This window comes from Sarcophilus harrisii, chromosome 4 (assembly GCF_902635505.1).
Source record: "Sarcophilus harrisii chromosome 4, mSarHar1.11, whole genome shotgun sequence".
In the NCBI taxonomy this organism is placed as follows: domain Eukaryota; kingdom Metazoa; phylum Chordata; class Mammalia; order Dasyuromorphia; family Dasyuridae; genus Sarcophilus; species Sarcophilus harrisii.
Genome location: NC_045429.1, coordinates 320,446,262 through 320,590,440, shown reverse-complemented (window position 1 = coordinate 320,590,440; position 144,179 = coordinate 320,446,262). Strand labels below are relative to the sequence as shown.

The 144,179-nt window shown below is 37.5% G+C and overlaps 4 protein-coding genes across 7 annotated transcripts; 2 read left to right on the top strand and 2 right to left on the bottom strand.

Moving 5' to 3' along the window:
• Window positions 1-43,000: 43,000 nt before the first annotated feature.
• On the top strand, window positions 43,001-61,131 carry JPT1 (Jupiter microtubule associated homolog 1). Of its 2 annotated transcripts, none has more exons than XM_003768476.3 (5): window positions 43,001-43,231; window positions 50,033-50,175; window positions 50,438-50,529; window positions 51,991-52,009; window positions 60,118-61,131. In XM_003768476.3, the coding sequence occupies exons 1-5, from the start codon at window positions 43,176-43,178 to the stop codon at window positions 60,264-60,266; spliced, it is 459 nt and encodes a 152-aa protein (XP_003768524.1). In that variant the 5' UTR covers window positions 43,001-43,175; the 3' UTR covers window positions 60,267-61,131. The 2 variants fall into 2 exon arrangements, with proteins under 2 accessions (XP_003768524.1, XP_031821634.1); XM_031965774.1 differs by lacking the exon at window positions 43,001-43,231 and adding an exon at window positions 43,439-43,927.
• A 2,402-nt stretch (window positions 61,132-63,533) lies between these two features.
• NT5C (5', 3'-nucleotidase, cytosolic) lies at window positions 63,534-65,357 on the top strand. Its single transcript, XM_023502518.2, has 5 exons — window positions 63,534-63,833; window positions 64,139-64,239; window positions 64,339-64,399; window positions 64,729-64,843; window positions 64,958-65,357. Exons 1-5 carry the CDS (start codon window positions 63,648-63,650, stop codon window positions 65,113-65,115), a joined length of 621 nt encoding a protein of 206 aa, XP_023358286.1. The 5' UTR covers window positions 63,534-63,647; the 3' UTR covers window positions 65,116-65,357.
• Window positions 65,358-66,012: 655 nt separating this feature from the next.
• ARMC7 (armadillo repeat containing 7) lies at window positions 66,013-96,658 on the bottom strand. The gene is made up of 3 exons (XM_031965773.1): window positions 96,524-96,658; window positions 87,643-87,786; window positions 66,013-67,421 (listed from the first exon to the last, which is right to left on the bottom strand). Exons 1-3 carry the CDS (start codon window positions 96,612-96,614, stop codon window positions 67,084-67,086), a joined length of 573 nt encoding a protein of 190 aa, XP_031821633.1. The 5' UTR covers window positions 96,615-96,658; the 3' UTR covers window positions 66,013-67,083.
• On the bottom strand, window positions 96,604-130,111 carry SLC16A5 (solute carrier family 16 member 5). 3 transcript variants are annotated; one of them, XM_031965772.1, is made up of 6 exons: window positions 129,817-130,111; window positions 116,378-116,602; window positions 107,963-108,106; window positions 106,746-107,543; window positions 105,437-106,119; window positions 96,604-96,661 (listed from the first exon to the last, which is right to left on the bottom strand). In XM_031965772.1, exons 2-5 carry the CDS (start codon window positions 116,574-116,576, stop codon window positions 105,869-105,871), a joined length of 1,392 nt encoding a protein of 463 aa, XP_031821632.1. In that variant the 5' UTR covers window positions 116,577-116,602; window positions 129,817-130,111; the 3' UTR covers window positions 96,604-96,661; window positions 105,437-105,868. The 3 variants fall into 3 exon arrangements, with proteins under 3 accessions (XP_031821632.1, XP_031821630.1, XP_031821631.1); XM_031965770.1 differs by lacking the exon at window positions 129,817-130,111 and adding an exon at window positions 127,852-127,992; XM_031965771.1 differs by lacking the exons at window positions 96,604-96,661; window positions 129,817-130,111 and adding exons at window positions 101,004-104,785; window positions 127,852-127,992.
• Between the last annotated feature and the right edge of the window lie 14,068 nt (window positions 130,112-144,179).

The window sequence follows — 144,179 nt, the reverse complement described above, 5'->3', positions numbered from 1 at the left end:
CCTGGATATGTAAGCATATAAAATAGGTATACAAATCAAACATTTACTGATAAAGTCGTAATTTCATATTCCCCCCATTTTCAGTTTTGAGGCTTTGATTTAGAGAATTTAGTAACAGTGGGAACTCTTTCATATATAAATTGGAGTTCTTAACTCTGAAGTGGGCTGTTCAGACTTTGGCTATGGAGCCTAATGGATGGATAGCAATATTGACTTACTGGAAAAACGCTATCTGCCAGGGAACACAGGGAAATTAGTCAAGAAACAAGTATAGTTGAGAGATTTTTTATCATACCTCTAGTGCCTGTAAACTTTGTTTTATTGAACCAATCCTATTGCTCAGAACAGATGACTGATGGGGACCGTATGTAAGCAGTAATACAAACCAAGAAATAAGGAGGTGAAACTAAAGGACTCAGTATCATACTCTAGGAAGTCACCTACTATTGAGACAATGGCAAAAGTTGAAGCTGTGCAATGTAATGCTGTACTAGACTAATGGATCCCTTACATGGTATCAGAAAGCAAAATTAATGTTGCTTGCTCTAGTTCAGTCTGTGTGGATAAAAGTATACTATATGGTGATTTGGGGCATTGGGTCAAGAGAACACTCAAACAGTAAAAAAACAAGATTTGAATGGGCTAAGATAATCAGATGCCATTTGAAAAATGGGGATTGTCCCACATTTGTTTAAAGAAAAGTTACCAGTGCAACTATTGCATATTTAGAAATTGTAAATTCTAGCAAGCCTTTGGAATTTGTTTGCATTTTTAGAAGTTTTTTTAAGAAGTTCAGGCAGATTATTTCATCAAAATGTCTTCCTGTTGTACCTAGAACTAGAAAGTTTGCATGGTTATTCAGATGTTGCAGAAGCATTTTTCAGTGTATCCATTTTTAAAAAGGCTGAAAAGGTCAATTAAAAACATACTTTGGCAAGTATTAAGAAATCAAGAACTTTAGCTTAGTGTCCCCAAGGAGAGCCCCTCATGTGTATTTCAGTTGCACAGTAATAAATGCAATAGGAAAACAGACGCAAACAAACGTTTCAGTGCAGCCAATGTAACTTTTTTTTTTTTAAGTGTATGAGTACGATAACTCTACCAGAAATGATATGATACAAACATGTTTTGGCAAGAGGCTACATTTACCTACTGACTTTTTTGGAGTTGCAGAGGTTAAAAAAATACAGATAAAACTAGTAAGTACATATTGTGGTTGAGAAAGATGAAGAAAACTTAGCTAGCTATGATTTTGGTTTTAAAGGAGCTCTCAGAAATAAATTGAGCTATGGTCTGAATTTCTTATCAAGAATTAATACAAGGTGAAAGGTTTTTGAGAGGTTTTATGACTCAAGGAATGTGCAGGTTAAAAGACAATACTATTTCATTTCTTGCCACTTTACAGAATGGGGGAGAGATTCTGTAAAAATTTATATAACTTTTGTTTATAGTTGGGCTTATAAACAGGAGGAACGTAATAGTGGGTAATTAATCAAACTATCTCCAAAGATGGCAGATTATTCTGTAATTGGTTTTTTGTTTGTTTTTTTTCTAAATTGGCAAGCATTTATTTTTTCCTTCCCCCAATTAGTAGGAAAAATTCAGAAAATAAGCAGTCAAGCAAAACAAAACAAAATTTTGAATTGATTATGTTCAAAAAATGTATCTCACATTCTGCATCTTCTTTTTATCACATCACATATTTTATTACATATAGGTAGCATGATATATCATCAGTCCTTTGCAATGATAGTTAATCAGAATTCTTACATCTATCACATTTGTTTGTCCTTACAGTGTTATTGTATAGTCTGAGCCAGTAAATAGAGTAGATGTTGACTTCAAATAAAAAAGATAAAACAGATTTTTTCTTAGATTGTTTGCCAGTTAATTTGGTCTTAACCTTGTTAAATTTTGTTTTGTATAAAGTTTTAAATAGTTATTTTGTATGTTTATTTAGTGATTTTATTTTTGTTGGTAATTTTAAAAAAATTTTATAGGTAGGAAATCATTTTTATTTAACATTACTGGAAATTCTAAAAATATTAATGAAATAGGTAGAACAAAGGAATTAACATATTAAACAACATGGTTAAATATGAGTATTATTGGATTACATAAAAACATAAATAGGAAATCTAGCCATCTTAACCAGGAACTTTGTGTAGACAATTAAATTAATCAGAGTTCCTCAGGATACAGAGTTAACCTATAAAAAAAAATCTGCATTGTTTTCTGGTATTAAAAGTCTTAAAATGAAAGGAACATACCATTTAAAATACTGATCATCTGTTGTTTGGATAATAACTTATCTCGAAATGCACAAGATTTGGATCAGAGTAAGTATAAAATTACAAAAATAAGACCTAAATAATAGGGTCATTTGATGTTTGTGTATATATATGGTTTAGGTTAACAAAGTGAAAAAACAAACTATATATCCCAATAGTACCCAAGCAAATCTATTTATTGAATATAATACAATTCAAAATAAAGCAGAGAAACACTGAAGGGTAAAATCAATTAAAAGCAAGTTTGGCAAGAGATCCTTAGTAATCCAGATTATTATTTTTTCAATAATATTTTATTTTTCCAAATACATCTAAAGATAGTTTTCTTTTATAAAACTTTATGTTCTAAATTTTTCTTCCTTCCCTCTCCCTAAGACAGCAAGCAATTTCATGTTAAATATGTACAGCCCTTTTAAACATATTTACATATTTATCATGGTGTATGAGAAAAATCAGATCAAAAAGGGAAGGGAGAGGGAAACCATGAGAAAGGAAGGAAAAAAAAAGTTGAAAATACTGTTCCTCAATGCACATTTAATTGCTATAGTTCTTTCTCTGAATGTAATTGGCATTTCCATCCCAAGTCCATTAGGATTCCCTTGAATCACCATATTGAGAAAAACCAAGTTCAGGTTATTATTTAAGTATGAAAATGTGTAACATCTCTTTTTCTCCCCATCTTTCCAAAATGTGTGTTTAAGCTTTTCTTTCACCATCAGAGACAATAAAACTATCACATTTGGACAGTTACCATCCCAATCCCAATTTACAGGTGAGGGAGAAAATAGAACTAAAGAACAAAAATTGGGAAGGGGAAGAAGCCGTAGGAATTGCATCAGTGTTAGATATTCATGAAAGAGGAAACCCAGTTATAAGGGATCTAAAAGAAGAGAAAATGCCAAAAACTCGTTAAAAAAATCAATGAGAACATAATATTAGGAAGTACCAAACTCCTGGCCTAACCTCTCATCTATATAAAATCTTTCTGAAACATAAACATGAATTAAGGCTATACAGACATAAAGATTAAAAAAAAAAAATACCATTCATCTTCAAGGAGTTGTATTTACTTGGTATTAGGCACTATGCCTATAACCCAATACAGGATTATACAGAACACAGAGCATGAATAAATGTATAGAAGAGATCAAATTAGTATACAAGAGAATCAAAGGGAATTGTCACTTCTGGGTAGTATAGTAAGGGAATGTGTCGTGGTAGCATTTAAGTTGTAATCCAGCCAAAATATGAGGAGAATCAATTTTATTTATTTTTTTTTTACTTTTTTTTTTGGCAGAGGCAATTGGAATTAAGTGACTTGCCAGGGTCACACAACTAGGAAGTATTTGAACTCGGGGTCCTCCTGACTTCAGGATTGGTACTCTATCCACTGCGCCACCTAGCTGCCCGAATTCATTTTAGACATGGGAATCAGCAAATGTAAATAAGAGGTAGGAGCCAAAGATTGGACAAGAGGCTATAATCCAATTTAACTGGAGTATAGAATGGTGCAAAATAATGCTGAAAAAGTAGAGTGAAGCCAAATCGTGTAGCATGATCTTAAATATCATGTGTTTAGGAACTGTTTTTCATGAGTCTTTTCTCTAAAAGGACAATGAAACTCTCCTTGTCTTAATTGGTTTATGGAATCTTTGTGGCTACACAAGTCAAAAACCCTTTTCTGTCTAGATGTGACTCTCATGGTCTATAGCCACCTGAACCAATGATACATACATACATGATATGTACAGATAGCTTGCTAAATATTTCTTTGCTATTATTAGGCAGACTTAATCCGTTAAATGTTATGCTGTATATGAATGTCTCACTTTGTTCCTTTCCCATTCCTAAAACAACCAGAGAAGCTAGAATTGGGTCTGATGGTAAAGTAGTAGATCAGTGAGGAGAAAAGAGCACTTGTTATCAGATGCCTCACTTTGGGAACTTCGTACTTGTGACCATTATGCTTCTGAGCAAGGACCTCAAGTTCTATCAATGGCTCAAAGATGGAAGCCTCCTCTAATCCAGTGGAATTATAAAATAAACTATATATCCAGCAACTATAAAGTTGTCAATGGGCCTGAGTTTCTAAGAATCATGTACTGAAAATGTAAAATGTGCATTGAATTTACAGAATTTTGTACGGGGGATAATTGGGTTCTCCAGGCCCACCTGCTGAATGGTATGACACTAAGTTCTCCTTAAACAATAATTTTGGGTCTTTCAAGACTTGCAGTGAATATACTGCTCAGAGCTCTTTATATAGCATGTAGGAGGCTATTTAAGAACTATGACACATTGACTTGGTTAAGACTCTTCAGTTCAAAGTATGGGAGGGAGTGTACTGAAAAAGATAATTCCCCTCAGTTCCCCAGAAAACTTTGCAGGATTGGGGATGTGTACAAATGAGTTAAATTAACTCCAGTTGTTTTTCTGAGGTCAGCAAATTTTTAAGGAGAAAGTGAAGACTAATAGATTACAATATATTGACAACAAAGATCATTTATTAAATGCCTATTAATTGCCAGACACTGGAAATACAAAGGCCCAAAATAAATAGCTCTTGATCTCAAGGAACTTGCATCTTATTGGTGTGATATACAAAGTTAGAGCCCAAGAGGATCAGAAAAACTAATAAGTGGGTATTTCTTTGTTAAAATCAAAATCTGTATCATTTGGAGTGGTTTAGTGATCTATGAAAAATATAAGGGACGTAATTTACAATTTCATGTTTTGTTGCTATAGCTTGTATGGACGATTTCTTCTGTTCATGTTTCATATATATGAATATCACTATTAAGTGGATGTAAAAATAAAATGTATACTTAAAAAAATAAAAATAATTGTCATTGCAAAATATTTTCTTGAGCCTCATAACCCTTTGAGATTAAGTAATAGTTGCTCCCATAAAATAAATATGTACAATGGTACTCTCTGCACATTATTTTCATCCTTGAGATCCCCACATTGAGTTAGGCCTTGTGAGTTAGAGGCTATTATCCCCATTTTACAGATGAAGAAACAAACTTCAACCTGTTAAGTGACACACAGAAGGTCATAGCTATCATGTCTATGATGGGATTTGAAGCTACCAAGTCCTGTACCATCTACTGTATAAATAAGATATCCATTTTACAAATAAGGAGACAGTCACAGAAAGGCTAAATGACTTACTCCTGGTTATATAAGCTAATAAGTATCAATGGGAGGTAGAATTTGTCCCCAGGTCTTCTGCATCCACGTTTATTAAAGGTTTAGAACACATTGATTTTATTTTTACTAAGTAGAAATGAGCTTTGTTTTTGTAATGTTGAAAAAATATTGGTTCATGTGCAATTATTATGGTTCCAGTGGAGCTCATTGTCATTTCACTGTGTCCCATTCTTCATTTCCCCAAGTAGGTGTTCCTGGCAAAGATAGGAGTTGTTTGCCATTTCCTTTTCCAGCTCACTTTTACAGTTGAACAAACCAAGGCAAACAGAGTTAAGTAACTTGTCCAGTGTCTGAGGTCTCATTTGAATTGGGTCTTCCTAATTCTAGGCCTAATACTGTATCCATGGTGTCACCTAGCTGCCCACTCATCATCAATAATCAAGTTACTAAATGAATTCTTCAGACATGGCAATCCATTAAATAAAAATACAAAATGACTCCTTAGAACCTTTGCTTCTGTGATCATAGAAAAAAGGTGTTAAGAATCATATGGTTTTGGCCATCTTATAGATTAATTTAAATCTATTTTAATCCCCTAATGTGAGATCTTTTTCAAACAAATATACTTTAAACTGCTGGAGGAACTCCATTATATCTTTACATTCTCAAAATGTAAATTAAACCAAAAGACAAAAGTGGCAAGCTGGCTAAGGTTTTACTTAGAGTTAAAAAGTGACAGATTTAATTTCATTTTGCATATTAAAGCCAAAAAGAAACATTTGGTAGGATATTTGGTCATAAAATGTTACAATGTTCCAGATGAGTATTTGCAAATTTTCATTTATTAATTTGAATTTCTTCTCTGAATTTGAAAATTTGTTTTGAAAATTTTCTAAGTTCACATCTTTTATCTTTTGAGAAATGGTTCTCTTACAGCTATCTGACCTCAATCAAGTAAACTAGTTGGTCCCTAAGAGGAAATGAAACTCCAGTTGTGTAAGAGAAGCAAAATTCAAACCATTAGTGTAGCTTGCATAAATAAACCCAATATACAAATTGGATATTTGTGCTTGAAGACCCTCAGCCTCTCAGGGCCAGCAACCATGTTATATGTAGAGATGAGACCTCATGCTGTGTAATTTATGCTCTATTTTTTTTTTTTTTAAGTAATAACATTTTATTTTCAAAACATATGCAAAAGTTTTCAGCATTCACCCTTGCAATAACTTTGTATTCCAAATTTTTTCTCCCTCTATTTTCCCCATTCCTTCCCTTAGATAGCAAGTATTATTTTAATACTTAAAAATACTTTAAAAAATAATACTCAATATAGGTTAAACAAGTGCAATTCTTCTGTACATATTTCCACAATTATACTGCACAAGAAAAATCAGATCAAAAATAAAAAATGAAAAAAGTCTTGATTAGCATTTTCTCACTGCTATCATTGGCCAAACATTTTTGTTAAAACTTACATGGTCTATATGTCTCATTGTGTTCTAATCCTGAGTCAGACCTGGCCCAGAACATTTGGCATAACTAAAGAACAGACTTGAATGACCTTAAAGTGAGGGGAAAGGGCAGCTAGATGGTACAATGGATAAAGCACTGGCCCTGGAGTCAGGAGGACCTGATTTCAAATCCAGCCCTCAGACTCTTAACACTATCTGTGTGACCCTGGCAAATCATTTAACCCTAAAAAATAAAATGAGGGAAGAGCAATATGGAGGTAGGTGGGAGCTTTTAGCTAAGACAATACCTTTATATGTGACCCTAGCACCCTATAGTTTCTGTCCTCATAAATCTTAATAGGACAGGAAAGGACCACCTGTTGACCTCTTAGGAAGTAAACAGTCTACATATTTAGCAGCTAGAGACATGTCATGCTTCAAACCTTTAAGAATCAAACTCCAAATCTAATAGACATTGTAAAATAATGAAGATATGTAAGTTTATTTTGGACAATCATTGTAACCTCCAGGTTTTCTAGCTCTAGTAGGCCAGTGTTCTCCCAGACTTAGAGCCTCTCAAGAACTCTGGATAATTTTCCAAAATTGGGTATACAGACAAATGTACAAATGCAATTTAGCTTATTTCCTGGAGAGCCGGTGTATCATCAATTTAACAGGAGGATCTATTTCCACTTTTACTCTGAAATATGTGGCATGCAATTTGCTGTGACTTCTAGTGCAGCCCCTAGGTTCTTCTACCCTCAGAAAAGGAACCCCTCACACATGATACCCAGAATCTATGACCCTGCCTAGACAAATATGAGACTAAACTAATGCCTTTTCTTCGTGTTTTCCCCCCCTGAATACCTCAACTATGTGAGATATTTAGGGATATGATCCCTAAATGACTGCTCCTACCTTTGAGGGCAGCCTCATAAATTCAAGTGATTGGTAGAAATTCCTAGATTCTTCAATTGTATCTGATGCATAAAATGGAAGACTTCATTGGAGAGGATGACCACTAATAAATAGAAAGAGCCCAAGCTTTTATCTGACTGGCCAAAACCCCAAGCCATTGTATATAGTTGTTCCTGACTTTGGCAACTGTTTATATCAGTTGTTTGTTTTTGGTCTGTTGGTCTTTATTTTAAAATTTTATTTATTAGTTTTTAATATTTACTTTTATAATATTTTGATTTACATTTTTTTCTCTCTCCTTCCTCCAATTGCTGACCTAATTGATTTGATGGGACCAACTAGATCTAGTGATGCCTTCACTTTTTGATACTGGAAGTATGCAGTACAGTAAACTCTGGGAGAATGGAAGAAATTTTTTGATCATGATTAAAGGGCAGTGTCAACATTGGGAGCCTGGCAAGAGGGCTCAACACAAATCCCCAATGGAGGGTATACAAATTCAAGAACCATCACAGGCAATAGTACAGACATGCCCATAGTCTTTCCTTTTTATATTCTATTTGATAAGACCTCCCCACATTTCTACCAGTACAGTTGTTGTTTTGATGTTATTTTGTTTTCTTTTTTTTAGTGTTTTTTTCTTATTCTTTTTAAAATTTATTTTAAATTTAATTTTTAAATTATTTTTTATTTTTTTAATTTTTATTTTATTTACAAAACATATGCATGGATATATATTTTTTTTATTTAATAGCCTTTTATTTACAGGTTATATGTATGGGTAACTTTACAGCATTAACGATTGCCAAACCTCTTACCCCCCCATCCCCTCCCCCAGATGGCAGGATGACCAGTAGATGTTAAATATATTAAAATATAAATTAGATACACAATAAGTATACATGACCAAACCGTTATTTTGCTGTACAAAAAGAATCAGCCTCTGAAATATTGTACAATTAGCTTGTGAAGGAAATAAAAAATGCAGGTGGGCATAAATATAGGGATTGGGAATTCAATGTAATGGTTTTTAGTCATCTCCCAGAGTTCTTTCTCTGGGCATAGCTGGTTCAGTTCATTACTGCTCCATTGGAAATGATTTGGTTGATCTCCTTGCTGAGGATGGCCAGATCCATCAGAACTGGTCATCATAGTACTGTTGTTGAAGTATATAATGATCTCCTGGTCCTGCTCATTTCACTCAGCATCAGTTCATGTAAGTCTCTCTAGGCCTTTCTGAAATCATCCTGTTGGTCATTTCTTACAGAACAATAATATTCCATAATATTCATATACCACATTTTATTCAGCTATTCTCCAACTGATGGGCTCAGTTTCCAGTTTCTAGCCACTACAAAGAGGGCTGCCACAAACATTTTGGCACATACAGGTCCCTTTCCCTTCTTTATGATCTCTTTGGGGTATAAGCCCAGTAGTAACACTGCTGGATCAAAGGGTATGCACAGTTTGATAACTTTTTGAGCATAGTTCCAAACTACTCTCCAGAATGGTTGGATTCGTTCACAACTCCACCAACAATGCATCAACGTCCCAGTTTTCCCGCATCCCCTGCATGGATAATTTTTCAACACTGATCCTTGCAAAACCTTCTATTTTAAAATTTCCTCTCCTTTCCCCTTCCCCCTCCCCTAGATGGCAGGTAATGAAGTACATGTTAAATATGTTAAAATAAATTTTAATTTCAATATATGTACACATATTTATACAATTATCTTGCTGCACAAGAAAAATAGGATCAAGAAGGGAAAAAAACTGAGAAAGAAAACAAAATGCAAGCAAATAACAGAAAGAGTAAAAATGCTATGTTGTGGTCTACACTCAGTTTCCACAGTCCTCTCTCTGGGTGTTGATGGCTCTCTTCATCACAAGATTATTGTTGTCCTTTGTGTTTGAAGAGGACCATGACATTTGGGAGGTGATACCATGACAAGCAAGTGAATTGGATTTAGGTGAGGGAGGACTGGGCAAGGTCACCTGCCTCACTTTCCCTCCCAGAGCCATTTGAATCCAGTGGCCAGCCAAATATATAAATCATGTTGACTGGAGATAGCTCTGAATGTAGTGGGAGAAATTGGCTTTTTTAGGCTAAGGTCTTCAAGAGCCCTCAGTTTGACTGAGGCTATACCTACAGTACTCAATGTTCAAAGAACAGTTTTTTTTTCCCAGGGAGGGATAGAAAGAACAAGAGATTGGCTTATTGGGTAGTGCTGAAAGGACTTCTGCATATGAACTCAGATCCTATGGAAGCTGAGACTGTTGTACCACAGTTCCCTTTTATTGTCCTGCCTCAGTTTCTTTTATTGTTCTGCTTAAATCTCCCTGGTTGCAACACCTCTCTCTCCTGCTCATAAGGACTGAGATAATTAGGGCTGTGGCCACTCTGGCATTCCAAAAGATAAAACTCCAGATGTCCCACCTCAGATACCTCATTGGCATTGTCTACCTCTATCTCCAGACTTCCTGGCTCTAGTTTGACTATCTCCTTTACTCCCAATTTGTAAGAATTTATGGTCCTACCCCCCATCCTGTCAGAACCAGACTGATGCTTCTTGGAGATTCCCGATCACCAGAGTTTGGACTCTACCCCCCTGCCTTGGACTCTACCCTGATATTTTAAGAGTCATGTGTATATATATTTCATAGGAAACTCACATTCACTACTGGATGCTTTGAGACATCAGCCCTGGGGGCAACATGCCCCCAGCACAATCTCTCCCTCTCAAATAAAAATATTAAAAACTCTCTAATCTCTATCTTGCCTCAGTTTCTCTGGCATTGCAAGACAGTCCTTAACAGAGTTGTCTTAATATTTGGGGAATATTTCATATCCTTTCTCCCCACTCTCAACCACCAAGAAGGGGAAAGTTTTTGATGTACTGGGGAAACACTGGGTTGGGTGGCAATCCAGATTGAGACTCAGGATCAATTCTGACGTTAGGATGATCCTGCATGCAAGTAGGATAACAATCTCCTAACTAACTATGTGATTGATGTGAAATGAAAATTAGTAGTTGTGCTGTAAGTGTTCTCTAAGCTCTGACTTTGATATCACTAGTATTGCTTCTGTTCATTGTGACCCTTTTGAATATTCAGTAAAGATACAAGCCTGCTTTTATCTAGATTTGGATATCCAGATTTGAAATTTATTTGGCATCAGAAAGTACATATGATTGAGATCCAAGACTTGGTCTTTCTGCAGGGATGAGGTAAAGCTTGAGATTTCTGGGTTTTGTTCTCTGGGCCCCTTGATATTCTTTCAAAAGTTTCTCTATATTACTTGCTATTATTTCTTTTCTTTTTAAAAAATAGTTTATTCAAAATTAATGCAAACAAGATTAGAAGGGAAGCAATAAACTGGGAAAACATTTTTATATCCAAAGGTTCTGATAAAGACCTCATTTCCAAAATATATGAGAATTGACTCTATAAGAAATCAAGCCATTCTCTAATTGATAAGTGGTCAAAGGATATGAACAGATAATTTTCAGATGATGAAATTGAAACTATTTCTAATCATATGAAAGGGTGTTCCAAATCACTATTTGTTGGAATCCTTACAAAGTGATGTCATTAGAATTGATAAAGACAATAACTATCTAATTTAGCAGGGTTCAGTATGATTGATCTGATCCTACAAGGAGATGTCATGGACCATTACACATTAGAGCTCACACATTGGAGTTCACAAGTACAGGAGATTCACAAAGTTAACTTTGTAACTCTTTGAATTCACACCTCCCATAATCCCACTCTCAGAGGAGTCAACCTTTGAGAGAGCATAAAAACAACTGAGCTCAGTCAGCAGAGTTCAGTTGAAAAGATTCAGAGTGGAGGAGAGTCAGTTCAGAAGAAGCCATGAATCGGAGTTGAGCTAGAGCCAGATGTCACTTTGGAAGATTGACAGAGTGAGAGTTCAGTTCGGGAGCTTGAGAAGCTAATCTGCATTTGGGCAGAACCAAGATTCAAAGAGAGGCTGAAGCTAGCAACAAGAGCTCTCAGAACCAAAGAAAGCTAACGGCTACTTTGGAAGAAACAATAAAGAACTACTTTAATACCTGGCTGCATTTGAAGTGATTATTACTCTGAACTGAAACTAAGGCTGCCTCCAGAAACCTCCCCAAGAAATCTGCTCCCACAGAGAATCATTATATTTTAAAGAAGAGAACACCACAACTAATGATCAGAGAAATGCAAATTAAGACAACTCTGAGATACCACTACACACCTGTCAGATTGGCTAAGATGACAGGAAAAAATAATGACAAATATTGGAGGGGATGCAGGAAAACTGAGACACTGATGCATTGTTAGTGAAGTTGTGAATGGATCCAACCTTCTGGCAAGAAATCTAGGACTATGCTCAAGAAGTTATCAAACTGTGCATACCTTTTGATCCAGCAGTGCTACTACAGGGCTTATACCCCAAAGAGATACTAAAGAAGGGAAAGGGACCTGTATGTGCCAAAATGTTTGTGGCAGTCCTGTTTGTAGTGACTAGAAACTGGAAAATGAATGGATGCCCATCAATTGGAGAATGGTTGGGTAAATTGTGGTATATGAATGTTATGGAATATTATTGTTCTGTAAGAAACGACCAGCAGAATGAATACAGAGAGACTAGGAGAGATTTACATTAACTAATGTTAAGTGAAATGAGCAGAACCAGAAGATCATTATTTACTTCAACAACGATACCGTATGAGGATGTATTCTGATGGAAGTGGATTTCTTCGACAAAGAGAAGATCTAACTCAGTTTCAATTGATCAATGATGGACAGAAGCAGCTACACCCAAAGAAAGAACACTGGGAAATGAATGTAAATTGCTCTCATTTTTATTTTTCTTCCCAAGTTATTTTTACCTTCTAAATCTGATTTTTCTTGTACAACAAGAGAACTGTACGGATCTGTACACATATATTGAATTTAAGATATACTTTAACATGTTTAACATATATGGGATTGCCTGCCATCTAGGGGACAGGGTGGAGGGAGGGAAGGGAAAAGTTGGAACAGAAGTGAGTGCAAGGGACAATGTTGAAAAATTACCCATGCATATGTTCTGTCAATAAAAAGCTATAATTAAAAGAAAAAGAAAAAAATTATTTTATTTCTGTTATTTTTAAATTAACAATTAAAAAATTAATCCCAAATCCCCCTGCCACTTCCTTTCCTACTACTCCCACTATTGTTCAATTTTTTAAATCCCTACATACAAAGCTACACAGTCTAGTAAAAACAAACTCATTCCCACATTGCTTGCTATCATTTAGAGATGTTTTTGTTTTTAGTTTCCTTTGAGTTGCACTTAGCTTCTTCAGGGCTTCTTATGCTAGGTTTCAAGAATCCCTAAGGTCAAAGTTATGTAATGGCCCTAAATTCATTTAAATGGGGGATGGTCCTAAAGCCATTTAAATGTAGGATCCCCTGCTACCTTGCTATCAAGGGGTGGCATGAAGTAGGTAGAACAGTTACCCTACATTTTTTCCTAAAAGAAAAGGGAATTATCCTTAATATGTAGTTGATCCTTGGAACTAGGACTTGAATTCATAAAAAGAATTTTTTTACTTTAATATATTTTTTCCAATTACATATAAAAATAAATTTTCAGCATTTATTAAAAAATTTTTTTTGACTTATAAATTTTCTTCCTCCCTCCCTCCCCCTCTCCCTGAGGCAGCAAGCAATTAGATGTGGCTTAGTATATATGTGATGATGAAAAGAATATTTCTATATTAGTCATGTTGTGAAAGAAAACATAGAAAAAATCCATTAAAATGAAGAAAATGAAAAACAGTATGCTTTGATCTGCATTCAGACTTTATCAGTTCTTTCTCTGAAAGTGGATAACATTTTTTATCATGAGTCCAGGAATTGTCCTGGATCATTGTATTGTTGAGAATAGCCACATCATTCATAGTTGCTCTTTGTACAATATTGCTGTTAATGTGTGTAGTCTTCTGGTTCTGCTCACTCAGCTTTGCATCAATTCTTTCCAAGTTTTTCTGAAATCACTCTGCTCATGATTTCTTATACCACAATAATATATTCCATTACAATCATATACATAATGTGTTCAGCTATATCCCAATTGGTAGACATTTCCTCAATTTCTAATTCTTAACCACCACAAAAATTGCTGCTAAAAATAGTTTTGTATTGTGCCACAGTTCTCTTTAATTGTCCTGACTCATTTTCCCTAATTGGTTCTGCCTCAATCCCCTTAGTGGCAACCCCCTCTCCCCCCGGTTCATGAAGACTGATAAAACTCAGGGCTATTTGCTCTAAGGTTATAAATTGTCAATGTGTAAACTCAGAAAGGGGGACTCCAGACTTTGTGTCTGTAGTCAGACACTTTCTTAACTCTTGTTAAAATTTGTGGTCCTACCCCTCAACTTGTCAGAGCCGAGTTGATGGTTCTTGCTGGAGATTCCCACTCACCAGAGTTTGGATTCCATCCCCTGGCCTTTGTTTAGCTACTGTGTATAAATATATCATTGAGAACTTGCATTGGCTGCTCGATGCTGGCTGGATGCTGGATTCTTGGAGGCGATAGTCTCATTCAGCCCTGGGTCCAAACCATGGTTCCATTTGGTCCCGGTAAATCTCTCCCTATAATAATAATATTTAAATTATTAAAATACTCTCTAATCTCTATCCTACCTCAATTTCTCTGGCATTACAGTACAAATAGATCCTTTTTCATTTTAAAAAAATCTTTTTTGGATACAGCCCTAGTAGTGATATTACTGTATCAAAGGGTAGGAACAGTTTTATAGCCCCTTGGGCAGAGTTTCAAATTGTCCTCCAGAATGGTTGGATCAGTTTACAACTCCACTAAGTGCACTAAGTATTCTAATTTTCCCACATCCCCGCCATCTTTTATCATTTTTCTTTTCTATCATGCTGACCAATCTGATAGGGGTGAGGTAGTACCTCAGAGTTTGTTTTAATTTGCATTTCATTAATAGTGATTTAGAAGATTTTTTCATATGACTATAGATGGTTTTGATTTCATCTGAAAACTGTTCACATTTTTGGACCATTTGTCAATATAAAACTTGTATTCTTATAAATTTGCCTCAGTTCTCTATATATTTGAAATTGAGGCCTTTATCAGAGAAACTTTTGAGGGACTGAAAAGGGAAAGATGTGGATGGATTCTGCATATGTAATCCCCTGTAAGAGGGATTTTTTACATTGAATAGATCATAGGTGCATTAATAATCAAGCATCAATATGATATCCTAGATATCAAAGATTAACATCTTTGGTTTAGTGGACATATCCCAACAAATATTAAAATAGACTTCCACTATCACTACAAATTATTTTAGTTATTATGTATATTGTTCTTTTGGCTATGATTTCCTTTTTACCTTAGTAATGTAATAATTGGAGTGTTTTTGTTTTCCCTTTAGGAAGTTATTTTCTTTTAAAATGAAACAAATATTTAGTTATTTTTTTCTCAGTTGCATGTAAACAAAAAATTTTTAAACATTTTTAATAAAGATTTTGAGTTCCAATATGGCAGAAACTAGGCATTGATCCACACTTAACACCGTACACCAAGATAAGGTCAAAATGGGTTCATGACCTAGGCATAAAGAATGAAATTATTAATAAATTAGAGGAACACAGGATAGTTTACCTCTCAGACCTGTGGAAGGGGAAGGACTTTATGACCACAGAAGAACTAGATATCATTACTGATCACAAAATAGAAAATTTCGATTATACCAAACTGAAAAGTTTTTGTACAAACAAAACTAATGCAGACAAGATTAGAAGGGAAGCAATAAACTGGGAAAATATTTTTACAGTCAAAGGTTCTGATAAAGGCCTCATTTCCAAAATATATAGAGAATTAACTCTAATTTATAAAAAATCAAGCCATTCTCCAATTGAAAAATGGTCAAAGGATATGAACAGACAATTCTCAGATGAAGAAATTGAAACTATTTCTAGTCATATGAAAAGGCTCCAAGTCATTATTAATCAGAGAAATGCAAATTAAGACAACTCTAAGATACCACTACACACCTGTCAGATTGGCTAAGATGACAGGAAAAAATAATGATGATTGTTGGAGAGGATGTGGGAAACTGGGACATTGATGCATTGTTGGTGGATTTGTGAATGAATCCAACCATTCTGGAGAGTAGTTTGGAACTATGCTCAAAAAGTTATCAAACTGTGCATACCCTTTGATCCAGCAGTGTTACTACTGGGATTATATCCCAAAGAGATTATAAAGAAGGGAAAGGGACCTGTATGTGCACGAATGTTTGTGGCAGCCCTTTTTGTAGTGGCTAGAAACTGGAAACTGAATGGATGCCCATCAGTTGGAGAATGGCTGAATAAATTGTGGTATATGAATATTATGGAATATTATTGTTCTGTAAGAAATGACCAACAGGATGATTTCAGAAAGGCCTGTAGAGACTTACATGAACTGATGCTGAGTGAAATGAGCAGGACCAGGAGATCATTATATACTATACTATATACAATACTATATGATGACCAGTTCTGATGGATCTGGCCATCCTCAGCAATGAGATGAACCAAATCATTTCCAATGGAGCAGTAATGAACTGAACCAGCTACGCCCAGAGAAAGAACTCTGGGTATTGACTAAAAACCATTACATTGAATTCCCAATCCCTATATTTATGCCCACCTGCATTTTTTATTTCCTTCACAAGCTAATTTTACAATATTTCAGAGTCTGATTCTTTTTGTACAGCAAAATAATGGTTTGGTCATGTATACTTATTGTGTATCTAATTTATATTTTAATATATTTAAGATCTACTGGTCATCCTGCCATCTGGGGGAGGGGGTGGAGGGTAAGAGGTGAAAAATGGAACAAGAGGTTTGGCAATTGTTAATGCTGTAAAGTTACCCATACATATAATCTGTAAATAAAAGGCTATTAAATAAAATAAATAAATAAAGTTAATAGTGCATAGTGCTGGCTCATGTTGATATCATTCCCCAAAGATGTGCATCTCAAAGGAATGCTGTACAACATCCAGCTTATATTCTGGGACTCTCAGATCCTCATGGCATATACTGCTGGGCCTAATGGGAGGCTCCTCTCCCTGAATATAAAATGGAAAAACCTAGACTCAAAAGTCAAATCCCTGGGCCTCTTTTTTGTGACTATATGACTAAAATTGTGTGTATATGTGTGGGGGTAGGTTGAGAAAGGAGGTAGCCCTTAGGACCTGCCCTTACCATCTGTATGAATCTTCACCTTCAGATAGATTAGGAAGTTAGGAAAAATCTCTGACTATACTCAGGCCGTTTTAAGAGAAAGATACAGTTTTAACTGCATAACCAATAGAAAAAGGCTCCTCCTAATCATGGTAAGCAAACATAGACTGTCCATGCATCTATCAGTTCTCTTGTCTCCCAGAAGCAAGTCTCTCAGCATGTTCCATATGCTGTTAACACCTTCTTAGATTAGATCCATGTGTGCATTTCCCATGATCCAAAGTAAACACCATGAAGGCAAGAACTTTCAGTTTCATTTTTGTATTCCCAACACTTAGCACAACCCCTGTTACATATCCAATAAATTCTGATTCATTGATATACCACTATTTGCTTAACCATCCCTCAGTGATCATAAAACCTGGTGGGACCACTCAGGAAGTATTCTAAATTCCCAGATCCAGATGAGAATTTAAACATTTCTGATGTACTGACAGTAGAATATAGTACATGAAAATTAATCTGCAGATCATCCTCTGAGGAGAGGCAGTAACTTCAGAGAGGAGATAGAGGAAAAGAGACGTATTGTAAATATTTTCAGATTTTTTAAAATGTAAAATCTTTTTTTTTTTTTTTTGCTGATTATTTTCTCTATATTTTCTTTATATCCTCAATTATATTGGATGCTATCAGGAAAAGGAAAATGGCAGTGACAGTGGGAAAAATTTTGGTGACGTAAAAACTGGCGATATCAATACAATTTATCTTTAAAATGAAAAAATAAAATTGAAAAAAGAACATTCCAGGAAAAATTTTAATGCAAATCAGAAAGTGTAAAAAGAATGCATCTCTTGTCTGTGTTGAAAAGAAAGTGGAAAATGTATTCAAGAGGAGCTAGAATAATGGCCAGTTCAAAGTAGAGAAAAAAAAAGTTCAGTGTGGGAGAATATTAGAAATAAGAGCAAAACTAGAAACAAGAACAAAAAAAATTTAAACAACTTTTAAAATATAAATGTAAAAATGTAAATAAGCATTAAGGTTATTCAAAGTTGATTCTCTGACACACAAAAATGAAAAAAATTTCTTTTAGCCAGCTGGAAAATCAACTCAAAACTCAAACCTATCACTGAAAACCTCAGGAATAAGAGCAGATTAAAATTACCTTAAAAAACCCTAATAAAATGTGATAAAGCAACAGGAGAAAATAATCTCAAAGTTAATTCCTATCTACATAGCACCTTGCACATAAGTAGACCTGCCTGTAAATAAGATTTGTTTTATTGAGGTTTCTGAGAGACATTCCTGTCATGAGTTCCCATGTATGTAGAAGCCTCAAGAGTCCCCAAAATCATTCCAGATAAAATTAACTTTCTGGTATCCGTGTCCTCTTCTAGGACTTATCTGTATTAGGTCTGGGGAAACACAACTGTGATTCTCTCTATTGCTTATGAGAAAATACAAATGGCATGTTTTCCTATTCTAGCTATACCTCATTTCATAATGAAAAAGAGACACTATCTCCTGCTCTTCAGAGTCAAAAATTTCTTTCCAAATCTCTGTCATTTCTGGCATTAATCACACAAAAGAAGCTACAAGATTTTGCATTTATCAGTCACATGGATCTACAGAATGCAAATTAATATAGTTAGGAAGTAAACAAAGCAAGCACTGGCTGTTGGGACTAGCAGCCAAGAAGGACAGACAAGAAGGCAGGTGTTGTGTGTCCTGACTCCATGTCAATAGTCTACATTTTTCTTGGCAAAGATGCTAGAGTGGTTTGCCATTTCCTTCTCCAATGAATTAAGGCAAACAGAGGTTAAGGGATTTGCCAAGAGTGCCATAGCTAACAAATAGCTGAGATTAGATTTGAACTCAGGTCTTTGAGACTCCAAGCCCAGCATGCTATACACAGAACCACCTAGCTATGGCATAACCTTTGCATACCTAATTTTAATTCCAAATAGCTTCAGACTATAAGAATGTTTTAGTAGTAATAGATACAGCTTCTTGGCTGCTTTATACATTAAGATGTATATCCTTCTGAATGTTAGAGTTATCATGGTAAGTTGAATGGTCTTCTTTCAGTTGTCTTGTAGAATTTTGCTGCTCTAAGATCAGCTGGAAATTCAGAGAGACCTTTGGTTTGTCCCACCTTTTTTTTCTCTTTATTTTTCCTTTTTATTAATTCAATATTTTTATTTTCCGCAGTTACATGTAAAAATTTTTAATATTTATTTTTAAAACTCTGAGTTTCAGATTCTCTCCCCTCCTCTCTATCCCCACTGCCACTGAGAAAGCACATGTGAAGTTATTAAAAACAACATTTTCATAGAAGTCATGTTGCAAAAGAAAATATAGATCCTCTCCCCCCAAAAAAAAATCTCAAAAAAAAAGTAAAAAAAAAATGCTTTAATCTTCATTCAGACACAATCACTTCCTTCTCTGGGTATGGATAGCATTTTTTGATATATGTTGGAATAGTCCTGAATTATTGCATTGCTGAGAATAACAAAGCCACCCACAGCTGATCATCCCACAACTTTGCTATTACTTTGTACATAGTACATTTCGCTTTGCTTAATTCATGGAGGACTTTCCAGGTTTCTCTGTGAGCATCCTATTCACCATCATTCATAGAACAAATAATATTGCATCATAATTATATATCAGAATTTACAATTGTTGGGTATCCCCTCATTTTCCAGTTTTTTTTTTCTCTGAAAAAAAAGCTACTATAAAGATATATATATATATATATATATATATATATATATATATAGTTTCTTTTCCTTTTTAAAAAAATATATTTTGGGGATTCATGCCTAATAGTGGTATTGTAAGGTCAAAGGATATATTCCATAAATACATGTTTTATACCCCTTTAGACATAGATCATATCTTTTGATATTTTATCCATAATGCTCCATATTTCTGTATGAAAAAGACTTCCACAAATTCCCTATCTTTGTCATATTTCCTCATCTTATTAGCATAGAAAAACCTAAGATGTCCGAGTCCAAATGTGTTGTTTACACTGTTCCTATTGTTCAAAATATGACTTGCAGTTGGTTGAGCAGTCTATTAAGATCGGCAGCATCTCTCTTTGATTAGATCCTGCAGATGGATGGTGAGTCGGGCCCAGAATTAAAGAGAAAGAAGAAAACAGGCTAGATTGTATCTGGGAAATATCTCAGTGATTTCAATATAAACTGTGCCCTAATATAAAAATCCTTCTTATCCAGGATATTTCTTTGATGTTTCTTAAATCATAGAATACTATAGTCTCTGAGGAATCAAAATAGTAATTTTATCAGCATGCATTCTGTAGGCTTGTCCAGGTCTTGATAAAAATGTTAAAACAGCACTGAACCAAGTATAGACCTCTTGGACACTCTCCTAATCTTCCCAGACTATTCCAGGTCTGGTTAGCAATTAGCTCAGTGCCTGGCACAGAGAAGCCTCTTACTAACTGTTTATAGACGATTGATTGGTTATTCAATTATTTCTGACTACTTAACCATACTAGTCTGGCACACAAATCTCTTTTGTCCACAATTACAGCAGGAGATATTATGTCTAGATTTTGGTAAAACATTTGGCAAATTATTATCTGCAACATTCCTTTGATCTATTATTTTAGTAACTGTAAAAAAGGAAATGGGGTTAGTCTTGCACTATCTCTCTATCTCTCTATCTACACATGTACTGGTTTGCGACAACATTCATTTCCCAATAAACCACCCTAGAGATTTTGCTAAAATAAAGCAAAAATACAATTATAAAGGTGTGAGATGATGGCAACTAGGTGACACAATGGCTAAAACACTGGAATCAGGAAGTTCTGAGTTCAAATAAAGTCTCAGATATTTCCTAGCTGTGTAACTTTGGGGAAATCACTTTAATCTTTGTCTGCCTGTTACTCTATTTATAAAATGGGGATAATAATAACATCTACCTTCCCAGGGCTGAAGTGAGGATAAAATGAAATTAAAATTTGTAGAACCTTTTGTAAAACTTTAAAATGCTATATAAATATTAGCTATTATTATGCAAAAACATCTGAATTGCGCTTAATGAAATTGTACTGACTGTGATGATAATGCTTCACTCCATGTTCATTAATAATATATTTAATAAAATATGTTAGAATTTAAGCAGCAATTAAAATTAAGCTTACTGGCCCATATTTTACAGATTTTCCCTTCTTCTATTTTTAAAACCCAAGACATTTGCCTATCTCTTGTCCTGTGCACTTTTGTTATCTTTTAAAATCCTGAATTTCATTTGTTTGGGGTTTTTTGGAGGGGAGGTAGGCAGTTGGTATTAAATGACTTACCCAAGGATCACACAGCTAGTAATTATTAAGTGTTAAATGTCAGAGGTCAGATTTGAACTCTGGTCCTCCTGACTTCAGGGCTGGTGCTCTATTCACAGTTCTGTCTAGCTACCCCCTGAATTTCATAAACACACACAAAAAAGAGCATTTCCATTTACGAGTAGAGCAGACAATTGTGGATTGAATAAGAAACTATGAATATTATATTCAGCTTGCCTTTCTTTTAAAGTAAATAATAATCTCAATGTTACCTTTACAATTGTCCTAGCTGTAGTTCCCTTTGACCTTTTTTGTTCACTTCTGCCCAATTATTTTTTAAAAATCTTTTACTTTTTTTCTCCCTGAGGCAATTGGGGTTAAGTGACTTGCCCAGGGTCACACAACCAGGACATATTAAGTGTCTAAGACCAGATTTGAACTCAGTGTCCTGACTTCAGGGCTGGTGCTCTATCCACTGCGCCATCTATAGCTGTCCCTAAAAATCTTTTAATAATTGAAGCAAATATAATTACTTGATCTTTTCCTATTAGCATGTTATAAATAGCATATACTCCCCAAAATGTGCATAACTTCTAGATATCCTTGTATATATCCTTTTACCCAGCACATGGGCTTACTTGTTCCTGCATTCAGGGAAGTACGCCTTACTCCTTACATGGTCTTCTGGGAGGTTGTGCTAAGTCTTTCTGGTAGTCAGGAAAGTGAAGGTGCCTCATCCACCTGACAGATGGTCAGGAAAAAGAGTACAAATGAATTCCCCTGTCCTTGGGCCCTCTTAGGAAACTCCCAGCTTGATCAACCCAGGAACCAGCCACCAGGACTCCACATTTTAACCTGTTATCCCTGATAAAACTTGGCTCCACCCATAATAACCCCTAATACCCCCCCATCCTCATAGTTTCCTTCCAAGCAAGAGCTCCTACCTCTGACTCCAGGTCCACATGCAGCCATTCCACTATTGGCTATGCCAAAAGAAACTCTGCTCTTTTCTGTAAGCATTACCTAGGGTTACTCCAAGCTTCTCCCCTGGGCCATAGCATTCTACCTCTTGCTATCATTTTGTTATTAGCTTCTGGGTCTTGTTCCCCTCATTACCACTTGTCAACTGTGGTAAATATCAATGAAGTGCCAATAAATCTTCCTCTAGTGACTTAGGAATTTATGCCTTCTTTTTGATGCCCTATAAATCAGATCTAGACTAATGATGGACAGTCCTTCTAATAATATATATGGAGTGTCGTCAGACCCTCAGTTTCCCCATTATCCTGATCAGCATGTCACTATGATTCAGGATACAAATGCATGGGCTGTGGATCTCCACCTTATGTCTTAGCAAAAAAAAAAAGGATTCCCACTTCTTAAGAACTGCCCTATATATGGAGGAACTGGAGACCATTTAAAATGATGATCCTCCTCCCTTCCTCTCTTCTTCCCTCCCTCTCTCCTTCCCTTCCTCCCTTCCTTCTTTTCCTTCCTGTCTTCCTTTTTGCCCTTCCTTCTTTCCTTCTTGTCTTCCTTTTTTCCTTCTTTTTTTTTCCTTTCTTCCTTCCTTCCTTCTTTCCTCTCTGCCTTTCTTCTTCATTCTCTCTCTGTTTCTGGCTCTCTCCCTCCTTCTCCTCCTCCTCCTCCTCCTAGTCCTCATCCTCCACTTCTTAACCTCTTCTCCTTCTATTTCTCTTCCTCGTCTCTCTTTTCCTTCCCCTTTTCTTCCTTCCCTTCCCTATCCTCCTTCTCCTTTTCCTTCTTCTCTATTTCTCCCCTTTGGCTATGATACCAAATTGTTTTTTTCCAAATAGCTAGGTTAGTCTAATTTTCAGATTTTTCTATTACTAAGAATTACTATTACTAAGCTTTTCATTCTCTTCCCAGTTCTTTCATCCAAAGTTCTTATTTAATTTATAATATCCTTTAAAAATCTGTTATTAAATCTCTTCAGAAATTCTAATAAACCTTATGATGAAACAATATCTTTATTTACTCATTGCTGCTATGAAATCATTTTTCCTCCACATCCTAAACATGTCTAGATCCATAGCATTTCTTTATCATTTGGGTCTTCCTGTGTTTATTCATGTTTCCAACTTTACTTCTGAATTAAGACTTTTTATCCTAAGTTAGGGATCAACTCTCCTAACACTTGCATGGGATAGGAGGCTGATGTTTTGTCCCATTATGTATGGCCTAGGGCTGGGGGTGTCAATAAACTATGGCCTGAGAACCAAATCCAACTCACTGTCTATTTTTGTACAACAAGGCATCTTGGTCTGGTCTAAAGTACTGCTCTTGGCTCTTCCTTCTGCTGATGTTCCCTGGGCACAAGGAAGGATAGGTCCCAGAACTATATCTTCTGGAAACAGTCTTTAAGGCCTTTGAGGCATCTTCCTAGATATTTTCAAAATCTTTAAGGTTCTGCCTACTTAGTCACTCTAGGATCTCTTCCTTGAAACACTCTGATTTTCTAATTTCACATTGATGCGTTCATCTGCCACCTAATAATCTTTGCAAACTTATCTTTAATTCTAATTAGTTTTTAGATTATAAGAATGGTTCAATAGCAATGGATAGCATGGCTTCTGGGCTGCTTTAAATATTAAGATGTATGTCTTTCTAATTATTCAAGAATTATCATGGCAAATTGGATGTTCTTCATATCTTTTTAAACAATGGAAATGGGATACTCTGTGCTACCCAGGTGAGGGAGAGGAGAGACAACCCTTTGCTTCATATGGGAAGGGAAATTTGGTTGAAAGAATGTGAGTGTGATACTACATACCTCAATAAAAGATCCAACTAGAGAAAGTTTGAGAGGGATAAAGCAAAGTGTCTCTAGAATCAAGTAGTTTCTTAAATAGTTATCTTTGCTAGTATTATCTTGTTTAGTATTCTCTTGGACACAAGGATTTATGTTTTCTTCCACACATTAAGTTTTGTTGTTCATTCCTTTTCAGTCATGTACAACTAACTCTTTGTGACCCATTTGGGGTTTTCTTGGCAGAGACATTGGAGTGTTTGTCATTTTCTTCTCCAACTCACTATATAGATGAGAAAACTGAGGCAAATAGGGTCAAGTAATTTGCCCAAGATCTAGCAAGTGAATGAGTCAGATTTTAACTCAGGGAAAGGAATATTCCTTTCTCCAGACCCAGAATCCTATTGCATCACCTAGCTGCCACCCACATACTGGCAGCACACAGTATAATAAAATTCTCCCCCCCACCACTTTACCTTGCTGGGAGTGGGTGTTATATTGCTCCCAGGGTCATATAAGATTCCCTAGAGTTACAGACAATGGAGGTCAAGGAACCGATTGGGCCAGTTTTCCATCTATGTCTGAAGTCTCCAGTTCAATGTGCCTTTCTTCTTCATTCTCTCTCTCTCTTTCTCTTTCTGTCTCCCTCCCCCCCCTCTCTCCATCCCTCCCTTTACATCTTTCCTGCTTCCCTCTGTTCTTCCTTCCCTCCATCCCCCCATGTCTCTCTTTCTATCTCAGCATCTGTTTCTCTCTCCCCCTTCCCTCTTTCTGTCTCTGTCTCTCTCCACCTTCCTTCCTCCTTTTCCCTCCCTCCCCACCCCCTCTCTCTCCGCTTACCTCCCTTTGTCTCTTCCTACCCCCCCTTCAGTTCCTCATTAGATGTTTCCTTCCAACCAAATGAAATAAGTCCTCTTATGCAAGTATGCAGCTCAGTATTCTCTAAGCCAATCAAGAATCACATCTCCCTCTGTATATGCAACATGCAGCATAACGGGGCTGTCCCTCCTCCATTTGGCAAATGTTGGAATGGATGCTTCACAAAGAAAAATTGCTCTGTCTTTGTTATTCTAAAATCACTGACTCAGCCAGTGGCTTTCTCACAACAAAATCTGCAGCTTCTTTTCCATTCCCCTAACCACTGGGACTCAGATGGATTTCTTCCTTTACTCTGCATCAGAGTCAATAAACATTTATTAAACATCTATTATGTGCAAGACACTGTTAAACACTGCAGATACAAAGAAAGGAATAGGTTTCATCCAATCCTCAGGGGCCTCACAACGTGATGGAAAATTACCTTCCCCTATCTCCCTCCCCCCCATATATATGCATATGCACATATACATACACATAAACATATGCAATATATATATACACATGTGTATATAAACTTTATATTTATGTATATTTATGTGTGCACACATATGTTGAAAAACAGGTGCTAGAGAGAGAAGCCTGATGGGGTAAGGGCATTATGAAGTTCTTCAGCCTGGTGAGAAATAATCTGAAGATGCAAGAGTTTCAGAGTTAATTCATTAGTTTTTGAAAATCATGAAGTCCAGGAAAGCAGATGATTGAAAAATGATGAGATAAATTCTCTGGGCTCATTCCTTAAATGGTAGAGTTTTTTATATTAAAAACACTCTTTTATCAAGTATTTAAGTATCAAAATCTTCATAAGATTCTTCATTGGGAACATGATCAAAGGGGTTATAAATTGATAACTTCCCAACAGGTTCCATTCTAACCATTTTCTCATTTAATCTTCATTTTAATCTTTTTATTATATTCATCTTTTTTTCATATTTTAACTTGCATCTTCTGCTCTTCTCTTTTGCTAACTGTCTGAATCATTGCATTTAAAAAAAAAATAGACATTCCAACAAGGTCACCAATTATTTCACCACTATTTGTCCCTGTTCTGGCTCCTTTTTCTTCCCCTTGCTCTCCCTGTTGCCCCTTCCCCTTCCTTCTATCCTCTGTTTTTTTCCCTCTTCTTTTACTTGCTCCAATTCCAGACTTTGCTAAAACATATCCATAGCTTCTCTGCCATAATGTTAGTGTGAAGAAACTGTATCTCCCGTGTTGTTCTATCAGGTTGCTAGGCAGGGAAACACAACATTGTATGTACAGCATGAGCCAAGTTGTTATAATGATGATTTTTCCTGCTTTGTGGCAATGCAAAACTGACTGTCTGCATAGCCCAGGGCACCAGAAGCTGGTTTCCTGCCAACAACTCTGTCTTCAGTTGCCATCTGTGAACCAGGCAAGCCTCCTTCCATGATTTTTCATGGATCAATAACTGTGGGGCAGGAGTAGAATGGATAGAGCACTGGCCCAAGAATCAGAAGAATCTGAGTTCAAATCCAAACTCAGACACAAGCTATGTTACCCTGGGCAAGTCATTTAACTCTGATTGCCTCACCAAAATAATAATAATAATAATAATAATAATAAAAAGATTGTGTCTCAGCACTCCTAAAGATGAATTCTTTATCCTATGATATAAGTCTTGTCTACTTGAGTTGTATGTCTGTAAACCTGTACAGTCGTTTACCAGCTTCCATTTGAATTGTCTTAGTAAGATTCGGAAGATCATCTGGCCAAACATTCCAACTCTAATGCAGAGAGCACAGCTCTGTTCAGCTGGCCACATTGAATGCAAAATATACACTTGCCAAAAAATTATTTTATGGAGAAAGTACTCACAAGGTAGTCAGAACAAGTGACACAAGGACTCTTTCAAGGTATCTCTTAACTTTAGAATCAATTGTATGACATGGGAGGCACTGGCACAGGATCGCCCAGCATGGTGTGCTTCATCAGAGAAGGTGTTGTGTCCTCTGAGCAAAGCATAATTGAATTAGCCCAAAAGAAATAAGAGATTTACAAAATTAGAGAACCTAATCCATATGTTCATATGGACTATTTGTGTCCAACCTGTAGCAGAGTACCCTGAGCCCATATTGACCTGATCAGCCACAGTTGGACACACTGTAACTCGATTTGAACATAGTAATGTCATTTTGGATCTCTTCAGGAATGAAGGTCAACAACCAACCTACTTGAATTTAGCAAGTTCAGGTCACTATTCCTGCTTGACTTCCTTTGAGGAACTAATAGGCATAAGATTGAAAACTCCTGGAAAACAAGGACTATCTTTTGCCTTTCTTAGTATGAAACCCCAGGATCTTTAGCATAATACTCTCTCCTCATTGGTGGAAGATTAAGTCTCTGTGCCTGCATTGGAGTTGGGCCAAAGCTAGAGAGAATGGAACAAAGGAGATAATCAGTCTCTTCAGAGTTCTTCTGGCCTGCAGTATTGACAAAAGTTAAAGGAAATTCCACTCTACTTTCAGGTCTATGAGGGGAGAAAGTTTCTGGGGAAAAGATTATTTGGATTATGTCTTTAATTCCAGCTGCTCCACTTGAGGCTTTAGGGAATTTCCCTAGATTCTTGGTTGAGCTGAGTTACTTCTCTTTCTATGGGAGAGCTCCTTCAATCTGTATTGTCAGATATATATATATATATATATATATATATATATATATATATATATATATTTACATATATATCTGCTTAAATAAATGGATTTATTTACTATGTGTATGTTCATTTTGTAGGACAGGCACTTGGTGGAAAAGAATTCAAATCTTGGGTATAAGTCTGAGACATTCCTTAACACATTAAGAATAGCAATTGGGAATTTAGCCTGAACCTAAAAAATGATATTCCCTGTTGTTTTGTTATTTTTTACTCACACCTAACTTTTTTTTTTTTTTTTGTGAACTTATTTGGGATTTTCTAGGTTAAGACACTGACATGATTTGACATTTCCTTCTCTGGCTCATTTTTTATAAAAAAGAAAGCTGAGGCAAATTGGGTTATAAAATTTGCCCAAGGTCACACAATTAGTAACTATCTGAGGCCAGATTTGAATTTAGGAATATGAGTCTTTCTGACTCCAAGTTCATTGCTCTAGCCACTGCATTACCTACCTGTCCTGTTTATATGTCTAGACCAAGGTTTCTCAAACTTTTCCCATTCACAATCCCTTTCTGCCTAATAGGCATATATGTATATATATATATATATATATATATATATATATATATATATATATTTAAAATAGTTGTGCAAATCAAAACATTTACTGATAATAAATCATAATTTCACAACTTCTACATCCAGTTATAAGAACCCATATGTGGGATAGTGAAATACAGTTTATTTATTTGTCCATTTATTTATTTGCTTGTTTGCTTGCTTATTTGTTTATTCATTCATTTGCTCATTTATTTATTTGTTTTATGGTGAAGTGCAGTTTAAGAAGCTAGGCCCTAGACTAAAAATATTTAACGAAGCAGATAGATATAATTCTTTTTTCTTTTTTTTTTTTTTTTTTTTTTTTTTTTTTTTTTTTTTTTTTTTTTTTGCTGAGGCGATTGGGGGTTAGTGACTTGCTCAGGATCACACAGCTAGGAAGTGTTAAGTGTCTAAGGCCAGATAGATATAAGTCTAACCCTCTGAGGGAAGCAGAGAGGCCACCTTCTGGCTCCAATCATTTTCTTTCCTTTCTGAAAAGAATTAAAATCTTCCTTGGAGAAAAGTAGGAAGATGGAATGATAAGAGATATCTACTTTGCCTACCTGAGAGGTATATACAAAACACATAAATAGAACAATCTTGTTACATTTGTATCTCTAGCCCTTAGAACAATTCCTGGTACACAGTAAAAACTTATTGTGTTTACTGATTGAAGAGAAGGTCTTTCAGGGTTTTCCTTCACTGGGCTTGGCTTCTCACTGATTTGTAAATACTGACATGGAATTCTATCACTGAACTTCTGGTAACTCCATTCTCGAACTTTTTTTTTTTAAACTCACAAGGTCACAGCATAATCTGATCCATCTCTAAGAGTAAAGAAAGAATAAACAAAAGAGAAACAGTAATAACAGCAGGGATGTATGTTTACTTTGGACAGGGTAAGGAGAGTAGACTGGTGATACTCTCTCTTCCCACTAGGAGGCTCACAGAAAATTTTCCTGGAATTGGATCTGTGGAGAAATTTTGATATGGTTTGTGTAGACTTTATGGAGAGAATCGTTGCCAATTATATTATAATACAATTATTATTATTATCATAGAAAAACAATTTTATAGACCTCATATTAACTCCTGATATAATAGAATGGTAAACCCAAGTACCATTTTTTCACTATCTACTAGCCCAGGTGTTGCTTCTATACTGAGAAGAAAGCATTTACTGAGGATAAGGTTTATGGGTTAGAATCAGGGGTCCTCAAACTAGGGCCTGTGGGCCAGATGCAGCAGCTGCGGACATTTATCCCCCTCACCCAGGGCTATGAATTTTCTTTATTTAAAGGCCCACAAAACAAAATTTTTGTTTTTACTATAGTCTGGCCCTCCAGCAGTCTGAGGGACAGTGAACTGGCCCCCTATTTAAAAAGTTTGAGGACCCCTAGATTGTACTTTTTCAGTCTATGCCACAAACTAATTAAATTGATTTTTTTTCGATGAACAAAAATCTATTTTCTCTTTCTTCTAAACAGGTTTCTCTAAAATTCTCCCCTTCATAATTTCTTACAGCCCAATAATATATTCTATTCTATTCATAAGCCATAATTTGTTTAGCCAATACTATCAAATAAGTAAAAGCTTGTTTCTGAAAAGATTAAGTTAATTTTCTTCTCAATCTGGGAAAGACTAAATGATTCTAAAAACCTAATCCTAGAAATTGCAATCCCATATGGAAAGCATTGTTTTCCTTTCTGCAGACTGAGAGAAACTATTATAAATTCCTAGTCAGAGAGGACTTCTGTTGCTTTAGTTTTTAGCTGGACTGAGATAGAGAGGAGAGCCATTTAGCCAAGATTAGAGAGGTGGGCAATAGCAGTGAACAGGAAGTGTGTCAATGGCAGTAAGTGTGACAAAAAAACTTTCCAGTAGGTCCATTGAAATGGAAATAACAACGAGGGTATTGATGTTGCTAGAGATCTCCCTGCTCACCATTTCACCTATTCAACTTACAAAGAATGTGTATAGCTAAAATGGACTAAAGCCTGGCTGTTCTCTTCCCTCTGATCAATGAGAGTATAGTAAAGATTTAATTCTCTTCCCTGGTGGTTGTTGCAGAGATACATTTTCCAAATGATTTTTTTTTAAATTTCTTTAAACTATTTCTCTTTCTTGATTTTTATCTCCTATAAACTTTGCCTGGTTTGTGATTAATGTCTATCAGTTGTGTATAAAGAGAAGTGAATAACTAGCTTGGCTAGTCACAGGAATAAACAGGTCAGAGATTTAGACATCTATTCAGAATGTTAGTGATTTATCTCCCTACCAGAGGCTGTCAAAATTTCATGGTTTTGATTGTAACCCTTGTCAATATCAGAGAGATGAATCAGGACCCTAGATTGGTAAATACGCCAAAGTAGTTTTCTGATTTTTGTACCAAAAAGTCAATTAGAAGTCTGGATAAAGGAAAAGTCAAATTTCCTGAACCAACCAGTGGTAGGAGAAAAATAGGATATGAAAAAAATCTGTCCTGTCTAAATTCTCTTTACCTTTTCATTTCTATTATTTCTCATTATTGTTAATAATCTGTCTTTCTAACATAACTTTTATTAATGAGTTAAATAAAAATAATTAAAATATTTTTAAAAATTTAAACTTTTGGAATTAAAAAAATAAACTATCTAAAAATAAATTAAAATTAATTAAGAAAGCATTTCACTGGTACTTTGATGTTAATGTTTAATTAACATTAATCTAAATTTAATGTTAAATTTATAGAATAGGATGATACAGCTATTTTTATTATATTGGCTTGAGCTAGTCATTTACAATGAGTTCTCTCTAATTATTATATTCTTCCGTTATTTCTATAAAAATTATTTTGTCATACATATCCTTTGATTTAACAATCATACTACTAGGCATGAATCTCAAAAGAGATTTTTTTTTAAAAAAGGGAAAGAACTTATATGTTTAAAATATTTATAGCAGCTCTTTTCTCAGGGCAAAGAATTGGAAATTGAGGGAATGCCCATCAACTGGGGAATGGCTGAATAAATTGTGGTGTGGGATCATGAAGAAATATTCTTGTTCTATAAGAAATAATGAGTAGGATGCTATTAAAAACCTGAAAGGTCCTCCATGAGCTCAAGCAAAGTGAAATGTACTATGTGTACAGTAATAGCAAAATTGTGGATGATCAGCTGTGAATGACTGTTATTCTCAGCAACATAATGATCTAAAACAATTCTGGAAGATTTATGATGAAAAATGCTATCCATATCCAGAGAAAGAAGTGATTGTGTCTGAATACAGATTGAAGCATACTCTTTTTTTTAAATTTGATTTTTCTTGAGGGGTTTTTTCAGGGGGGAGGGGCCAATGTTTTCTTTTGCAAGATAACTTGTATGGAAATGTTTAGTACAATTTCACATGAGCCTTCTTAATAGGAGAAGAGTATGGGGAAGAAGAGAGAAACTGAAACTCAAAATTTAAAAAACAAATGTAAGAAAAATTGATTACATGTAATTAGGGAAAATAAAAATACTTAAAAATAAAAAAATTATTTTGTAGTTATCTTTTAAATGGGTTTTCTGAAGATAAGAAAGAATACTTCATACAACTTTGTGCCAAACATATAGGGTCAGGGTCAGGATCAGACTTTTTTTATCTTGAAGAGCTTTACTGAACTGCTTTTTCCCATTCTTTTTTATTCTTTAAGGGATGATTGTTTGGGAGGGAGGGGAAAGCAGCATATATTGAAAAATGTAGATGATATAAAAACAAAGTATGTGAATAAAATATATTTTAAAGATAAATAGATCTCTGTGACTTTGTCAGTATTTGATACATTTTGCTCAAGAATCTGATACATTTTTGTCATTACTGTAAATGTTTTTCTTGCTATCTCAGTTTCCTCATTTAAATACCTCAAAGGATCCTTGAATTATTTGATCAGATATAGATGTAACAACAAAATGCCATACAAATATAAGTTGTTATTATAGTTGTTGATATTATTATCATGATCATCATCATATTGTTAACAATGTTACAAGATTAGAACACATAGTTATAGGGGTTGGTTATCCCAGAAGCTTCAGTATTTTTATTGTTCTTGTGTGAAATGTACCACCCTGGTCTGGTCTCTTTAATGTCATACTGCTTTTTCTAATTTAACTCTTCTTCATAAGTCATGTTGGAATATAGTGTTTTTCAGCAGAGGTGTTGACATAACAGAAATGGTGCTTGGTCAGTATCCAACCAGCTTAGAGTTGGAGAGGATAATCCTGGCAAATGAATGTAGTGACTTATTAAAAATCTTTCCAGTTACCAGAGCTTCAGTTTTTCTGGCATGTTCTTTGAAAAGCTAAGATCACTTCCACATCATAACAAAATGCTGTTAGAATAAAGATTTAGTGGGGCCTCCATGACAGATTCGTATTTCCATCTTCCAAAGATCAGTCTTGGTAAAATGAGAAAGGATTATTATAAGTACTACTATTAAGTGTAAATTAATAAGGCTTTTTTGTTTGTTTGTTTAATTTTCAGTAGAGACATTGCAAGATAAAATTTAAATTTATAGGATTCTGAATTCTTTTGCTAGAGAGAGTGACCATACTGACAAAATCATAGACCCTTAATATATTGAAAGATTCATCTTTCTGAGTTCAAATCTGGCCTCAGACTAGTTTGTGACTCTGGACAAGTCATTTAATCCTGTTTGCCTCAGTTTCCTCAACTGTAAAATGAGCTGGAAAAGGAAATGGCAAACAACTCCAGTATCTTTGCTAAGAAAATCCCAAACATGGTCATGAAGAGCAAGCATGACTGAAAATGACTGAATAACAACAGCAGTGCATCATAGTGTAGCATTTTTGTAAGCATGAACATAAATGTAATATCAAAATTGACAAAGGTATTAAGCTCTGCTGCTAGCCATTGCCCTTATAAATACCATAATAGTTCAATAGGATGCTGTCTTTGTGCATCTTAAAGTGTTTTGTGAGTTACTTGATTTGATAGCTAAGGCTTAAGACTTTATTTCTATGGGTTTAATAAAAATAATGACATAGCCTAAATAACCTGATTGAATAGGATGTTTCTCAGGTAGAATTGATTACTAATAATTTTATTGGAGCCATCCTAGTCAATTAACTTTTAAATAATTGCTTCTTCATTGCTCACTGTGTGCTTTGTTAAGTTGTTTTTCAGTATTATCTGATTCTTTATGATCCCATTTGGGGTTTTCTTGGCAGAGATACAGGAATTTGCCATTTCCTTCCCAAGCTCATTTTACAGATGAGGCACAGTTAGGCAAACAGGGTTAAGTATCTTGCCCAGGGTCACACAGCCAGTAAGTGTCTGAGGCTAGATTTGAACTCAAGAAGATGATTCTTCCTTACTCCAGGCCTGACACTCTATCCACTATGCCACCTAATGAAAATGGAAAAAAAAGGAAAGCTAAAAAGTTATGGCTGGGGAAACCAGGCAAAAGCACATGAAAAATTAAATAACAATACAAGAAATGTCATAAGGCATTATTATATTAGATACTATTAAGTGCTTGTTGTTTGTCTTTTATTCCTGAAAATAATTAATTATATCACAAATGTGATGTTTTGATTTGTACATGAATGGGAAAGAGCTTCACAAAACTGTCAGCCTGACTTTCTCCTTCAGAATCATCAAAGTCCATATGGCAAGACAAAGGTCAAAATGACTGGCAATGACCCCACTGAGTGCCAAATAAGTGCTTAGAGAATTAGTATAGTATAGTAAAAAAAAAAAAAAAAAAAAAAAAAAAAAAAAAAAAAAAAAAAAAAAAAAAAAAAAAAAAAAAAAAAAGATAGTCTTGGCATTCAATTCAATCCAATTCAATAAACCATTCATGTTCTCTTTTTCTGTCTTTTTAAAAAATTATATTTTATTTCATTTTTCAAGTCCAAATTATCTTCTTCTTTTTACTAATTCTCTCTTCTTCCCATTCCCACACCTTGAGAAAGCAAGAAAAAACAAAGTCTGCTACAAACAAGTATAGTCAAATTAAATGAATTCCCCCATTTGACCTGTTAAAAAAAAAAAAAAAAGACTCATTCTATCTCATTTCTACTTGGATAGCATATTTTCATTGTTGGCTCTCTGGAATTATGTTTGGTCATTGTTCTAATCAAAAAGTTCCTAAGTCTTTTAAAGTTATTTTTCTTTACAATGTTATCATTTTACAAATTGTTCTCCTGGTACTATTTCATTCTGTATCAGTCCATACATTTCTTACCACATTTCTCTGAAACTATTTCATTTCTTACAGCACAATAGTATCTTATCAAATATTAAATTCTTATTAAACACCTACTATGTTAATAACACAGTAGGATAAAAATTTTAAATGTTAAAAATCAGTAGGAGTCAATTTTTATTCCAGATTTAAACAGTAAAAGAAAAAAATAACTTTCTCACAGTAAAACAGAAAAACATGATTTTTATATAAATCTACAAGTCTCTATAATATTACATAACTATAATACACACAATTTGTTTTTTTTTTCAAGGTATACATTAAATTCTAGTTATTATTTTCAAAGCTGTCCTACTTATCTCTGTTTCCCTTTCCTGTTTTCTTTTGTGCACTTTCATTTAAATGCTTCAGTGGTTTTTAAGTTGTAGTTTGTCACTGCCTTGATCAGAGTTCTTAAATCTTTCAATTTGTTTTTTTCTTCACTGTTATTGTTGCTGTATAAATTGTTCTCCTTTTTCTCTTCACTTAATTCTGTATCAGTTTATAAATCTTACCACGTTTCTCTGAAACTATCCATTTAATCATTTCTTGGAGCACATTAGTACTCTAGGAATGTTCTATTTCATATATAGATTAAAAAAAAAAGAGGAAATGCTCATTTTTATAATGTAGTTGTTATAGCATAAATTGTTCTCACAGGTCTGTTCATGTCACTCTGCATCAGTTCTTACAAGTCTCAGGTTTCTCTGAAACTATTCCTTTCTTCATTTCTTACAGCACAATACTATTTTTATTCTATTTATATACCATAATTTGTTCATTTGATTCCCAGTTGATGGGTACCCCCAAAGTTTCCAGTTCTTTGCTACCAAAAAAAGAACTTGTTATAAATATTTTTGCTCCTATAAGATCTTTTCCTATTTATTTTATCTTATTCAAGTTATAGCCACTAATAATGGTATTAATTGAGTCAAAAATATATGCATAGTTCAATGACTGGCATAGTTTCAAATTACTTTCTAAACTAACTATACCAATGTATAGTTCCACCAACAGTACATGAATATTCCTGTTTTCCCACAGCCGCTCCTCCATTTGTCTTTTTCCTTTTTGGTGAAACTTCAGAATTGCTTTCACTGCTAATTTTGCTAAAATTGATAATCACTGGAATGATTAGAGACAATGCTTATGTACTTAGTTCGCACTTTTAGAGTTCACACCTTTAAGAGAGTTCACACTTTTAAGAGAGTTCACACATTAGAGTTCACACCTGAAGAGAGCATATATAAGGAGTACCCCACTAAAGGACAAGCCCACTAGAGACTTTGGGAGAGTCACAAGTCAGAAGCCCACAAGCCCACTCTCTGGGAGGAGGAGTTAGATTCATTCCATTTTCCACCTTTGTGCTGGCTGGAGAGATTCAGAAGAAGAGAGGCTGAAGCTGTAAGAGACAAAGGACTAGTGGCAAGAACTCTCGGAACCAAGGAGAGAGATAGGCTTCTAAGAAAACTAAGCAGGCTATTTTGGAAGAAACAATAAAGAACTGGACTTTAATCCCTGGCTGCATTTGAGGTGATTATTATATTGAACTGAAAGTAAGGCTGCCTCCAGAAGCCCTCCAAGAAACCTGCTTCATTATAATTTAGAGAAGAGAACATTACAATTTTTCTAATTAGTTGTAATCTGGAGTATTCTTTTTATGTGGTGCTTTTGATGCTTTAGTTTTCTCCCCTTGAAAACGGCCTGTCTACATCCTATTTACCATTTATTTATTGGGGAATGTTTCTTGTTTGTACATATTTGAATCATTTCCTTGTAGATATTGGATATGGGCTCTTCAGCATAAAAATCTGTTGCAAAGATTTTTCCCAAGTTAATGGTTTCTCTTCAAATATTAACTAAATTGATCTTGTTTATGCAAAAACTTTTCAATAAATTATTTATTGTTTTCTTCGGTAATCTTTATCCCTGAGCTCTTTCTGTATCAATGGCTAGAATTGGCATTTTCTTCCTTGCTCTTCTAATTTGTTTATATCTGAGTCATGTATCTTTTTGGATACATGTGAGATGTTTATCTAAACCTAATTTTTGTTGACCCATTTTCTACTTCTCCTGACAGTTTTTGTTAAATAGCAAATATTTACCAGAGTAGATTTAATATCTGACTTTATTGAACATCATGCTATTATGTTGTTTTACTTCTATATATTGTATACCTAGCTTGTTCCAGAGATTGATTTATCTGTTTTTTAAAAGCAATACTAAATGATTTTGATCATTATGACTATATTAATTGTATATGGTACCTTTAAGTAATCTATGATCCTTGAAGAGATTATGGTTTTCAGAGGAATAGACTACAAAAAATGCATCATTCACTGTAAAGTCCCCACAAAATTTTCAGATATATATCTACCATTCTATGTCTCTCTTCACTTTTGCATTCACATTTCAAAGTTTCTACTCAGCTCAGATCTTTTCAGTAGAAAGAAGAGAAGTCCTCTTAATCATTAGGGTCCTTTTTTTTTTTCTTATAGGATTTTATTCAGTTTTATTAGATAGGCTATTCTTGGTTGTAATTCTTTTGCCTTTTGGAATGTCATATTCCAAGCTCTCTTCTTCCTTAAAGTGACAGCTGCCAAATTTTATGTGATGATGACTGTGACTCCTTGGTATTTGAATTATTTATTTCTGACTCCTTGAAATTATTTTTCTTTGATGTAGAAGTTCTGGATTATTGATAGTATATTCTTAGGACTTTTCATTTTGGCTTTCCTCTCCCTTTCCTCTACCCCCTTCCACAGTCTTCAAGTGATCTAATATGTTAAACATGTGCAATTCTTCTTTACATATTTCCACAAATATCATGCTGCACAAGAAAAATCAGATCAAAAAGGGAAAAAAAAAACATGAGAAAGAAAACAAAATGCAAACAACAACAAAAAAGTGAAAATCCTATGTTGTGGTCCACATTCAGTTCCCACTATCCTCTCTCTGGGTACAGATGGCTTTCTTTATCACAAGACCATTGGAATTGGTCTGAATCATTTCATTGTTGTGGAGAACCATGTCTATCAGAACTGATCATTGTATAATCTTGCTATTGCTATGTATAATGATCTCCTGATTCTGCTCATTTCACTTAATATCAATTCATGCAAGTTTCTCCAAGCCTCTCTGAAATCATCCTGCTGATCATTTCTTATAGAACAATAATTTTCCATAATATTCATATACCATATCTTGTTCAGCCATTCTCCAATTGATGGGCATCCCCTCAATTTCGTTTTCTGCCTCTACAAAAAGGGCTGCCCCAAACATTTTTGCACAGTGGGTTTGGGATTTCTTTTAAGAGGCAAAAGGTAGATTCTATTTTCACTCTGCTTTCTAGTTCTAATAAGATTGTGAAGTTTTCTTTTATGATTTAATTCAATATAGTAGCCAGGATTAAAAAAAATTTTTTTTTAAGTTTTTAAAGTTTTCAGGTAGTGCAGTGATTCTTAAATTATCTTGACTTAGTTTCCATGTCATTTGTTTTTGATAGGAGATACCTTATGTTTTGTTCTTTTTTTTTCAGTTTCTTTATTTTGTTACATTATTTCTTGTTGTCTCATGGAGACATTGATTTCTATTTAGTATATTCTAATTCTCATAGAATCTGTCACGTGGATAAGATTTTATACCTCTTATACCAACTGTTTATTCTCCCTTCAATTCTTTCCTTTAAAATTCCCATTTCATTTCTATCATTTTAAATACCATTTTAAACTCTGGTCCATTTCTTCCAGGAATTCTAGAAAAACCTTGTCATCAAGCTATGTTTTTTTTTTTTTGAAGTTTTGCTTGTAAATGCTGAGGCATTGTTTATTTCTTCTGGATTTGTGTCTTAACTACCTCAACTATTTGTAGCATATCTTTATTATTATTAAGAGTTTGTGTGTATGTGTGTTTGTGTTTTGTTTTACTATTTTTTCTAGCCTTACACCCCAGGTTAGAATATTTTATAAGAGCAAAGCTCTATTCACTTCTGGAAGGAATGATGGGTCCCAATTTGTTCCTGTTTTGTATTATCTGGTGTCTTACCTTTGCTTCCTTCAAGTACTGAGTACTGTGTTCTTCAAGGACTTTAAAGTCAGTATAGACTAGAGGGTAGTCAATTTTCAGAGCCCTAGGGTATGATCTGATTTAAGGCATGCTTTCATCATTGCCCTCCTGGTCTGGGCTTTGCAGGTTGCAGACTTCATTTCAGGGTTAGAGTAACACAGCCTTATCCCTAGTCTACCTCTGGCCCCTGGTTCACTCCAGAATACAAACTTGTAAACTTTTGTTTCTCTCTTTTATCCCTGCTTCTTGTGTTGAGTAGATTCTTTACCCAATTCTGCCAGATCTGGCTTTTCCAACTGGATCCTTTCCCTTTTCCCGCAGGGGAGCACAAATGCACTTTCTAAAGTTCCTTGCCTCATTCCTGTTTTGCAAAATGTTTCCTTGTACTGTGTAGTCTCAGGTCAGACTTTTCTAGTTATCTTTTTCTGCAGATCCATACTGGAAAAAAACACTTACTAGCTTTTCTCCTAGGATTTGTTTTTAATGATTCAGTGTGGTACTTTTTTTCCTTTTTTTTTTTTTTTTAATCCTTGTTAAGAGAACTGTGAGAGAACTTCGTTGTTTGCTATTGTTCACTCTACTATATGGAGTCTGGTAAGCAATAGGATTTTAATAAAAATGAGTAGTGTCCTGGGCATACTGGTAAACTTAAGTTTCTTGCTCTCTAAAAGATGACGTTCTAACAGAATAATAAATAATGTAATTACTCACATTTTTGTGAGTACTGAAATCTAGTATTTAAAACTACTTCTGTGGCTCAAATGGACTCATCTAAGTTCATAAACCTTGGAATTGTGATGCAATCATTCTGGAAATATTGCAAGTAGGAAAGAGAATAGGATTAAGAGAGCCTCATCCTGAGGAGATGTGTCTACTCTACTTTTACATCTGATATTTGCTGAAGGCTCTGATATGGCAGTAAGCCATCCTCAGAAGCTCCAAATATTTTTGCATTTGTCATAGAGATCTATTTACCCCCCAACAGGTGGAATTAAGTCATGCTTAAAGGATACCAACAGCTGCAAGAGCCTGAGATGTTCAGAAGCTGTCTTAAGAATAAGTTTGAGGCCATTCCCTGTTACTGAGGCATAATTGAGGCTTGTTAGGGTCCCCAAACTAAAATAACTGCTATTTTTGTCAGCTACACATCATCTGTTACATCTAAATATTAGAGTGAAAATGTCAGATCTTTTACAAGTGCTATGAAGAATTCCCCTTCCCCACATTCTTTTAGAGGTAGAACAATTCTGGAGGATTTCCAATTTCTCTCCTACTTCTGATTTTCAGTGCCTCCAACTTTTCATTCTGCCTACCTGATCACACAGCGGGTGCTTAATAAATTATGGTTTAAGAGTAGTTGTAATAAAGTGGACTTCTTATACAAATGTGGCATTACTTAGCAGTCTACCTTCAATAAGGCATATGATCTGAATTGTTTTCTTGGTAGTAGGAATGTATTCCCTTATTGCATTTTGATATTTTAACATAGGAAGTCAAAGCTGGGAGAGATCTTAGAGATCATTTAGTCTAATTTCTTATTTTATAGAGAAGAGATGGATTAAGTTGTTAAACTAGCAGAGTAGCTAGTGGGAGAGCCAGGAACTTAAGCTAAAGTTCTCAATGACTTCTCTTTTCCATCATACCATGATGATTTGCAGTTTCATTTATTCAGTATAAACACCAAGTACTATTTTGTTATCTAGTCTCTTGTGTAACCAAGGAAATAGATTTTTGAGACAACTGATCCAAGGGAAAAGTTTGGGTATGGGATGGCAGCTGTAATGGAAAGACATTCTGAGACAGGATAGTCCTGACTCTGCCACTAATACTATGGAACTTTGGAGTCACCAATCTTGAGCTCAGTTTCTTCTCCTATAAAAAGAAGAATTTAGATTGGATAATTTCTAAGATCTCTTAAAGCTCATTCTTTGGTGGTGAAATCAAATGTATGATTTTGGCTTCATTAGCTCAGTCTTATAATGAGCAGAACTAACCAAACATACAGTCACTTTAGGCTCCCCAGAAAATTGCTATTTTGTTCAATTCTACATCTGTTATGTTTGAGTATTAGCATTCAAATAAGTCCTTGCCAAATTAGTATGCAGGATTCTTCCTTTCCAATCTTATTTATTAAGTGGGATGAATGGTAGTTGATTAAGGGTAGAGAATCCTTAGGAATGCAAAGTCATAGACAGTATAACATGGAAGTTGACTTTTTCTCCCTCTTTTGTTCCCTTTTCAAGTACTTATAAACCTTTATTATATCCACATTACTAGAAGGGCTTTGAAAGATTTAGAATGTACAAAGAAAGTATCATAGGATTCAGAATTGGAGAGGACCTTAGATCTGGTGGCTTCATAGATGAGGAAACTGGGATTTGGGAGTTGTGGTGGGGGAAGTAAAGACCAATACAACAGTAAATGGCAGAAGTGAATGGAAGGGATAATATGGTGCAATAGAATACCTAATAATCTTTCCAGACCTATTTCTTCATCCAAAAAATTAAGAAATTAGACTAAATGACCCTAAGGACACTTTTAGCTCTAAATCTATAATCCTATGAGTCGAACCAAAGCCTTATTCTAAATCTAACCCAACTATGCACTAAATATTCAAATTTCAGGAGGAAAATTTTGTTATGAAATGAATTTGCTTGACCAATTTACCCATAAGCATTTATTAAGTGCCTATTCCATTCCAAGCATTGCATTAGGTGCTGGAAATTCTTTTAGTTGAAAAGTCTGTGGTACAAGAAAGCCTGATATTTCCCAATAATATTGAAATATCCTATGTTCTTTGCTGTTGTTTAGTCACTTTCAGGACTACCTCTTTGTGATCCCATTTGTGATTTCTTTGACAGAGATATTGGAATATTTCCTTCTCTCACTCATTTTACAGATGAGGAAACTGAGGCAAGCAGGGTTAAGTGACTTGCCCAGCGTCATCCATCTAATAAGTGTCTGAGGCCACATTTGAACACAAACCCAGCACTCTACCTATTGTGGCAACTACTTACCCTCTTTCATGTTCTACCTCCACATTATTATACAACTTTTGCAGAAAATTTTTTATTTAACAGATTGTTGTTGTTGTTTAAAGGGATATATAATGAGATTATAAAGTCCAGATAGAGCCAGATTGTGAAGAGTTTTAAAAGCCTAACAGAAGAATTTATATTTTATCCTAGAAACAAATCCTAGTTTATCGAGTCACAGGACAGATATGGATATGACCTATAGATAAATCACTTTGGCAGCCTTAGAGGACAGATGGGAATGGAGAGAAACTGGAGGCAGGGAGATTGGTTAGGAGGCTATGTAAGTAGTTGAGGTGAGAAGTGAAGCCAGCCTGAATTAGGGTGACCAGGATTCAAACAGGTTTGAATGGAGAGATATCCTAGAGGTAGAAAAGGCAAGATTTGATGGAGTTGATATATGGGATGAGAGTGAGGGTGATGATGACACCGAGGTTGAGAACCTAGGTGACCGGGAGGATGGTGGGTCCTATCATAGTAAGAAGGAATTTTGGAAGAGGAATGGGTTAGAAAACAAAGATGAACTCTGTTTTTGACATAATGAGTCTGATTTGACTATATCCATTTTCCAGTGAGCAACAGTTGGTGCTGCATACTGGAGCTCAGGAGAGACTGGGGCTGGGGTACATGGACCTGGGAATCATCTCTATAGCTTATTGAATTCATAGAAGTTGATGAAATCACCCAGGGATATATGCAGAGAAAAGTCGAAATGGCATAGGATAGAGCTTAGGGGGACACCCAAAATGAATGAGAAGGGATAGAGAAAAGGCCACGGAGGAGTCTCAGGAGGGAGTGGTTAAACAGGTAGGAGCAGTACTCACAAAGGAAAGAATGTCTAGGGGAGGAAAGTGATCTACATTGTTAAATCCTCAAGAAGGATGAGAATTGAGAAGACATTTTTATTTGGCAATTATAAGATCAAGGATATTCCCCCAAGCGCCTAGCACAGTCTTTACACACAGTAGGCGCTTAATAAGTATAATGAATCCAAATAAACCTAGAGAATATAAAAAAAGATTTAAGAAAGATAAGACTGTTCAATTTTCAAACGCGAAATTGTTGAAATAAGAACGAGGTCTTTTTTTCTCTTTCTTCCTTTCTTCGCTTTCTTTTTCTTTTCTTTTCTTTCTTTCTTTTTTTTTTTTTTTAAACCCTCGCCTCTGTGAGAAAGCTAGTAGCTCTCTTTATTCTACAACCTTATAACTGACAGGGAGGTTAACTTATAGTTAGTGTGGGCCAGGGCTCTCCTTTGGCCAATCACCTCCACAGATTTCGGGGAGGGAGGCGGGCCCTGCAGCACCGCCTCTTCGCTTCGGAAGGGGGCGGGCCTCCTTGGTTTCTTGCACCGCCGCATTGAGGCTATCTGGCAGTCTATCGAACCAATGGAAACGAAACAACTGGTTTGAATGAGCCAATCCCGGATAAGGAAGAGGCGGGGTCTCGGACTCATATAAAAAGAGGGGCCGGGGAGCATTAGGGTAGAGGGTGGGTTTTTGTGTTTGCGTGTCTGTGTGACTGTGAGTGTGTCCAGTTGGACTTTGTCCGAGAGCGCCGCTGTTCTCTGTCTGTTCGCCTGTGCGTCCCCCCAGCCCGGTCCGGACCCGGCTTCGCCATGACCACCACCACCACCTTCAAGGGCGTCGACCCCAATGGTAGAAACAGCTCCCGGTAAGCGGAGGAGGAAGAGGAAGAGGAGGAGGATCCTCAGTTAGGGGGAGGGGAGGGGGCGGAGGCCCCAGGCTCGGACCCCATTCCCCAGCCCGGCCGGCTCGGGCTCTGCCGGAGGGCGTGGGTGGAGCGCTGGGATGCTTCGCGCGGCCGCCGGCTTTGGCAGTTGGTCGCGTCCCGTCTCCCGGCTTCTCTCTGGGGCCGATGGAGTAGGGCCCCCCCGGGAGAGAGAAAGAAAGGGGGAGCGAGGCGAGGCTTCTTTGTGTGAGGGGCCGAGCTAGCGCTGGTCGCCCCGCCCGGCTCGTGTACCGGGATGTGGACTCTGGGGCTCGTGATCCTCGCCCCCTGCCCGAGCCAGGGCGGGCCTGAGCGTTGTAAAAAGGGGGGGGGGGTAGCTTTCTTGGGGAAGCGGTGAGGGAGTCCTTGAGCCCTCCCCAACCCCGTACACACACACAAACGCGCACACACTCATTTCGCGGTCAAGCTCAGCCCCGATCCCAGCCTGGGTTACCTGTCGTAGTCTGCAAGAGCCCCGACTTGTGGCTCTTGCCTTGTCCCTCGCCCCCCACGCCCTAAGCCGAGCCCGTGGCTGGGGCATCCAACCCCCTCCTCCTCCCTCCCTGCGGGGAGGATGCTCTAGTGTCTGGGTGTAACCCACTGCCTCCTCGCAGGACTGGATGGGAGAGGCTCGGGAAAGTAAGTGAGCTTCCCTTTGACAAAGGAAGGCTCTCCACCCCACCCACCTCCGCCCCTGTCCAAGCGCACCTGAGAAGTGGGGGGCCCAGAGGCCCTTCCCGTGGCCCACCGTTTTAGACTTCCCCCTTTTATTCCTTCCTCTTCTGCTTTTCCCCTTTTGCATTTCTCCCGGGAGTTCTTTCTCCCGCTTCCCGGTTGCCGTAGCCTCCTGCACTTGGGTGGGGCTGGAGGCACATCTATTGTCTCTTGTGTGGCCGCTCCACCTGGGAAGGCGCTTCTCGGCAGGCTGGGAGGCAGAGTTGTCGGTTTCTCCTTAACTCGGCCTGGTGGTTTTGGGGGAAGTGGGGATTTATGGGTCCTTTCTGAAACCCTTTAGGCCCTTAACTTCCTGGAAAGATTTGTGGGATGCTGGCTTTCTTTAAGGTGTCTACATTGTTTAAGCTAATCGGACACTGTGGCTTTAAGGGTATTCCAGCCAGCCTGAAAGAAGCATGCTCCTTCCAGGTTGGAGGAGGCTTAGATTCTACTTTGTTTGAATGTGCCTCAATTCTCCCGTTGATCTCTCTATCAGTACTATCTTGACAAGTACCTGGTATTGGGGTCCTAGGGAAATGTTACATAGGGAGCCATTTTGTGGGGCAAAGGAGGCAGAGGCATGACAATATTTCATAGGGGCATTCGGAAAGGGGTTAGATAAAGTACTTGAACAAAAAACAAGCTGAGATACGGGAGTCTTTTTCAGGGAGCATCTGTAAATCACGTCGTTGATAACATTTTTGAATTCACCTGAAATAAGTGTTGTTTAACAATATAAATCAGGTATTATATTGCTAGTCTTCTTAATGGGTAGTGAAGGAGCTAGAGAAAGGGAGATAATTTGGAACTCAATATTTAAAAATGAATATTAAAAATAAATATAAAATCAGGATAGACAAGATTTTTTTTAAAAAGCAATTAATGACAGGCTATTGGGGAAAAGTGAGCAACATTTATTAGGTGAAACTTAAGAAAATGTTGCTTGCTTCTTGCCTTATCATCTTTAAACTGAAATGTAATTAAATACAAATTAACTTTTTGAAAGGGTACTTTTAGGAAGGAAACCAAGTCTTGGTTTTATATTAACTTGTTTTATTTCATCAGTTTTCTGCCCAGCTGCCTGAAATGGTTAGAATGAGATTGCAAAATTTGGAATTTTCAGGTCATCTTTTGGAATTGATGATTTGGCATACATACAAACACCAATAATACTTTTATTTTTCTTTGCAAAACATTTTAGACACTGAGTTTTATTGAAAACTTTTATTGTCTACCATTAAATTACTATGGAAATTATGATTTTCATAATTCATCTTGACCCTGTATTATTGTTACTTTCACTGTTCGTTCTATTTCCTGTGTTTCCAGAACTTCCTTTACTCATCTTTGCCAGATTTGTACAATATCAAGGGTTCTTAACCTGAGGTCTAGGAAATTTGCTTATTTAAAATAATTTTAACTATGAATTGTTTCCTTTGTAGTCTTATGTATTTTATATATTTACCTTATTCTAAGAAGAGATCCATAGCCTTTACTAGCTGCCAAAAGGGAGACAACCATGACACAAAAAAGTTAAGAACCTCTGCTCTACATAATTGGTTTTGAGGTTCTCCTCTGTCCTTGGTAAAAATAAAATTATTTTACAGAGGTAAGGTTGGAGAATCATTTTTTTTTTTTTGAAAATGTATTTTACCACAGAAAAAATGGACATGTTATTTAGTAATCATTAAATGTTTGCTACTGAATTAGTTGTAGCTTGTATTATCCAAGGAGACAATATCCTCTACATTTTAAACAGAGGCTATTTGATTTTTAAATCTCCTCAATCTGTTTAGAGATTTTCTACTTACTGCTGTAAATGTCATCCACAGCCTTACTCTGTTGTGGGAGGCCATGATGTTGGCAGTTGTAGAAAGAACACAGACCTTTAGGATGGGACAAAGCTTTTGCTTTTTTAAACTTTTTTTAAATGTTTGTTTTACAATATAAATCAGATATTATATTGCTAGTCTTCTTAATGGGTAGTGAGGGAGTTAGAGGGAGGGAAGCAATTTGGAACTCAATATTTAAAAATGAATATTAAAAAATTGTAAAATCAGGATGGACAAGATTTAAGAAACAGGAAAAATAAACTCCTCAGTGTCTCAGTTCTGAATACATTTAATAATATAAAGAGTTTACTGTGTCTATCTTCTTAGTTAAAAGAAGCTTTCCAACCCTAAAAGTGAAGGGGAAGTGGACTGAAGCTAATTGACTAGAATAATTCAAGAAATTTAGCTGATAAGATCATAGATTTAGAATTAGAAGAGATCTTAGAAGCTATTTAACCCAACCTCATTTTGCAGATGAGAAAACTAGAACTAGGGTCCTTTTATTTTAAATCTAGTGGCATAATATATGGTATAGATAATACTTTAGCATTTAGTGCTTGTATGACTTATAAAGCACTTTCCTTAATCAGACCTGATATTAGATATTATCCCCATTTTATTAATGAGGAAACTGATTTTGTTGTGACTTGTCCATAGCTCACACAGTTGAGAGTATAGTGAGTGTAAGTGCTGGGCTTGGAGTCTGCTAGAGTTAAGCTCAAATATCACAGCTGATGGTTAGCTGGAGGAATCTCTTCTCTCTTTTAATATTTAACAAACATGAGTGCATTCTATGTGTCAGGCACTGGAGTATAGAGAAAAAGGTGAAATAGTTCTGTCCTCAAAGAGCTTACACAGTGTATTGGAGGACAGATTGTGTGTGTGTGTACACACATACATAATACAAATTTATTTGTGTTATACAAATAATACAAAATAAATCAAAGTAATTTGTAGGAACAAAGATACTAGTAACTGTGATAATTGAGCTCAAGAATTCTAATAGGTAAAAGATAAGGAAATGGTGGGGAAGAGTACAAACTGTGTAAGGACTTAGAACCAGAATACAGAATGTTGTGTGTGAACAGTAAGAAGGCCAGTTGGCTAGAACGGGACCAATGTATTATGCCTAAATAAGAGGAGTTTGTATTTGACCCTAGAGGTAATAGGTAGTCATTGAATTCATTGAGCTGGAAAGTGCTTGTATTTTAGGAAAATTATTTTGATAGCTTTATGGAACATGAATTGGAAAGAGAAGAGTCCTGAGACAGGGAGACCAGTTAGGAGGTTACAACATTAGTCCAAGTAAGAGGTCATGAGTGTAAAGGCAAACAGGTTGGTAATTTTGTAATTATAACAAGGACAGTTTCTAGGTGTTGAGGCAGAATTGACAAAACTCAGCATGTAGGTATATGAGGTAAGATGTAGAATAAGGGGTCAGGGTTGTGACCCTTTGTTACTGGAAGGAGAAGGATATCCTTGATAGAAATAGAGAAGTTGCATGATGCTTGGGGGAGGAAGTGGGGGGGGGGGAGAGAGAAAGTTCTGTTTTGGACATCCTGGAAATGGGAAATGTCCACTCAGTTGTTAGTGATGAAGTAGAGTTCAGGAAGTCTCTAAATCTGAGAATTATCTGTGGAGAAAATATAATTAAACCCATGGGAGTTTAGAGTATAGAAAGGGCCCAAGATATAGAACCTTGGGGTATAATCAAATTGAAGATCATATGTGGAATATGAACCAGCAAACAAGACTAAGGAAGGGGATGATCAGGGAAATGGGAGGAGAATCTAGAAAGCAGTGCCACAAAACCCAGAAAAGAATTTCCAAGAGAAGAATATGGTTAACAATGTCAAATGTTGCAAAGAGGTCAAGAAGGATGAAGAAAAGTCCATCAAATTTCAGTTGAACTAGGAGGCAATAAATATATATTGCTTTTTCTGTGAGTTTTATTTTGAAAGAGAAGAGGGAAATAGTATCATCTAGTGAGGGCTTGGGGCAGATTAGGGTCTTTATGTAAGTTAAAAAGGACTAATAAGGAGAGATAATTAGAATTGTAGGAGGGAACTGCTGGAGAGGATGTGATTGATCAGGGATATACTTAAAGAGGTTAGTCTTGTCTCTTCAGAGTAAAAGATTGACTTGGGGATGAGATCTTGGGTTTTTGAGATAGAAAACTGGGGAAAAGAGGAGTTTATGGTGATTGTCTCCTTTTAGTAAAGTGTGGAGGAAGACCTTCCAGTGTGTAGGGAGGAGAAAAGGGGTTGTGCTGGTAGGCTTGAATAGTTATTATCCACTGGCTAGGGCAGCACTTGGAAGCTATAGAAAACCAAGTAGGGAGGAGTAAAAGATCCCCACTCTGTGGACTTAGGAAATTAGCTGAGCCTGATGAAACTGAAGAAAAAAGAGTTTTGGTATGGAAGAGTGGGACCTGGGACCCAAACAATTAAAGCTTTTCTTCCAGAAACCAAAATGGGGAACCAATGTCTCTGAACTGTAGGTTAGGCTACAGCAATGGATAAAATAAAGAGGGCAGCATCTAAACAGAATTTAGTGCTGTAAATCTAGACAGAACTGAGTAATAAGAGATCATAAATGGAATTTACCTTAACTGTGAAGTGTTTACGTCCCCAAATTTCTTAGTTCTCTTTAGAACTGTGTGATGGACAGAGTTGGTGAAAAATGAGGGGAAGATCAACTTTTTATCCATTAGTATCAATGATAATGAAGAATTAATTTAAATCTTAGCAATGGAGGGGACCGTTTTGTTTACAACTTCTTAGAATAGTGAAAATGATTTAAATTAAATTTCATATCAGTTATTTGTAGTGGTATGAGAAAGCCCACCCCACTTCCTAAAAAAGTAACATTAAAACCAAAACAATCAGCTATATTAACACATCTGACAATGTATCAACATTCTGTTCTAGTAGCTAGGTCATAACCTCTGCTAGGAGGATTGGAAGTTTTTTCCTTTGTTCCCAAGGACCTTCACTGGTTTTTAGTCATCTCTTCATTTATATTACTATAGGGAACCATATAGTTTTCTTTTTAAGTTTTCTGCTTATTTTATTGCATTATTACACTTCCCCCCCCCCCATGTTTCTCTGAATTCATTTATTATTCCTTACTGCATAATAGAATTTTATTTTACTTGTATGACATTTTTCTCTTAGCCATTCCTCAACTGATAGGCACATAGTCTCTTTCTATTTCTTTGCTACTACAAAACGTTGAGTCCAAAATTTAAGATCACATCTGGCATTTTGGTGGATTGTCCAGAAAATCCTAAATGGGGTCATGGAAGAGTTGAACTTGACTGAAACTTACAATAACAACAAAAACAAAGGAACCCAGTAAAATTCAGAAAGAATCCTGAATTTTAAGCATCTTCATGATACTTCAGAATAATTCTTAGCTTTTGAGTAAAATGTGTTGGTCTTTTTGCTTAGTTGCCAATTTTCATTAGAGATCATGGGCAACATTAATATTATGTATAAACATCTTAGATGATGCTGAGATTGAAGAGATTGCCTTATTTCCTACCATAATCTGTGCTTCAATAACTGGTAAAAATTCATTTATATCATTTCCTCATTTGGTTTCTTAGAAATTAGTTATAGATGGACCATTTTGGAGACTAAAGTCTTTATATATATATATATAATTTATTATTTTTTTTTATTTATTATAATAACTTTTTATTGACAGAATCCATGCCAGGGTAATTTTTTTTTACAACATTATCCCTTGCACTCACTTCTGTTCCAATTTTTCCCCCCTCTCCCTCCACCCCCTCCCCTAAATGGCAAGCAGTCCTATATATGTTGAATATGAGACTAAAGTCTTTTCCACTCCAAAATCCATTTTGTAAACCAAGAAACTGGTAGTACAAGCTTTTTAGTAAAAGTACTCAATTGTGCCCAGGTAGTTTTAATTTTCTATAGAAATTTGAGTGTTGGTTTACCAAGGCTTCCAACAGAGCTTTTATTTATGATAAAGTGTTATTATTCAGAGGTAAGCTTGAACTGAGAGTTCAGTTTTCCTTAGTAGTCCTGTCTGCATTTCTTCCTTGGAAAGTTTTTTTTAAACCCCTGGCTTTCTTTTCTTTTCTTTCTTTCTTTCTTTTTTTTTTTTTTTGAATAAAAATTTGTAAAACTGTTGGGCTATTGATGAAGCTTTGTTCCTTTATTTCTAGGGTGTTACGTCCTCCAGGTGGTGGATCTAATTTTACTTTGGGCTTTGATGAGCCTACAGAACAACCAGTAAGAAAGAATAAAATGGCATCTAATATTTTTGGAACACCTGAAGAAAATCAACCTTCTTGGGCCAAGTCAGCAGGTATTCCTCATTTGCATGAACTCATCTTACCTTTCAAAAGTGATATATTCCCTGCTTAAACAATCTTAACTGTGTAGTGTTCATGAGGAAAACATTAAACCCATAAATGGAAAGTTTTAATTTTTTATTAGGGAAGATATTGCCTAGAAATAGTTATTATCCTTTGGACAAATTGATAAGTTTTTCAAGACTCTTTAATAACTGTACTGTTTCCTTTTTAGTCATTACACTGTTGAATTTTAAGACTTACTCTTATTTTTAGGTGCTCAGTCGAGTAGGGATAATTCTGAACTATCTGGACTCCAAAGAAGAAACTCTTCTGAAGCAGGTTCTGGAGATTTTTTAGGTCCAAAGGTTAGTATGGCAAATTATGATGCAAAAAGAATGCTTTGAGATTAAAAAATAACAACACCACAAAAAATTAAACAATAATTAACAGCTACCTAGTGCCTTAATATTTGTGAATTGCTTTACATCTCTCACCCCCAACAAATTCACATGGCACTACTTCTATGGAAGGTATAGCCCACATAAGAAAATTAAGATCCCTTGGGCTTTTGAGGCTGAGCTCTTAACACATACTTGAATTTCTCCCTTAAACCAAGAATGCCCTCTGTTATCTAACTATAATGCTTTAAAAGCATAGACTCTGTTCTACTCAGTCACTTTAAAGATGAAGAAATTGAGGTCTAGAAAGATTATGACTTGACCCAAACCTCACAATTACACATTAATGTAACAAAACTAAAGTGAGAATCTAGGTTTCTAAGATGTTTTATTCTTCAGGTCTGCTGGTGACCACTATATATAGAATTGGGGGAAAGCTAGTTTAACTTTTTGGCAAATAATTTCTAATTGTTTGGTGAGGTTTTAATCCTTATCGAAGACACAATGTGCATATCTGCTCTTGTTAAACAGTGGTGTAAATGACAGGAAAACACCTCAAAAAACTGAATTTCTATTCTTTTACTACTTAAAAATTATGAAAAGGTCTCAGATCATTGCTGAGGAACTTGAATCTGAGGAGCTTCTTCATTGGATTAGATCAGTTAACAAACATTTATTTAGATAACCCCTAATGTCCCTTTCAGTTCTAAATCTATGCTCCTGTGAGTCTCAGGGAATTTGGAAATGATATCCTATACTCTTTTAAGAGGTTGGGATAAATGGGTTTATTTCACACTGATAAGAGTTCAAGGTTTAAAAAAAAAACAACAAACCAAAATAGACCAATCCACAACTAAATGACTGTAAGCCACAATATTAATTCACTTGATAGTAAGAACATTCATACAAAATGTTCAGTTTGGCTCTGTTGATTGGTTAAAGGTAAAAGTTATTTGTAAACCAGATGAACACAATCGTAATTTCTCTGACTGAAAAAAATGAGATTTTTTAAAAAGGTAAAAGAAGATATAGAACTCAGATCACCTCAGCTAAAGATTAGGACTGAACAATTTAAAAAAGCTTTTGATATATCTAAATTTTTCTTTATTGTGCTATGCAAATATAAATTTGTTAGAAGACATTAAAGATAGAAGTTTTAAAATAAGAATTGCCTCTTGAATTGATTTGTGGATTTCATGATTGTTTTTAACAGAAATTAAAAATACTAACATCCTTATCATTCCAGCTAGCTTTTTTATGCCAAAACTCAATTGGATATTAGGTCAAAAAGATTTTTGTAGCCATTGTCTCTCAAATAGTCTTTAAGTAAAACATAACTTATAAGCTGCTGGCTGCCGAGTTCACTTGTATCTGTATTGTCAAGTGTTGGATACAAAGTCTTATTTTTTCTTTTCTTTCTCTTTATAGGGAGAAGGTGATGTGCATGGTGAGTCCAACTAATTTATTTCTGTTCCATATATGGTTTTTTTTTTTAAACACATATAAGGGGTATTGTTTTAGACTAAGTTGTTCTGGAGAAAATGAGGTTGGTAGAATAAATATACTGGGCATGAAACTGGTTCCTGCTGTAATTCTTAATTGCCGTGAAAGTTAAATGTATAAACTATTCTACAGAGAATGGAGAAAAAAAATATTAGGGACTGACTCAATCTTATTATGGACCAGGAACTGTGCTCTATTGTGCCCAGATTTGAAAGTATTATGCTGTTATTTTTCATGCCTTAATAAGCAATGAGCAGTGGTAATTATTGGACAATTTTGGGGCATTTTTGGTTTAAAAAGGTAAAAATGGAAGCTTTCTTTAAAAAAATACAATAAGTATCTAATTATATTTTAATGTATTTAACATCTACTGGTCATCCTGCCATCTAGGGGAGGGGGTGGGGGGGTAAGAGGTGAAAATTTGGAACAAGAGGTTTGGCAATTGTTAATGCTGTAAAGTTACCCATGCATATATCCTGTAAATAAAAGGCTATTAAAAAAAAAATACAATAAAATGAGCCCCAGAAAGTCAAACAAATGAACAAAAAAACCAGTTGCCTCCCTTTCTCCCAACCAAATCCACAAGTCCTGATATTTGATTACTTTTATCTTTGTTTCATTAGCCAGGTATGCTTCTTTTCAACTTTAGTAAACAAATTTTTTAAGGCTTAATGGTATAAGACTTGTGATTTTTTTTCAGTAAGAGAATTTTATTTACTATTTCATGAATGTTGACCTTTAGAGTTGGGTGCTAAGTACATAAATTGAAACCTAATTTGACAAATATCAAACCTGTAATTTTAATGAGAGAAATAAAAATATCAATCAGTACTTTTAAAAAAAAAAAACTTTTTAATATAACTGCCATCTGTAAGAATATGGCAGTCTTAGTGTCTGATCAATCTCTTTTCTTAGTCATGAGTCACTGTTTTATATATATATATATATATTTCTTACTTTTGAGACTAAAACTTTTTGAGCACAAAATAATCACCCACAAGCACAATTTCTTTGGTAAAGAATCAAGTCAATTCTTTAAATTTGAATATGGTTCAGTTCTTTGAAACCATCTTAGAAATTAGAGTTCAGTCATTTCTGTATTGGTCTAAAGATTTACAAATGCGAGGTGAGGTGAAGAGACTGTGTTATTGCTGATTGTTCAGTGATCTTGATAAAGTAAAAATAACAGACTGCTGTTCTTATAATGTTTTTTAAGTGCCTAGTGAGTGCAGTAGGCACTTAAATGTTATTTTAAATTGGAAATAATGCTGTGAGAATTCTTTAATCCTCATTCTGGACCAATAAAATGGTATCTCTCCTTTGGCTACAAAGGACAAGTACTTTAAATAGTGTAAAATCTAGCCTTTTAAGCCTTAAACTTTGAATATAAAGAAGTGATATAAAAATATTATTATTGTTCCTTTATATCAGACTTAAGTTTCTTTTGATAGACCAGATTACCTCTCCTACATAGTTTTGTGGTAGTTTTTGTTAGAAAAATATACCAGTGTATGACATTGTTCATGTGGGCCTTTGTTATAGATGAAATTGTTATCAATGTCTTCCTGATGATTGCAGTCACTGAATTTCCTTACAAAGAATTCTAAATTGATCAATATTAACTGAAATTCCTGGTATGATAGAAGAATATTGAAGGGAAGTTCTAATGGTAATATGATTTTTTGGTATCAGTTTTAGAATTTACATATTAAAACCCATTCAAGTGATATATATCTCTTGATTTGCATATTTTGTCATAGTACTTTAAACTCTTTTTTTTTTTTTTTTTTTTCAGATTGTAAAGAATTTATTTTTTTTTTTTTTTAAATTTAATAGCCTTTAATTTACAGGATATATATACATGGGTAACTTTACAGCATTAACAATTGCCAAACCTCTTGTTCCAATTTTTCACCTCTTACCCCACCCCCCCCACCCCCTCCCCTAAATGGCAGGATGACCAGTAGATGTTAAATATATTAAAATATAACTTAGATACACAATAGTACTTTAAACTCTTAATACACTATTTTAGCTTATCTGGCATTCTCCATCATCATAATCATAGTTAACCTTTATATCATACTTGAGGTTTACCAATTATGACTAACTTGTGATCCTTAGTTACAGAGCATGGAATAATCTGTGATTTTATTTACTAAAAAGTTAGTATTTTAGTTATGAAATTTCTGTTAAATATCTTACCAATCCAATTGAATACCCCCCTCCCCCATTTGCTATTCTTATTCCCCAGCCCTTTCCTCATAGATAAATTATATGTCAAATTACACAGCATGTTTTTCTTTTTATGCTCATATGAAATGAGCCACCTAAACATTCTGAACTCCTAGCTACTTATATTTATATATTTTCCATTTACATTGAGATGTATGTTTGACTCTGCCTTGTGAAAATATCTCTTAGGCTATCTGGATGCTGGGAGTCAAATTTTAGAGGGATCTTTTCAGAAATTTAATATAAGTTACTTTAATCATTACATAGTTCCCCTTTGTATTCTCTTCCATCTTATGCCCCATTTCCCAAAAAAGAGGATCTTGAAGAGATTTTGGCTAACCAACATGAAAAAAGTGACTCGTAATATTTAAACTAGTAGTCTCTACCTGTGGTCTCTGTAAGAGAATATACATTTGTCTCTCTTGAATAAGTTAGACATTGCTTTGGACTCCAAATAGAACAGACGAATTTTTTCTAGATCTAGGATTCAGTGACCTTTATAAATCTCTTCTCAACCCTTCCTTCTCCTACTTCTTTCCTCCCCTCCCCCTGAGATCTTTATTATATACTTAGTATTAGTGTACTAGAGAAGAAAGAAAAGTAGAATTTCCAGTTGGACAAATAAACATTTAGATCTCAAGGCTTATGCCTTTGTATGTAAAGCTTATGTGGAACATTCTATCTTTATAAAGACCATGTTCTTCTTTTGATATAAAACAGGCCTAAGAGTAGGGGAAGAAATAAATGATATATTCCAAAACTGACCTAAGGAAGTGAAAGCTGCCATTGTAGAACTGTAGCTTGATTCTCTGTGCTTCGGATGTATTCATTAACTGTGCAATCCAAACAAACAATGAAGTATTGAACATGAACCAATTAATTCAGATTTTCAGAAGTTCTTTATAATGCTGAGTGGGTAGGCAGTGTCAGATCAACTTTAGCATAAGCCAGCTATCAATTCAAGATCATATCTTGAAATCATGACTCTTTAAAACATATGCTAAAAGTTCAGCATATAAATTCCAGAAGCTTTCCCATTTTACTTTCCCTCTGAACTGTCTTTTATTCTCTTCTGTTAATTTGTAAAAAAAAAAAAAAAATGTTTCCTCAGTGCTTTTATTTTTTGGCATTGTCATTACTAGACCCATCCTCAAATAAAAGAGCTGTATAATATACACACACACACACACACACACACATACATACATACACACTTTGTAACAAGATAACACAGTCATACTAAACAGATCCACATATTTGCTATGTCTAGAAATGTGTTCCTGTCTTATTCTTTATTTATTCACCTCTTTGGCCTCCTCACGTTTCTCTGAATCTTTACAATAAGACATCATCATTTTAAAAATTCTTAATTGATAGACATTCACTTAGTTTCTAGTTCTTTGCTACAAGACATTAAGCTATGAATGTCCTTTCTGTTGATCTCTTTGGGGTATAAACCTAGATATGGCATCTGTTACAAGGTCATAGGATATTATGTACACTTTAGTGATATTTTGGGGATAGTTCCAAATTGTTTTCCAGAATGCCTGAATCATGTCATAGCTTCACCAGCAGTGCACTTACTTGCATGCCTATTTTCTCTCAGCCCCTTCCACATTTGTCATGTTCCTTTTTTTGTCATCCTTGTCCATTTGATAGGGGTGAGGTGGAATCTCAGGCTTGCAGAACTCAAGTTTAAATCTCACATCTTTCAACATAGACACATAACTTAGAGATAAAAAGCTGCATCACAAATTAGAGAATGGAAGGAGATGCCCATAACAACTATAAGAATATATACAGGTTTGATTATTTGAAATTGAAAAAAGGCTTTACATAAAGAAAATGCAGAGAGAAAAGAAAGCTAACTTGGAAAAAAGAAAACTTGGTAGCAAATTTCTCTGATAAAGAACAAAAGCTATAAATAGGTGGTCAAAAGATATTAACAGACAGTTTTGAGAAGAAAAGCAAGCCATCAAAAACCATGTAAAAATGTTGTAAGTCACAAATAAGTGAAATGTAAAGGGATTGATAGGTGTATAAAAATACTCATAGTAGTTCTATTTGTTGTAGCCAAGAACTAAAAGTCAAGTTGGTAATTCCCAACCTCTTCCCTCCATCAGCTAGGAAACAGGTGTATAAATTATGATACATGAATGAAAAGACAGATTCAGGAGAACAATGTATACAATAACATTTAAAAAAAAATAATTATAACTTTTTATTGACAGAACCCATGCCAGGGTAATTTTTTACAACATTATCCCTTGTACTCACTTCTGTTGCGACTTTTCCCCTCCCTCCCTTCACCCCCTCCCCCAGATGCCAAACAGTCCTATACATGTTAAATATGTCACAGTATATCCTAGATACAATATATGTGAACCGAACAGTTCTATTGTTGCACAGGGAGAATTGGATTCAGAACGTAAAAATAACCCAGGTAGAAAAATCAAAATGCAAACAGTTTACATTCATTTCCCAGTGTTCTTTCTTTGGGTGTAGCTCCTTCTGTCCATCCTTGATCAATTGAAACTGAGTTAGATCTTCTCTTTGTCAAAGAAATCCACTCACATTCACATCAAAATACATCCTCATACAGTATCGTTGTTGAGGTATATAATGATCTCCTGGTTCTGCTCATTTCACTTAGCATCAGTTCATGTAAGTTTCTCCAAGCCTCTCTGTATTCATCCTGCTGGTCATTTCTTACAGAACAATAATATTCCATAACATTCATATACCACAATTTACCCAATCATTCTCCAATTGATGGGCATTCATTCATTTTCCAGTTTCTGGCCACTACAAACAGGGCTGCCACAATCTACAATAACATTGTGAAGGAAAACAATTTTGAGACATAATATTTCTGATCAATAAACAAACTAATCATGACCTCTAGCCACCTGATTAGTCATGTTTCCCACCTCTTGATCAAGTGATGGTAGCTTAGAGGTGCAGAGTATAGACGTATATTTTCAGACAGGGCCAAAGTTTGGAATTGTGTTTTATCACTATGTTTGTTTAGAAGGGTGATGGGCTTTTTGTGTAGGTGGGGGAGGGGAGTAGAAAATTAGTGATAGTAATACTAAAAGTATTAGTAAGTAATACTAAAATAGTATTAAGTAATACTAAAACCATTAATGAGACATTAAAAAAATACAGAAAAAGTTGGACTACTGTGTTAAATTTGAAATGGGAAAGAAAAAAAAAGCTTTTCATAGTGGTGACTATTTTCACATAGGCAGTCCCATTTTGTTTATCCATTTTGTAATTAAATGTTCATGTTTTATGTTTGTCAAGTTCATAATAAAATTAAACAAAAAATTTAAAATGGGAAAAGCTATATAACTATGTGATTTGTGCAATAACAAGGCATTGACTTACTGTTGATTGTAATAAATGAAATAATATGTATTTTTGCTGTGGGTGTAGTCCAGAGCTAAAATGTTGGAAGATAATTGTCCTCTCCTGTTAGAGCTCTGTCCAGAATTTTGAAACTCCTAAATCTTAAGTATAGTAGAAATAGTATTTTATTTTTAAAAAATATTTTTCTAGTTACTACAATTTTTGTCACGTTTTAAAAAATTTTGAGTCTCAAATTCTCTCCTTACTACTGTTCCCCACACTGAGAAGGCAACCAATATAATATAGGTTATACATGTGGGCTCATGCAAAACCTATTTCTATATTAGTTTTATTATAAAATACAGACCTCTATATCCCCTCACTCTACCCCCCCCCAAAAAAAAAAAAACTAAGAAAAACAAAGTATAAAAAAGTATACTTCCATCTGCATTTGGACTCCCATCAGTTCTTTGTTTGGAGGTGGATAATATAATTCAAGAGTCCTTTGGAATTGTTATGGATCTTTGTATTGCTAAGAATAGCTAAGTCATTTATGATTACTGTGTTGTAGTTACTGTATACAATAGTTTCCTTTTCTGTTCACTTCACTTTTGCATCAGTTTATGTAAGTTTTCCAGTTTTTTGAAGTTTTTTGAAACAATCCTGCTCTTCATTTCTTAAAGCAATACTATTTCATCACAACTTGTTCAGCCATTCCCCAATTGATGGGCACTTCATCAGTTTCCAATTCTTTAACATCTCAGAAAGTTGTTTTTGTTTACATTTTTCTAATCAATTAGTGATTTACAGCACTTTTATTTTTTAAATAAGGTTTTCTTTTAATGTTCAATGTCTTGATTGTATCTAGGATATACTAGGACATATTCAACATATATAGGACTGCTTGCCATCTAGGGGAGGGGGTGGAGGGTGGGAGGGAAAAATCGGAATAGAAGTGAGTGCAAGGGATAATATTGTAAAAAAAAATTACCCTGGCATGGATTCTGTCAATAAAAAGTTACTATAATATAAAAAAAAATGTTCAATGTCTTGAGTACAGTTTCTAGAGAAACCAATTTCCACTCATTGATTAGACTGTGCAAATTAGTTTTATTTATTTATTTTACTTAGGAACTCTATTCAAGGCAATAGTAAGTAAATATTCTTTTACCAGATAATTTAAATATAAACTTAAATATATACTTTTTACTATGAGACTACTGGCTAAAGTAAACCATTATATCTAATTATGAGTGACTTAGGTCTTTAAAAATTTTTTTAACAGACTTGATAGAGTTTCGGAAAGCTTTTCTGTAACCTATGGTGTGGGGTAGACTGCCGATTCTCCTTGAGATGACACCAAGAAACAGGGTCCCTTTGGAGAAAATACTCAGCTACCCTGATCCAGATTTATAATCTCAGTAAAATGAAGACATATGTGATGATTTCTTAAGGTCCTTAACAACTGACTAGAAAACATTCTTGTATCTACTTAATTTACCTCATTTGACTTAAGTTTTATTGGATTTTTCTGTTCATTTTTTAAGGATGTTTCTGCTAAAGCAAAGCAAAATTTACGTCGATAAGTTTGTCTCCATATTTCACACCTTGCAGTGATGTAGTACCTGTTCTTGAATTTTAGCAGGAAAATGTGCCCAAATTTTGGGGAGTGGCTTCACCCAGAAAAATATAGTGAAGCAGTTTTAGACCTATTTTATATCTTCAGGACTTGAAAAAAAATTTTTTTTTCATAGTTGTGTTGATTTGTAGACATAGCTGAATTAACTTATTTTGGCTTTACAATTTGTTTTATACAACAATGAGTTATTATAATTAATGTCTTTCAAAATCACTTAGGGTACGAAATTAAAGTATGTATGATTAAATGTCGAAATCACTCTTTGTTGGAATGAAAATTAAAAAGCATATTGTAAACTTATAATAAATTCTTTTTAAATTATTATTATAGCTTTTTATTGACAAAACATATGCATGGATAATTTTTCAACATTGACCCTTGCAAACACTTCTGTTCCAACTTTTTCCCTCCACCCCCTCCTCTAGACGGCAAGCAATCCCATACATGTTAAACATGTTAAAGTATATATGTTAAATCCAATATATGTATACATATTTATATAGTTATCTTGTTGCACAAGAAAAATTGGATTTAGAAAGAAGGTAAAAATAACCTGGGAAGAAAAACAAAATGCAAGCAAAGAACAACAGAAAGAATGCAAATGCTATTTTGTGGTCCACACTCATTTTCCAATATAATAATTTCTAACACTATTTAGGAAAACATTGATTCCAAAGGACTTACATTATGAAATAAGTGGGAGGTGGAGTTTGCACTGTTTAAAATTAATGTATCCAAAGTGATATTTCTTCAAGGGAGAAAAAAGGGAGGTCTGGAAAATAGAAAAAAAGGAAGAGTATCTAATTTGATTTTTTTTATCATGCTAGAAAATGTGGAGGCAGACTTACAAGTTGACCTGGGACAGAATGAAGAGAAATCTGTGCCTGCTGCACCTGTTCCCAGCCCAGTTGCATCAGCGCCAGCACCATCCAGAAGAAATCCACCTGGTGGCAAGTCCAGCTTAGTCCTTGGTTAAATATGACTCTTTTTTCCTCCCCTCCATGCTTGTGAACTGCACAACTTGAGCCTGACTGTACATCTCTTTAAAATTTCTTTCATTAAAAAAAGCACTTTATGTACTACTGCCTTTTTTTTTTTTTTTTTTTTAAACAAGTAATTTCCCCTTTTGTCCAGGTCTGCAGGCCATGGCATAAGTGTTCTCTGTAGTAGCTTGCTGAGGGAACACTTTATGAAGCTTAGAAATGTGTTTTCAAGAACTAAAAGCTCAGTTCTAAATGTGTTAGAGTTTTTTGTACCTAGATGGTTTTTTAAACTCCATTTTTGATCAGCTTTACTGATCAATCAAGGCTCAATAAATCCATGTAAACAGTCTGAAGGTACAGTTCTTCTCAGGCCCCGAAACTCAAAGTTGACTTCATCTCAAACTGTCTCTTTGGTTTCAATCTAATTTATCCTGTAAATATCCTTTGCTCCAAGTGTCCACACTTTACTGTGCCATATGTACCTGTAAAGAGCCCTGGGCCTCATATGCCTTGCTGACTGGAAAGCAGAGAAACTGTCTTTAGATTTTGAACATAGGAATTAAACGTGGTGTAAAACTGATGTCTGACAAGCTGAGCCTAAGACAGGGGAAGGAGAGTTGGGTGTCCAATTGAATTTAGCTGGATTTAAAAACAGTAGAGGAAGGGGAGTGAATCATACAGAAAGTGAGTATTCATCAAGGAATGTATCCTGCAGGGGTATTTTCCCTACAAAATGACTCAGTGCTGTGTGCATGATCATGCTGGTGCTTGACCATGAAGTGAAAGTCTCATCTTTAAAATGTGTTGTAATTTCATTAATCTGGGCTGTTTAAAGTAAACAACAGAGAAGTTTTGAAGCTTTGTGTCCTGTGTTTGTTTTTTTGGGGGTAGGGATAAGAAGTAGATTTTTACTCTTCTACATATTTTGGTTTTTCCCTAAACCTATGAAATTTTCATTTCTTTACTTATTTTTACAACTTACACTTGAGTTTTCCTCCTTGGCTTTAACTTTTAAAACTCAAGAAATGGTATCAAACACTAATTCCCTAAAAACATTTTTACCGGACCTGCTAGACAAACATTCTTTTGATATCAATATGTCACTGATGTCTATAGCTGAAGGCCAGAAAATAGAAAATCAAAAGATTTAGGCCATTCAAAGGGTAGATCCTTCATTAACCACTAAGTGATGGAAAATGATCAAAATTAAGGCCTAATAAAATGATGTCCACATTTAGAAACTGGCTGGTCTTAATTTGGGCCACATTAATTAAGAAAGGAAGCTTTTGAAGAAGAGGAGAGGGAAGCTATGCTTATTAGCATTAGATGGAATAGGTTTTGAAGTAGATAGTGTGCCAGACTTGGAGTCAGGAAGACCCAAGTTCAAACCCAGCATCAGAAACTTAATAGGTGTGTGACCTGGCCAAAATCATTTATTATTATTATCTCAAAAATCTGTAATATGAGCTGGAGAAAGAAATGGCAAACCACTACACTTGCCAAGAAAACTTGAAATGAGTTCAAGAAGAGTCTGACATAACTGACTAAACAAACAACTACTATTGGAAGTTTTTATGTGGCTTGGAGGTAAACCACACATTTTATTTATAATAATAGGTTTCCTCCCACCCAAATATATGCAAAAATAGTTTTCAACATTCACCCTTGCAAAACCTTGTGTTCCAAGGTTTTCTCTCTCCAGTTCCACCAGATTTTATTTTAGCACCAGAACTATCTTCAAGAGTTTCGTATTTATGTTTATTCTTGGCTCTAGGGTTCTTGCTTTGCTCTAGAATGCTTATTTGGAACAATGTCTCATCAAGTACTGACCACACTAACTCTCTTACAAACACTGCAAAACATTTTATTTATTGAACAATGTGAAACTACAATTTTCACCTTTTGTATATACCTTTAACAAAGTCAGGCTGAATCAGACTTGTTAGTTTACATTTTAAAAAACTGATGATAAGTTAATTTTTAAACATGCAAAAAATGTGACTGCCGAAAAAGGTTTTATCAAAAGTTCCCCCTCCCCATCCCGCCTTTCAAATGCTAAGAGAAGGGCTAATTTCCAAGAAGGCTTTAAATTTAAGAACATTTCTATTGTCTGGTTACCTCCCTTTGCTTTACCTTTGACTTCTGCTTCCTGCTTAGGAGCAGAGATGTAAAGCTGAAAGGGACCTCAGATGCCATCTCTAGTTCAGCCCTTTATTTAATAAAAAATTCAAATTTGTATTTAGTTAAGTCAAGAAATATTAAGTGCCCACTATGTTCCAGGAACTGCACTGAGTGCTGAGGGTACAAAAAAATGACAAGAAAGTCCCTGCCCTCAAGGAGTTATAGTCTAATGGGGAAGACAGCAAGCAAACATTAAAAAGCAAGCTATACACAGGAGGAATAGGAAATAATAGGGAATCACTAGAATTAAAAAAGGTTCCTGTAGAAGATGAGTTTTATTTGGGACTTAAAGGAAGCCAAGGAGGTCAGTAATCGGAGGACAAAGAGAATTCCAGGGATGGAAGAGAACCAGAGAAAATGCCCAGCGGTGAGAAGTCAGTTTTATTGAGCTGAAGAATTCCGAATATTCTTGCTCCCCCACTCATTGAGAAGGCAAAAAATCCATCACATATATGCATAATCACAAAACAAATTCCCACACTAAAAAAAGAAGAAAATATATTTCAGCCTGCACTGAAGTCCATTCAGTAACTATCTGGAGACTGACAGCAGCATAAGCCCTTTGGAATGGTAGCATTACAGGTGCAGCTGTGGTCAGGTCTGGGGTCCTCGCTCGCCTCCCTAGGCCCCCCCCCCACCCCCACGCCCCCACCATACCATGACATCCTTGAGGAAAGGACGAAGTTTTTAATCCTCTGCTTACAGAAAAGGAACGGTGGCTTTCCAAGGAGGGCTATACACCGTATGTACCCCCCGGCACACGCACGGATCTTGGCCCTTTTATATTCAATTATCTGACTTTAAACGACCCCCTCTGAGATTTTCTTGGCCGAGACTATTGGAACGGTCTGATATTTCCTTCTCCAGCTCATTTTACAGATGAGGACACTGAGGCAAACAGGGCGAAGTGACGGGCCCAGAGGTTTGAACTAAGGGAGAGGACTCTGCCTGGCAGGGCCTGACTTCAGGCCCGGCGCCGCATCCACCGCCCCCGCCCGCCCCCGCTGAACCTGCCCCCGGGCTTCCCAAGTTAAGAGGCGCTCTGCCTCCCGCGCTGGGAGGGACACTGAGGAGGCCCGTGCTGCTATTGGCCTCTCATCAGCCGCCCCGCGGAGACTAGTTACCTCCAAGGCCCCGCCCCGCCCCCTACCTTTGCCGCCCCTGCGGTTCCGGCTTCGCGGCACTCCCGCACCATGGAGCGGCCGAGACCCAGCCCGCTCAGGGTTCTCGTGGACATGGACGGTGTGCTGGCCGACTTCGAGGGCGGCCTCCTGCGGGGCTTTCGGCTCCGCTTCCCCCAGGAGCCCTACGTGGCCCTGGCGGAGCGGAGAGGCTTCTCGGCCCGGGAGCAGTACGGAGCGCTGCGGCCCGACCTCGCGGTAAGAGGGAGCGGGCCGGGCCGGCTCCGAGCCCGGGGAACCCCGGTGGGGCTCACCGCGCCTACCTTCCTCCCCTAGGCAGTGTGGTCCGGGCTGAGCCCCGGGAGCGCGGGCGCGACCGAGCCCTTCCGGGGCGCTGAGGAGCCGGCTCTTCCTAACTCGCACCTTGCCCTCCCCTGGCCCCCGCCTCTGCGGAACTTTCGGAAGCTGCCCCCCTGGGCGTTGCTTTGTCTGCTCGACCTCTGCTGCAGTGAGAGCCGCAGGCTGGGCGAGGAGGAGGCGAGCTGGAACGTTGTGTCTTTCAGGACAAAGTGGCAAGTGTGTATGAAGCGCCAGGGTTTTTCCTAGACCTGGAGCCCATCCCTGGAGCCTTGCAAGCCGTGCAGGAAATGAGATGCATGAAGGAGTAAGGAAATGTGGGGGGGTGGGGAGGTGGAGGGAGCGAATATCGAAACGGAATCAATTCTTGGGGCCCCCGTTTCTCAAAAGCGTGTTTATTTTGCAGTACTGAAGTCTTCATCTGCACAAGCCCACTGCAGAAGTACCGTTACTGCATTAGCGAGAAGGTTGGACTTTGTTGCATTAGTATGTTTTAGAATTTAGAGACTCCTAAACAATGGAGGGGCGAACCAAGGTTCCTAAACCCTGAACTGAAACATTTCCCACCAGGCATATCTTAGATACGGAGGAATGGGGGAGGGGAAGGGGAGAAACGGGATTATATACTCTCGGGCTATGTGCTTTTCCAGTCAGGTTACTGGTCAGTTTTCTTACAATTTTGCAAAACTACCAAGTTATCTATTCCATTTGCCTTGGCGCCCCAGCTCACTGGAAGGAAGTCAAAGCTTGAGTGTCAGAATATGGCTGACTACCCCACTCCTCTCCATTACAACAGTACCAGTGGGTGGACAAATACCTAGGCCCTGAGTTTGTGGAACGAATAATCATGACCCGGGATAAGACGGTAGTGGCCGCGGACTTGCTCATTGATGACAAGGATACTATTAAAGGTTGGGACATATTCCTTAGAATCTTTCAAGATGCAGGTTTACCTGTAAGCAGAGGAAGTTTTTTGTTGACTGTTGTTAGAAAAATACTGTGACTCCATTTTCTTTCTGCTCTAGGGCAAGAGGAAAACCCAAGCTGGGAGCATATCTTGTTTACTTGTTGCCACAACCAACACCTGAACCTATCCCCCTCCAAAAGAAGGCTTCATTCCTGGAGTGACAACTGGAGAGCCATCTTAGACAGTAAGCGGAACGCAAGACCGGAACAAGACTGAAAAGGCATCTTCAGTAGGAACAAATGGAGCTCTGTAAGTCACACCAGCCCATATAGGCAAGAGTGACTTCAAACAGGAGAGCGGATTGGAGGGGAAAGCAGCTGAAATCAGCCAGGGAACAGATTTGTAAGGGTAACCTCCCCAGCATAGATCCAACCATCGAATACCTCCAGAAATAACTGTACTGGTATCACAGTAACCACATGGGTCACACATTGTTAATAAAACATTTTGACTCTGAGGTCTGCTGTGTCTCTTTGGAGCAATGAAGGGGGTAGAATGCCTAATAGTTCTCTTCCAGTACATTAATCCATTCACGCTCTTGTTGTCTTAAGTGCTGCCTTTATTCTATGATTCTTTACCCCTTCACACACACACACATGCACACACGCACCAAATCTTGGGCTCCTGAAAGCCTTCTGCAGATGAAGGTACAGAAAGGAAACAAAGTTCTCATCCTTTGTTGCAGGGCTGGGAGAATATGGAAAGAGAATATTGTTTATAGTGTCTCAGATGAAGCTGAGCTATTGGTTGGTTTGCCTTTTTTTTTTCTTTTCTAGTTCCTTATTATAAGGAAGGGCTGAATGGCTCCCTGAGTATAGGGGAATTGGGAAGGATCATTTGGAAATGGATTCAAGGTAAAAGACCTAGATTGATTGCAGTTATGTGGCTCAGTGGATAGAGTGCTGGGCCTGAAGTCAGAAAGACTTTTTGAGTTTAAATCTGGCCTCATTTACAGTGTTATACCCTGGGCAAGTGACTTCACCCAATTTGTCTCAGTTTCCTCAGCTGTAAATGACCTGAAGGAGGAAATGGTAAACCAGTCCAGTATCTTGGCCAAGAAAACTCCAAATGGATTCACAAAGAATTAGACATGACTGAACAAGAACAACTAAGAAGCATCAATAAAAATGAATTTATTTAAAAGAGGCAGAAATATAGTCACCTATGGCCTCAACTCTCAATGAAAACTAGCCCAGGTAATGATTATGTAAACATCTAGCAATTCATTCTAGATAATGGTCTTATAAACATGTAACATGCTTAATAGCCTTCTTCCCTGTATGTCTTTGGTGCCCACATGAGTTGAGATTTATATATTCCTAAAGAGCCAGAGGTTGCATCAAATAAAGTTGATTTTACTTCAAGTTGAGGGGGCAGAGCCTAAAGAAGGTGGTTAGAGGATAAAGAATGGCTTAAATCTCTGATATGATAAGTGATCATTCCTACAGGTTCTTGGACACAATATCATTTGATCCTCACAATGTTATACCCATTTTGTAGATGAAAAAATTAAGACTCACAGATGTTAAACCTTTGTTTAATGAAGATCATGTGGCTGGTAATCAAGCACAGCTGGAATTAGAATTTAGGTCCTGGTTGGTTCCTTTTTATACATTATTACACCTATTAGAGTAACAAAACTATTTTTGATAGTCTCAGGGCTTTGTAGTTATACCTTGCAAATTATAAGGAGACATGATTCCCCAGCCCGAAAGGTATGAAACCCTTGACTGTTCTCTGTTGCCAGATAATGGCACAGACCTCAAGGTAGTCATACACTTTGTCCTGAGATTCCTCTTCCAAGACCTTTCCTTCCTACCCCTCAAGCTCTTTATGCTCACAGGCAGGGCTATGAGATCCTCGATGGACTGGGGAGTGTTCAGGTACATGAATGTTGTGACTGCTGACATCATTGTCTCCTCATTGGAACTGGACAAGCAGTTGATGATGGATTTGATGCCTCCCATCTGTAGAATATACTCTTTGTTGACTTTATGGTTTGATGGGACACTTCTGAAAAGTCTTGTGATATTTTGTCCCTCTAACTGGCTTAAACTGATCTTTTTCCCACATTGAATTTCCCTTACTGACATCATCCTTCTGACAATTCTCTCCACCAACAGTATGGGGCCTGACTGATAAGCCATGGTTTCTAAGGATGGACACTACTTCCTTAACATAGTATCAGTCTTTTGGGAGTGGGATGCCCACAGCACTGTGTGCACTGAGATTCTGGGCTTTCTCCACCTGGCTAGGGGAGCAGTAGTCTTCCAGGAAGATGGTAGCCAGATTGCTAAGTCTCTTATTTGCAGAGAGGGAGAAGCGTAGCATGCATTCTACCACAGGCAGGGCTGTGAGTTCCTCGATGGACTGGGGAGTGCTCAGATACATGAGTGTTGTGACTGCTGACATCACTGTCTCCTCATTGGGGCTGGACAAGCAGTTGATGATGGGTTTGATGCCTCCCATCTGTAGAATATACTCTTTGTTGACTTTATCCAGGCACAGGTTACAGAGGCCACCTACAGGACAAAACAAGTCAAGCATCTTGTTGATCTTTGGACCATAATCATTGTGAGCAATGTTGGGAGATGGGGAGACAAGAATGGGGAGGATGCCATATTTCTGCAGTTCTAAAACTTATTTGTAGAATCACATCACAGAATTTTAGAGCTGAAAGAAAACTCTGTGGCATTCTAGTTCAGTAGAGAGTTTCATTTCAGTCATGTCTGACTCTTCATGACCCCATTTGGGGTTTGCTTGGGAGAGATACTGGAGTGATTTGCCATTTTCTTTCTCCATCTCATTACAGATGAGAAATTGAGGCAAATGGTGAAATGACTTGCCCAGGGTCAAACAACCAGTAAGTGTGCAAGGCCAAATTTGAACTCAGGAAGACTCCCCTCCTTTAGCCGGTTCACCCACTCTGCCGCCTAACTGCCCATTCTAGACCAACCCTATCCCAAAATGAATCCCCACCACATCATACCTGTTAAGGAGTGATGAATTAATTCCTTTTTTTTTAATTATAGCTTTTTATTTACAAGATATATGCATAGGTAATTTTTCAGCATTGACAGTTGCAAATCCTTTTGTTCCAACTTTTTCCCTCCTTCCTCCCACCCTTTCCCCCAGATGGCAGGTTGACCAATACATGTTAAATATGTTAAAGTATAAGTTAAATACAATATATGTTTACATGTCCAAAAAGTTAATTTGCTGTATAAAAAGTCAGACTTTGAAATAGTGTATAATTAGCCTGTGAAGGAAATCAAAAATGTAGGCGGACAAAAATAGAGGGGTTGGGAATCTCCCAGAGTTCTTTCCCTGGGTGTAGCTGGTTCAGTTCATTACTGCTCTATTGGAACTAATTTGGTTCATCTTCATTGTTGAAGAGGCCACGTCCGTGATGAACTCATTCTAAGGACTTTGGGGATTCTATCATTTTGGATATCTCTTTTAAGAAAATTCAGTTTCTACTTGAAAAAATCCACTCAGGGTAAACTCACTACTTTCCAAACGGTCTACCCCATTTTTGAACAGATGGTCCTGGGGGGCGCCCATGGGAGAGAGGTGGAAAGATCAAACATAAAAGAAGAATCCCTTCTAATACTGAACCTCAGGATTTGAGAGGATTCTGTTAGAAGACAAGCAAGGCAGAAAGACTAACTTTCATCACTTAAGTCTTGACTTTCTCTCTCCTGGAATTTTTATTTCTGATTGCTCTGAACCTTCTTTTCCCCCAGCAAGTAGTGTGTAAATAAACCTATTTAACAAAAGCACGAGAAAAAACAATGCCTTTCAGTCCCCTTAAAAAAAAAAATTCCAAATGGAACTTTTACTAGAAATTCATAGGAAAAAAATAAGTGCAATGATGTCCGTGTTTTTTGGTTCTTGATCTTGATTAGAGTTTAAACCCAAGCATGGCTGAATCCATATCCTCCCTTCTACCTTGTCTGGTTAACTATACCCAGTCAAAAAAGCAGCTGAACATGACATCACCCTACTTTACCTACAAGCATCTACCTTGTCTCTTCCTCACCAATCCATTTTCTCTTGGAGTCCTCACTAAAGTTCCTATTTTTTGTCTCATTTGTAGAGCAGAGATGGCTCATTGGCTCTTTTCATTCCCAATATGATTATGTATGATGGAGTAATATCTGTTGGTAGTTTTTCACAACTTGGGTGAGATCTAACCTTCCTCCTTTTCTGGCACATGGATTAGCTTTCACCAAAAGGAGACAAAGCTGTCACCTTGGATCTGATTTGTCCCCACTTCTATGGTATGGCTTCTGTTTTTTGGATGGATGGCTTTTAGGGCCCACTAGCTCATGGATGGAAGTAGGGAAACCTAAGTTTCATTTAAGGACCCAAAAATGTTCCACCCCTGAGAGTTACATGTCCCAGTTCTGTTAGGCAAAGTAAATTGCCACAAACAATAGTGTGTGAGTACTTCATTTCATCCCAACATGGATCCTAAACTAAGAAGCTGTTGAACTTGAGCCACTTCCAATATCATATAACCCACCTCCTCACCCCAGCCACTCAAAACCCTCCACTGGCTTCCTTCACCAATGCCAAATGAATATGATGAAAGCTTCTGAACTCAACCGTCCAAGGCCCCTCCACTATCTCCCAGATAACCTCATCTTTATTTCTTTCCACCTATTGTAAGTTTTACAACCAAACAACACTCTTGGGTATTTTCAAACTATGCCTAAATCTGACTTTTTTTTTTTTTTTTTTTTTTTGTTAGGATCAGAATCGAAGGATTGGATTTGAAGAGAGCATTGGAAGGAAAGAACAGGATTCAGAGACCTGGATTCAAATTCTGGTTCATGTGCTAAGGAACAAGTCCATTCAGCTTTCAGAACCTTAGTTTCCTCAATCTGATTTTTAAAAAAAAATAACACCATATCCTTCTCCAAACACTTTTAAGAGAGGATAACAAGCATACAGGCAACAAAAAAGAACAAACCAACCCCCATCTTAATAACTAGCATTTATATAGGGCTTTAAGGTGTGCAAAATGTTTTGCAAACACTATTTCATCTGATCCCAGCAACAACTCTAAAAGGCAGATGCTTGTAATTATACTCTTTCTACAGAAAAGGAAATTGAGGAAAACAGAGGTTGAGAGACTTGTTCAAGATCACTTGACTAGTTTCTTGCTATTCCTCAAACAACATACTCTATCTCCTCATTCGGGGCACTTTCACTGGCTGCTACTTAAGCATGATCTCGCTCCTCATCTCTGCCTCTTGGCTTTCTTCAAATCCCACCTTCTACAGGAAACCTTTCTCAGTTTCTCTTAATTTAGTGCCTTGTCTCTGTGATTATTATTTAACTTATATATAACTTGTCTATACAGTTATTAGGCAACTAGGTGGTGCGGTGGGCAGAGCTCCAGGCCTGGAGTCAGGAAGACCTGAGTTCAAATAGAACCTCAAATACCAGCTATGTGACCTGGGATAAACTGCTTAACTCAGCTGTCTCATCTGTAAAAAATGAGCTGGGGAAGAAAATGGCAAGCCACTAAGTATCTTTGCCCAAGAAAACGCAAATGGGGTCAGGAAGAGTTAAATACAACTGATGAACAAGCCTAACTTTAATTGTCCCCCTCATTAGTTCTGTGAAGGTTGGGGCTGTCTTTTACCTCTCTTTGAATTCCTGGTTCAGAGCACAATGCCCACAATACCTGGCACATAGTAGGCATTCAGTAAATGTTTACTGCCTGACAAGTATCCAGGGCTGGATTTGAACTCAAGCCTTCCTGATTCCCAGTGTTCCAGACTTCTATCCACTTTACCACCTAGCTGCTTTGGTCTGCTTTCCTCCAAATGTTAGCCCCAAACGATCAAAATTCCCATGGTGATTGCATTCACCTCCTGCTGCCATCAAAGTTGCTTGTTTCTTCTTTCTTGAATGCCAGACACTCAGCTCTCTTATTCAACCACTTCTCCCCTCTACTGCTCCTCCCAATCTAGCACTGTTTCTTTTCCAAAAAAACTAACCTTGCTATATAACTCATAGAAGAACTCTCCCAGACATTGCCTGAGGAGGAATAATTTGCTTTGCCCTGGCCTCCAGCTGTCTTTGAGACCACATTCTACAGACTAATTGCAGTCCAAGGACAACCAATTATGCAATAATGAGGCAGCTAGATGGAGCAGTGGATAGAGCATTGGCCTTGGAGTGAGGAGGACCTGAGTTCAAATTTGCCTTCAGACATTTAACATTAGCTGTGTGACCCTGGGCAAGTCACCTAATCCAAATGTCTCTCAAAAACAAAAAATGAACTGAACGTGTACAGTATATTGATTAATAGCTGTAGTTACTAAAATAAAACCTCCCATTCTGAAATTGTGAACCTTGCTTGCCTACAGCATCATATACCTTGGAAGCATATGAAAATCATTTTTAGTTCAAATTAGAATATTAAGAAATAAATATTTCTCCAGTCTAAAATTCTATCTAGATAAATGTATAAATATGTATGCATATATTGGATTTAACATATTTTTACCATGTTTAACATATATTGGATTACTTGCCATCTAGGGGAGGGGATGGGAGGAAGGGGAAGAAAATTGGAGCACAAGGTTTTGCAAGGGTTAATATCGAAATATTATCCATATATATGTTTTGAAAACAAAAAACTTTATTAAAAAATAAAATTCTATCTAGATTTTCTAAAGGAAACTTTATTAATACTGAATAAAATCTCTTAGGAAATACTTTGCACTAAAATTCTTTCTCTTGAGCCTAACCTTTTTTATTATTATTTTTTTTATTATAGCTTTTTATTTACAAGATATATGCATGGGGAATTTTTCAGCATTGACAATTGCAAAACCTTGTGTTCCAATTTTTCCCCTCCTTCCTCCCACCCCCTCCCCCAGATGGCAGGTTGGCCAATACATGTTAAAGTATAAGTTAAATACAATATATGTATACATGTCCATACACTTATTTTGCTGTACAAAAAGAGTCGGACTTTGAAATAGTATACAATTAACCTGTGAAGGAAATCAAAAATGCAGGCGGACAAAAATAGGATTGGGAATTCTATGAAGTAGTTCACACTCATGTCCCAGAGTTCTTTCACTGGGTGTAGCTGGTTCAATTCATTACTGCTCTATGGAACTGTTTGGTTCATTTCATTGTTGAAGATGGCCAGGTCCATCAGAATTGATCCTCATATAGTATTGTTGTTGAAGTATATAATGATCTCCTGGTTCTGCTCATTTCACTCAGCATCAGTTCATGTAAGTCTCTCCAGGCCTTTCTGAAGTCATTCTGCTGATCATTTCTTACAGAACAATAATATTCCATAGTATTCATATATCACAATATATTCAGCCATTCTCCAATTGAGGGCTGCCATAAACATTCTTGCACATACCGGTCTCTTTCCCTTCTTTAAGATCTCTTTGGGATATAAGTCTAGTAGTAACACTGCTGGATCAAACACTGCTGGATAACTTTTTGAGCATAGTTCCAAATTGCTCTCCAGAATGGCTGGATGTGTTCACAATTCCACCAACAATGTATCAGTGTCCCAGTTTTCCCATATCCCCTCCAACATTCCACATTATCTTTCCCTGTCATTTTAGCCAATCTGACAGGTATGTAGTCTAACCTTTTTTCTTACAGGAATTATGTAAAAGGTTAAGAAGGAAACCCTGGAAAATGACATAAAGGTAGTAATCAGTTTCAGAATGAAAAATTCCTAGATCTAGTTAAGATTATTGCCTTTTCCTTCCTATTTAATGATCTACCTGGCGGCAGGACCCTCTTTCAATATTTCCTGAAAGGTTTAGAATATTGAAAGGTCCCTTTTATTTAGATCCTTTGTGACCAGCTGTGAGAGAACCTATTGAAAGGTCCCCTTTATTAATTTAATTTAGATCCTTTGTGACCAGCTGTGAGAGAACCCTTGAGGGAAGTGGCCAAAGGGAGATGTAAGGTGAATTAGGAGAATGACCCTCTAGCATGACTACTGCACTGTTAGACAAGTAAAATATTAGCTTTGAACTGTGTAAGCATATTTATGAAATCTTCCTTGTTCAAGATTCCTATAAATGTTACTTAAAAATGATTTATGAGGGGCAACTAGGTGACGCAGTAGATAGAGCACCAGCCCTGAGGTCAGGAAGACCTGAGTTCAAATATGACCTCAGACACTTAACACTTCCTAGCTGTGTGAGCCTCAGCAAGTCACTTAACCCCAGTTGCCTCAGCCAAAAAAAAAAAAAAAAAGACATGTTAGAAACATGACTGAAGGCATGAGGGGACTACACCACTTTGCATATCTCTCTGTAATAGATTAATGCTTGAATTTAGATTCATGTTCAATGAATGAACAGTTTCTGGCAGATCTGTGCCCATAACACAGAATAGATTAACCATCATCTTCTAAAAACCGAATTCTGCTGAGACAAGCCAAGCCAAGGTTATAAGTTCAGGGACAATCTTCCTGTTACAATTGGCACAGTCAAATAGCAAAAGAATAGCAAAGTAGGAAATGTAATCATTCCAAAAGAGAAAATAAATAACAGAAAAGTCCAAAGAAGGGATAATTTAGAAAAAGTTTTGGAAAATTAAGTGTGAATTTGCATAATTAAAAAAAGTCACCTAAACTGATCTTTTGCTGTTGAAAAGTATGTGTAGCTACTCACTACAATCTTCTGTTCAGTCATTTAAACACCGTGAACAGCTGAAAGGATGAACTCCCAGCTCTCTTAAACCCAGAAAGGAATGAGGAGGCCTGGGTGACCTCTTAAGGGTCTGAGAGTTTAGAGCTGGCAGGGACCTTGGAGAGCTCCTCTGAGGAGGCAAGATTCTATTCTCTGGTTCTAAACTATGGAAGATGAACAGTCCCTAAAAGACAAAAACCCCAAACCTTCTGGGACATAAAAAGAGATCTAATGTTAAAACTGGAACACAGAAGTCATAAGTGAAGGAAGGATAACAGTAGCTTACACTGACGCAGAGTTTGGCTTACAAAGCATTTTTGTCAAAGGAGCAACATTTACCCCCACCATATGCCAGGCTAAGTATTTCCTTAAAAAATATCCTAACTATTCTTGAGGCTTAATTCATCCAGGGGTTTGGAATTCTAATGACCTGAGTATAAAAACTAAGAGTCTCTATATATGTACATGTATAAATAATATAATTATATTAATATATATTTATTTTATATATTTTATGTAATACAATATATTTAATATAATAAATATTCATAATAAATAAATAATGGTATAAATAAGTACATATACACATATGTATATGTATAAAAATATACAAAGAGTCAGAGCTTCTCTCTCAGACTTCACACATAACAGATCACAGCCAGCATGGAGGCCAGAAAGTGACACTCAACTGAATCAATGCAGAATATACTTTTCATGCAATGTCTAAGTAAATTCATTTTTTAAAAAATCAGATGGACTATGAGTAATTTGTTTTGTTTCAATCCTGAACTGCAAGACTGGTCTGGGTCAGGCCTGGCCCACCTAGCTGGAGGGGACAGGACAGCCAGTTGGTATCATGGATAGAGCACCAGTCCTGAAGTCAGAAGGACCTGAGTACAAATGTGACTTCAGACACTTAACATTTCCTAGCTCCTAGTTGTGTGATCCTGGGCAAGTCACTTAACCCCAATTGCCAGCAAAAAAAAAAAAAAAAAAGAAAAAAAAAAAGGGCGGGGGGAAAGTAAAATGGAAATAATAACTATCTCAGTCAATCAATAAATATTTATTAAGTGTCTACCACAGACCAACAAGCAGTGTGCTATGTACTGGGGAAATAAAGGCAAAAGACAGTCCCTGACCTCAAGGAATTCAGTCTAGTCAAAGAGTACAATTGAAAATTGATTTTAATTCAATTTTAAGATACAAAATTTAATTTAATAGAAATTTATTTTTTATCATTCTTTGATTATACCCCTACAAGTCCAAAGTCCATACTTTGCCTTATTCCACTCCTCACCTACAACCAGGAGAACCGCCTAAAGGTCAAATCTTTTGTCTTGTAATTAGCTATGTACAGCTAATTCTATTGTGAGTTGAATCTCTACCCTTGTTTAATAATCTCACCCTCTACCCACTAATCCAGAATTCAATTTCTTTGGTAATCTCCTCCCATCACCCACAACGCAAATTCAAGTTGATTCAATCAAAGCAGTGCCAGCTGGTGGCCGACTACACCAGTTAGTCTGCAGACTAACGCTATCCATCACCTGAAGATTACTCCCTTCTCCTAAAAAAGAAATAATGGGAGGAGCTGAATCCTACCTCCTTATTAAAATGTATACCAATGGGAATTGTGATGATGTAATATCAGACCAATCAAAAGAAGACACATTTCTAGCACTGGAGATTTTGCTCTGTTGTCTTGCCAATTGTTATAAAAGACCCTGTCAGTCCTCACTCAGGGTCTTTGGTAGATGAGAGGGGCCACTGATCCAATTTATTATCATGCTCAGAACCATGTCTTTTAATTTGGCTTTAATTTCATTTGACAGGAGACAATATGGAAATGACTATGTACAAATAAGCAGGATAAAACGTACAGCATAAAAAGGAAATAATGAACAGAGAAAAGGCACTGGAATTAAAAGGGGCTGGGAAAGACTTCCTGTAAAAGTAAGATTTTAACTGGGACTTGAAGGAAGCCAGGAAAGCTAAGAGATTGAGATGAATAAAAAATATAACAGGCATGGAACACATACCTAGTGAAAAAGCTTGGAGCCTAAAGATGGAGTGTTTTCCTTGAGGAATGGCAAAAAAAAAAGCCAGTATCACCAAAGAATGTTTGTTTTGTGTTTGAGGAGGCTAAATTGTGAAGGGCCTTGAATGCCAAACAGGGATTTTGCATTTGATCCTTGTGTTGATAAGAAGTCAAAGGAATTTATTGAACCGGGGAGTGACATAGTAGGATCACTTTAGGAAAATCACTGAGCTGCTGAGAGGAGGAAAGATTAGAATGGAGGGAGAGTTGTGGCAGACAGAACCGTGAGCAAGCTATGGCAAACAGTCTAGCTGTGAGGAAAGAAATGCCTGAATCAGGGTCACAGCAGTTTCAGAAGAGAGAAAGGGAGACTTCCCAGGGCTGTTGTATGGATCAAATGAGATAGTATTTGCAAAACACCTTGCAAATGTTAAAGTACTATATGCACATAGTATTTAATAAATGCACACTGATTTTTTCATTAAAAAAAATAAAGCCCTATGTAAATGTTAGCTATTATTTGACTTGCTCATGGGCACAAACTTAATAAAAAATAAAGCCAGGATTTCCATTTTAGGTCCCTTTGCAGTGGTACCAGGTACTAAGTGATAATATGAAATAGATTTGGAAGAGCATAGTAGTTTAGTTGAGACACAGAATTCATGTCATAGTGATGAGGTCCTGAGTAAGTAGGTGGGTTGGTAGAGAGAGCCTGAAATACTTATAAAATTACTCCCTAAGGCAAGTAGGGAAGGACACTGATGGGGATCAGTTCAATCTTATAGTCTCACTTTCTATGGAGGTCGTGGGTAGCCCCACCGTGCTATGTCCAGTCAGAAATCCAAGTTATGTCAAACCTCTGAGGTTAAATTTTTCCCTATAAATCTGTCCATGACTCATGCCATCTTTGCTGAATTCCTTTGGGTTAAGTTTACCACAATACTCTGCCTCTTGGTGCCTTTTTCCTTCCCCTACCCCATACCTCATGGTGATTTTTTCCTTCTAATTCTTTTAGGATGCTAAATTCCTCTAACGATTGAACCTGTCAGTTAAGGGCATATTCTAACCTCATGAAGTATATCTTTTCTCCTGGTTAGCTGTGAGTTCTGATGAGCTCCTGAATGGTGTTTTGGACCAAGAGGAACTAGAGAATTGATCCCTGAGGTAAGCAGGCAGAGGAACATTTTAGCTCCATGGTCCCATCCTCCAGGGACGTTGTTCAGTCTGAAATCCAAGTTATGCCAGACTCCTGAAACCCACCCTCTGCAGAGGTCTCAAGCAGTCTTGATGAGAAGAGCCCCAAAACTCTTTCTCTTTCTCTCTCTCTGACTTTGGGAATGAGCCAGAGGTAAAGCACTTGAAGCTCCTTGAAGGAGAAAATCTCCTTTAACCCTGCCTCAATGAGAAACCACCCCAGGGAATCAGATAAGAGTGGTTTATCTAGGTGGGGTTGGTTCAGGGCTGAGCTATAGAATTCCAACCCTATTCAAATGAAGACCTTTTATTCAATTCAACTCAAGCTGTACCCAGCCCCATTAAGAGCAACCCCCAGCTTGTAGCCAAAGCTTAAAAAGAGCTAATCTAAAACCATCTCTTTGCAGAAGTCCTAACATGCCATGCTATGCCAAGGAAACTTCTGCCTGCTGGAATAATATTCTCTTCCAGTGTTACCCTCTCTTTATCCTCACCTATTTCCTTAATGAGACTTTATGCCTCTGTCAGGATTTCTCTACTAGAAACTTTACTTCCAATGCCTATAAAAAACCTCTTTTATCAACCTAGGTTTTAAAATACCTTTACAAAGGATCTCTGCGCCACCAGAAGTGGATTCCCCAAAACTCCCTACCCTTGTGCCAAATCCCAAGAGGGTGTAGGGGAGCCAGACCTCTCCATTTGGTTCTTGAACCCTGAACCTGCCACTAGACCTTATTATTTAATTCCTTGACCACCAGGAACCCTAATCTCATTTTGGTTCCCTAAATCTAGATCTCATCATTTGGTTCCCTGACCAAAGGGAACCCCCAAACCTGAATCTCATCAGTCGCACCTTGTCTTGACCTGTCAGAAATCCCAGTCATGTGGCTGAAGTTAAATTTTCTCTTAAAAAATTTACTTATGGGCTATCCCCTGGCTGCTGCCCTCCTTTGGGTCACCACCAAATTCTACATCACAGATCACATCAAGTTTCACTAAGGAGCTTGCCTTTTTCCATCATCAATTGTTAAAACTTCTTTCTTGTCTAATTATATGCTCTCCAAATTTATTTCACATTACCATATCTGGTGTCTATTGTACCTTTTCATTTTGTCTATAATCTTTTCTCCTAAATAAACCTACCTTTTGCCAAAGACAATGACTTCTGTGAATTTTTCACATGACCAAACCCCAACATTTGGTGCCTCCGTCAATCTTATCATTTGGTGCTAAACTCCAAATACATCACTTAGAACTAGGAATTGCTACTCTGAACACATCAATAGGCATCCATTACAGGTTATACAGATCATGCAAAGATAGGGTAGAGCCATAAATGAATGAGAACAAGACTTTTTATAGCTCAAGAGAGATGGAAGATATGGGGGACAGGATCTAGAGAGCAAGGAGGAATTTGGGAGGAATTGGGGAGGGGTCTGGGAGGGATCAAGGAGGAGCCAGGTAGAATCCACATGGCTGGCCAGCTTCCAGAATTGTCTAAAGATATGCTAATCAAGATAGTCTCAGAGAGGAAGAACTACTAACAATGAAAAGCCAAATGAGGTCCAATTTCTAGACATTTTGTGCTTAACTAAACAGTCTGGGAAACTGACCTGATTATAATTGATTTTAGCAATTTCTGAGAATAAGTTCGTTTAAGGTTCACATCACCTTGATTCCAAAATCCAGTCCCTTCCAGCATAGACTGAATTCCAAGATAGACTGAATAAATGAATAAGTATTTATTAAGGTCTTACCATGTACAGAAGGGTCAGTGCTAAGTGCTGGGATTTAAAAAAGAAAAGCAAGACAATTTCTGTTCCAGAAGGACTAATTTTCAGATTAGGCCTGAAAACCCAAGGGTCTTCAGGGGTCCTCAAACTAGGCCCGTGGGCCAGATGCGGCAGCTGAGGACAATTATCCCCCTCACCCAGGGCTATGAAGTTTCTTTATTTAAAGGCCCACAAAACAAAGTTTTTGTTTTTACCATAGTCTGGCCCTCCAACAGTCTGAGGGACAGTGAACTGGCCCTGTATTTAAAAAGTTTGATGACCCCTGGCTCTAGATGGTAAGTAATCCAGTTTGGATGCTATGTAGTAGAGAAATAAGGCTAACAAATAAACTCATCTTTACTGTCATTTCAATTAGCAGGATGACTAAATAATAGCTAAAGGGAAAACTAGAGTATTGTTTTAAGAAATACATTAGACTGGGAGCTCCTTAAGGAGACTGGGAACTGTCTTGTCTTTTTGTGTAGCTCCTCCACAGTTTATCAGTCATGCAGTCATCCTCCTCTGGAATTTTCTTGGCTGAAATACTGGTGAGCTTTACCATTTCCTTTTCCAGCTCATTTTTATAGCTGAGGAAACAGAGGCAAACAGGAGTAAGTGACTTACCCAGAGTCACACAAATTCTAACAAGTGTCTGAGGCTGGATTTGAATGCAGGAAGATAAACCTTCCTGACTCCAGACCTGTTGCCATATTTACTGTGTCTCTAGCTGTTTGCTTAGCATAGTAGTAATGAGGTCCTGAATGTTGGGTGTAGTTGAGCAGAGAGAAACTGAAGAATTGATCCCTGTGGTAAGCAGGGAGAAAGCACTGATAGAGATTTAGCCCCACGGTCCCACCCTCTGGGGAGGTCGCTTGGTCAGAAAACCAAATTATGTCTAATCTTTGAGACCTCCCCTTTGTAGAGGCCTTGGGCAGCCTCACCTTGCCATGTCCTGTCAAAAATCCCAGTAGTATCCCTAAAATTAAATTTTCACTATAAAATTTACCTATGGCCATGCCATATCACCACCTTCTTTGGGATCAGTTTACCACTGACACTCTGTCTGGGGGTGTCTTTCCTTTTACCCCTCCCCATGCCATATGGTATCTCCCCTAACTCCACGATGCTTTTAGGGTGCTAAATCCATTTCAGGATTTAGCCTGCCAGCTGAGGATATGCTCCAACCTCATGGGTGCTCCCTTTCTACTGGGTGATTGTGAGTTTCACTGAAGAACTTGTCTTTTATATATTTTCGCTTTATTTCATATTTACCATCCCTGGTGTCTATCATATCTCTTCATTTTCTCTGTAGCCTCTTCTCTAAATAAACTTGCCTTTTGCCAAATAGAATGGCCACTGTGAATTCTTCACATGACTAGTCTCCAACTTTTGGCACTTCTCTAAAGCACATTATCTGGTACCTAAATAACAACATTTGGTGCTTCTTCAGCTACAGCAAGTAGCTTATATAGATGCTTAATAAATACCAATTGACTGACAAATAGAAACTGAATTCAGACTAATCAAACACCAGTGAATTATGACTGACTCAAACATAAACTTAGTTGGAAAACATCAAAATCAAGAAGATTCTTGCCGGATTCATAATTTTAATAACTGTTGCCTAAGGGCTTGAAACAGATTATTATAAATGTACCATTTTTGCTAAAGGTAAATTGTTAAGCTTATTTTTGTTCTGTAACCCAAAAAGGGCATTTTTATATTGTCTTTGGGGAAAAAAATACAGTTTAAGGATTCCCAATATCATGAGAAATGCAAATTTAAAAGCCCTCTGAGAAACCACTTTATATTCATTTAACTGGCAAGAATAGTTATCCATCAAACAACTCAGTTCCAAGGGAGTAGTGGAGAAACAGACACAAATTACATTGCTAGTGGGGTGATGAATCAGTGAAAGCCTTTGGGAAAGCAAAAAGAAATTCTACAAAATGAAATAAAAAACTAAGCATGAAAAAATAACTGCTAAGAATTTGTCCTAAGGGGCTCATTTAGAATGAAAAAGACCCAGTCCAAAAGAATTCTAAGAGTCCAAACTAGTCCATGAATCTACAACTGAGGGAAGACTGGTGGTTAAATTATGATAGACTTCTTTGGACTTCTAGGTTGGATTCTTCCTTGTGATGACTACCATTTGTCTCACTCTGGATAAGTCACAGCCAGTGGGACTTATAAAATTGGGTGGGGGGGGGGAGGGGAAAAAGGGGAGAGAGGGTTTGGATTCAATGGTTCTTAGTCTGCTATCCTTGAACTTCAAATTTTAAAAATATATATTCTGATAACTTTGTTGTTATTCAGTAATTTAGTACTATATGACTCTTCATGACTTCATTTGGGGTTTCTTGGCAAAGACTTGTTTGCATTTCCTTCTCCAGCTAAAATAAAAGAGGTAAAAGAGCTAAGTGACTTGTCCAGGATCATATAACAAGTATTGAATTTGAACTCAGGTCTTCCTGTCTCCAGGCCAGTGCCACCTAGCTACTACATGTTTTATCTTAAGTGTTTAAAAACATTCTGAGAAGGGACCAATACTTTTCAATAGACTGCCAAAGGAATCTATGACACAAAAATAATTAAAGGAATCCAGGGGCTATACCATTTATTTATGATGTGATTTAGGAGAGCAATTTCTAGCCAAATGTGTTCAGAGTGGTTCCAAATGTTGAAAATGACATAGGCGCCAAACATTGGGTTTTGGTCATGTAAAGAAGTCACAAGGACCATTCTCTTTGGAAAAAGTAAATAAAAATAAAACAAAAAATATAGCTCTGTGTGTGCATGGTTATACCAGGGGTCCTCAAACTATGGCCCATGGGCCAGATGCGGCAGCTAAGGACGATTATCCCCCTCAACCAGGGCTATGAAGTTTCTTTATTTAAAGGCCCACAAAACAAAGTTTTTGTTTTTACTATAGTCCATCCCTCCAACAGTCTGAGGGACAGTGAACTGGCTCCCTATTTTAAAAGTCTGAGGACCCCTGCATAGACACACACACACACACACACACACACACACGTATGCTTTCAGTAAGCAGTATTTAAGAGAAGTTACAAGTTACAGACAAAATGAGATACAATAGGCACCAGGAATATGAAATAGAGTTGGGAGAGCATATAATTAAACAGAAAAGGGGTTTTAACAATTAATGATGGAAAAGACAAGTTCCCTAGTGGAATTCACAATTAACCAGAAGGGAGATACCCCATGAGATAGGAGTATGTCCTTAACTGACAAGCTGAATCCATAGAGGGGTTAGAGAGTTTAACTCCATAGGGAGTCAGCTATAAGAAGGAGAAAGACAGTTTGAGGTGTAGGGGAATGAGAAAAAAAGACACATTGAAGCATGAAGGATACCAAGGGAAAAAGACACCAAGAAGAGGGTTTTTAAATCAAAAAGGTTCAGCAAAGATGGTATTGGCTATGGACAGATTTATAGGGGAAATTTAACCTCAGGGGTTTGACCTAACTAGGTTTCTTATTGGACATAGAAAGATGAGGCTGTGAAACTGATCCCCATCAGTACCCTTCCTTGTTTGCCTCAGGGAGTAATTCTATCAATACTTCAGGTTTTCTCTGTCAACCTCACCTACTTAATTCAGGACCTCATCACTTATAAACTAGAAATCTAACTAAGATAAAAGTAAAGTAACATAAAAAATATAAAGCATAATTGGGTCCTGGGTCTAAGTGATACAAATATCTTCAAACAAAGACAATATTTACCACAAATATTTTACAAAAAACCAAAAAAGTACAGGTCCTACATTAGATTCTTAACTTTTCTGGGGTCATGGATCCCATCAGCAGTTAATCTGGTTTGAAACTCGTGGGCCCTTTCTCAGAATAATGTTTTTAAAATACATAGGATTACAAAGGAAACCATTATATGGAAATACAACTCTGTGTATATATGGAAATATATGTATACATACATACATACATATGTATGTGTATGTATGTAGTAAGGAGTATTAAAATATACATTTTTAAAAGTTCATAGATTCCAGAGTAAGAATGCTAGCCTTAATTGAAAATCTGGTCCACTGTCTATTTCACCTTCAAACCCTTTGCCACTGAAATCTCTTTGTATTTATTTTGGATATATTTTGCATTTACTTATCTGTGTATATGCTCTTTCCCCTTAGTGTAGAACATGAACTACTCTGGGACAGGAATTATATTTTATGTCCCTCGGACAGAGATGTTAGAATTACAAAATGGAATTTAAGTGAAAAATCGGACACCTTATATTTGGGCTGACACCAAAATTTAATGGCCACATGTTTTATCCCTGGTGCTTGTATGTTTAATGTCTACCACGAACAGGAAAGTTGGATTTATTCCCCATCAATTTTAATGGGGAGTCAATTGCCTGACTTAAAACTGATTGATGGCACCTTGCTTATTTGCTGTAAAGTCCTAATGAAATCTGTTTAGACTTAGATGCAAGGTCCAAGAGGCCCTTCCTTGCAAGCTACACTACGCCACACCCTCCAGTCAGAGACTGAAGCTGAATCAATGGGCACCAGTGAGAGAATAGCTGCAGTCCATCCTCCAAGGGCCTGGTCCCAGCTGTCAGGCGAGTCAGCAGCGCCACCTGCTGGCAGTTCTAAGAACAACTATTTGTGGACAGGACCTCAGACACTTAAAACATAACGCTTGTGATGTCATTGATTCTCTTTGAGAATGAAGAATGAGCAACAGTTCTGTGACCCCGGGAAAGTCACTTCACCTCATTTGCTTCAGTTTCCCCATCTTTAAAATAAGCTCGAGAAGGAAACAGCAAACCTCTCCTGTATCTTTGTCAAGAAAACCCCAAATGGGCTCTCAAAGAATCAGACATGACGGAATATCTATTTAATAGGTAGTCACCCAATTCTCCAGAATGGGATGATTTGGGAAGTCACAACTATTTTTGGGAGAGCTTCCAAACTAATCACACTCTGTGACTTACTCAGAGACATGGAAGATCAAAAACCACACTTTTTTAATTGGACTGATATATATATAAAATCACTTGACTTTACTGGTGGCTGTTGAGCCCTATGTTAGGCCCTATGTGTTGGTATGGCAATTCATTCTATAGCTATGTCTTTCCATAGCTGGTTAGTAGGCTTGGATCAATTAATAATTATTATTAATGCTGAAGAAACAATAATAATAAATCTCATTTTATTCTCACAGCAACTCTGAGAGGTAGTAGGTTCTATTTGTATCCTCATTTTACAGATGAGGAAATTGAGGCACATAAAGGTGAAGTGACTTGCCCAGGATCACATAACTAGCAAAAGTCTGAGGTGAGGTAGAATTTTAACTCAGAACTTTCTTTTCATCCAATTGCCCTAAAGTTGTTAAGGATATGTCCTAAATAAAAGCTCACCTTCACATAGCACCTTAGGATCTGCAAAATGCTTGACAATACATCATTTCATCTGATCTTACCTCACAACAATTATATCAGGTGAGTACTCCATCATTATCTAGAAAAACAAGGTAGTCCATCAATCATGGATTAAGACTTTTCTATATCCCAAGTCATTTCTTAGATGGTAGGGTACCCTTCTGTAATTTTTATTTATGCACAAATGAATCAACTACACAAAACTGGAACATTTAAAGGCATTTTATATCCCACTGCGTTGGGACCAACTTAGTAAATTTTTCAGCCACAGCAACTCTCAAACATTATCTACCATGTGAAGGACTTCAATCTCCAATGGTGAAGGGTATGTTTTGTTGTTGTTCAATCATTTTTAGTCATGTCTGACTCTGTGATCCCATTTGGGGTTTTCTTAGCAAAGACACTGGAGTGGTTTTCCTTTTCCTTCTCCAGCTCATTTTATAGATGAGGAACCTGAGATAAACAGGGTAAAGTGACTTGCCCTGGGCCACACAACTAGTAAATGTTTGAGGCCAGATTTGAACTCAAGACTTCCTGACTCCAGGCCCAGGACTCTATCCACTGCACTATGCAGCTGGAGTGTACATTTAAATTCTTTTTTAAAAGTATCAAAGCAGCTATCTCTTACAGTAAGCCAAAGAGTCCTATAAAAACATTAAGTGATAAAATACAGAAATAAGCTATTACTTCAGTGGTACAGATTAAGGTGCCTAATGGCCACGGGAATCCCTAGAGAGGCAGCAAAATGATACTATGGATAGAGTACCAGTCCTGGATTCAGGAAGCTCTGAATTCAAATCCAGCCCAAGATATTTATTAGCTGTACAGCCCTTGGCAAATCATCTAACTCTGTCTGCCTCAGTGTCTTCAACTACAAAATGGGAATAGTAATTGTATCTACTTCATGGGGCTGTTTTGAGGACCAAATGAGGTAAGATTTCTAAAGAGTTTAGCACAGTGCCTGGCACACAGTGGTGCTTAGTAAATGCTTATTCCCCTTTATTATTCTCTTTACTGCAAGGAAGGGTGACAGAGTAAAAAGATGGTTGGACTTGAATTAGGAAGACCTCGGTTCATACTCTGCAGTATATACATACTAGTTGTGTGTCCCTGGACAAGTCATTTAACCCTGATGGGCAAAAATAAACAAATAAATAATGGAGAGGGAGGGGAAAAGGAAAAGGAGTACACTAGGAAGGTAGATTATTTAGTTTCCTTTTGACTATGTAGAAATTTTACTTGATAATACATCTTGGTAGGAGGCTTTTTTTTTTGTCTTCCATTTGGGTGGAAGGAGAAGTGGGCAGAAGAAAGGAAAGATCTTTGCTGATTGAAAAAAAAAATAATTAAAAAATCACTATTTGATTCAAGTTTGCTAGTATGACACAAGGTAGTAGAGAGTGACAGGATCAGCAGATGGATGGGTAGATCTTAGCTCCTCTATGCTACCTGCTTCACTGCTCTGAAGATCTATGTCTTTCAAAACACATGACAGCAGCTATGTGAGTTAACAGATGGTATTTGAGATTTTCTGTGGATGAAATCCATTATTCTCCAGCTGCTCGGTGATGAACTTCTCCTTTGTGAGTTTACAGTGGGCTGGCATGGCCTTTAAGAATTTATGGGGGGTGGTGCAGTGGATAGAGCAGAGCCCTGAAGTCAGGAGGACATGAGTTCAAATATGGCCTCAGACTCTTAACACTTCCTGGCTGTGTGACCCTGGGCAAGTCGTTAACCCAAATTGCCTCAGGGGGAAAAAAAAATTATGGGGGGTGGGGGTGGCAGGAGTAACTAGGTGGTACAATGGAGAAAGTACAGGATCTGAGTTCAAATCTAGCCTCAGACATCTGGCACTAAGTAGAAGTGATACTGGGCAAGTCACTTAACCTCAATTTCCTCAAAAAAAATCCACAAGTGACTTCTATGCCTTAAGGAGGCATAAGATTTTAGGTCTCCTTCACCCCACACTTCCCATCAGTTGCCAAATCTTGCTGTTCACTAATTCTGAAGTGCCACTTCTATTCTCTCAGCTACCACAGAGGTGGCTAGGTGGTGGCATAGTGTGCAGAACACTAGACCTGAAGTCGGGAAGTTGTTAAGTGGTTTCAGACTGTTTCAGTTACTGCCTCCATTTGGGGTTTTCTTGGCAAAGATACTGGTGTGGTTTAATTATTTCCTTCTCCTTTCTCTTCCAGGATTGTTGTGAGAATCAAATGAGATTATCCTTGTAAAGTCCTTTGCAAATCTTAAATTGCTACATCAATTATTGTTATTACTGCTATTATTATTATTTCTATTGCTACTAGTTCCGGCCTCCATCAACTTTCACCTACAATGGGTCAACACTCCCCAACTGATTTGTCTCAGTTCTCTTCCCACTTCAGTCCTTCACACTGCGGCCAAAGCAATTTTCCTTATGCAAAAATCTGAACATGTCACCCTCTTATTTAGTAAACTACAAGCCAGGATTGGGGGACACAGGACCCATTGCCTCTAATATAAATATTTCTGTCTCACTTTTAAAGCCCTTTACAACTTTACCACAAACCTTTTTTCCAATCTCAGTGGACATTGCTCCAAAGGGCATTGGAAATGTTGAAGTGCTATATGAACACATATTATTCCTTAATACTGAGCATTTATACTTTTGGTCATTTTTGTGGTCTAGACCTGTAACTTCTTATTCTTTTTTTCTTTTTAAAATTTTATTGATTGCTTTTGTTCTATTTCTTCCCTCCTCCTCTCCCTGGATAGGCATCTCTTAAAACAAAGAGAAAAAAAGGGAAGAAAAATAGTTTAATAAAATAAACATGCTATAATTTTATTATTTGGAGAAATTTCCTCATGTGGAAAATCCCTCCACAATTGCAGGCTGGCAACCCATCTACAATTTAGCATCTTAGAGATGTCTGAAATACTGATATATTAAGCTACTTGACCATATTTACATAGCTATGTGTGTCAAAGACAGTATTTGAACCCAGGTCTTTTGATTTTTAGGCCAGGTCTTTTCTTTATTATGGCACACTATCCATTATTCAAACATTTTATTCTTACTCTATCTTTTCAAGCTGAGCAGGTATTATTATGTTCTCGTCCCACAGGTGAGAAAAATGAAGTCAACAGATCCCATCCTGTTAGTGTAAGATTAATTTGGCCCCTCACTCTATTCCAGAGTATTAACCAATTTGAGATTTTACATAAATCCTATAGGGATAATTAGATAAGATAGGCTCTTATAGTAGGCCCTTATAATAGGCTCAAACTTTAATGTAATGTTCACTACTTGTTTACCAAGTGAGAAAGGTTTGAAGCCTACTTCATTAGAGGGGACTATAGACCCTTTAATAGAGTGTCTTTGGCTCAGCTCTGCCTCAGTGAGTTTTTTTGCAGACTGGGCAATTATCATCTCTACAATAGGTTGCAGAAAGAATTAATGCATGGCTGTCTTAAGGAGATGATGTATTTCCAGCAGATGATGCATTATCATCACTAGCAAATTATTCCGGTTCAATAACGTGGGCAGAAAAGACCTTAAAGATCTTCCAAAGTAGGGGGGGAGAGTACAAAATTACAAGGCAAAATTAATCCTTCCACTACCCAATCCCACAGGCCATTTACCTATGGCAAATTCCACTAAAGTATCGCTGTCCTCGCTCAGTACATCAAGGAATAAGTCCAATACTTGCAGGTCCCGGAGATACTGGTAGTTGTTGGGGTCATAGGCAAAGTTTGCAAGATTGGCCAGGACTTGTTCCTTGGCTTCTGTAATGGAAAAGAAACATCAGACTCCAGAGTAGATAAGAAGCACTATGCCTTGGGACAGAAGAAGGGGAAGGGAAAGGGCAGAGACTGTCTCCAGAAAGGAAATGTCACCATTATTAAGAGGTGATAATTAACTACTAATCAGAGAAATGCAAATTAAGAAAACTCTGAGATACTACTACACACCTCTAAGATGACAGGAAAAGATAATGATGAATGTTAGGAGGGGATGTGGGAAAACTGGGAAGCCAATTCATTTTTGGTGTTATGAAGTGATCCAATCATTCTGGAGAGCAATTTGGAACTATGCTCAAAGTGCTATCAAACTGTGCATACCCTTTGATCCAGCAGAGTTTCTACTGGGCCTACATCCCAAAGAGATCTTAAAGAAGGAAAAGGGACCTGTATGTGCAAGAATGTTTGTGGCACTCCTTTTTGTAGTGGCAAGGAACTAGCAACCAAGTAGATGCCCATCAGTTGGAGAATGGCTGAATAAATTATGGTATATGAATGTTATGAAATATTATTGTTCTATAAGAAACCATTAGAAGGATGATTTCAGAAAGGCCTGAAGAGACTTGCATGAACTGATGCTTAAGTGAAGGGAGTAGAACCAAGAGAACATTATTCAGAGCAACAAGAAGATTATGTGATGATCAATTCTGATGGACTTGCCTCTTTTCAACAATGAGGTGATTCAGTCCAGTTCCAATGATCTTGTGATGCCATCTGCACCCCGAGAATGGACTATGCAGTGGATGTGGATTACAACATAATATTTTTACCTTTTTTGTTGTTGTTTGCTTGTTTTTGGTTTTCTTTCTCATTTTTCCCTTTTTGATCTGATTTTTCTTGTACATCACAATAATAGTGGAATTATGTGTAGAAGAATTGCACATGTTTAACTTTGGATTATTTGCTGTCTAAGGGAAGGGATGGGGGAAAGGGAGGGAGAAAAAATTTGTAACACAAAGTTTTGCCAGATTGAATGTTGAAAACTATTTTTGCATATATTTTGAAAATAAAAAGCTATTAAAAAAAAAAAAGAGGGTGATAATTAGCTATAAAAAGTTCTAGCCAAGGTCTAAGGGTTGAGGTTTATTTTTTATTTTTATTTTTTTTAATTTAATTTTATTTTTTTATACATGACCAAACTGTTATTTTGCTCTACAAAAAGAATCAGAGTCTGAAATATTGTGCAATTAGCTTGTGAAGGAAATCAAAAATGCAGGTGGGCATAAATATAGGGATTGGGAATTCAATAGGGACTAATGGTTTTTAGTCATCTCCCAGAGTTCTTTCTCTGGGCGTAGCTGGTTCAGTTCATTACTGCTCCATTGGAAATGATTTGGTTGATCTTATTGCTGAGGATGGCCAGGTCCATCAGAACTGGTCATCATATAGTATTGTTGTTGAAGTATATAATGATCTCCTGGTCCTGTTCATTTCACTCAGCATCAGTTCATGTAAGTCTCTCCAGGCCTTTCTGAAATTATCCTGTTGGTCATTTCTTACAGAACAGTAATATTCCATAATTTTCATATACCACAATTTATTCAACCATTCTCCAACTGATGGACATCCATTCAGTTTCCAATTTTTAGCCACTACAAAAAGGGCTGCCACAAACATTCGTGCACATACAGGTCCCTTTCCCTTCTTTATAATCTCTTTGGGATATAATCCCAGTAGTAACACTGCTGGATCAAAGGGTATGCACAGTTTGATAACTTTTTGAGCATAGTTCCAAACTACTCTCCAAAATGGTTGGATTCGTTCACAACTCCACCAACAATGCATCAATGTCCCAGTTTTCCCGCATCCCCTCCAACAATCATCATTATTTTTTCCTGTCATCTTAGCCAATCTGACAGGTGTGTAGTGGTATCTTAGAGTTGTCTTAATTTGCATTTCTCTGATTAATAATGACTTGGAGCATCTTTTCATATGACTAGAAATAGTTTCAATTTCTTCATCAGAGAATTGTCTGTTCATATCCTTTGACCATTTTTCAATTGGAGAATGGCTTGATTTTTTTTATAAATTAGAGTTAATTCTCTATATATTTTGGAAATGAGGCCTTTATCAGAACCTTTGACTGTAAAAATATTTTCCCAGTTTATTGCTTCTAAGGGTTGAGGTTTAAATACTCAAACGTTCAAAAGAATGAGTCTGAAGGCCCAACAAGGTGGCACAGGGGATAGAGCACCAGCCCTAAATTCAGGAGGACCAGAATTCAAATCTGGTCTCAGACACTTACTGCTTCCTAGCAAGAAAAGAATGAGTATGAAAATCTCAATCAATATGGTAAGTGAGATGACTTGTACAATGATGTAACTACTCAAGTGTGCAATGTTTGTATTTCTGCTACAGTTGTGGTACAGTTTTCTGAATATCAATCAAAGGTTGATCTACCACCTATAGGAAAAGGTGATGGAATTAGAAAATTACTTCTAAATAAAGGGTTCCTAAGGGAAACAGAAGACTTCAATGGTAAAAGAAGGGATATGACATCCATTATTGCCATACTGGACATCTTACTAAGGATAATGGAAGATGGAAGAACATTAAATAGGAAAAGAAGAGTTCTACCATTAGGACTTAAAAAGATTTGTTGCTTTTTCTGAAAGGAGAACTGTTGGAATCTACAAATTGTTAGGCCATTAGAGTTGATAGAGACAACAATTATCTAATTTGGCATGGTTCAATGGTTGATTTGATCTTGGAAGGAGATGTTTTGGGCCAGAACTTGAAACAAGGTACTAAGTACAATTGATAGACAATAATGCTTGTGTTCACACCTCCCTTGAAGTTCTTAGGGCCAAAGAGCACTCTGGGAGATAACCCAGAATCCCATTCTCTCCAGAAGGAGGAGTTAAGCTTTGGGAGATCATATATATAAAGGAAGCTCTTAGAGCTTGAAGGAATTTCTCCAAAACATTGACTGGGGTCCGAGAGGAGCACTCTGGGAGGAAGCCCATAAGCCCTCTCTCAAAGGCAAGAAGAGAGAGTCATTGCATCTTCAACCTTGGTGCTAGCTGGAGGCTGAAGAAAGCAGAGGCAGAAGCCAAGGACAAAGCTGCAAGAGCTCTTGGAACCAAGCAGAGAGATAGGCCTCTGAGGTAACAGGGCTATTTTGAAGGACACAATAAAAGATCTGAACTTTTATCAGCTGGCTGCAATTTGGGGTGATTATTTACTTTTAACTGAAACTTAAGGCTGCCTCCAGAAAACCCCCCAAGAAACCTGCTTTCTCCCAGAGAGAACTATTATTATATTTTAAAGAAAAGAAAAACACCAACAGAGAACTGGATGCTTTGAGGAAAACAAAGCTGCTTGTCCTCCAAAGGAGCAATGTTCTAGGCAGATGATCTTACAAGACACAGTGAAAAAAGTTTGAAGTCATAGTAACTGGTAATTCCCTGCTCACAGGAACTGGGGCTGGATATTTGTTAGCCTAAAAACAACAGAAAGGTATGTTGTTTTCCTGGAGCATGAACACAAAAGGGATCCTACCAAGGCTTGTCAAAATAGATGACAACTACGCATTTCTAGTCATTCATGTAGATATAAATGACCCCTGCTAAAAGGACCTTAAAAGGAACTTTTCTCTCTGCCAAAGGCAGAGATGCTATTAATTTCTTAACTTTTTTTTGTGAATTCTGTCTTTCAAAAAGTGGAAGAACCAATTAGGAGAAATTCTTTTCTGGATCTAAATCTCACTAATGGAGAGAACCTGGTTGTTGGGATAGAAATGATGGGAATCCGGGAGAGAAGTAACCACTCCTTTCTTAAGTTTATAATGGAGAAGAAACCTGAGCATTGTCTATCCTAGATTATCAGAAAGATTTCAAAGAGTCCTAAGAAGAGAGAAATGGGATCTCCTGGTTCAAAATACTCCAATATACTATAAGGAAGAAGGGAGAGGATTAAGAATGAAATTCTGAAACCCCAAAAGGGAAACAATTCTAACATGAAGGAAAAATGGGATTTGTCTGAAGAGACTGACATGGCTACAGAGGGAAATCACCAACTTAAATTTAAAGGATAAATTTATAGAAGATGGAAACAATGACAAGTAACAGAGAATTAATATAAGAAAGTAGCATGGTTCTGTAAAAAAAGAAAAAATAATGACAGGAATATGCTAAAGCTCAAAATGAATTGAAGCTACCTATGGCAACTAAACACAACTGAAAAAGGTGCATTTAGCTCTCCTAGAGGAAAAGGATCCCAAAAGGCATAAAGCTGCTACTTGGAGTAGATGGCCTGTTGATAACAATATTCCCTTTACGGTGGAAATGTCAAAACAAAATTAACATGCAGTTGATCCCCAAGATAATTAAGGAATAGCAAAAAAGTGCCTTGCTACCCTTGAAGAAAATTCACCTGGCCCAGATGAACTATCTACATCCTCAAGTCCTGAAAATACTTGCAGATGTGATCACAGAGTTAGCATCAGTGTTATCTGAAAGATCTTGAAAACTGAGAGAATCCATGGGTTTGGAAAAAAAGGGCAAATGTCATCTCCATTTTTAAGAAAAGGAAGACAAAGCGTACAAAATATAGACCAGTGAGCTCAATTTCAATTGTTCAGAAAAACCTAGATCAGTTCATTAAAGGAGATGGTTGGTGAACATCTAGAAGTGAACAAGTGATTAGGAAAAGCCAGCATTGGCTTTGGTTTTTGGGTTTTGGTTTTTTTAAAAGGGTTATCAGGCTTTTAATTAAATAAATTGCTGGATGAATGTGCAATTCTGAATGTCATTGGCAAACTGTTATTCACAAAGCTTCTCAGGCAGGGCAGGTCCTAAAATTTAATTCAGCTCAGCTTCATTCAACAAGCCTTTGTTTTTTGTTATTATTGTTGTTTTTTTGCTGAGGCAATTGGGATTAAGTGACTTGCCCAGGGTCACACAGTCAGGAAGTATTGTGAATGAAGTCACATTTGAACTCAGGTCCTCCTAACTTCAGGGCTGGTGCTCTATCCATTGTACCACCTCACGGCCCCAACAAGTCTTTGTTAAGTAACCATGGCATGTCAAGCACTTTACTAGGGGCTGTCATCTAAAGATTTTTCTAATTTCATTGGAGTGGCCATATGACCTGCTCCCAAGTCTGATGTCCAGGTTATTTATTCTGATCATTGCAGCTAATTTGAGTCCCTAATCCAGAGTTCCTGGGCCTCTAGACCCTAAATCTCTATCTTGTGAATTTAAGAAACATTCAAGCATATTTGGTCTTAAATAGTTAGATATTTTATTTTAAGAGATAGTATACTGGGTAGTGGGCAACACCTGGAATAACAAAAAGGCTGGGTTCATATCTCACTTGTGATTGATATTGTACTGGCTTTGTAACTAAGGGTCGTCAATTAGCCTCTCTGAACTCATCTTCTTATTAGCAAAATGGGGTAATGACACCTGTAGTATTACTGCATACTCCATCATGAGATTCTAATAAGATAATAGCATTGGCTTTGTTAAGAATAGTTCATGCCCAACTTATCTCCTTTTTGTCAGGATTACTAAACTGACAAATGAGGGGGAATGTAGGAGCAGATGCTGAATTTAGCAAAGATTTTGATAAAATAGCTCATACTATTTTTATGGAAAAGATGGAAAGATATGAATTAGATAATATAAATAAGATGATTTCAGAACTAGTTAGCCAAATTCAAAGACTGGTGCTAATGTTTCAATGAAAACATGGCAGGATATTCAGTGGAGTACCATAGGAGTCTGTGCTTGTCAAATGGCTTGGAAAAAATCCTAGATGATAGCCTCATAAAATTTATCAGTAACACTAAGGTAGAATGGATGAGAGTCAGGATCCAGAAAAAAATCTTGACAAGCTAGAGCACTGGGCTCTTTAATAAACTTATTAATAAGATGGAATTTAATAAAGATAAATGTAGGATAACTTGGATACCAAAAAAAATGAATTTCAATACAGGGAGGCACTGTTAGACAGCAGTTTGGAAAAGATCTGGGGGATTATTAGTATACATGCGATCTGAGTCAACAACCAAAAAAATCTTAATGTGATCTTGGGCTGCTTTAATTGGGGCAAAGTTCCCATAAACAAGGTGATGGTGTAATTCTAGTCTGTCCTTGTCAGACTTATCTGGTGTAATCCAGATGTGTGCCAGAGCATTCATTTCTGGGTGCTCTGTTTTAAGAAGGCCATCAATAAGCTGAAAAGTGACCAGAGGAGGGCAGCAGGATGCTGAAAGGTACTGAGTCCATGACATATGGAACCTGACATGTTTAAAGTTTAGAAGATTTGGGAGAAAAGCGGGAAAGGGAGTGGTGGTTGGGAGAATGGAAGGCCAGGCATGATTCAAGTACATGAAAGGCTATAAATTCAATTTGATATAGAAAAAAGTGGAAATTGCAAGGAGACCAATTCAGAAAAAACAATCACCCCCAAGTGATATGGCCTCCTGTGGGAGATATTTTTTTTTTAATTAAAAAAATTTTTTTATTAAAGTTTTTTATTTACAAAACATATGTATAGGTAATTTTATACAATTGACCCTTATAAAGCCTTCTGTTCCAAATTATCCCTTCCTTCTCCCTATCCCCTCCCTTAGATGGCAGGTAGTCCAATACATGTTAAATATGTTAAAATATATATTAAATCCAATGATGTATACATATTTATACAGTTATTTTGCTGCACAAGAAAAATCAGATCAAGAAGGGGAAAAAAACCGGGAAAGAAAACAAAATGCAACCAAACAAAAACTGAAAAAGTGAGAATGCTATGTTGTGGTCCACACTTAGCTCCCACGGTCCTCTCTTTGGATGTAGATGGCTCTCTTCATCACTGAACAATTGGAACTGGTTTGAATCATCTCACTGTTGAAGAGAGCCACACCTCGAAAGATACCAGATTCTCTTTGCTTGAAGGTCTTCAAATGGAGTCTGGGGGAGCATTTGTTAGGTATGATAGAGTAAGAATTCCTTTGGTGTTGGGATTAGACTAAAGAATCGCTGGTCTCTTTCACCCTCAGGTTCTGTGATACCCTCAGCTTTTTCTCCCCTTTTTCTTCAGTGCACTCTGACTAATTTTAAGTGATATGCTTACTTATCCAAGAAGATAATATCCAGAATCTTTTAACAATGGAAAAAATGAAATGAGGCAATAGGTAATGATGGAAAAAAGAAAACACATAATGAGAGAAACTAATTTGTCAGAAGAGTATGTTGCTATTGTTTTCTATTTCTGTTTTTTTTTTAACTTAAAGACAAAATTTTGGTTGAGAAGAAAACACCTTGCAAAATATTAAAAAGGTGATATCCCCATTAGTGGAGATTTGTCTTTCTGATGGATTAAAATTGTGTAATAAACATAATACTATTGATGTTTTATATATACATATACTTCCTTATTTCCAAAATAAGGGATAGGCAACCATTCTGGAGAGCAATTTGAAACTATGCCCATAGGACTATCAATCTGTGCATACCCTTTGATTCAGCAGTGTTTCTACTAGGCTTATATCCCAAAGAGATCTTAATGGAGGAAAGGGACCCATATGTGCAAGAATGTTTATGGCAGCCCTTTTTGTAGTGGCAAGAAACTAGAAATTGAGTGAATGCCCATCAAGTGGAGAATGGCTGAATAAGTTATGATATATGAATGTTATGGAATATTATTGTTCTATAAGAAACCATAAGCAGAATTGATTTCAGAAAAGTCTGAAGAGACTTGCACGAACTGATGCTAAGTAAAGTCAGTAGAACCAAGAGAATATTGTACACAGCAACAAGATTATATGATGATCAATTCTGATAGATGTGTTTTTTTTTCAACAATGAGGTGATTCAGGCCAGTTCCAATGGTCTTGTGATGGGGAGAGCCATCTGCACCCAGAGAGAGGACTGTGGGGAGTGAATGTGGATCACAACATAGCATTTTCACCTTTTTTGTTGTTGTTGTTTGCTTTTTGTTTTCTTTCTCTTTTTTTTCCCTTTTTGAGCTGATTTTTCTTGTGCAGCATGATAATTTTGGAAATATGTATAGAAGAATTGCACATTTAACATATATTGGATTACTTGCTGTTTGGGGGGGGTGGGAGAAAGAAGAGAGAGAGTACAAGGGTGCATTTTGAAAACTGCCTATATTTTGAAAATAAAATAAGGGATAGGGACTGGACCTGTGATTTCATTGCTGTAGGGAGTTTCTAGTGACAAACTTACTCTAAAGCAGTATGATACTCCTATTTCAGCTTACAGTCTTAAAAGGAGTTGCTAGGTCATTTGGTACTGTCTAATTTGTATTTCTTGTTCAGTCACATCCAACTCTTCATGAGTTTGAGGTTTTCTTGGCCAAGATATTGAAGTGGTTTTGCCATTTCCTTGTTCAATTTATTTTACAGATAATGAAACTGAGATGAACATGATTAAGTCGTTTGCCTGGGATTACACAAGAAAGTAAACAAGATCAAATTTGAACTCAGGACTTCCTGACACACAGGCCCTATACTCGACCCATGGTAAAGCTTCTGAAGCCTATATTAGTCTGATCAAGTCAGACATACTGTATCTTGACCCCAACATAATGATGTCATTTTGATTCTCTGTGAGAACAAAGAACAACAAGAAGTCTAATCTGTAACAAAAAAATTAAAATAATAAATGGCAGGTAAATTGTGTTTTTTTTGAAGGGAGTAGGAAACAAAGGATACCAGCTCAAGGCAAAGGACCTGATTCTGAGAGTATCCCCTCACCTTGGCTTGTTGTTTCCTGGAACTCAGAGACCAATTTCTGCAGATATTGGAGCCGTCCTCCCTCTGGCAGAATTCGAGGCTTTGCGTTCATGGCCAAAGTGTTAGTGAATGAGCAGCAGAATTAGATAGGCAGATAATCTATAAAGACATATAGAAAATATCATGAAGGAAAATGGGAAAGGTGATACCTACTCCCCCAGGTTCTTATGCAGTGACATAGACAGATACATTGGTTCCTTTGTACATACATCCCAGACTGACATGGCAGATTAGCTGGACCAGAACTGACTAAGACTAAAAGAATGATGTGGACTATATTTGGAAACCTCAATGTTTGTGACCACAAGCTTGCTCTCTAAAAGAAAACCTGACCTAAAAACCAACATTTTTCCAACAATGCTGATAAATTATGATTCAACATATTCTACCTCACAGATTGCTATCTTAAATGGAATCATGTATATAAGCACTGTGCAATTTTGAAAACATTGTCAGTCATCAATCAATGAATGATAGAAATTATTCTTTATTAATATTACTAAAAATTAAAATTTCAAGTAGCCTAAAGGGTAAATTGAGAGGTGAGTATTTAAGTAAAAATCATCAAAGATGAAGTACCAAGAAGTTAATGTAAATAACCACTACAATATAAACAGAAAGAACAATTAAATGAAACTCAATTTTGCATAATTATGATGGCCCCTGAAAAAAGATGAAAAAATGCCTCTTCCTTCTTTTGTTGAAAAGGTAAGGGCCTATTGATAAGCAGTATTCTTGATTTTTCTGCAGGGATTGACACTATGTTGGTCACTCTTTCCTCCCAGATACTCTCCTCCTGAGTTTTCATGATCCTGATCTGCTTTCTATAGAGGGCCACAGATAGTGTGGGTGAGGTATAAGACCTCTGCATTGGGTTATGAGGGTTATGAGGGTATAAAAAAAGGAATTTGGAATTAATGGACTCCATATTTTAACCATCCTCAGGAGTCTCACTTTACCACTCCTCCACTAAGATGGTATGTTTTTTCACCCCAGTGTGGGGACTCTAGAAAGCATGGTACCTTTTGTTACCCCATCTTGGGGGGCGCTAAAAAGCAGGACACAAGTTTCCCTCCTATTTGACCCCGCCTCTTTTTCTGGGTTAGCATCCACCCCACAGCTCTTGGATATAGCTCAAAGCTTTGTCCTGAGCCCTTTTCTTTCTCCAATCTCAGCTAAGAGGTTTAATTATTATCTATAGGCAGATATATTCCAAACCTATATATCTGGTCCTACTCTTATTCCTGAGTCCATATTTCCAACTGCCTATGGGATATTTTAAACCAGCTCAAAGAACATCCAAAACAGACCTCCAAATTTCCCTATTCCTGATGGAGGCGAAACCATCCCCTCAGTGACCCAGAACTAAAACTTAGATGTTATGCTTGACTCCTTACTCTCACCCATTATATCCAATCTATTGATTTTCAACTAGTGGAGCATCTCTCGTTTTCTTCCTCTCCTCTGACTCAACTCATTGCGCTGGTGTGTGGACCCAGCTATTGCGCCCGCCTGTGGGTTGCTCCCCCTGTCTTAAATCTCTCCCCACTCCGGGTCATCTTCCACGCCGCTGACAGTCGCCTTCCTAAAGCGCAGGTGTGACCATGTCAGTGTGAAGCCGTGGCGCCCGGTCTCCGGGACACAATACAAAATACAGTCTTCGTACGCCTTGTTCTCCTCTCCCCTCCCCCCCATTACTTTGTAATTCAATGATGCTGCCCCTGCCGTTATCTCCGATTCATCCGCATAAAACTCGCTTGTGCAAAGTCTACACCGAGTCTCTGGACGAATTTCCTTCATTCATATCTTCAGTACTTAGCATACAGCGCGTGCTTAATAAGTGCTCATTAACTTGGCTCCCACTTGTTTCCTTCAAAACTCCTTTCAAGCACCACCTCCTATAGGATCCCTTTACAGACTCCCCCTCCCTCGTTAATTATTTTGCATCAACTTATGTAAACATGTTCCTTTCCACCTCCAGCACCTCATTTTTTCTTTTTTTTGTAAACAACTTGAGGGACTTCCTCCCTCGCTCCGCATTATTCCCAGGGCGGGGCATACAGCAGGAGCACAATAAAGGCTGGTTGATTGACTGATTGAACGTGGGTGGTCCGATTCTTCTCCCAGCCCACGTGGTCTCATAAAGATCAATGCCACACACAAAAGAAACGTGACTCGGTTTCTTTAAATCTCACCGCGGGGGAGGGGGCAGGGAGACTCAAGCAACGGGTTTCAAAGTCAGGGGGTCCCCGGCATTTGTCGCTTCGGGACTGATCTAGGGACAAGCGAAGCAGACGCAGGGACCCGCCAACACGACCCCCGACCCTCAGCACCTACCACACCCGCGCTGCAGCTCGGTCCCTCCCGAGCGGAAGGCGGTGAAGGCACCGCCCCGAGCCGGGCGGAAGGGGTGTGGCCAAGCGCCGCCCTTTGCAGATCCGGAGGGGCGGGGGAGGGGGAGGCGGAGGGAGGAGGGAGGAGGGAAAGGGGGAGGGAGGAGGGAAAGGGGGAGGGAGGAGGGAAGGAGGGATGTCAGTGTGTTGGAGAACGGGGCGCTAGCCGAGGGAGAAAAGCACGGGATTTCTGGGCTGGACCATACGGGAGACAGAGAGCCTGGCGCCTGTGGGGACTCGGACTGGAGGATAACAGCCCCTAACTCCCAGGGGTCTTGTCCGGATTAATTAATTACCAAGTATTAGTCTCAAATGAAATGAATCATTGGAAAGCACTCCGCAACCCTTAGAGCACCGTCACAATGGAAGCGGTTCTTTATTCAGGCTTCCTCTCCTTCACACACAGACCTCCATCTTTCTCGGAGCCCTTGCACCAACAGCCCTCCTTTGTCTGGAGTTCACTCCCGCTCGCTTTGCCTTTCTCAGTCCTGGTTTCCTTCAGATCCCACCGCAAGCACCATTATTCTACAAGCTGATTCCATTAGCTTCCTCCCCTTTCCACCAAGTTTTATTTTGTAGGAAGATAGGTTTGATCTAGCGCTGGCTAAATAGTCTAGAACAATGTTTTCAGAAGTTGGGGCCAAAGTCTGACTCTAAGGGGTGGGACAAAAACCCATAAGAGATTAGGAAGATTAACAGGGTCCTGTTCCATTTCCATTCTTCCTGGCCTGCAGTATGTCCTACTTACCCCAATTAGTCACCTCAACTCGGGGCTGTCCTGCTCGGGAAAGCAAAATTCCTGGTCCCTCCCTCCTTCCGCCATTCTCACACCCAAATCTCTTCAACAGGTGGGCTCTGCCATCTAGGGCAAAAACCTGATTTCATCCCTATATTACTTTGCCTTTTTTTGTTTTTGTGGGGGAAACTAATATAGGACGAATACTGTAACGTAGATATGTATTTGATATCGTATTTTGCCTAACCTCCCAAAGACCCACCCCTCTGAACATCCCTATTTCTATTAGAGCACTATCATCTTCCCAGTCTCCTAGGCTTTCAAGTTCATTATTTTTGACTACTTTCTCAAACTGTTTTCAAAGTTTCTAAGGAGCTCTTAATTGCCAAATCTGATGGGCTTTCCCCAGTTATTGTTCTTGACCTTTTTACCTCATTTCACACACCTTTTCCTTGACCACATCTTAAGAAGTACTTAATCTCTTCCTTCTGAAAATGAACTAGGTAGGTTACCTATCCAAAAAAAAAAAAAAAAAAACCCTAAGGAAGTAGAAAAAAAGTTGTTATATTTACCCTGTAAGAAATACAAGAGGTTGCCACAGAATAGAGTTAATAGGATGAAAATCTTGTCATGTAAAGCTGAGCCCTCAGAAGCTAGGGCACTAACCCTTCATGGAAGGTATATTATACATATAAAAGGCATAAGGAAAATAAGAGGAGTATCTCCTGCTGTATTATTTTATAAGAAAATATGGGCATTGTTGCAGGTTTAATAGGAAGAATTCTATGTGTAGGTAAGCACTGGAAAAGAATACCATGTGTAAGGTATACCTAGTAATGAAGACCTCCCCCTTCTTTTCCAGAACATGCCTTTGCTTCAAGGCTTATTAGGTCTGGGTGATCAATTATCAATAGATAATTTACATCTATATTATTAACCTGTCTTATGAGAATATTATAGCCAGGGGGCTTAAGGCTCAAACCTTTGTTTCTGTTGACCTCTAGATGGATAAACAATGTGGTTCCCAGGTCATCTAAGGGCATAAGAAAGTTCATCCAGATGGAGTTGGTACCCTTCAGACTTGAAAAATGTCTAAAACCATAATTCACCACACCCTTCCCTGACTAGGTATATTTCCATATAGACTGGAGAAAGTCCCCTCTCCCCAAATTCATAATCTGGTAAATATTCTTTGCATGTATATATGTTAAGACCATTTATTTCGCTCTCAAATGACTAATGAATAACTCATTTTGTCCAACACTGAACCTAAACTAATGGATTGGCTTGACTCCAGGCTTGCCCTTTATAATAAACTTGTGCTGGCTGGTTTAGGAATATTATTTCAATGAAACTTAATTGTAAATTCCCCAGGTATTCAATTTGCTCTTCTCTCCTACTCTGCACTTCCAAGTGAATTGAAATGTTTCTTCTCTCTCTAACCAGATCTAAATCTTTCCTCAAATCTCTATTCACTCTAGCACTAATCACACAACATGGGCTAATGACTGCCAGATTTTCTTTTACATGAAGAAGAATAAAAAATACCAAAGAAAGGAGAGTGGGCAAAGGGGAGAACAGTTCATTTGGATAGAATGAAGAACAAAAATGGCTTCCTCTGATTTTAATAATTTAAACTCCTCATGGAAAGGAGGTAAGGGCTGAGCAACTATAGGGAGTTATTCCCATCCCCACCACAAAATAGTAGGGATGAAAATATTTTACCTTTTTGCCAGTCTTCAGTTTTAGCTGTCAGGCAGTCTCTTAACCCCACTTTTGTCCACCCAAGACAACTACAGCAGTAGTAGTGGCAATGCAACAGTCAAACAGTCAACGCAACTCAAAAAAGGGGAGCAAGAGAGCACAAGCCCCTTGATTCAGCACATGGCTCAATTTTGGCTTGCCCCACCTGGTTTCAAGATGGAGATTAAACTCTTAAGCTTATTCTCTTCAGCTCCCTCTTCCCAGAAATCCCCCAACATACTCCATCATGAACTGGTGCTTCTGGAGATAGCATCTTCTTGAGTTCTACCATGTCTGTAGCAATGCAGAGGCAATGCTTATATCTGTACATTTTTTTAAAAATTGGAAATATTCTGAACTATTAAAAAAGTTTCCCATTGAAGACTTTTAGTAGATTTTGAATACACTTGCTAAAAATAGAAAAATGCAATTAGTTTGTGAGATTAATTAATATCAAGAAAGAGAAATTTGCTGGTTTATATTTAACAAAAACCATTGCTTATCATTGGTGGAAGGACTGAAAAATAAGGATCATGATATAGTAAGTGTAGTCAACAATGTGCTTCTTGAATTTGAAGCCATATGTATTCTTGTGAAGTATCCTTTTTCAGCCATTTAGAATATCCAAATAAACTGTACTTATATCAAGACCTTTGAACTGCCATATCACAAGTTTTATGTGTTTAATGAAGCATTTTCAATCAATCATATTGTATCTTTCTTGGTAACCCCAGTACTGAACATAGTATCTGACATAGTGAACACTTTAAAAAACTACTTGTTTGATTAATATAACATTAATATTTATCATGAGAATGAAAAAGGTGTTTAGCTCATTAATAATGAAATCATATTGAAAATATTTTATTTACTCATTTAAAAATTTCTATTTTGTGTATGTTATGTAATATACACAATTATTAATTTAGTAGTACATGTTTATCATAAATAATATACATATATTAGAATTGTGCTCAAATTCTTGATATGTATTACATGATCAGAAGAGTTTGGAGAGATGGTCTTAAGAGTTAGGGAGCCTTGAGTTCAGGTCCTACTTCTTATACACATGATATGACCTTCAGTAAGTCACAACCTCTAAGTATCCCTAGATAGTTCATTAACACTAAGTTGCAAAACAGATCTTGACCTGCATATGTAGGGGCAGGTTCCTTATCAAGAATTCCTTCTAAAAATAAAATCACTGGTCTGCTCTAAAAAAATATTTTGTATCTATTTCTATATGTCTCCCCAAATAGAGAAGTAAGCTTCTTGAGGGCAGGGACTCTTGTGCTTTGTCTTTGTATATCTACCACTTATCTCAGTGCCTGACAAATAGGGTGCTTCATAAACCCTTGCTGACTGACTCATTCAATAAATGTGTAACAAAAACCTATTATGAGCAGGACTGTGTACAGATAATATTAAGAAGACAAGGGGCAGCTAGATAGCACAATGGACAGTCCAGCCCTAGAGTCAGAAGGACCTGAGTTCAAATCTAATCTCAGATATTTAACACTTCCTAGCGGTGTGACCCTGGGCAAGTCACTTAACCCTAACTGCCTTGCTCCCCCAAAGCCTTTACTTATAATGTAAAAAGAAAAAAAGAAAGAACATAATATAGCAGCAAACACTGTATTAATTTAGGCAGAAGACCTGGATTCAAAATCTTGACAAGTTATTTTTTCCTTCTCTAGGGCTCGGGGAGAATTTTCCTTGCCCTGTCTACCTTCCAAGGTTCATCTGAAGAAAGTGTTTGGAAACCAGTAAATTCTCACTTACTGGTAAATATGAGATGCACAAGACAGTCCCTGCTCTCAAGGAACTCACAGTTTAAGACAATGTGCATTGAAGAATGATTTTTCCATAGAATCCTACTTGCTTCAGCAGACTGTGTTTAGCAGCATATGAGCAAGGGGTTGGGTGGTAAGACATGAAATCCAGATTAAATCCATTTTTATGTATCTTACTGACAATTAGGTAATACACACTTCATCTAGCTGTCTAAAATTTGGTACTTTTTTTGGGTCCATCCTCCCTGGTTTTATAACAGGGCAGAGAGAACCAAAGTTAAATAGTCTGTGAGTTTCATGTGTGTATGTATGTGTATATATATATATATATATATATATATATGACACAGAAAATATTTAGTAGGAATAGGTGCAAATCTAAGGGTATATAGAAGTTTTCCCCACAGTGAACTTTAGAATTGGAAAGGAGATCAACTCCAATATTCTCATTAAAAGAAGTTACTTGCCCACAATCACATAGTAACAGACAGAATCAGAATTATGTCTTGATTTTCAGGCTAGACCTCTTCCCATTGTATTATGATGCCTCTTTTGATCATTTCTCTTTTATCTGATACAGTTTTGTGCTACTAAGTATATCAGGGACAGATAAAGAGACAGACTCCAATAGATCATCCAATTTATCCATTAGACAGATAGGTACATAAGGTTGGGAAGAGAACTCTGACAAGTCTCACATATTACCCAATGAGAATCTCAAAATCTGTTCTACAGCTATAGACCATTGGACCAAGACCACTGCTTTGTCCTTTCCACTCTTTCAAATCAAGTGTATCCTTATTCTTGCCAAAATTCAAGGTTGTCTTGCAACTACTGGGGCTGGCCTCTTCAGGGGATTAATATATCAGTTTGATCTTATCACTCAAAAGAGAGGACATTGAAGGATCAAGAGTCTGCCACCTTTCTGCTTTAGATCCTCTAGATCTTTGTTGTGTGTGAAAAGACATGAGATCCAGATTAAATGTGAAGTGGTACTGAACCACAGCTACCAAATCCCCAGGAAAATTGAGATAATAATGGAATTTGAGGAAGTGGCTCCAAAATTAAACTACTTCCTTCTGCAAGTCACCTTCCCCCACCTTATAGAGCTTCTCACTATGCAAACTGATTCTCTGTCCTTGGTCCTTATCTTGTCTTGGCATTGTTGCACCATGAGGAAGTTAGGGTGGGAGTGGAGTCAGGAATGTTGGTGAGGAAAGCAATGACCTAGGGTTTAAGGGTCAGAGAAAGAGATTTTTGTGCAAGTAAACTATGATTTCAGGGATTAGCTTTCTATCAAGCTTTTGTGCTGTCCCCCCTGGTAAGGGCTGTTGTTCAGTCATGCCAACTCTTTCTGACCTCTTAGACCATTTTGTTGATAGAGTTTTCTTGGCAAAGATACTAGAATGGTTTGTGATTTCCTTCTCTACTGGATAAAGGCAAATAGACTTAAGTACCTGGGGTCACACACTTAAGTGTCTGAGGCTGGATTTGAACTCGGTCTTCCTGATTCCAGATCTGACACTCCATTGACTAAGCCACCTAGCTGCCTCCAAACCTTGAAGGGGAGGAAGGGACAAAACAGACAAGCAAACAAAAAACCTTTTAAGATCTGGTATTTAGCAGCAAATTTATCTACCTGCTGGCCCATGCCAGACTCTCAGCCTGCCCTACTATTAGATCATGAGTTCCTAAGTTCCGACAGTTTTTTTTTTTTAATTCATCTTTGTATTTTCCATGATGATCAATACAATGGGCACTTGACAAATATTCTGAAAAATCTGAATTTCCTTCTGCCCTATCAGGAAACTGGTTTGTGCCTGAAGCACAGGGATGCCTGAAGCATCCCTGTCTTATAGCACAGATAGGTGGGATTTTAGCACAGGGAAGCAGAAAGATCCAGAGTAGGTCCACATTCACTTGATGATGATAGAGGGGGTGCCAATGGGGGCACTGACTCATTCCTGCTGGGCAGAATCAGGGCCATGGCACTCCATCCCTGCCTCTGTGCAGCAGAACAGAGAGTAAGTTCTGGTCATGCAAAGAAAATCAATTCTTAAAGGTCCCTGAGAAAGCTTCTTTTTGGAAACTCAATCCAGTCAAGTCAACAAACAAAATTCCACCCAGACTGCTCCAGCCAAGTGGAGGAAAAAAAAAAAAAAAAAAAAAAAAAAAAAAGAAGAGACAGAGTAAGGGGAATAAAACTTACCCCACACCTATTTTCTGTGCTTCATTAATTCACCCCATTAGTTCAATGAGTTTTATAGCCAGCTGCTCCAGGAAACAATGTCTTTGCGTGTAATTCATGTAATTCAAACATACTGTTTTTCTTGGTCTCTGCTAGAATAAATCTGGTTCCCTCTTTCCAGTGCTGTCCATAGCCTCTCCTAGTTCTGAGAATTTTTGTTTCCCAAGAGGTGGAAGAGACAGGGGACTGGGAAAAAATACAATAAGTTCCTCTTTCTGACCTCTTCGAGGGGAGAGGAACCTTCTGATCACAAGGTAAGTGAGCTCAAGAAGCTAGTGCTTCATTGGGCCTTGAGGGGGTTGAAACCAGAGAGACATAATAAAATGAAGGCTAGCACAGAAGGGTCTGAAATTAGAAAGAATTTATAGTCTTTGCCCTCTAGAGTTCCTTGGCTCAGACGCTTGTCACATACGTCACATATGTGACTGTTGAATGTGACTGAGTCACAGGCTCCTCTGTGTTTCTCAGGTTAAGCTCCTTTTCTACAATAGGCTCCTCATGGACTATGTCCATTATTTGCTTCTCTTTCTTCTTCTTCTTCAAGATGAAGAAGCTGAGACCTATGAAGAATGCAGCTGAGATGAGGAAGAAGCTGGACATGTAGAAAATATAGCTGAAGTTGCCAGTAGTGTCCAAAAGTAGACCTGCATGGGAGAGGGAAGCCAAGTTGAGAGAGGTGAGGGATACAGGGACCTTAGGAGCTATTTCTGAGGCTCCTCTTCCCTGACAGATTCCTAGGTCATGATGAAAAACCACACAACCGACATAGCATTTTCCCATTTACAAAGTAGGATTCTCACCACAATCCTGGGAAGTACCTAAGGCAAGTGATACCATCACCAGTTTATAGTTGAGGAAATAAAATTTGTTCTAGGTCATACAACTAGCTACTTGGATCTCAGCCCAGTCTTTGGACTCCAAATTCCATGCTTTTCTCACTATGTCATCGACTTAAGTCAGTCTGAGTGATATATGGCAATTTTCCTTCACTGGGCACTTAGCCATAGCCTTATAATATTTAGATTTGAATGAGGCCTTAGATACCATCTAGTTTACTTATCTCATTTTTATAGATGAGGAACACAGGTCTAGGAGAGATTAAATGATTTGCCCAGGATTACAGAGATGGTAAATATCTGAAACAAATCCGGTGTTCTTTCCATGATACCACACGTACCTATATCCCTTTTTCCCTCCTCCCAGGGTAAATTCCCTTTTCCAGATACCAGCCCCAGCCTCCTTCCCCAACTGGTAACTTCCCTATCCTCACCAGCCAGTGGAGGAGATACAAGGATGGTGAAACTTTCAAGGATGGTGAAGAGACCCAAGGCACTGGAGAATCTGTTCATGGGCACTATATCCATGAGCACCTGGAAGATGAGAGCCCCAATGCCGCTCATGGAGACGCTGTATATCAAGCAATAAAAAACTAGCACAGTAAAGCTGGCTGAGATAACGCAAATGAGGTTGCTCAGCCCATTTAACAAGACTGCCAGTGCAAAAAGGAACACACGGTGACCTGCAAACATTGCCCGGCCAGCTACCACCCCAATCATGGGTCTAATGAATATGTTGCTGAAGCCAATGATGGAGATAAGCAAAGCAGCCTTGTGTTCTTCCACATCATGGCTCAAGGCAAAGGGCACCAGGAAGATGTGGGGCACTGTGAAGCCCATCAGCATCCACACTACACCCAGGGTATAGAAGCGGTAGCCCTGGTTCTGGAGGAAGACGTCAAAGGCCAGATGTCGCCGCACAGCCTGGCCACAAGTCAACAGACAGCCTGGTTCAGGGGCCTTGTTGGGTGGGGGGTAGGCTGACTCAGCCTTAAGTGCCACAGGCCTCATGACGGCCCCACAAACGCAGCAATGAAGGAAGACCCCGCCAAAGATCAAGAAGGTGCCTCTCCATCCGAAGGACTCCAAGAGGTAGCGGGAAAGCAGGGGCCAGAGCGTGATACCAATGGAGACCCCAGCTGAGGCCAGTGCGTTGGCCAGTGTCCGGTGGTAGGAGAAGTAGTATCCCAACACTGTGATGCCTGCCTGAAAGCTGAAGGACATCCCTAGGCCTGCAGGGGAAGGAAGGGGGAAGGAAGAGATGCCATCTCAGTGATCCATCCACTTATGTCTCCTCAAGCTTTGATGAGAGTTGAGGTCCATTCCCCACACCCAACAATTCCTTAAAGTGTCAGTTTTGCCTCTTTCCCCACCCACTTAGCTAGCCCAGTTAAGACTTGATGTAGCATCTAGCCCATAACAGAGGCAGCCCCTGGGAACAAGCCAGAGATCACTTCTGGAGCACGCCAGAGCAGCACAGCACCCCTGCCTTCAAACAGCCTGCCCATCCGTTTCTCTCCCCAACCACACTTCTCAGATCCACTGTCTTCCCTTCCATTTCCTGCCATTGCTCCTCCAAGTCCCCATCCCACCAAACCCTGGGCTTAGGAGGTTAGGGGGAGAAAGAGAAAGGGCAGCTGATGGCTGTCACCTGTGATGAATCCGGCTGTGATGTAGAGCTGGCTAAGGGAGCGGGAGAAGGAGCTGGCCACCATGCCTGAGCTGGCCAGGATTCCCCCTAGCATCACTGTCACGCGGCAACCAAAGTGCTCCACCAGCATACTGCAAATGGGCCCTGGGGGAGGTGAAACCAAAAAGAGAGTGGGGCAGGTTAGGGATGGAGCCAAAGGAACAGCCTGGAGTTCTGGAGAACATCCTATGAGGATACATTGGGACCAAAGGGAGCTCCTTCATCCAATCCCCTTCTATAGGATCAGACAAGGTCCAAGTGGAAAGGAATCTCACAGTCTGATGTTTTCCTGAACCAAAATCCTTTCTGTAACATTCTTGAAAGGACATATTTGAATCAAAGGGACCTCTTTCATCCTAACCTTCCCATAGAAACATACAAACTCTAAGCTGAAAGGAATCTCAGCATCTTAGATTTCCCTGAACAGAAATCCTTTCTGCAACATTCCTGAAATCATGCTGAAACAGCCTATCCTACCACAAAGTACCTAAGTGCTACAGTAGATAGATATGGGGTCGGGAAGATCTGAATTTAAATTCAGTTTCAGATTTTTTTTTAGTTTTATGACCCTGGGCAAGTCAATTAAACTCTGTCTGCCTTAGTTTCCCCAGTTGTAAAATGAATAATAATAGTATTTATTTCATAGGGTTCATATGAGGATAAAATGAGTTAAGGTTTTTTTGCAAATCTTAAAGCACTACATAAATGCAAATTATTGTTTTTGTTATTATTTGTTATCATTCAGCTCTTTTAGAAAGTTTTTCCTTTTACAAAGTCTAAAGCTGTTGCTCTGCAATTATTCTTAGTTGTGTCCTCTAAGGTTATCTGTTCTTGAGTCCTACACAGCTTATTAGGTTGCATGGAGTTAATGATTAAAAGTATATATTTAAGTAGTCTTCAAACATGGAACTCTGGACCAAGGATTGATTAAATGCTTTAACATATGCTTAAGGGGAAATCTTCTAATTTATTCCTTTATCCATTTTTTTTTCTCTGCCCAATGAGGACATCCCACAATCCAAGACATAGATATCGGGAAATGAGCTATCTATCACAGACTATCTGCTATAGAACATTTAACCAGGACAGCACCTCCAACCCCACCTCGTACAGCTTCCAGCCATCCAGTTCCTGTTCTCACTATGACTCAGGGCTTTCTCAGATGTTACCTTTCCCATTGACCTGGTAATGTGAGAAAGTATGGGTTATGAATGTATAAGATTAAAGGTGAATTGGGAATGTGTATGTGAATATGAGAGATTATGTATGAATGTGTATAAGAGGGTATGGGTAGATGGACATGATAATATGGGTCAATATGTATGTAATCAATCATATGTGATTATAGGAGGAGAGGAGGCTGCAGGTATATATGTACATAACAGAGAGAGCACAAAGTTGTAATCACAAATCTGAGGTTTGAATCTGTAATTTATTAGCTGTATGACATTGGGGAAGTCAGGTGAATTCCCTGAGCCACTTCATTTCCTCATCTGTTAAATAAGGAAAATAATACTTATCTACTACCTAGGATTGTTCACAGAATTAAATGATAAAATGAATGGGAAAATCCGTAAAAGTAAAGAGCTGTCTAACATTGGTCAGAGTACTATGAATTGGTCCAATCATTCTAGAAAGCAATTTAGGATTATGCTAAATTGCTAAAACGTCAATACTCTTGGACCCAGAGATACTGGTGCTAGACATCTGCCCTCAAGGAGATCAGTAATTAAAAAAAAAAAAAAAAAAAAAAAAACTACATCTCATATGTTCCAAAATAGTTACTGTAGCACTTTTTGCAGTAACAAAGATCTGGAAACAAAGGAGATGGTCGAACAAGTTGAGGAGCACCAATGTAATGAATTATTGTACTGTCAGATTGATGCAAAGTAAAAGAACTAGGAAAACAATGTATACAATGGCTACAACCACGTAAATGGAAAAAAAATAATAAGATAAAAAAGGGATGCTATTAAATTATAATTATCAGGCCTTCTTTCCTTGATTTGCAGAGTTAGGGAATTATGGATATGGAACACTACCTGTAACATCTGATTTGGTTCATGTATTGGTTAGTTTAGTTGTGCCAATTTTTAAAAATCTTTTTTTATTCTTTATTATTAGAGATGTCTTTCTGGCATGAGGAGGAATAGTATGTAGGAGATATAAAAATTAAAATTTCAATGAAAATTTAAAAGGATTACATACACATCAATTTTTATTAAGAATAATATAAAAAAGAATGTGTATAAATTGGGTTTTATGAATGTATGGAAGGCTGTATAGGTGGATGAATATAATAAACCTGATTGTTGTATACATATCAATTGTAGTATGTATTCAGAGAGCTGAATGTATATTTCTGGGGCAGCGGAATAAGTCAATCAGTTTGTTCCCCACTAATTAATTCAACATTCCACAAACACTTATTAAATAGCTATTATGTTCTGGGCATGTGTGCTAGGAAGAAAAATACAAAAACAAAACAAATTTAACCTCCAAATAATTTACATCTGATTAGCTTAAGAACCTATTATATAGATACCCAATATTGTACTAAAGGGTGAACAGATATTTCAGTTGATCTTCATAACAATCTTATAAAAGGGATGTTATTTTATTACTGCTCCATTGGGAATGATTTGGTTGATCTCGTTGCTGAGGATGGCCTGATCCATCAGAACTGGTCATCATCTAGTATTGTTGTTGAAGTATATAATGATCTCCTGGTCCTGCTCATTTCACTCAGCATCAGTTCGTGTAAGTCTCTCCAGGCCTTTCTGAAATCATCCTGTTGGTCATTTCTTACAGAACAGTAATATTCCATAATTTTCATATACCACAATTTATTCAGCCATTCTCCAACTGATGGACATCCATTCAGTTTCCAGTTTCTAGCCACTACAAAAAGGGCTGCCACAAACATTCGTGCACATGTGGGTCAAAAGGGATGTTATTTTAATCCTCAATTTACAGATGAAGGAACTAAAGCAGACAGAGATTAAATGACTTGTCCAGGAAGTCCAAAACTAGTAGGTATATGAGGGAAGAAGTGAACTTAGGTTTTTCTAATGCCAAGTCTAGTGTTGCATCTATTATTAAGTATTTAAAGAAATATCAACATGTATATTAAAGTCTCTTAGTATGAAGTCAATATAAGTCAGAAGTAAGACTTATGAATCCAGGGCTTCTTGATCCTCAGTGTACTCTCCCAGCCATCATTCCTTTGTATAAGGGGTCAGAAAGTCATCTCTTCTCCTGCCAAGAGACTCCCTGGACTAAGGTCTTTACCCCGGCTGCTAGAGGATGGGCCAAGAACAAGCAGTATCTGTTCCCATCTCTCTGCCAGCTCTGATAATCCACCTCGCCACAAGAAATCTCATGAGAAAGCAGGAAAAAAACATTCCCTGGTTATTGGAAGACAGCCGGGAGAACCAGTATAACATGCTCTGGTCCAAGTGAGAGGGGGAAAAAGGGAGGGAGAAGAAACCTGAACCTGCCTCAGTTATCCTCCTCATTCTTTAGAGCCAAGCTGAAGGAGGTTGCATGTATGCAGATAGAAGGGGAAAGAGAGCTGTGATTTCCTTCTTAGTTAGGCATTCTGAAGATCCTGGCTGCTTGCCCTTCTCTTTCATAGAGACCTCCTGGAATTGCCTGAGGTCAGGAATAAGGCATCCCTTCTAGGAGGAGGTTATTAAGACAAAAACTGAAACCAATACTCTTGCCAGGAAACATCTACTGAGGGAATCTCTAGGGACCACTAAGGAAAAGAACAGTCCCAGCAGAGGCGGATTTCAGGATATGAGAGGGAGAAATGGTTTATATTTATAAAAGCCTAAATAAACCTATCATACTATAAAGTTATGAGAAGCAGTCTGTTATAGTGAACAGGGAGTCAGCCTCCAGTCCAGGAATAGCTGTGTTCAAGTCTTGTCTCTGAGACATACAGGTAAGTCACTTAGCCTCTCTAAGGTCTAGGTAACTCTCTAAGACTACAATTTGTAGAGAAGATGCTTACTTGAATTGAAGGAATTTCTTCATCTGGAAGTTCTCATATTAATGAAATCACAAATACAGTCCCTATTTCCATCATTAAGTGCTTTATATATTATTTTATTTGATCCTCAAAAGAATTCTGTGAAGTAGATTAAACCAATTATAATTGAAATTTATATAGTGTTTTATAGTTTGCAAAGCACTCTGTACAGCATGTAAAGTGGGAATGTATGATGGAGGGACTTCTCACTCCTCTCCTTGAGGATCAGACACAGATTTTCTCTGTTTGTTGTCAGTTATGATTACTCTTAATTGGCTACGGGCTTCTATTCCTGCTGGCTGCCAGATGTAAGGATGACTCTTAGCTCAAAGATGCCTTTTATCTACAAGATGAAAAACTGTAAGCTTATAGCCTCTTAGAGAAACATCTATCTGGGATGGGTTTACCCCTTTTTTGTATCTTCTCTACTTTGGTACATGGACTTGTGAGATCTCCAAAAGCAGCTGGCTCTCTCCCAGGCACTGGGACATTAAGATACCAGTTTCTAGAACATTTGGGGAATAAATAATAGTAGAGGTTGACCAGCCAGCCAAGAGGGAATGTCTCACATAGACAAAGAAATGGTTTTAGGAAATAATTAGAGTTTACTTAGTACTAATGGGTCTGTACACCGTGGAGGTAAAATGTGAAATAGTTCATAAGTAGCAATGTTGCAAATGTCTTAATGAGACCTCTTGAAGGACTATTAGACTATTATCATTCTGTGATTCTTTACTGCTTGGCATTCTCAGTCTGCATGGGAATAAAAATGCCTGTGTCAAATCTGATTCGTATTTGTTTGTTTTCTAAGTATATTTTTTATTCCATACCAACCCCGACTCTTCCATTGGGAAGAACTGAAAATAGAGTTGTTCATGTAACTAATGTAGAAATCTATTTTGGATGACATATATATATACACACACACATATAAAATAAGTATTATATTTCTTACCTTCTCAATGGGTAGGAGAAGGGATAGTGAGATGGAGAAAATTTGAAACTGAAAATATTTTTTAAAAATGAGAACAAAAAAAAAGAGCTGGCAGTTAGGTATTCTGAAGAGCCTGGCTTCTTGCCCTGTTCTTCCCTGGAAACTTCCTAGAATTGCCTGAGGTCAGGAAGGAAGTCACAAAGCTAATAAGAATTGGAGTTGAGTTGGGGCAACTAGCTGGTGCAGTGGACTGAGTGCCCAGCCTGAGTCAGAAAGACATTTTCCTGAGTTCAAATCTGCTTTCAGTTACTTACTAGCTGTATGACCTGTTTTTAACATTGTTTGCCTCAGTTCCTCATCAGTTTTTTTAAGAGCTAGAGAAGGAAATGGCAAACCATTTTGCCAAGAAAACCCCAAATGGGATCATGAAGAATTAGATGCAACTGAACAATAACAAACATCTAAGTTGAGAGGCAGTTAGTAAAAGTAATAGATAGAGAACTATCATGGTGTTAGGAGAAAGACCCAAGTTTAAACCTAGCCTAGATTCTTCCTAGCTGTGGGAACCTGGGCAAATTACTTAACTTCTATGCCTTAATTTCTTCAACTGTAAAATGGACATAATAATAACACCTAACTCCCAAGGTTGTTATGAAGATCAAATGAAATAACATTTAGAAAAGCACTTAAATACCTGGCACATAGCCTGCACTTAAATGCTTATTTCCTTCCTTCCTTCCATCTCTATCCCTCCAGCTCTCCAACAAGTCCCAAGGAGAACTGTACTTCTTGGATCCATCTATTTCATAAGTTCATATGCTAGTTCTTCCCACACTGATGAGAATTCTCATTGTATGCAAAACAGTCATAGTAATTGCTTCCTGGGAAGCTCCTACCTCCTCCTGGAATAAACTGCCTCATCCCAGACTACAAACAGTTCTGGGAACACTTCAAAGGGCAAGAAGATTATAAGCTCAAATGTCCAGTTCAAAGAAATAGCATTTGAAGGGACCTTAGAGATCATCTAATCTAACTTCCTCAGTTTTCAGAGGAGAAAACTGAGACCCAGAGACATTAATACATTACTCAAAGTAGTAGCAGTAGCATGGCAGATTGAAAATTGAATTTGGGTTTTGTGATTTCCAAATTCAGTGATGATGTAAGCAACTGGAGAGTCTTCAGAATAATTATTTAGCAAATGAATTGCGCAGAACCAAGAGAACAATTGGTCACATGTTATATGATGACCAATTGTGATGGACTTTGCTCTTGTCAGCAATGTGGTGATTCAAGGATGGAAAATGTCATCTGTATCCAGAGAATTATAGAAACTGAATGTGGATTGAAGCATACTATTTTTGCCTTTTTTTTGTTGTTTTTCTTTCTCATTTTTTTCTCCTTTTGGTCTGATTTTTCTTATAAAATATGATAAATATGGTGATACATTCAAAAGGATTTTACATGTTTAACCTATATCAGATTGCTTGCTGTTTTGGGAGAAGGGAAGGAGGGAGAAAAATTTAGAACATAAAATTTTACAAAAATGAGTGTATCTTTACATGTTTTTGGAAAAACAAATTACTATTGAAAAAAATAATTACAGCATATTGGCAAGTACTCTATGACTAAATCTGGTGATATCTATGGCATCCTGATTTCAGTAGAGAATTAGTTCCAGTGTCCAGTCCTCTAGAACATGAGACTCAGTACCATTGAGCAATGCTGCTGTTATCTCCTAAGTCAAATCCAACCCAGTCTAGTAGAGAGAAAAAAAATCATCAGAATCTGTTAAAGGTGGACAAGGAAACCTGATAGAATGTCAATGGAAAGCCAGATCAAGCATTGCATTTGTAAAAATCTGGATTTGGATCCTTGATGCGTCATATTAAAAAAAAAAAAAAGACAATTAAAAAAAAATTTTGTCTCTAAATTTTTATTGAAATTTCTTGTTTTTGATATCTTAATTTTCCAACATCCCTTATTTATAATAAAGAATAAAAGAGAAAAAAGCAGATCAGAAAAAAAAATCAACCAGTCAAATCTATGATTATATGCCATGTTCCATGTTCATAGTGCTCTACTTCAAAATTGTCTCTGTGTTGTAATGTCTTTCCTTGAAGATATTTTATGGAATTTTTTTCTGGTGAGGGTAGGGAAAGGAGATAAAAGCTGAAAAAGGATCTTAGCCTAGTAATACCACTTACTACTAGGTCTGTACCCCAAAGAGATCGAAAACAAAAATGGAAAAGACCTATAGACACAAAAATATTTATAGCAGCTCTTTTCCTGGTAGCAAAGAATTGGAAATTGAGGGAATGTTCATCAACTGGGGAATGGCTAGACAAGTTGTGTTATATGATTGTATGAAATGCTACTGTGATATAAGAAATGATGAGCAGGGCGCTCTTAGAAAAACTTGGAAGGATTTACATGAACTGATGCAAAATGAAATGGGCAGAACCAGAAGAACACTGTACACAGTAATAGTAACAGCATTATTATTTTATGATCATCTATGAATGACTTAGCTCTTTTCAACAATACAATGATCCAGTTTCAAAAGCCTTATAATGAAAAATGCTATCCATGTCCAGAGAAAGAATAGATGGAGTCTAAATGCAGATCAAAGCATATTTTTCAAAAAGACTATTTTTTTCTTTTCTTTTTTTGGTCTGTTTTCTTTTCTAACATGACTTATTTGGGGAAATGTTTTACATGATTACCCCATTTTCAACATATCAAACTGCTTACCTTCTCAATTAGAGAATGGAGAGAGCAAGGAATTTGGAATGCACAATTTTTAAAAATGAATATTAAAAATTGTTTTTACATGTAAGTGTGTGTGTGTGTGTAGGGGGGGAAATAATAAAATATCAAAATGAGAAAAAGAAAGAAAGACCTTTGCCAGAAAGTTTAGCACCAGATCCTGAGGAGGAAGAAGACTGGACTGGACTTTGGGTCAAAGCCCAGCTCTGCTTCTTACAAGCTAAATGATCTTGGACAAGCCACTTAGCCTGCTTATTTATATAAAAGTGCAATTAAAATATTGATATGCAAGGTTTCTGTGAAAAGCAAAGGAGATGATAGATATATAAAAGTATTCACAAGTATTCCTAATTCATGTATCTAGTTGGTCTAAGGTCCCTTCTTGCTCTCACATTCTATGATTCTGTATTTCATCCCACCTATCAGGTGTGTGATCTGAGGCAAGTAATAAGACTTCAGGTCTTACTTAAATATAAAGATGGGGTTAATTTAGCTTATTTCTAAGAGTCATTTTTTAGTTCTAACTCTTTGGTCCTAGGAGTGTGGACTCAAAAGAGCATGAAGCCCCTGACCCCATTGCTTCAGGCTCATGGTCAGTGTCTCTATGTTTCCAGTCCCACCCCCTTGCAAGGGAACTCACCTCCAGCATGAAGTAATGAAATCTGGATGGAGGGAAACCAGGATGTCTCGCTATTGCTGGCTTGGAAATCACGTTGGAGGTCAGTGAAGAAGATACCAATACAAGTCGGGAAGCCCAGTGTCAGGCCTTGCGTTACCACGGTGGCCAGCAGCACCACCCAAGACCAGCTGCTCTCTGTCTGCTTTTGGGCCTGATGCATTCTCTCCTGCAGGACTCACCTAGGGTCTGGGAGGAAAAAAAGAGAGGTCAGGAGCCAGGCCAGTGGAGACCTGGACAGCCTGCCCTTCCTATTGACCATTGGCCACATTCAGAGGAAAAGCATGATTGATCCCCCTCCTCCTCCCCTCCAATAGAAACCTGTCCTTCTAGCCCTAGTATATAGGGCCACCCAGATTCTCCTAAGGGCTTACCACCCTCTGAGAAGGCGGCGATTCCAATTCTTCTTTGACTTATTTCCTGGAGTCAGGTAAGCAGGAGGAGATAAAGGAGGGATTGTAGAGAATGAGAGGGAACAGGAATGTCTGGGAGATAAATGGGGCCCTTTAAGGTTGTTACATTCTTTACCCATCTCTCCCCCCAAAAGTTTAGAGCTGAAAAGAAATCATGGCCAACACTATCATTTAATAGAGAAGTCACCTGAGCAGAATGCATTTGCTAATAGGCACATGGGTTGTAAGAAACAAAGGGGAGATTTGAATGTAGTACTTTTGACTTCAGACTACCCTGGAGTTAACAGGGAAGGGGCACTCACTCTACCACACTCCTGACCCCAAGCCTACAAGTGTGCAAGGAAGCAAAGGTAACATCCAGGTTTTCATTATGCTAAAGCAGATTATGCTTTCACTTCCAGGTATTTGCTGAAGTAAGTCAATTATAGCTGTAAAATTCACCCTTATTTGTCTTGAGAATGCCAGGGAAAGCCAATTTTTAAAATTACTCCTATAATAAACCTTTTAAAACTCCTGGTTTTGCCACTCACTAACTGTGTGACAACTTCATCAAACCTCTTCCTCCCACTTCCCTAAATCATCTATTCCCAAAGCCTCAGTTTTCCTTATTTATTCTACTATAGAACTCTAAACTCTTTTCTAGTTCTGATTGAATTCTAATAAGGTTTAAAACTGAAATACTCTCCAATTCAGGAGAAATACTCTTTCTTTCAGGATTCCACATCACTCTTAAAACATAATTTATTAATTCCTAAAAGAGGACCTTAAATAGGATGTTGTAAGAATCAGAGGAGAGAATATTTATAAAGTTTTATATAATCTTTTTTAAAGTCTTATTTGTCCAAATACATGTAAAGATAGTTTTCAACATGCATTTTTGTAAAATTCTTGTGTTCTAAACTTTTCTACGTCTCCCACTTACCTTTCCCTTCCCCAAGACAAAGCAATCTGAAATAGGTTAAATATATGTGTAACTCTTAATGTTAAATGAATGCCAGTTGTTATTGTTATTCTTTTGTCACTCTATATCCCATTGCCCAAAAATGCACTGTGAATTTACATGCCATTCATTCATTCAACAAACATGTCCCAGATGCATTGCTAGATGAGATTATAGATGATATGTACAAAAATTATATTTATGATGATTTGTGACAAACATGTAATTCAAGACACTTATTAAGTGCCTACTATATATAAGCACTGTGTTAAAGATACCAAATGTATGCCCGAGTAGAGCGCAAATATATAGTAGGGTTATAGCTTTTATGGAGGAGCCCAGAAGGGATCTCAGAAATCATTTAGTTCAATACCCTCATTTTTACAAAGGAGGAATTCAAGAAGTTAGTAGTAGGATTCCTCATTGAGTGATACTAAGTGACAGAGTTGGAATTTGAACTCAGAACTTCTGAGTCCCATAGAGCTCCAATTCAGCATCTATCTCACTATACAAGTGAGATAAGAGGGAATAGATACCACTTACTCTGAAGCTCTTTAACTATCCTGAGATCTTCAAATCTGTTACTTTTTAACCAACACTGTATCAGAGAGTAAGCATTAAGTCCCTACGGTGTATCAGGCACCATGATAAGCATTGTAGATGCTGATAAAGGCAAAAGACAGAACCTGCTTTCAAGATCACAATCTAATAAGAGACAGTAAGCAAACAACTATGTTTATATTAGTATAGTTAAACACAAATAGTCAAGAGAGAAGACTAATTAGGGGGAATCATTTCTGGTAGTGGCTGCAGTAGCATTTGGTCATTTCAGTTCTGACTTTTCATGTCCCCATTAGGGGTTTTCTTGATAAAGATAGAGTTGTTTGTCATTTCCTTCTCCAGCTGATTTGACAGATGAGGAAACTGATTTGCCCAGATTCACACTACTAGTAAAATTTAAACTGATGTTTTCCTGATTCTAGGCTCACAGAGCTATCCATTTTGCCATCTAGCTATCTTTCCTACAGATTTCCTGGAGAAAGTGGCATTTTATCTGGGACATTAAGGAAGCCAAGAAATGCGGAGGTGGAGAGGAGAGCATTCCAGATTTGGGAGACAGTCAGAAAAAACTCTAATGGAGAGTTAGACATAGCTTAACAACAAAAGGAGGAAGATTATTGTCAGGGTGCCCACTGTTGCCTTCATCTCAACATTTAGGAGTGCCATCAGAAACACTCAAAGACTTCTCTGTCAAGCTACTTTCCCTGCCACCTGCTTCAGCCTTTAATACCCCTCAAAGATGATATTTAATCCTCAGGACTGAGTGTCCTATGTGAGGATGCTTTCTTCAAGGCGTTTATTCCAATTCCTTCAAAAGCTTGAGAGATCTCTTGACTTAGCCCGATCCATGCCCCACCTGTCCCCTTCTTTCTTCCCTCCTCGAGTTCAGAAAATCTAGCTGGAGGTGGTTAAACTCTCACTGGCTCACCAGTGGTATAAAGTGAGTGAGTATGTACGTGTGTCTGCCTGATCGTTTCATTACCAAATTCTCCTGGCTTCTAGTTCAGAAGCCCTTCCATTCCCCTCCCCCTCTTCCCCCATAGCTATCCCCATCCCAAGGACCAGTGACTGGAGCAGACTACTCTTTGGCATTCACCCTCTCTTCACTTACTTTAGGACTTGTTTCCTCAGCAAATTTGAAAGGTCAAGGGCCATCAGCTGATCCTGCTCTGTTCCTGCCCTGATTGTTAATCAGGTTTATTCTAGCCTATCTATAAACTCAGCCCTACCTTTCTTTAATATTTTTCAGCTGCTTTGATCTACGTTCTCTGCCCCTTTTTCTTTCCCTCTCCTTTTTATTATAGTTATTATTTAATATATAAACATGACAAACATTAGCAAATATAAACTTTTTTTATATAAATAAGAGTAGAAAAATAAAGATCAGATAGGCGGCACAGTGGATAAATTACAATAGTAGGCCAGGAGTCAGGAAATTCAAATGTGGCCTCAGATACTGGCTGTGTTATCCTGGTAAGTCACTTTAAACTATTTGCTTCGATTTTCCTATCTGTAAAAAATGAACTGGAGAAGGAAATGGCAAATTCCCAGTATTTTTACCAAGAAAACCCCAAAAAGGATCATGAAGACTTGGACACAACTGGAAAATGATGGAACAATATGGCAAAATGAAGTGACTAGATAGCACAGTGGATGAAATGCTGGAGTCAAGTCAGTGAGACTTGAGTTCAAATCCAGCCTAAGAGACTTACTAGTTGTGAGGCTATGAACAAGTTGCTTAACTTCAGACTGGGCTCAGTTTCTTCATCTGTAAAAAGGAATGATAATAATAGTTCTTCCTTCAAGAGTTATTGTGAAGCTAAAATGAAATATTTATAAAATACCTCACAAACTTTAAAGCACCATACAAATAATAGCAATATTATGCACAATTTGGTTTTTTAAGGTATATATTAAATTTATTGTAGTAGTTCCAACACTTTTCTGCTTAATGTAACCCCTTCTGAACTACTATCTGTATATACATAAACACATATACACACATATACACGCACACAAAGTTTTGACTTCAGTCTCATTTCTCCTTATGTGCCCCCCTTCCAAAAAATCCCTCTTGTAACAAATGAGTAAAGCAAAACAGATCCATACACTGTCCATGTCTTAAAAAGTAAATCTCTTTCTGTACTTCTAGTCAATCATCTCAATTGTAAAAAGTCAGAAGCCAAATTTCATCATCAGTCCTCTGAAGGGGTATCTGGTCATCACATCAATATCATAGCTTTTCAAGTCTGTCCCAGGGGTTTTCTTTTTACAGTTTATAAATTGTTTTTACTGGTTTGCTTACCTCACTGCATCAATTCATACAAATCTTCCTAGGATTCTTTGAATTTGCCCTCTTTGTTATTCCTATATCACAATAATATTTCATCATATTCCTATACTAACTTTTGTTCAACCATTCACCAGCTAATAGATATTCATTTTGTTTCCAGTTTTTACTATAACTAAAAGTGCTGCTACAAATATTTTCCCGTATATGGTTCTTTTCTTTCATGCTTTAAAAAAAAAAAAACCCAAAGGAACAATACAAACAGCTCTTGCTTTATGTAAATGGATCATTCCACAGACCTCTACTTAAACAATTATGGAGGGCACATAGGGAAGTGAAGGAGGGAGGAAAGCAAAGATGACATGTGGGGGTTTGAAAACTGAGAAGATAAGACAACACAGGAGTTAAAGAACAAGTAGGGGACAGATATGTGGAAGTAGGATAGGCACATAGACAGAACAACATGGGTGACAGGCTGGGCAGGGCTGTGGAAAGACAGATAGGTGGGGGCTGGGCCCTTAGAAAAAGGTCTTTTTGAGTGATGGAAGTCTCTAGCTAAGCTACTGATCTGGTGGCAGCAAGGTGGTAACCTCAGCACTTGCCTATATATTAATTTCACTTGGAGGTTGTTTGGTTTATTTGTTTGTTTTTCTTTTGATGGGGGTGGGAGAGAGGGCATGGTACTGATTAGGGGTTTGGTTTTTTTTGGGGGGGATAAGGATTTCTTTCAGAATTATTTCCATAAAGTTACATTTGCATAATGTAAATTTACATAAAGTAAGAACTGTTTGTAATGGTATCTTTGGGTTAAAGGGTATGCATATAGTTCCAAATTGCTTTCCAAAATGGAGGGAACAATTCACAGCTCCATCAACTATACTTCAATTTATCTTCTCACAGCTCCTCAACTATTATTATTCCTTTTTGTTATATTTCCCAATATAATAGGTTTGAAGTAGGATCTCTGAGTTGTTTTGATTAATATTTCTCTTATTATTAGCAATTCGGAGCATATGTATGTTGCTGTTATCTTGCCATTCTTTTAAAAACTTTGTTCATGTCCTTTGACATATTGAAATAGCTCTTAGTCCAATAGATCTAGTCCAATCAGTTATTATATAGATGTATATCAGACTTTGCTGTGAAGATTGTCCCTAATTAACTACTTTTCTTTTAATTCTAAACAAATTAATAAAAAGTCAAAAATCTCAAGGAAAATAATGGGAAAAATGAGAAAGAAGGGGACATAGCAGTACTACATCTCAAACTACACCACAAAATAGTAATTATCAAATCTATCTGATAACGATTAAAAAAATAGAAAAGTTGATCAGTAGAACAAGCCAGGTACATAAAACTCAAAAGCCACTGAACATTGTATCATGTTTAGTAAATCTAAGGATTCTAACTATTGGGGTAAGGACTCACTAACAAAAACTACTTGAAAACTGGAAAACAGTCTGGTAGAAATTAGGCTTATTTAAAGCAACATCTCACATATTACAATAAGCTCCAAATAGATATGTGATATATATAAAAGATCACAGAAGGATTATTAGAGGAGTTGGTTTGTTTTGGTTTTGACTGTTCCCTTCTCAGTTTTACCCTCCCTTTTAAATCCCTTTTAATATTCTTCCTTTCTCTCTTTTCTTGTTGAGTTTAATATGTTTCTAATCCAAATTCTGTGTGTATATGTATGTGTTCAACCAATATAAGATATAGTTGAGGTATAACAAGATTCTTGCTCTCATGTTCCTCTTCATGTTTGAATACTTTTTTTCTCAAACACTCTGGTTAAGAAAAATAGTTCTTCCTCTTTCTTCCTCACTGGTTTTCTAATATATTTCTCTTTGCTTCTTTTTCTTTTCTTTTAAATGTCAACAAAACAGAACAGAAAAAAAAATATTCTGGGTCCTTGTATTTGTAAGTTACTTAACTCCCTCTGTCACTTGTAAAGACACTAGAATTCTGAAGTATTCCCTTCTTTTCCAATTAGAATGTGATCACTTCATCATTATTTTAACTCTTTCCAAATTTGTGAAATGCATTTATTTACCTTTGCTGAGGTAGCCAAAGTTTCTAAGTTTATATTGACTTTTTCTTTTGATATTGATTGACACACACACATACATATATACATATAATAAACTTTCTAAGTTTATATTGACTCTTATGTTTGCATTTTAAAATTTCTCTATTTTCATTAAGGCAGCTTAAAAGTCTTCCATTAAAAGTTATTTTTTCCTTCCCACCTTCGTAGAACTTTAGTTTTGTAAATTGTTATTCTTATTTTTATTTTTTAGGTCTTTAGCTTTTGCCTTTTTAGATATCAAATTCCAAGATTTTCCTGATTGCATAGTCTTCTGTCCTTGTAACTAGTTCCTTGGTACTTGAACTCTTTCTGGCTGTCTTTGACTTGGAAGCTTTACATTATGGCTATGACATTCCAGGGTATTTTCAGTTTCCGACTTCTTTCAAGTTGTTATTCAATATATCAACTTTACTTTCACTTTGCCTTTTGGTTCTAATAGACTGAGATAATTTTCTTTGTTTTTTGTTTTTGTGAGGCAATTGGGGTTAAGTGACTTGCCCAGGGTCACATAGCTAATAAGTGTTAAGTGTCTGAGGCTGGATTTGAACTCAGGCCCTTCTGACTATCCCCTGTCATCTAGCTGTCCCTGGGATAATTTTCTTGAAATACAGCAACCAGATTTTTTGTTTGGTCCTGATTTTTCAGGGAAGCTAATGCTTTTTAAAGGATCTGTTTTCTGAGTCGATTGTTTTTGATAGCAGATGCTTACATTTTCTTTTCTTTTTCAATCTTTTGAAATTGTTAAATATCATATATTATTAAAATATGTATTTTCCTCAGAAGGGAAGATAATAGAATTGCTTTATTGGTTCTACCAAAGAAGCCATTCCCATTTTTCTTCCCCTTGGTCTCTGGGATTTTTTTCTTGCTTTATGAGATATCCTGGGATTAGGTGTTTTGTTCCTTTTTCAAAAAAATACTTATTTTATTTTATGGATAAAACAAATTTTTCCATTATAACAAGTACATTTTTAAAAAATGATCTATAAGTACATTTAAAAATGATTTTTTTCTGTTTTCTCTCACATGCTAAAATGGCTACCATTAAACATGAATGTGTATATACACACACATATTATGTATGCATATATATATATACAGATATAGACACACACACATACATACATGTAAAATCATTCTAGACATGTTTGTTTCTTGAAGTGGAAATTCTATTATTGCTCTTGTTAGTAACTGGTCTAATTGTCACTGTTTGATTGATAGGAACTAGAATTCTATACTGAACTTTTTTTGAAAAAATTTGTCATCTCCTACTATAGCTAGATGGATAAAATACTCAGTATGACCCATTCTCTATGTGTGTGTGTCTATCCAAAAGGTATATGGTGGAAGTCTGTACAAAACGTTTATTAAGTAAATCACTGGATGAATCTGAGCCTCAGTTTCTTCTGTAAAATGTCAATGATAATACCTATAATAATTAACTCAGAGGGTTATTATGAATATCAAATGAAGATTTTTGTAAAATACAAACCTTAAAGTCCTGTATAAATGTCAATTAATTATCAGCAACATAGTGCTGATTGGGGGTTTTTGTAGCCACATTTTCATTCTTATAATGAATATGCTAATTATACATGATTCCAAAATATTTATTAAAGAACCCATAAAATAAAAAAGTATGTATTTTCTTATGTCATTGAATTCTGATTTTACCTTTTATTTTTTCATTGACTGTTTCAATTAATTAATTTTTTAAAAAATGATCTATTAGTCAAGGAATCTATTTTCAATAAATCCACTATATGGATAAGATTGTCCACCTTTTATTCCAAATTATTATTGGAATTTTTTTCCTCCAGAGTTCAAATTTTACTTTGAAAAAAATCTTGTTTCATTTCTTCCAGTCATTTTAATCATTGTGGCATGTACTAAAAATATTTGTTATGGAGTTACTATGAATAGGATTATCTTTTGGACTTATCAACTTATAGTGTATCTTCATTATGTTTGGTGGATTTTAAAAAATTTATTCATATAGAATAAATTCTATCACTACTCCAGAAGGTGAAATAGAAGAATATAAAATAATAATGAATTCTATTGCCACTCCAGAAAGTGGAGTAAGGGATATAATATAATAATGAATTCTATCACTACTCCAGAAAGTATTTTGAAGCAAATACTGGAAGATAGGGGGTGGAAGGTGGAAAGGGCATGTAGGGACTTGGAACCCAAATGATATTCAGACCTGGGTGGGGGCAACACAGGAAATGTAGAGGAAGAAGTAGAAGAGGATACACTGGATCTTGTTCTTATGACTGCTGGCTCCTGGGTATGTGGGTTAAAAAGCTGGAAAGGAAGGAAAACACTCAGGCCAGAGCCTCCAGCTCTTAGGAGGTGGAAGGTTCTGGCCATTCTAAATCTCTTGTAGATTTAGGGTCAGGAGGGATAGAGGATCCAGTTCACTCTTGCCTCACCTTTGGCTGCCACTCCAACCCCCTAGTTCTTAGGAGTCTCCCAAGCTGATTCTAGATCCCATTCAGGATTAGACAAATCTCAGAAACTTCCAAGATACCTTCCATCCTGACCTTTGTCAATCTTCATTGCCCTCAAACTGATTCTCCTTTCTCTTCATCCCCTTTTCCTATTCTCCTAACATGTTTTTCCCTCTTTCCTTCCTTTTTTTTTTTTTTTTTTTTTCTGGATTTGTAGTCAAAAGATCTGATTCTGAATTCCAGTTCTGTCTCTTACAAGCTGGGTGACTTTGGAAAAAATTACTTCCTCCTCTGCCTCTGTTTCTTCATCAATAAAGTGAGGTTAGATCATATGACCTTTCAGATCTCTTCCAGTGAAAAACCTAATGGCTTTTTCTGAAACTTCATCTCCAAACTCCCTTTAAGCATCCTACACAGGCATAAGGATTATTTTGCTCACCAGAACTTTTTCATAGCCAGCATTCCTCTCACAAATCAGTTCTTATATTTCAGCTATTTCAAGTTGGTGTGATGGCTCACCCACAGTATTGCCTAGTTACTCAGGCTGAGAACTTGAACTTGATCTTCACTGACTTATGTCACTCTACCCATCAGTGGAGGCAAGGCCTGAGAAAACAGGTCCATCTGGTTGTCTGGGACTACTTCAAGAAACAAGCTGATGGCATACCTACCTAAGCAGGACCAAATGTCTACAGCATTGCAATTACTGAACAGGAAGAAATGGGTGACTCAGTTCCCCTGTTTGCATTATCTAATTTCCAGAGAAGCTGACTTCTCCTTCACAAAGGAAGAACAGGTATAGTAAACAGAGCCTTCCAGGTCCATGTTTCCAGAAAAAAATAATAGTAGTCTGACCCTCCCATCCTTGTCCTGAGGGTTCTAAAGCCAATTACTACTCTCTATATAGAGCTAAATCAGTTGAAGCCAAGGGAGAAGCTTCCCAGTCTTAGCTCTCTGGATGAGAGTTTCAGATTCTTTACCTGCTTTGCTTGGATCCACATAGGATAGCTTAAGGAAAACATAATCCTTACTCTCCTAAAGTCTTTTCCCCAATAAGGCATTCTATCCTCCTTTCTCTCCTTGACACTTCTTTATCTAAATGCGGTGCAATGCTAGACTGTACACCCTGTTCTTTGCCCTTTCTATGGGTTTCAAGTACACATCACTATAAACCTACAGAGAACATAGAGATACAATGAGAGCCACGTCCCTCATGTAAAAATACCAAAGTAAAAGTCGGATTCAAAAGGGAACATTGAATCTTATGTCCAAAAATGTGGGGATCCCCCTTCTCTTCTTACCCATTGGCCAAGTTGTGTTCTCCTTTCTAGAAAACAAACCTGTGTGGCTGCCATCCCCTGGAGACTACTAAAGGACAAGAGGCACCACAACTATTTGCCCTCCCAAATCCAGATTAGGCTTCAAGTAGTTTCTGAAGGTTTGCGTTTGAACCAGGAGAGAAGGTTTAGTATTCAAGTTAGTTCTTGCCTATCCCAAAGATCCTTAGTTTAGAGATTAGAGTACCAGTTTAGAGCTGGTACTTTCCAGGCCCCAGGGGCTGACAACAAATCATTAGGCACGCCTGGCATGGGAGCTCCCATTTTTGGACCCCTGAGAGAGAGAGAGAGAGAGAGGGAGAGAGGGGAAGAGGGAGAGAGAGAGAGCAGCCTGAGATTTCTGGTTTCTATTGTTGCCAAGAGAACCCAAATAAGTCACTGACCTCTCTTCTCCCCTTTTCAGCTCAAAAATGTGATCCCAAATGCTCCTAATATGGGGTGTATAAGGGGAGAATTGTGAATGGGGAAAAGGCAAGATTAGGCAAAGGTACCTGGCAGACAGGAGGCAACTAATAAAAGCTTTTTTGATTGACCAGACATTTGCGCTGAAGTGAACCCTGCAGATAGAGGATTTCTCTATCTCCTCAAGATATAGGAAGCAGATTTGCAGGAGAGAATGATTGAGGAAAAAGATAGGTGAGCTCTAATCTCTACTTTGTGATCCTTCTCAATTCACCTTAATTAATTCTGGGTTTTGAGGCTCCACATACACCCTGAGATTTAAAGACTGGATTTGCAGAAAGAGACAAAGTAACATGTTTTGAGAGTCACTTTGGGATACAAGCACTCTTGAGTCCACTAGTTTCCCAGGAGAAAATTTCTCACCTACCCCATTCCAACTCCCACAGGTGTGTCTCCCAAAGTAAACCCTGTTTAAGAAAAGACAACCTAGCCTTATCCAAGAGCCAGAAAATTGTGTCCTAGCCCCCAAGTTAGCATTGCCCTCTGGCCTAGTGGTGCCTTTTAGAATTAAAAACAGCAACCAACAAAACAAAATGAAACAGCCAAGAAGGGCAAGATGGACTAGGCAAGACGGCCGAGGGGGTGAGTTTGCTGCCAAGCTCCAGTGTCATCAGAAAGGTGGGGGATCCCATGCCCGGCCTCCATCCCTCCTAACCTTTATCTTCCACCCCGAGGTTAGCGCAGCTTTTTTAAAAGAATTATTCCCAGGGAGCTTAGGTTGCTGAGGTAGGGTGAAGGTGAGAGACTGGGGTTGTCTTGGGAAAAGTGCGGGGATCCCTAGTCATGGGGCGGGGTGAAGAGTGGGAAGCAGCAGAAGGTGTTAACTCTTTGGGGGTGGGGTGGGGGCGTCGGCCGAAGAAAGGTCCCTACCGCCCCATTCAGCTCACCGGTTCATACAGGGCCCCCATGCAGAGTGTCTCCGGAACTAGTGTCTCCTTCTCGCTCTCTTGCAAAGCAGAGAAACCGTTTCCTGAAGCAGGTCTCTAGCCTCCTGTCTCCCCCCACCCCCCCACCCCCAAACCACCGGTCCCCACCTCTCGCTTTATTCTTCCCTCCTCTCCCCTCCCTTCTCCGCCCCAAGTGGGAGGGAAAAAAGAAAGGGAGGAGACTCGCTGCAGCCTGGGCGGTGTAAATCCGGAGGAGGGGGTGGAAGGGGTGGAGGGGTGGAGGGATGACCGGAGTCTGTTGAGAGCATTCGTCCTGGAGGAAGCGCATAAGGACCCCACTGGCCAAGCATAGTATGCTTCGTATAACCAAAAGGATTTGGGGCACTTGGGAGAGGGGGTGGTTGGGGAATTTCTCTCGAGGTTACTGAAATGGAGGGGGCGGCTAGGGTGCTTTATGTGATTGGAGTTGGGGGGAAATGGGTGGTAGAGACCAGGAGTCTGTGGCACTGGGATTTGCCCTTAGCCAGCCTTCAAGAGACTGTTTTCATCTGCCAACTGATTAGCATCGTAGTTGCATATTATTTTTTTGTCTTTTCCGAGTAGCCATATCACAATACATATGCGGGAAGGTTAGACAGCCTGAATAATGGAGAGGCTAGCTTCGGAGCCAGGACCCAGTGAATTCCCAGAAACCAGGATGCTTTTGTGTGTGTGTGTTCCGGAAGCTCAGAAGCTTGGCTTTGGAGGGTTGGGAGAGAGAGGCTGGCCTTGACCCATTCAGACTCTACTCCCACTTGTCAAACTGGACTGTGATTCAAGAGAGCAGTTAGGAATGGAAGGAGACCTCTAGTCACGGATGCTAAAACAAAATACGAAATACGAAGGTAAACATAGATATGGTGGCCAGGGAGTAGTTCATAATTTTTCAGTTATACATGAGAGACGGCTTCCCCCATCTTTCCTCTTTCTTCTCTTTAACACAGTGTGTAAGACTGCACAAGTCCCATGAGAGGGTGGTAGAACAGCAGACACCCTTCCCCACCCCGGCAGCCTAGTGTCTGCCAGCTAGTTCCTTGTTGTCTTTCCCACTCAAAGAGGACTAATGACATCACAATGTTGGGGTCAATGTACTGTGTCTGACTGTGGCTAATCAAACCAATAGGAACTCAAAAGCCTCTACCATAGGTGGGGCACAGATAGTCCAAAGGAACATTTGGGAGCGAGATATTTTTAAATTTTTTCATTTCACATTTCTTTTGAGCTACTGCAGTTCTGCTTTGTTCATAGTACTTCTCTCCAGTGCTCTAGGGTGAAAATATTAAAAGCCAGAGAATTTCCTGATCCTCTCTAGACTCCACAGGACTGAACCTGCCCCCAAACCACTTGTATCTAGAGCTGAGGGGGGCCATGTTCAGGCAGTTGGTGGCCAAATGAAAGAGGGCTGGTTTTGGAATCAGATTAGAATTTTAAATCCAGTTTTAGACATTAAAGCTTTGTGATCTTGGACAAATCACTTAACCAGTTTGCCTTAGTTTCATCATGGGTAAAATGGGAATTGTAATTGCACCCTCCTCCAGGGGTTGTTGTAAGGATCAAATGAGAGAACAGTTGTAAAGTACTTAGCATAGTGCCTGGCACATAATAAATACTATATGAATGTTAGTTATTATTAGTGTTGTTACACTAAGATTGCCCCTTGTCATTTCAATACCTCAATCTAGCTGTATTTATCCCTTAAAGCTATTACTTCTACTTCTTTTCCCTCCACAGTTGCCTTTAATATATAGCCTCAGTCTCCTTTATGAAAGGGAGTAATGTGCAGTATGATTTGTTGCCCAGGGATAACCCTGAACCCTGCACCTCTAGGTGCAGCCTTCAGCATTAAAGGGGGAAGAGAAGAACAGGAGTCAGTATCAACAAAATTTCCTTCACTCTACCCCAATCTTAATGCTGTTTCATGAATACCATAGTCAGTAGCATGACGACAGCTGTCCTCAAAACAAACCGGGCACATTCTCAAGAGCCATTGGAATAGAAAGAATATCCAGGGGCCGAGACCAAGTGCTTCTCTTCCCTTTCCTGAAAAAAAAAAAAAAAAAGTCAAATTGTGACAGTTCCTGATTTCACCTCCCTTTTCCTAAGTCTCACATTGATTGTCATTTTCCACCTTCATAAGATAAAAAACTAAACCTGAACCTGTGGGACTGCAGGAAGAATGATCTAGACACCCTCTCCCCCCCCCACCCCCCGAATGTACATCCCTGCCTCTTGTTCTGTAGGGCACTGGAGAGCTGCTTCCCTGCCTCAAAGTGGGAACCATTTTCAACTCAGTCTTTGAAAACCTTAAATTGAACTCTTTCTGAGGTGTTTTGGCTTCATAAGGGGGCAGGGTAGTTTGAGAATATAGGATAAAGAAGGGGGCAGAGAATAGAGCCCAGTTACAGGACCCCCTTTCTACTTAGAAACATCAGCTTTAGATAAGGGTATGGCAATTGAAAACTCCCTTAACAGATAAGAGATTTATTCATTAATTTATTTTGCTACCGTGTCTAGATCTGTGATTTTTCTTGGGAATAAGGAGCTCCTGGTGTGAAAATCCCTTCTGTCAATGCTTAGAAACTTGCTTGTATTTTATAGTCTTATAAATTACCTCAACTAAGGAGAACTAATTTGACCACTAAAAATTTAAGTGACATGTCCATAGTCATAGAACTAGTAAATTTCAGAAGCAGGACCAGAATCTAGATTTTAGACCAGCCCTCAAATGATTAATCTGCCTCTCATATCATCATTGTTATTGTTTTATTATAATTATTAGTAGTAGTGATGATATTTCATCTACAACTAGAAAGAAATATCCCTCTGTAGAATGTTTCTGATCTCTTTTTAGGACTGTAACCCACCCCTCAAACCTATCCACCCTTTATTTAGCTTCCCAATCCTTGCTTCTTAAATATCCCCAGGAGCATTAAAATATTTTCCCATTATATAAGTCACCATCTTTAGGACTACTTTCCTCTTCCAGACTCCACCCTTATCACCTCCCCTCCACATCATATCATCCTTTGCCCAGAGCAGTATTTAGCCTATGGCTAAAACCTGGCATGGTTACACCTTTTGCTTGACTTGGAGTCCCTCTTTGGCCTAGACCTGGAACTTTGTGCAAGATGGGTATGGAGGCGTTTGCCCTACCTAGGCCTGTGGAAATCTATATTATTAACTATGACCTTCCCATTCACTTGGATCCTGTCTCTGTTTTCTCCTTTCCATTCTCACCAGCTTTAAGAAGAATGTTTCTCCACTCAGATCCCTGATCTTCATCTATCTCTCTTCTCTGAAGAATTCCTGTTGGGTGTGAATAGTATAAATAAGGAAATAAGAGGTACCAAGGAGCTAATTCTCTACTTACCTAAAGATGTTCCAAAGAACACTGGGGTCAGTCTGTGTTGGATCCCTGAGAGCCTGGGCCTCTGGAGACATGCCCTTTCTTACTACCTTTACCCCATCCCCTGAAATCCTGTCCTGCTGGACACTGAGAATTTGTCAGCTTTTACCACGCCCCCTCCTAGTAGGCTCAAGGGTGCCACAAATAGCTCTAGTTCTCCAGAAGGTCATGTTACCTGTTCTCTCCTGCTCCAGCTGCACACTAAGACTGGGGCTGGAATTGAGATGCATAACAAGAGTGAACCAGGAGGTCTCCAAGTCATTTTAGACATACAAGGTTGCACCATGGCTAACACAGTCTTATCTTCAGCTATGCTGTTAGGTACTGCCCAGGATCATTTAAAGTACCTTCCAGCTTTAAAATTCTATAAGTTTGTGACATTTGTGACCATTGTCAACATACAGTTTTCATCTCATTAATCTTCCTTTATCCCCAAGTCAGAATGCGACTGGGGCCCTCTCTAATTTTCCTGACAAATTTAATCCAACCCCTGATTTTATAAAGGAGAAACTGAGAACTAGAATGCTGATGTGAATTGTCCAGGATTTCAGTAGTGGCAAAGTCAGAATTCGGAGCCCAGTCTGACTCAATTAAGGGCACTCACAACAGCAATCAAAATGAAGGCTCTGTGTTTATTAGAGAAGTTTTAAAGCAAAATTGGATCGCTTTCTCTGATGCATTTCAGTTTCTACATGGGGTAGTAAATGCTTCTCTAAATGAATGATTATATGGTGGTGACTCAATGCCTGCCCTAGAAAGGGGAATGACTGCAAAATAATTATGTGTACAAGACATTTATCAAAGGAAACTCGCTTTGCCAATGCAGGTTGGCATCTAATATGTACCAAACTCTGGTCTTTTTATCTCTAAGGCTAACTCCCTATCCTCTGTGCCATTCTGGCTCCCATATAAAATATTACCCAATTCTAAATGCCCTGACTGGTGCTAGAAGGATGGCATTGGGATGTCCTTGGAGAGTGGGTGAGAATTAAAGAACTTGTAAAGGATCTTCTAGTTTTTCCTCTTGGGAGGCTACATAAGAATACTAATTCTGATTTTTTTCTGCCTAGAGACAGATAGATCCACAGTGGCTTAGAGTCAAGAAGACTTGAATTCAAATCCAGCCTCAAAGGAACTGTTTGACCTAGAGCAAGTCATTTAACTTCTGTTTGCCTTATTTTCCTCAAATGAAAAATGGGGATAATAATAGCACCTGCTTCCCCAGTTGGTTGTGAAGATCAAATGAAATACTATTTGTAAAGTTCTCTACAAAGAAGGCACTTAAGTGCTTAATTTCTTCCTTCTTTCTCTGGGGAAAGAAGGATAAACTCTCAACATGCAGATATCTTAAGAGAAAAAGTGTTAATTATTACCTTTAATTACATCCATGTATAAATGTGTATAAGTATATATATCTACTTTCTAGAAAGCAAGATCAATTTATTTAAATTCCTCAGATGACAGATAGCACTTATGGTTACAAAATTCTAAAAAGTAAACACGGCATAAATTATTTTTCAACATCCTTTCCCACTAACTCAGCTCTTCCACTCCTTTTGAACCCTTCTCTATATAACAAATAAAAATAGTGCAAAAAAAAAAATCTATTTCCAAAGTACTCACTCCATTTACAGCTTTTATGGATTAAGTCTCTCCCTTCTATGTACTTATAGTCACACTGAGTCAACATTCTTCTACTAGGTGAGCCCAAAGTATTTGTATTACTTTTCTTTAAAGAACAAAATCTAAGGTCTTCCTACCCCTATGTATTGTGGGATTTACTGTGTTTTGAGTAAACATTCTTCTTGGTCTCCAAGAGTTTTTAACTAGTAGGGAAGACAAACAAGCACAGTTGGAATAGAAATATTGTATTTGTTCCAAAGAGAATACCAACATCAAGGTTATACGGGTTTACAGACTAATGGGAAAGAAAACATGCAAATGACTAACTACAGACAAGATCTTTTATATTATTCTATATTTAAAGGAGGAGGGGGGTAGGAGAACTAGGGAAAACCTCTAGCAAAAAATGAGATAAATTGAGTCTTTGGAGGAAGTTAGAGAAGCCAGGAGGCAAAAGTAAGACTGGAAAGCATTCTGGGTATGGGAGGCAGCTAGCAAAGATGCCCAGATTTGGGAGACAGAGAATCCTGAAAGGAAGCTAGTGTCACTGGATTTTGGATCCATGGAAGGGAATAAACTGTTAAGAAGACTAGAAAGGTAAGAAGGAAGCCAAATGTTAAACAAGAACTTTTATATTTGATCCTAAAGGCAACAGGGACCCATTGGAGATCATTGAGTGAGATGGGTAATAATGTCAAAGCTGCAGTTTAGGGGAATCACGTGAGCAGCTGAATGGAGTATGGATTGAAGTTTTGAGAGACTTAAGGTGGGGAAATACACAAGAAGGCTACTGTGATAGTGAAGGCATGAGGTGATAAGGGTTTGAACCAGGGTGGTGTTGTGTAAAGAATGTCATCAGAGGAATGTACATTTTACCTGAAGAGAACAAAGGATGATTGCTATCTTCTCCATTTCAAGAGAGATCTAGGAAGGCTCTGGATGGGCCCTCTGGTAAATTCTTGAGTCAAGAATTGCATGACTAGAGAACAATTTGGAATTATACCTAAAGAGTTACAAAAATGTGTATTTCCTTTGACCCAGAAATACCACTATCAGGTCTGTTTCCTAGAGTGATAGAGGAAAAAAGAAAAGGAAAAAATATTTATATCAGTTCTCTCTGTAATGGCAAAGAACTGGAAATTGAGGGATGCCCATCAGTTAGGAAATGGCTGAATAAGTTATGGTATACGAATATAATGGAATATTATTGTTCTATAAGAAATGATGAGCAGGCGGAATTCAGAAACCTGGAAAGACTTATATATACTAATGCTGAGTGAAGTGAGCAGAACCAGGAAAGAATATAGTTACAAGATGATGTGATGATCAACTATGATAGACTTAGTTTTTCTCAGGAATACAGTGATCCAAGACAATTCAAATTGACTAGGTATGGAAAATGCCATCCACACCCCTAGAGAGAACTATGGAGACTGAATGTGGATTGAAACAGTATTTTCAACTTTTGTTGTTTGTTTGCTTGCTTTTTCTTTCTCGTGGTTTTTTTTTTTTCCCTTTTGGTCTGATTTTTCTTACAAATATGACAAATATGGATATTGTACATGCATAACCTATATCAGTTTGCTTGCTGTCTTGGAAAGAGCAAACTCATATGAGGGAAGGAGAAAAAAATTTGGAACTCAAGATTTTACAAAAATAAATTTTGAAAATTATCTTTACATGTAATTGGAAAAATAAAATACTATTAATCAAAAAGAAAGAAAGAACGAGCATGCTGGTTTTAGGAAAAAATATAGAAAGACTTACATTAAATAGTGCTAAGAGAAATAAGTAGAACCTTGAAAATATTGTACACAGTAATAGCAATATTGTTGGAAGAGTAACTGAATGACTAAATTATTCTGAGTAATATAAATATTCAAATCAACTATGAGGGACTTTTTTATTAAAGCTTTTTATTTTGAAAATATATGCATAGATAATTTTCTTTTTTTTCTTATTTTTTTATTATAGCTTTTTATCTACAAGTTATTTGCATGGGTAATTTTACAGCATTGACAATTGCCAAACCTTTTGTTCCCATTTTTCCCCTCCTTCCTCCCATCCCCTCCCCCAGATGGCAGGTTGACCAATACATGTTAAATATGTTAAAGTATAAATTAAATGTCCAAACAGTTATTTTGCTTTACAAAAAGAAACTATGAGGGACTTTTGAAGGAAAATGTCCCTTTTGAAGGGAAATGTATCTTCAGAAAAAGAAAGGAGTGTATGGCTACACATGGATACACATATATGTATGTAGGTATGTATATGTATATCTCAAATGTTGGTCTTCTCTGTGCTGGGTTGGGAGGGAAAGAGGGAAATACTCAGGAAAGCAGAATGTAACAATAAAATAAATATATTTACTGAAAAGCAAACAAATCTTGACTTGTATGGGGGATACACCTGTATTATAACATTTTTGAACTGTATGCTGGAGTTCAATCCTTAGCTTCAAGTAAACTTGGATAGATTAAGGCCTTTCAGGAATCAGAGGAACATGGATCCAGGAGTTTAGGAAGGGGATTAGTAAGCTGAGGAGGGTACACTGCATTGTTTGCACTTTCCACTGGGTGAGAACAGTAGCTCCCAGAGCCCTGGGAAAACTGGGCTTCATTTGAGAAAGAACTTCCCAAACCACAGAAAGAATTCTTGTACTACAGAAGAGCTTAATAGCAAAAGTTTGGGGTTGGAGGGCAGTTTGTACACACTCCCTTATAACCTAGTAAATCAATAATCCCTTGCCTAATAGTAGATGAGAATAGTGATAGAGATTATCCTGTCTGGAATCTTCTCTCAGAACCTGGAGATTATTGGTGTGTTCCAGTGCCTCCCAATGAAACTTTTCAAGACTGTATTTTTGCTTTGGAAAGTTCCAGGTTTCACCAGGTCTCTTAATAACCGCAGCATAGGTATGATGGGAAAGAATGAGCAATGAGTTCTGTGGTCAGAAGAATCTGGTAAATTCTTGGGAATGTGAAGTTATTCATTACTATGGGTTTGTGATATTTTAGGGACTTCCTCATTCATATCAATGACACTAGAGAATGTTTTTTTTTCCCTCCTTCTTGTTGCTATTTATGAGTCCTTCTTGAATATATCAAATATAATGTTGGCAGCTGGAGGGAGGTCAGAGAATATCTCAAAAACAAGCTCATTGTTTGTTTCTCCCTTTCTTCTCCCCTTCCTCTTCTTTATTCTCTTCCTTCTTCTCTCTCTGCCCTCCTTTCCCTTTCCCTCCCTTCTTCTTTCTCTCTCATAGAATATATTTAATCTTCCATTGCATCTCAGCTACACAAAGGAATAGTTAATTACATTCTTGTCATCACCCACCAGTGTTACACTTTCCTGATCAAGAACTTTAAAATTTTTTTTATCATAATCTCTTATCCTCCTATCTCTCTGTGTGTTAATCCTTCTATTTTTTGATTTTACCTTAACCTCCAATCCTTCCAGCCTTTAATCCTTTCCCAAGTAATCACCCCAGTGTTCTTCTATTTTCTTCCCTTCCTAGTCATCATCCCTTAATTCAGTGGTTTCCAAAATGGGGGCCGAAATTCCCAGTGGGCTGTCACATGAGCCCAAAGGGTAATCAATAGGTGAGGGGATGTCGGATATTATCTCCATCTTTTCTCAAAAAGCAGTTGTCTATCATGAAGCTTGCCTCCAACCCAACCTCATAGTATTTTCAATTATTAGTGCCCAAGGTTAGCTTGCTTTGCTCCCTCCTGCTTCTGGTGTCCTATGACTGTGCAAACTCTCATCCTCTCCCCCTTTCCCCTTGAGGTACTTATAACCTGACCTCAATCTGGGCCACTAGGAACTGTGTAATCACAATCTTCCCCACCCCCCTCTACCCTTATCCCCAGATCATCTCATGGATGTGGTTACTGGATACTAAGAATCCTGCTTATTTTGATTGTGAGTTGTACAGGGTGAAAAGCTGTGGATCTACATTGCTGATCTCTTTATGCCATATTTGCCCCCAAACCCAGTTCTTTCCCCAAATTTTCTATTTCTTTTGGGGGCACCACCATCTCATCAAGATTCATGTCCTTCTTACATGAACTGATGCTAAGTGAAGTGAGCAGAACCAAGAGAACATTGTACACAGTAACACGATTATGTAGTGATCAATTGTGCTGGACATGGCTCTTCTCAACAATGAAGTAATTCAAGGCAGTTCCAATAGATTTCTGAGGGAAAGTGCCATCTGCATCCAGAGAGAGAACTGTTAAAGAATAGTATTTTCACCTTTGTTGTTATTTGTTTACTTGTGATGTTTTTTCACCTTTTGATCTGATTTTTCTTGTGTAGCATGATGAATATGAATGTGTGGAAGAATTGCACGTTTGATCTATTTCAGATTGTTTGCTGTCTTGGAGATGGGGACTAGAGGAGAGGAGAAAAATTTGGAACATAGTTTTGCAAAGGTGAATGTTGAAAATGATCTTTGAAGATCATTATATACTTCAACAACACTATATGATGATCAATTCTGATGGACGTGGCCCTCTTCAACAATGAGATGAACCAAATCAGTTCCAATAGAGCAGTAATGAACTGAACCAGCTACACCCAGAGAAAGAACTCTGGGAGATGGCTATGAACCACTACATAGAATCCCCAATCCCTCTATTTTTGTCTGCCTGTATTTTTGATTTCCTTCACAGCCTAATTGTACAGTATTTCAAAGTCTGACTCTTTTTATACAGCAAAATAACTGTATAGACATGTATATATATATTGTATTTAACTTATACCTTAACATATTTAACATGTATTGGTTAACCTGCCATCTGGGGGAAGGGGTGGAGGGAAGGAGGGGAAAAATTGGAACAAAAGGTTTGGCAATTGTCAATGCTGAAAAATTACCCATGTATTACCTTGTAAATAAAAAGCTATAATAAAAAAAATGAAAGAACAGGGTTTCTGATAAGATTGACCTCACCCTTGGGAACATCAGTCTTGGGCAGGACCCCACCCAACTGGCAGAGTTTAATTTTTAATTAAAGTATAAAGAGAATTCAGTTATTCCGGCCCCAAAGCATTAGGCTTATGCTCTAAAAAGCCTCATAATTGAACTTAAATGGTCTGGGTGGAGATGGATCTCTTCACCTAGATAGGAATTCTCAAAGTATGATCTGGAGAATCCTGGAGGTCTCTGAAATCCTTTCAGGGGGTTCTATAAATTCAAAATTAGATTTATTTCTTATCTATAAATATAATACATGTAAACAAAAACTCTTTGGACAGCTCCTTAATAACTTTTAATAGAATACAGATACTGAGAAAAAAAAGTTTGAGAACTACTGATATAGATAGAGATAGAGTGGTCTATGTGAAGATGGATTCTTTTTTTTTTTTTTTTTTTCAGATTGCAGGTGTCTCATGATCAATTCAAGTTCTTAGCAGAAGGAGCTGTTGACTTTTAGCCTACCTCCTCATGAATATATCTACTTGAGGAGAAATGTCTACTCAAGGTATTGCAGTGGATAGAGCATCAGCCCTAGAATCAGGAGGACCTGAATTCAAATCCTATGAAGTCTGGGTTAGCACCCTGGATGCCTTAAAATCAGCTGGAGTCAGGATAAGCAAAAATCCTTGGTCTTTATTCTTGGTCTTTAAGGGGAGAAGTGAAGGGGATGGACACAAGCTCTTTACAACTTCCCTTCTCCTCATCCACAGCCAAAGTGTTTCTGGCTTGTCTTACTTCACCCCCTAATCCCTCCTACAATTATCTGTATACACCAAAAGAGCCAGCCAGCACAGAATAGTGGGAAGGGTCATTTTCCAAGTGTATGATAATAGAGTATTGTCCAATTGGTAATTAGCCTTAAGTGCTCGGTTGTCTGATTCTGGTGCACCAACTCAGAGTTTCAGCCATTTACAAAATCCTGCCTCAGACAGCAGGGTGATCCAAGCAAGTCACCTAATTCTCACTAATCCTCACCAAAAGAGTTGCTCTTTTCCAAAGGTATTTGAACACCTTTTCTTTTGTTTTACTTCACACGTGACAGTCCATCTCTCCCATCTCCTTGCCTTTGTACTGTCTGTCCCTTCTCAAGTCTGAAATGCTTTCCCTTCTCATCTGGAAAGATTCCACTATCTCACAAGATTCTACTCTTGCCCCCTAGAAATCATCCTGCACCTCTTCTTTCTTGGTCAGTTTCTACTTCCTTTTATTTTATTCTCTTTCATATTTAATAAATATGTTATATATAATTTATATAATAAATATATAAATATTAATAAATATAATAAATAATAAATATTTCATATTTACTATATTCTAGTTTCATGTCTCCTCATTAAACTAAAATTAATCTCTTCTAAATGACCAAAGATTTCATAGTTGGTGAATATAATGATCTCTTCTCAACTCTCATTCTTATTAACTTTTTCTTTTACAGGTCAAATGGGTTAAATGACTTGCCCAGGACCACATAGCTAGTAAATGTCTGAAGCAACATTTGAATTCAGGTCTTCCTGACTCCAGGGCTGCTGATCTGTCCATTGTACCACCTAGCTGCTCCTTCAATCATCATTTCTATTCAGTTGAATGGTAGCTTTAAATATCTAACTGTATTCTCTCTCCTGAGATCTAGTTATGAATGGTCACGAATCACAAACTATCTATTGGCTATTTCAAAACAAATATCCTATAGTCATCTCAAATTCAGTGTGTCCCATATAAAGCTCATTATCTTTCCCTCTGAACCTATTCTTCTTCTGAACTTCCCAGTCACTCAGCTTTGCAAATTTGCAACCCTCTACTGTTCACAGTCCCTCATCTCCCATAAGGACCAAATCCAGTCATCCTGATCTGGACACTGGACCCAGATGGCTCTGGAGGGAAAGTGAGACAGGTGACCTTGTATATTCCTAACTTAAATACAATTCACTTGCAGGTCATGGCATCACTTCCCTGATGCCCTGGTCCTCTTAGAGAACAAAGGACAAACACAGCAACAATAACATCTCATACATCCAATGAGTTTCAAATCTTGTTTCTAGCACCAAACTTGTTTGGTCAAGCCTCTTCTCTCCATTCACATATAGCCAACACTGATTTAAGCCGTCATCTCTTCTTGGGTAGAATATTGCAATAGCTTGCTATTTGGTCCAACCTTAAATCTTTCTCCATAGAGCTATCAAAGGAATTTTCCTAAAGTTCAGACCTAATCATGTCTGTCTGTCTGTCTGTCTGTCTCTCTCTCTCTGTCACACACACACATATGCATTCTCTCTCTGTCTCTCCCCACTCTTCTTTCCTCTTCTTCCCTTCCCTTCTCCTCTCTCTCTCTCCCTCCCTCCCTCCTTGTTTCCCAACCTCTACCTCCCCCTCTCTGTCTTTCTCTGTCTCTTTGTCTTCTCCGCCATTCTGGCTCAGCCCCCCCCCCCCCCCCCCCCCCCCCGCCCCCACGGGTCTCTCTCTTTCTCTCTTTCAAATTCCTGTAGTTCCTCATTACTTAAGGATTAAATATAATAATCCTATTAGAATTAAACAAATTCCTCTGTCGTTTAAAGTTCTTAATAACTTGACTCCTTCATAACTTTTCAGTCTTCCTTTTCATGTACTCTACCACCTAGGCACAAATGCCCATTTCCCCTCTTTATGCCTTTGCACTGGCTTTCCTCCAGCCCTAGAATGTACTCTCTCCTTATCACTACCTCTTCCTTTCAAAATTCAGTTCAAAAACTATCTTCTACAAAAAGTTTCTCCGTACCTTGCCAAATCCTGGTTTGCTCCTGTTAAGTATTGAAATAAATCAAAATAAATCAAAAAGTTAGGAGTAGTGTCTTTAATTGCAATAAAAGGGTAGAAGACCTGCCATACAGGGGATATATTTCCCAACTCCAAGACCTATGCATATCTTTAGGAGGAAGATACATTATGAGATAGCAAGGCCAGGTCATGCAGTGCAGGCAAGGAAAGCTACTGCAGTCCAGCTGTTTTGTTCTTCATGCCATAAATAGAAGAGAGAAAAGATACTAGAGGGTGAGATCCAACCTGAGCTGGATAAATACCCTAAGGTGTCCCTAATCAAGGGCCATCTCCAGTTGTCCTGATTTATATCTTGCCATTGGACCCAGATGGCTCTGGAGGGGACACTATCTAGAGAAACAACTCTTGTGAAAAAGTTGGGACAAGGCCCTCTCCAATTGCTAACCAACTACCCTGGTTGAGCAAATTCAAACATCCTGATTACAGCAATGCCCACCAGAACACAAGTTCTGCTTCCAGCCTGGACCCTGAATCTGGCACCTCTACAGCCCCCACCTCTCTCTGAAGACATACACAAAAAAGTTCTTTATGCTTATTAACATCAAATGATTCATCCTAAATGGTTCTAATGCAGTTTTATTTATTTATGTATTTTTATTTTATCTTTTTCTCAATAGTGTTTTTTTCCCCAAATACATGTAAAGATAAGTTTTCAACATTCATTTTTGTAAGACTTTGTGTTCTAAAATTTTCTCCTTTCCTCCCCACAAGGAGCAATCAACCAAAAAGCAAGCAATCTGATATGGTTAAATATGTGCAATTATTTTAAACATATTTCCTTATTTGTCACATTGTGCAAGAAAAAAATCAGACCAAAGGGGAAAAAAACAAGCAAACAAACAAAAAACTTATAAAAATATCTTGATTCAATTCACATCCAAACTCCATAATATGGATGACATTTTCCATCCCATGTCTACTGGAATTGTCTTGAATCACTCTAATGCAGTTTTTTTTTCATGGAAATGATGCTAAAGATTAATTATATAAAAGAAAAATTGTTAATAATGGATACACATCTATCAGAAACATTTTCATTAGTTTAACATTATTCTAAATTCTAGCATTTCTATCTTATGAAGAAAAATGTCCAACTGACATAGTCCCCTCATTTTGACATTTGATATAACATGGTGTTCTTGAATTTCCCCTAAGAACTGTGCATCCCATAAATTTCTTTTGGATGAAATTATCAATTATGTCTATAATCTGTTGTTTCACTCACTCATTCTTTAGGATTAAATTATTTAGTTTCCGATTAATTTTTGGTCTATTTTTCTCTGGCCCTTTATTACATGTAATTTTTATTGCATTGTTATCTGGAAAAAGATGCATTTATTATTTTTGTCTTTTGGCATTTGATTTTGAGGTTTTTATACCCCTGGTTAGTTTTTGTGTAGGTTCCATGTTGTACAGTCAAGAAAAAAGTATATTCCTTTCTGTCCCCATTTAGTTTCCTCCAAAAGTTTATCATATATAACTTTTCTATAAATCTATTTACCTCCTTAACTGCTTTCATGTTTATTTTGTGGTTCAATTTATCTAGTTCTAATAGAACAAGGTTGAGATCTTCCACTAGTATAGTTTTGCTGTCTATTTCTTCTTGCAATTCTCTTATTTGGATCCTATACCACTTGATGCATATATGTCTAGTATTGATATTACATCATTATATGTGGGACTTTTTAGCAAAATGTAGTTTCCTTCCTCATCTCTCTCTCTCTTTTTTTTTTTTTTTTTTGCTGAGACAATTGGGATTAAGTGACTTGCTCAGGGTCACACAACTAGGAAGAACTAAGTGTCTGAGGCTGGATTTGAACTCAGGTCCTCCTGACTTCAGGGCCAGCACCATCTAGCTGCCCCCCTTATCTCTTTTAATTAGATCTATTTTTACTTTTGCTTAATCTGAGAACAGAATAACTACCCCTGCTTTTTTTTTTTTTTTTTTTTTTTAAACTTCAGCTGAAGCATTTCTGCTCCAGCCTTTTAACTTTAGTCTGTATGTATCACTTTGCTTTAAATGTGTTTCTTGTGAACAACACATTGTAGGATTCTGGCTTTTAATGCAGTCAGCTGTCTGCTTTTGTTTTATGGGAGAGTTTATCCCATTCACATTCAAAATTAAAAATGATTAACTCTGCATTTCCCACAACCTTATTTTTCCCAAGTTATACTTTTCCTTTTCCTTTCCCCCTTTCCCTCCTCCCCAATGTTTTGCTTCATAGTATTCGTGAACAAAGAACATTTCAATCAATAAACATTTATTAACTACCTACTAAGTGTGAGGCACTGAGTTTAAGCCAATGATACAAAAAGAGACAAAATACTATCCCAGTCTTCAGTGCTCTTACAATCTAATGGGGGAGTTAACATGCAAATAAATACAAAGAGGCTACATATAGGGAAATAAGAAATAATTAATAGTGCTAAGGCACTAGAATTAAGAGAGATTGAAAAATACTTTCTGTAATATGAAAAAAGGCTTCTACAAAAGGATAAAATATAGTTACACAACTCAACATTAACATTTTATTTCTTTTAACAGAATAAGTCTAAACTTTCTAAACTCTCTTAGATCATTCTCCTAAAACCATTCCATTCCTCTTTGGCCACCTTCCTTAAGGGCTACCTCCTCTTGTGATCAGAAATAATCAGAGACCTCCTTTCTCTTATCAATCCCCTAATTATTTTAGGGAAAGGAGAAAGCAATGATTCCACATAGAAATTAAGTATTTCTCTTATCTCTGGTTACCACCTTTAATCAAATGAATTAATTCATTTTAGGCATTTTATAAAATTTAAGAGCTATATAAGTGCTTGCCATTATTAATCCATTTTTTAGAGGACCTTAGTTTTCATTCATGTGCATCCTTTTGCAGTTTTTCCTAAAAGAGAAGCCTAAGAGAAAGGTGGAAATGGATTTTAGTGGAAGGTTTTGCTGTTTAGAAGTTTAACTGAGTACTAATAAAATTTTCTTCTTTCAGGCAATTCTGGAAAAATTTATTTATTAATATTTTCAGTTAAACTAAAAAGGAGATTTTAATATACTTCCTCAATTACTTTCTCTAAAAACGATTGGGTTTTTCCTCAAATGGAAAATTTCTTTTTTTTGTTATTTCTCATGTCAATCTGAAATAAAGAATTCTATGCAAGTAGCAAAAACTATAAATCTTTAATAGAGAAAAAGGGGAATCATGATCCTTGAGGCTATCAAGTAACATCAGAGTACTGGAATGCCCTAGGTGAGAAGAGGGGGGGATGGAGTTAAATACATTTCTCTTGAGAAAGTCCACAGAGAAGGAGGGGAAGGGGGAAGGTTGGGAGTCACAGCAACAAGGAAAGTCAAGTGAAATTTGTTTTACAAAATAATCAGAACTGTGGGCGGGGAAGGGGAGGCAACTTTCTCTCCACTTTTGGTTTCCATAACTCTCCTTTCAACTGGTTTCCACTGCCTCCACACAATTTGAA

Coding starts and splice junctions, on each gene's coding strand:
- JPT1 (XM_003768476.3), top strand. CDS start 43,176: ATGACCACCACCACCACCTTCAAGGGCGTCGACCCCAATGGTAGAAAC. Junction 43,232..50,032: donor AATGGTAGAAACAGCTCCCG/GTAAGCGGAGGA, acceptor CTTTATTTCTAG/GGTGTTACGTCCTCCAGGTG. Junction 50,176..50,437: donor TTCTTGGGCCAAGTCAGCAG/GTATTCCTCATT, acceptor TCTTATTTTTAG/GTGCTCAGTCGAGTAGGGAT.
- NT5C (XM_023502518.2), top strand. CDS start 63,648: ATGGAGCGGCCGAGACCCAGCCCGCTCAGGGTTCTCGTGGACATGGAC. Junction 63,834..64,138: donor CGCTGCGGCCCGACCTCGCG/GTAAGAGGGAGC, acceptor TGTGTCTTTCAG/GACAAAGTGGCAAGTGTGTA. Junction 64,400..64,728: donor GTTACTGCATTAGCGAGAAG/GTTGGACTTTGT, acceptor CCATTACAACAG/TACCAGTGGGTGGACAAATA.
- ARMC7 (XM_031965773.1), bottom strand. CDS start 96,614: ATGAACGCAAAGCCTCGAATTCTGCCAGAGGGAGGACGGCTCCAATAT. Junction 87,787..96,523: donor CCAGGAAACAACAAGCCAAG/GTGAGGGGATAC, acceptor TTTCCATTACAG/AAGCCAAGGAACAAGTCCTG. Junction 67,422..87,642: donor TTTAGTGGAATTTGCCATAG/GTAAATGGCCTG, acceptor TTTGTCCTGTAG/GTGGCCTCTGTAACCTGTGC.
- SLC16A5 (XM_031965772.1), bottom strand. CDS start 116,576: ATGCATCAGGCCCAAAAGCAGACAGAGAGCAGCTGGTCTTGGGTGGTG. Junction 108,107..116,377: donor TTCATTACTTCATGCTGGAG/GTGAGTTCCCTT, acceptor CACCTCCCCCAG/GGCCCATTTGCAGTATGCTG. Junction 107,544..107,962: donor CACAGCCGGATTCATCACAG/GTGACAGCCATC, acceptor CTTCCCCTGCAG/GCCTAGGGATGTCCTTCAGC.